The 144179-nt window shown below is 34.4% G+C and overlaps 1 long non-coding RNA gene and 1 pseudogene across 1 annotated transcript; one reads left to right on the top strand and one right to left on the bottom strand.

Moving 5' to 3' along the window:
* Positions 1–34648: 34648 nt before the first annotated feature.
* LOC145666988 (uncharacterized) lies at positions 34649–136174 on the top strand. The gene is made up of 3 exons (XR_014127847.1): positions 34649–34720; positions 70580–70641; positions 134960–136174. It is a non-coding gene; the product is annotated as an uncharacterized LOC145666988 (long non-coding RNA).
* LOC145665527 (NADH-ubiquinone oxidoreductase chain 5 pseudogene) lies at positions 123893–125642 on the bottom strand (annotated as a pseudogene).
* Positions 136175–144179: the final 8005 nt, after the last annotated feature.

Here is a 144179-nt window from a genome sequence, read left to right as displayed (position 1 = left end):
TCAAACAACTGGATTACATGATCAGAGCATTACAAGCTCAAAATAACACTTAAGCAACTTATGCGTGTGTTTTGCATCCATTGTAGAAATCTGTCGGTGACAATTAATTCAGTGTTACAGTATTAGATGTAATACTACTATACTGATATCTTTTTCTTTCCCTTAATCAAATAAATAAATGAGAAGTGTAATTATTATTGTTATTATTATTATTATTATTATTGTTATTATTATATAATAAGAGTTATATATATATATATATATATATATATATATATATATATATATATATATATATATATATATATATATATTATACTGTATGTATATATACCGCTATTTTTGGAAATTATTCCATGCGCAAACGGTCGTCCGTATAATCTTCTCTTTTTGATATCGTATGTAGTTTTGTTTAACTCTTTAGAGATGGGTATAACACATACAGCAAGTTTTCCGTTAAGGACAAGTGTGGTAAATAAACAAAAATCTGAACCAAGAGGGTAGTGTGGTTTATAAATCTCATTTGCGTTTAATTTATCAAATATATCCTTCAATACCCAAATACAGGCATTTAATCTTTTTTCGTCTCTGAAGCTGTCATAGTCTTTCCTAAAGGCTTAATGTGTTTGTAATCTTCTTCTTTCTTCCCCTCTTTTTCTTCCACCAGACTTCTATTACATTCTTAACATGATAATTTCTTTCAAATAATGGCCTAAACAGTTTTCTTTTATATTTTTTAAGCTTTCTGGATGATCATTATTGTTTTCCAACCGTTGTTAACACTTTTTCCAGGGGTGGCTTTAGGATTTTTATTTTGAGTAGGTGCTTATGAATACATATACACATTTGATTGATTAATGACAGTAGGAAATTACGTTTACAGTAGTGGTTGATGCTATTTGTTAAATAATTATTTTCCATTAATATAAATAGTGGAAAATACATTTACTCTTTATTGTATATATTTTAGCGTTTATATATTTTTCAAAATTTTGGGGTAGACTCGTGCCTACCCGGCCTAACCGCTAAATCCGCCACTGACTTTTTCATTGATTGAACTCCTTCGTGGCTTTATGGTTAGCGTATGCGCTTTCGGTGCAGGAATTTTAAATTCGATTCCCAGTGGAGCTCATGTTGTTCGAGTTCGGGTTCCGTGTTAAACTGTATGTCCATGTTCCATATAGCTTCTGTGCTGAAAGAGACCCTAAACTCTAATCCAACTTTCTCATTGGTTTTTGATTCACTCAACTGTTTCTCTCAATTCTTCCGACACTTAGATTTTGAACTTTTAAAATCGCATTCTTTACATTCATAGATTTCGTAAAACATCCGTCACTGTAATTAGACCTAATAGTTAAAAATAGTCGCTATATTAACTATAAATATTGCTACATTAACAATACTTTTATTATGTAATTAATACACAAAATTCAAATTAACTAGTCATTCCAAACTGTACAGAAACACGCACGAAACTGAAGTTATGTTGAAACGTTTCCGAACTGTTTGTATCTATCGTATTTTGCATTTTGTTAGAAATTATCAGAATTTTGATTTTACATACAAATTCAAAAATCTTGATGAACGCAACTAGCTTTACTTTCCATTTGCATATTATTCATATGTACTAGAAGGAACACGAAGAAATGTGAATTTTCTTCTTCGAAAATATGCCTGAAGGCCAACAAAAGATAAAAGACCTGTTTGTTGGCCAGTTGGTCCACTTCTATGTTTATTTTATACACATTTCAATGGCCTAGAAGTGTGTGTGTTTTTAACTTTATTCTCAACAATATGATGCAAAAGACAATCGCCGAGATATGAAAGAAGGTTATTAATTTGAAAATACTGATTGATACCTGCAAGACTAGTTTTTAAAAACCTATGCACAAGATTAGTAATACATATATTTATGCATTACAAAGATCTCAACAAGTTCCAAGTTCCAACTATTGAAATATTAAAATTTTATTCCGTAGTTTTCTAATGTTGATGCTATGTACAACAATGTCAGTAACGTACCTAGGAAGGGGCAAACGGGTCTAGTGCCCCGGCACCGGATTAGGAGGGCACAAATCTGAACAAATATTCATTTTCACTATAAGACAAGGAAAGGAGTTTTAGCAAACTAAATATCATTAAAAAAATTACTTCAGAAACTTAATAGAACAACAACGACTCACCAACTTTAGGACCATATCAATAGAGTATAAGTTAGCTTCAAAGCTATCTTTTGAGGATATTGCAAAAACCTTTGCAGCCAAAAGAGCCTGCAAAGTTAAGTTTTAATTCCAGCTTTTTGTGTTTTCATTTAACTTGCATTGATTTAAGAGATTTGTAAAATGTGCGAGTAAAATACTCGAGAAAACAGCTTGGCTGTTTGTCATAATTAAAATTCTATTCTAAAGCATGTTACTCTCAGATTATTTGCCAATCAAATACTAATTAATGTGGAGTTTTATCTTGTTCTAAGAATTAAATGATGTACTGCAATTTTGAAATCAAACTTTAGCACTTGAAGAAAAATGGAGTAGGAGAATTACAGTGTGATGTCAATAACAGGTGTAGTCGGGGTGCGTTTTGGTTTGTTTGGTAAGGGGGGTACGCTAAGGCGAGTTCTTTCTCCAGGTGACAACTACTCTACTTGCGTCGCTGAGCAATATTAGCAATTTTTAATGCGTGCCAGTTACCACGTATTAAGTGATGTAGCCAAAAATACGTTTTATATATGCCAAACATTGTGTAGCATTGTATGTATATTTTAAGGATCCCCACCTTCAGCGCAAGCACGTATCAACACAACACGTGCTATTATTTACAAACAAGCAGACGAGTAACTACAACAAGGAAGACACGAAACCAAGACGACGGACCGAGGAGGAACATGCCACCACGAGACAATCTATAAAAGCGCAGCCTGAGGAGGAACCAGCTATCAGTTTGACCGTTGATCAAATAACCAACACCTGCTCCGAGATCGCTTTGGACTAGGGGTTCATCTTTACCTAAACCCGAGGTTTCTTTGGACTAGGGGTTCACCTTTACCTAAACCCGATGTCGCTTTGGACTAGGGGTTCACCTTTATCTAAACCCAAGGTCGCTTTGGACTAAGGGATCCTAACTACAACCAAACCTCGCAAAGCTGCTTTGGGCTGAGGAAGTTTCCCGTAAGACTCACCTAAAACTCAGCAGGTGTTCTGGAGGCTGCTTTGAGTAAAAGGGGCACCGTGCAAAACGCCTATCTCCTTCACCTTGGTCGCTTAGAAGAACAGGCGTAATTAAATTGTTCTTTGTAAATTCAAAGGTCGTCGGTGAAAGGGCGAAGTGGCGTAACTTGAAAACGTGATTTTGAGTTATGACCACCATCTATTCTCATTTAACCTTCTCTATCAACTATAAATTTCATACCGGAATTCCTTATATTAACAGAGGTATGAACGTTCTAAAAATGGCGTGTTTTGAAATGTAAAGCAAGATATAACGTTGAACGAGACATTTTAAATCGCTCTCCTGTAAAATTATAAAAATCAAGATACGCCACTTCGCCCTTTCACCGACGAGTATTTTAACTATTCTATCAAGCCTTGTTTCCATTTTGTACTAAAACACAACACCTGAGCAAGACTGTGTGCTAATATGTAACAAAACACACTATCACGTAACAGTTTCGGCACAATAACGGTGTCTTCATCAAACTTCCATTCCTGCTCTGAGAAGGAGTGAAAGTCTGATGAAGACATAGTTATTGTGTCGAAACGTGATAGTGTGTTATGTTACATATTATCACATTGCCTTCTCAGTGTGTTGTTGTGATTTAATATTTGTATTTAAATTTTGTAATAAAATTGGTGAAGGGAAAACACCCGGACCGTTATAAACTCTACCTCAAAGGTATTACATGGTGATAGACGCGAAAAGTTTTGTACTGCACGCTCTTTTTATTAACGGAATTCTAACTTAAAATTTGGCACAGAACAAATAGGATGAATCAAACAAAAAAGCTCAGCGATTTACATCTTCATACTTCTGAGTTCACCAACCTTTGGCAATGAACTTGTGTTTTATCAGCTTGGATTGACAATAGCACGATTTAAACCTATTATTAATTACGACGACACTGAATTTATACCATATTGTCTTCATTTAGATTTCTCAGCTGTTCATCTTAAAAATGAATCATGTGCCGGATACGAACACTTAATTCAACTATTATATGAGAAGGAAGCGCAATTTTTAAAGAAGATCACCACCGTAATTCCTTGTGATTTTCGACAAAATTGTTCCCACCGACAGAAAATAATGATATTTAGTCTTCTGATGGGACTGACGAATTTTGCTTTTGTCGGATTTTCACTATACTAAGTTCATAAATTGAAAAATTCCATTAACCTTCTTAAAAATCAAACAGACTATCTTAACTTTCATATACAGGAAATCAAGGACGGAATCACGTTGTGGTCGCAGATGAAATGGAATACTCACTAACCTACTTCTTCCATACGAAGAATACGTATACATTAAGACCGAAACTCTTAATATACCTACCAGATACTCAGCTAATTTTACATTGGAATATCGCACTCTTCCTGCTAACTATAATTTCAGTTTTACTTTCAACCTCCAAACAAACCAATAAACTGTAACATCTCTCCACGCACTTCTCCAATAAGAACAAAATCACTTACCAAGTCATTTTTCTTAAATACATCTGCACCATTCCTTTCCATGGACGATTCTAATTATATCATGTATCATATTTTTGCTTTTATTCGCTGTAGGCATAGCCTTACATTTTCTAAATAAACGTCTACAATCACGAGAATAATGATTTATTTTCCTTTCCAGGAAGATGCTCCAGATCCTGATCCCAGCTATCCTTCATTTTCGTAATTATAATAACCTATTTGTATATACCTTATTATTATTAAGTCCCGTTATAAGACCCAACATCCACCAACACGTCCCACCTTTCACTACCGATGGAGAGGACTACATCGTTGGCGCCTATTATTGCAATGGATATACAACCATCACTAACAAACACCACCGGACTCGACACAACAATACCTACCAAATTTAGTGAACAACAAACTCGAACTGTTCCCACAATTAGTGACTTAGTATATGTTTATTAAATACAGTGCTGGCACTTTCTGACCACTTTGAGGAAAATGATAACAAAATGTTAATAATGCTTAGTCGGAAGAGATAATACAGTGTTATTAGCATTTTATAGTGTTTATCTTTCACTACAGCTATGTTTTAGTGTTTTATGGTGTTTTTACGTGTATAAAAACTATACTAATGTGCACCATTTGTGTGTATCAGTGTTTCTCCTGTTATTGCACCCTAGTCCGTCGATAGTGTTACTTTCAAAAATAATCTTGTAAGATTATTTTTTCCAGTGTGGGGGTTGTAAGGATCCCCACCTTCAGCGCAAACACATGTCAACACAACACGTGCTACTATTTACAAACAAGCAGACGAGTAACTACAAGGAAGACAAGAAAACAAGACGACGGAGCCCGAGGAGGAACATGCCATCAGGAGACAATCTATAAAATCGCAGCCTGAGGAGGAACCAGCTATCAGTTTGACCGTTGATCAAATAAAACAACACGTGCTCCGAGATCGCTTTGGACTAGGGGTTCATTTTTACCATTTTTTCGCTTTGGACTAAGGGATCCTAACTACAACCAAACCTCGCAAAGCTGCTTTGGGCTGAGGAGGTTTGCCGCAAGACTCACCAAAAACTCAGCAGGTGCTCTATAGGCTGCTTTGAGTAAAAGGAGTACCGTGCAAAATACCTTTCTCTTTCCTCTTGGTCGCTTAGAAGAACAGACATAATTAAATTGTTCTTTGTAAATTCAAAGATATTTGTATTTAAATTTGTAATAAAATTGGTGAAGGGGAAAACACCCGGACCGTTATTGACTTTACCTCAAAGGCATTACAATATACTAGTCTGAGGTCACAATTATTGCATTGAAAAATGATCACATGTCACCGGGGCCGAAATGTGCGCCATGTGGTAATTAGTCCAGACTACTTCATAGGTTTTTGTTACACGAAGGTTAATGTTTTACTTCAGTGTATAGAGATGAAGCAAATTGCAGGAGAAACATGTAAGAAATCCACATTCTTTTCAATTTTCTTAGCTACACGATTTAAACTGATGAAATTAGTTAACAGATGGAAATAAATGCTAAAGAAAACTCCATAGTGCTATAGGTCATGAAGGGGGCTATGGCGGATTAAATGGCACTTCAGGTACCATTATTTCTGGTTTCTGGGCCGGAGTTCAATACAGTGGTATATTTTATGGGCTACCGGGCCTTAGTGGAGGTATCGCTAGAATATTACAAAATAAAATTATTCTAATATAAACTAAATTATATTGATAATTTTACACTTTAGTATTTTTTTTTCAATGATACATATTTCTGAGAACTGTATGTGTTTAGAAAGAACCACTAACTTCTTCGCACGCAGCTGTCTCGCTATCTTAAGAGGTCTTCGATATGGCAACGCGGCATCTACTACAGCAAGAATAGTATCAGCGCATTCTCTTTCGCTCCACCTCTGCCCACAGCGTACGAACGGGCTGCCAGGTAACAACAATTGCCTCTAGAGAAATCGGTTTCTTGGATGTGAGCGAAGAGTAAAGGGAAATTATACGAGGAATGACGAGGCATTTTGAAGATCTCTGGGAATTGTCTCGTACATCTTGAGCCTCGTTCGGTAGTGATTTGCGTCAATGCAACAAAAATTTTGTGCTTTACAGTATTTTGCGATAATTGGCATAGCTGTTATAAATACTTGTTTCATTATTTGCGTTTCGTTGCCAAGGCTCTTACAGACTGAGGCTCCTTCGTTAGCTAATTGCCAATTTCAGCGCTCTTTATTACTCGAATAGCTTCCATTTTCTCTGGTATGTAGGGTTACCCCTATCCAAAGCAAAATGTAGGATTACTTCATGGAACAAAAAAGGTAGAAATGTACGATCGTTGTTCCGTAATACTGAAAAAATATAATACATATATGTCTTGCTACTGGAGAGAAAGTCATATTTATCTATTTGATAAAAGGAAAGTGTGTTGAAAGGGTTTATTCTTATTTTGAAGATTGTATAATAACGGAGAAACTAGACTCTAATAATAATAGCAATAATAATAATGATAATAATAATAATAATAATAATAATAATAATAATAATAATAATAATAATAATAATAATAATAATAATAATAATAATAATAATAATGTACAGATGTTATAAAGGTTAGTGCTTGCCCAAGCCATCAAATTAGTATACGCCACTGGTTTCATATTTCTTAGTTTAAGTACATTTCCACAATTATAATAATGGGTTAACACCGGAAAATTTTATTAGTGCCACCGGTGTAAAACCAGAGACTACGCATATCGAAGAAGCACGAGCAAATAATTTGGTTAAGGAGTAGCTCAGTAGTTAATCAATTATATTTTTAATACTCTCTATTCGTACCAAGGGGCCGCGGTGGCTCAGTGGTAGAGCGTTCACCTTAGGTGCTTGGGGTCTCGGGTTCAAACCCTGCTCCCGCCAAGTGAACTTTGTGGTGGACAAACACCGTATGCGTGGGTTTTCTCGGGGTTCTCCCGTTTCCTCCCACTTTCTTCATTCCACCATTTCAGTCATTTCTCATAATCACCGTCTCCTTTAGCCTAACCGGCATAACCATGGGACGTAAGACTCAGAGATTTCATTTCATTTCATTTTCATTTCTATTCGTACCAATAGATGGTAAAATATGCTAACGAGAAAGAACTCAAAAAGCTGAAAATATACTAAAATGTATTAATTCGGGGGGAAGTGACCATAGGAGTGAAGTGAATAAAGTTAAGGTTAATAAATTGTGACAACAAAGCATGATCGGCGCTGGTCTTGTAGAGCTCCTGTGCGTGCAATATTGAGTCTGGGGCTGACGAAGATGGTAGTGTACAGAGGAAAGACACGAATTATTGGATGCAGCGAGCACGGACAGCAGGGAAGGTGGGTAGATTTATAGTCTTTTTTGTTGCTATTGTAATATGGAACAGTAAGAAACTAGGGCAATTCTTTCCTGAAGTAATCGTGTTGTACCCAATACTTCCACAGCAGCATGAGGTGATTATTAAGTACGCAGGTATACTGTATAAATCTGTCCCAATATATTGCGAACATAAAGTTACAAATCATGTTTTGAAAGAAAGATGACGAGTTGGGGTGAAGTGACTAACATATTTTGGGGTGATGTGATAGTCCTGTTAATCATTCCATGCCATACACATCCTTTATTTTGTAGAAGTTTATGTTTACGTTGTACGAATAAAGAACATATCTACATCTAACTATTTCTTATCTGTCCTCCAAACCACAATCTGGTATAGAAGAAACCTGGGTTCAAGACCTACTCATCATCATCATCATCATAGGTATTCTGCCTTTATTGGCAGATCACTTGCCGCAGCTGAGAAGCTTCCATGCTCCACGGTCCTCCGCTAACATTTTCGTCTTCGCGTATGATCTTTCTGTTTTAATATCATCCCAAGACCTACTGGGGACTCAAAATATTGTGCTCTTTCTTGTAAGGCCAAACAACTCAATGCCCCCGAGACGCCACTTTGGACACGATCTCTGGTTGGTATGTCTATTTGCTTCTTAAGCATTTCTTCAACAATAGATTCTGTATCTTTACATCATGTAGGTATTCTTCGTTGTCTATATTTTTATTGCATACCAATCTATATCTTGTTATTTACATTATGTCGAAGGAACTTCTTCCCACCACTTCACCCCATATGCAGTGGCGGCCGGTGGATTGTGGTTTCGGGTGTTGCAGTACGAACGATATGAGACAGAAGATATAAAGTTGACTCATTGACTAATCAGCATAACTTTAGATGCAAATGCTATGTGACATGTTAAATTAAATAAAATTCTGTTTTTAAAAAATAAAAAATGCAGAATATTTTATCCGATTAATCACCTTAATTAACTAGTAAGTTCATTATCCTCTCTTTGATTGGAGCAAATCTGTCTAATACATACTGGTTGAACTCTGGTATTCTTATTGTCACGTCTTTATCGATGGAAAGCATAACCACGGGACATTCAATTCCATGAAAGTGTCAATTCTTTCTCGTCTGGAAAAAAAAAACTTTTCTTTTTTTACTGACGCCATAGATACAGTTAATATTAATTTCAGAAGCTTTGTAGATTCACTAAATATTTTTTCTAGATTATTGCGAACGATTCATTCTAGCAAACTCAGTCCCTGACAGTGATCCGAATTCCTCTTCAGCGTTGACTGAAGAGAGTTCGTAGCAGAGATTAGTGTTAAAAAAATGTACATTGAACACGCTTTATTCACAATTTATCCAAGAAAATTTAAAATAAATTGAGAAAATGTATCTGGTGCAAACAACACTGCTGCCATAAGATACCCTGTAAATTTAAACTGATTTTTTTTTTTCGAACACTCTTCTGAATTGCCCTTTGCTTGTTTTGTCTAAGCCTTAATTGCAAATTTTTCCTTAGCTGAAAGCTGGTCAATGTTTTTTGTAAGTTATTTACAGAAGTCATGGTATACAATTCATTCAGAATTTGTAGGTTATTTACAGAATTAAAGCACATACAGTAAAATTAAACCTAATAGTTAAAAACCAAAACAGCTGATACAAAAGAGGTACTGGTATATGAATTCCGAATGTCACATACTCATACATCAACACACACACATGTGCGTAAAAGAAAAAACTACATTCCAAATCATCCGTCTTGGTTGTTACACAATGCACGATGAACACAATATACTTCCACATGAGGCGAAACAAATCTTACTAATGTGGTATGTTCTGGAAAGGAAACCTCGAAACCCGCCAGATGAAGGATCCACATGTAACAGAAGCCAAAAATCAAAGAACATCAAAACAAATAGCACTGCCAGTTCTACACCCAGAAATGTTAACTGGGAGGGGTCCAAAGTATTTGAGGGAGGTCCAATACGTCTACATAATATGGAACCTGTCTTATACTGCACCCGAAAAGACGATAAGTAATTCTTGCTTACTGTCACCTATATTTTTAGAAAAATGATGGAACGATAATTTTTATAAGAAAAGAAGAGTACATGATGAGGCGTAAAATAAAATATTTAGCCTACATTAATCGTTTCTCTTTTAAACAAGTATAGTTCATTAAGAAAGTCTACAAATGTTAGTCAAGTTTCGAAATATTTGGGAGGTCCGGACCTGGTGGACCTCCCTCATGGCTACGCCCCTGAACATTGCTAAGTAGTCCCAAATTGAATGTGGCGTTCCCCATCATACAGTTTTATGTGGAAATTATCAAGAGTATAAAATATACTTATTTTATAAAAGAAGTATGTTTATACTAAAATACTATCATCAGAGGGGGTGGAGGGAGCGATTCTACATACTGACTTATTAATATTTGATTCACAAATTACTGTAGAAGAAGCCCTCATTATCAATATAAACTAAGAATTAAGTTGTAAATGCGGGTCTACTTTCATTTGTTTTCTCCTCTACTAGATATTTTCTTTTTTATTTTGTAATTCTGCAATCACTTTTTTAATTGTCATGATATTGATTTGCTTCAGTATGGTCCCGTAATGTAAAAATATGAATGCATAAAAACAAATTCTATTTGTAATTGCTAGTGAAAGAAAATTTAGAAATTTTATTTAGCGCGAAAATCCTTCTCGTTCACTGGAAACCGTGCTGTGTTGCAGAAGCACTGCAACGACCAGTCCCTTTAACTTCTGAGATAGGGGAAAGGAGACTTAACATTTGCTCCAATTGCCGCGCTGAAGGAATCTGGTCGTTGTATGCTCGCTGCAACACAATATAAATTAGAGACTCTATGACTGATTATTTTTCGCTTTTTAAAACGGATTAACGGAACGGACAGTTACAGAAGTAAAAAAATGTGTTATTTAAAGTGTATATATGCGAGTATTAAAAAGTATTTTTTTCTGTTCTTCACTACTATTGATAATATTTTTTTCTTGAAATACTTTGGTCGTTGCGCAACGTTGCAACACTAACATTAGCCGCCACTGCCCATATGTATATTCACTTCACCCCCACGCGTGGGATGATGTGAATAATTTACCTTGTGAGATTCATTTCTTTCTGTGCACGTTACTTCAGACACGATATGAACCATACCTATCTTTCCAGAATGCAGAAGGTCTGTCCTATTCATGTATGATTGTCAATCAGCCGTGCTACCATTTCTGTGAAAGATTTTTTCACTTTTATGCTTATTATGTTCACTTCCCTCATAATTACTCTATTATATAACTAATTTGTTGAAATCTTATGCATAGCTTCTGATAGATTATAGACAGCAAACAGAAAACCACCATAATATCGGGAATCACAAAGGAAGCATACTGTATGTAAGCAGAATCCATTTTCGATACCACTGTACTAAGAAAGGGTCAGCCTCCCTACCTACTCATCGAAAAGTAGACAGTCTGTTCAGAAACGATCTATCGTTCAAGCATTATACGGAAGAAGAAGTCAACATCAGTTCTTTAGATTCTGTTTCAACTACATCTTCCGGCAGTATTTCATCATTGCCATCATCGATGACCTAAAAGGATGGGTGCGATCTCCTTGAAAAAACGACAGTACGCAATTTCGAAGAATTAAGACTGGTTAATTAAACAACCTTATGGTGTTAAAATATCAATGCGATATTATCATTTTCTAATACTTTGGTTTGTTGGCGAAAGAAACACTACAAATTTATTCAGAATACAATAGTTTTATAATAAAAAGTTCTGCCATTAAAATTAGTTTTTTATTGTAATAATCTCCAAAATAAGCAAAATTGCTGAAAAAATCGAAAATCGATACGTGACAAAGAGAGGAAGGGGTTCGGCTTTGCATTACGAAGTGTGACAAGCGAGGGAGGGGTTGAAACTTAGCCAAAATTGCGTTACGTAATATGCAAAGGGCCCTTTAAGCTATATTTATGCCCGAAGTGACATAAAAGCATATTTTAGGCAAGTTTCACTTATTGCTCAGTTGACAGTATTGACAACAAGGCTACTTGAAAACAAGGGCGCCGATTTCTCTGTAAATTTGGAGAGGCATATTCAGATGCAGAAGATATATGTATGAAGATTTTAAGACAAATTGCACTCAAATTATGCCAAATATTGTATATTCAAATATAGAATAGAGGGTCCCACATGAGCTTTGGGGGAAGCTCGCCCTCCCCCCTTCAGGATCGGCGCTCTTGCTTGGAAAGTAATTTTTTTAGAAATATTTTACCCTGTGTTGCTGAGTAACTGGATTTGAAGGGATGCTGTAGTAAAGTTGTGTGTCGGGTAAGGGTTCTTGACCTCACGTAGCATCAACCACTTTGAATAAACAAATCACCACTTCAATCTCTCTCTCTTTCCCCTCACCCTACAGTGATACTTGGGGCCTATTTGTCACAGCTACTTGTCTTGTAATGTGTTTTTTACAAGTCGCAAAATATCGTGAAGTAGAAACACTAGAATAAGAGCAAAAGTCGTTTCTAAATACTAATCCTGCTATCTTTAATTTTTCATGATTGTATGGTTATAATCAATTGTAAAATGGCTGATTTTAAGACGTTTCACACAAATATTACTAGTAGTTCTGAAAAATAGGACCCTGAAGTCCAGTTTTTTCCCTCCTGCACATTACTGGAAAAAGTTTTCCATCAACATTCGAATGACACTTTCAACAGACGAGGAAAGAAAGGAGTACTGTGAATACATTGAGCACGAACGTAAATATGATCCCGGGAGAATTTCCCCCCTGGTTCTCCCCATGACATCATTACCTGGTACTAACGATAAGACCCGTCACTTTCTTACACTGAGCGTATGGATACTTTTCGAGTACAAGAGATATTTGGCATTCGCTATTTGTATGTGTCAGAAAACGTGGTATTATCGACTATAGCTTCAAGATGCCTAAAGTCAAGTGCTGTAGTAAAAATGAAATGAAATATTTTAGTTTAACGTCCCACGAATGTGCCCTTCAGGCTAAGGGAGACGATGATCAAGGCAAGTGAATGATTATGGAAGAATTGGTGGAATGAGAAAGTGGGAGCAAACGGGTGTACCCAGGGAAAACCCATGGACACAAAGTTGTGCACCATAAGCTTACTTGGCAAGGTGTCGAACCAGGGACTCCATGCACCAGAGGTTAGTGAAGTGCTCTAGTAATGTGAAATGTGTGGTTTGAGGTTATATTTTGCCATTTTTAGAGTGTAAATACATCAACACTTTCAATTTATTTTTTAGGTCGTAGAAATCCGAGCCCTAGTGAGAAATAGCCTAAAATTATGATTAACTTATAAACACTAGTTTCTATTTAACTAAAAGATTGTTCAAACGTTAAGACATTTATTAGTCGATGTATCATATGAGACTTAACAAAATGACATATTTAGGATAAATTGTGATGAGTAGTTTCCGAGAAAATCGCCAAAAACGAATTTTTAGGAGTATGACGCTAAAACAAAGTACATAAGTCGTTCGTTTCAAGTACTGTATATGTAAAAATACACTGTTAACTGTCAGATTGTATCTTCTCCTCTTCTAACGGTTACGAACATACTACTTGTAAAACAACAAAGAATAACGGTTAACAAACTTCAGATCTTTCACAAGGTATTTTCATAACTAGTACTGCAACTCTTAGTGCTTGTCAGTTGTAAATGGTGAAATATAAGGCAAAAAAACAAATTGTGTGGTAAGTGGTTGACAGGTACGACATTAATAATAACCGTCACAAGTATAAAGAAATGAACAAGTTAAGTGTTAAGTGCTACTGTTGTAACCACACACACCGTTTGAGTTATTACAATCCTTTCCAATATTTTTAACATTTTGTCTTATTTAAGGAAAATACTAAGTTTGCATGTGAATCGCGTACTCAATCACATACGTGTTACAGTTTACAATGGTAATAGATCATAGTAAACAAGCTTGCTCGTTTTATTTATCTATTTATTTTTAATTCATATGTGAATATTCTATTTATTTATAAATGAATACAAGAAATGAGATGAAATCTTGCACCGGTTATGCCGGATAGGCTAAAGGAGACGGTGATGATGAGAAATAAATGAAATAGTGGAATGAATGAAGTGGGAGGAAACAGGAGAATCCCGAAAAAGCCATGAACACGGTGTTTCTCAAGCACAAAGTTAATTTGCTGGCGAGCTATGATCGAACCAGGGACCCCATCCACTAGAGCGCTCTACTACTGAGCCATCGCGGCCTCATTAAAAAGATGTTTTGAGGAAGTTAAATGTCATGATTCTAATAATAACTTTATGCGTTGCATCATCTTTTCTTTAAGTCATATTTATCGAAATTCCAATACGCTCATGTGGCCAATAATAGCAGGCTCAACAATACGTCGGCTATTAAGGTGAAACGGATACTAAAAAATAACCAATTAAGCCTTTGACCTTGATATTAGGTAGTATACACTATATTGTAACCTAATATTTTATCATTAACTATTTAAAAAATGAAATGAAATTTTTGAGTTTTACTTCCCACGGTTATGCCGGTTAGGCTAAAGGAGACGGTGATGATGAGAGATGAGTGAAATGGTGGAATGAAGAAACTGGGAGGAAACGGGAGAACCCCGAGAAAACCCACGCACACGGTGTTTGTCCACCACAAAGTTCACTTGGCGGGAGCAGGGTTTGAACCCGAGACCCCTAGCACCAGAGGTGAAAGCTCTACCACTGAGCCACCGCGGCCCCTCATTAACTTTTTAATTTTAAATACCTTTTAATTAATGTTTCCATATGTACAATTATTCGTATTTCTTGTAAAGTGTACGCCGGAGCAGGCCGCGTGATCCTATAATCTCTCTCTCTCTCTTTGAGATGCGAAAGTGTTGTGGGGACCAGCAAGGGCGAATCCAGGATTTTCTGACGTAGGTGCACCAATAACTACCAGTACATTTGAATTAAAATTGATTTTTAAAAAAATGCCTTTAGGCATCTGTGATATGAATGAGGAATTGCCCTGGAAATGCTAAGTGTCTGCTCTCGGTAAATCCTCTTTCTTCAACCTTCTTCAGAAAATTGATTTAATAACTATTGCTTTTACAAAACGCTTTCTTTTAGGCTCCAAACGGAAACATATACTGTAGCTGAAATTTTCTCAAAGTTTTGCTATTTTCACTGTAAGCTTCTCACTTTAGATAGTATGTATTGTTACGTTCTCCATGTATAGGGGTAGATAGAGTTTTGGTAAGCAAATTATAGTCCGGAATCGTTTCCCCATACTAGTTTTATTATAAAATCCACTGTAAACAGTATTCTACAAGTATAGCACAATAATGCAAATTTCTCTAATATAAGGTAGCTATAGAGTCCCTTCGACCAGACGGTCTTGAGAAGAATCCCTCAGTAGCGAACTACGTAAGGAGGTGTAGGACACTCGCTGCTCCACTGCAAGCAGAAAGGGTTAGGCTCCCGACAAGGCTCCACTGTTAGCCAGGCCGGCTTGTGATTAGGATTCTCTCGCTGCTCGACTACAAGTAGAAAGAAGGATAAAGTCTCCCACAAGGCTCCACTGCAAGCCAGGAGGAGAAGGAATCGTTAACTCCACTGCAAGCTAAGTGTTTGGGTTAGGGTAGGTACTTCCTAGGCCCTACTGCAAGCCCAGAAAGGGGATTCGACCAGTCGAAACTAATGGCAGTCCATGGTATACTCTTGGTTATATAGCATTAAAGATGAGGCGGTGGTGCTGCTGTTCCTTCGTCGTCATGTGATCCGTGGTGTCGCTCTAGTCTTCGTCGTCTGCAACTTGTAATACTCCAACGTAAGGTGTAGTACTCCACCGTAAGGTGTATGTGGTTGTTGTTTATAAACAGAAGCACGTGTAGAATATCTGTAAACACAAGCACATGGTACATTTCAATATTTACAACGAAGAGGAGATGCACATGCACCAATAAATCCGCCCCTGGAAAATAACCTATACCGTAAAAGTTGATCTTACATAATGGTCTCTGCACCAGATTAAAGTCTTGGTATTGGATCACACCTTCATAATGTCGGTGTTACATAAACGACCCAAAACAAAAAAGAAAATTCAAATTTGTAAACTGTATGCATCCAATTTAAAGGTGAAAATTTATTAAAGGAGCAGTTCGAGTTAAAAACAAGTTTGGTGCAATAGAAAGAGAAACAAAAAATAAGAGACCCGTATTTTTTTATATCTTGATAGGCCGTCTCGTTCAGCTTCTACAGGCATTTGTTTTTGATGAATCGTAAATGGTGACGTCATGGGTGGGATACGCGAGAAACTCAGTGAGAGTCAGCAATCACTCCCTTGTACGCAGCTGATAAACCTTTAATAGTGCATTGGATTTAATAGATTGTGTTTTGGATTTGTTAGCAGTCTTGTTCTGTGTTGAGTTCATGAGGGAAGTTTTTGTTAGTTGTTTTTCCTATAGCATTAGTATAAAAAAGAGTAGAGAGAGAGCAATAATTACGTTTGTTGTGCGAAACAGTGTTTCTTCCAGACATGTTTTTAGGGTGGCACTGTCTCCCGGAGCTCTTAGAGATTATCCCGGAGAAGACCAAAATAATACGTCTATAATGTAGTAAATATAATAGTACTGTGTAAAAATAATGTGCCTCTCCGAATACTAAGTGTCCCTTCCCCCCCCCCCGGATTTTTTTCTGAAAGAAACTCTAGTGTGAAGTAGAAAACACGTGTTAGTACAGCGCGTGCTTTGTCTGTGAAGTGAAGTAGAAATGCCTAACACCTTCTGTGTTTTCGGTTGTAATTCTTGTGCAATTGAAGCTGAGGACGTAAAGTATCTTTTCTTACGTTTCTAAATCGTGAGAAATCACCAGATCGATATAAATTATGGCTCAAGAAAATCAATGGGAAAAAAATGTACTAAATAAAATCACTCGTGTTCCAAACATCTTGAAGAGCCTGCCTTCGAGAAGTCAAGTTTACTGAAAGAAAAATTAATGCCAGTGGCGGATCTAGGCTGGTACCGGGGGCTTAGCCCCCCAGTTTCTGAGTGACAAAATTGATTTAAGCTATTATTTAGATATTTTTGTAAGTTTATAGTAAACATGATATTCATATCATAGTCTGGGTTCTAACTCCCCCCCCCCTGAGTTTTTACCGTCTAGATCCACTTCTGGCTAATGCCAGGAGAATTATTTACACGCAAACTGAGAAAGAATGCTGTTCCAAGTATATTATTGAAAGGTTTAAAATCCGAGCCATTGAACAAGCACCGATCTATGACCAGTTACCAACGTGTAGTCAAGACCAGACATTAGAGGGTAATAGAGACGATGTCACTCATGATTCTGAAGATACTGCTTTAGAAATAAGCTATACAATGTAGGATAGGGAGTGAAATATACCGGCTTGTAAAAGGAATCAGTGACGATGACTGTTCCTCAAGACATTGATCCATCGTTTAATTTCACTGTATCATGTGACAATGATGATGAAGCGGGTGATGAGAGTTGTTCCGCGGACAACTATGAGAATAAAAGAAATTTAACCGGTGAAGTGTTTTTCGTATTCTGGCAAACTTTACAGATATTATTTCATTTTTGCCTCATATGTTACGCTCCTGTACATACCTTGGAGCACAAAATAATAGGGTCAGGTTAAAAATTGCAACAAAACGTGAAAATGAACATACTTATGTTTGGGAATCGGAAGAATGATTAAAGAAAAGGTACTTAGGTGTTGCAGCAATCTCGTCCGCCATCTATTTACATATTGGTTTCGATTTTTTTTTTTTAACGCTGAACTCATGCTTTATAAAAACGTTTGTACAGCCCACCATCAGATATTATTTTCTACATGCAGATGATATTTGTAAGTCTTTGCAATCAGTTCTGGAAAAGGAAACCGCACTTAGAACGTGCTACCGTACCTCTCACAAACGAAATGCTTGGCACTGTGTAGTATGTAAGCCTGCTCTCGGTCTTTGCCCACCTATGACGTCATCACAAAATCTTTCTTCCTCTGTTACTCGCTAACGACTGAACGTATCGCGATCAAACAATCACCATTCCTTTTAGAATTTTCAACTCTACAAATGGAAATTAATTATAAAAAATGCATTTCTAAGTCGAACTGCTCCTTTAAAGAAGTTTTGGAACCTTAGACTAGAACCAGCCTTCATTCATATTGCCAAATAAATAGCCACAATTCATGATTCTAATGTTACAAAATAATAATAATAATAATAATAATAATAATAATAATAATAATAATAATAATAATAATAATAATAATAATAATAATAATAATAATAATGATAATAAAACAATTAAGTTTGTGGTAAGAAGATTTTCTCTTTAAAATGTTTTATTTCAAAATGATCGCTATTATCTATAAACTCGTTCGTTAATAATTCTAAAAATAAAAGCTATTAAAATCAAATGGTTTCGTTTTACATTCCACCGAGTCCATTTATGCACTGAAGCCCAAACATTTCTCCAGGTTTATCTCTACTAAAACTGATTGAAATATTTTTTTTTCCTCCTGCTTCTTCTACCGACAGAGGATTTTAAGTAGAGGGAGATCGTAGAAGACTGTAAAGGGAAGAATTGATGAAACGCTGAGGTTTTAGTTGAATTGAGAAATGAGAGCTGCGTGAAAGAAAGAAAAAAAAGATGGTTAAGCGAAAGAAAAGGATTTCCCAAGAGGAGAAAATAGGTTCGCTGACTCTGCAAAAGTTATTGACCAGCACCCGGTCTCCATTAACAGGTTCCTCTCTCCAACAGAAATTTCGGATTTTAAGATAAACTTCACAGGATTGTTAGGATCACTAACTCTGCTACGATAGACTAATCTTTGTCAACTGAAGAGAAATCCGACTGAAGAGAGACTTCATGAGAAACGTATCTATATAAATTGTAGAATATCAGCTTACATATCTAACGAAACGTTTTATCTTTCATTTAAGGTAAATTGAAGCTTATAGATGTAATGTGCTACTTTATTCTCATCCAAATTAACATTCAATTAAAGTTTGCCAATATAATATTTCCAAGTTAATTAAAATCAAATATAAATCAAACTTTACTTCGAAATAGAATGAAGAGAAATCTTTAGCCTTATAGGCTAAAGGAGGCGGGTGCTTATGAAAGGAATAAGTATGAAAGAACTGGGGAGGAAACGGAAGAACCTCGAGAAGATCCACGTATACGATGTTGCTTACCACAAATTTACATGATTTTTGATCGAATCAAAGACGCCCTGTACGAGAGGTGAAAGGTTAATTTCTAATTTATATCAAATATAATTAAATTAACTTTTTTTAAAGAAAAAATATTGTGTCCCATTGTGGTTATATATTTAGAATAAGTGTTTTTGGTGTGAGAGGTCCGGATTCGATTCCAAATTGAAGCTTATGTGGTTTGGCTTCACATTAAACTGGAAGTCCACGTTTCATGTAGCTTCAGTGCTAAGAAAGAGTTGTTACTAACAATCAACTAACCAATCGAAAAGTATTCCGAAATTAGTTGAGGATTTCTTCTTGTTGTCTTATATATTATTTCCAAATTAGCTCTTAACTACTGGCTTGCACAGTACACGGAAGTTAAGATTTTTTTAAAAAAAATAACGGTATAAATACACAAATTTATCCGTAATCGATTTTCATCCCAACCATTAAACCTAATTCTTAAGATTATTTGACGATTTCTCCGGGAATGAATTTCAATATGCAGTTTGTCAAAGTAGTACTGCAGAAATGCTGATAACCTTTATTGAGCACAATCCAAGATTTGCCTAGGGGGAATTTCGTAAACCCGGGAGGATATTCCTCTCTGTGCCACCCCCACAATCATCATTGATACAGATGATTCGGGGCATCATCCCTTGAGAAGTTAATGTCTAGTCATTTACAGGTCTGAAGAAGCGATAATATTTTAAACTTGAAATCAGGAAATGTTCGTGTATTATACAATTGAGAACAAGGAAAAATTCCACTGAGGAAATTCATCGCCACAGAAATAATATTGGTTTGTCATCAGACCATGCATGCTTGCTACAAAACAGATTGAGAAAGCAAAAGAGGGAATTTACACATATGTTGTTGTCCTGAATATTATTATTTCCCTGTTGTAAGCAGAACTGAGGTGGGGACATGTTAATTGAAATCCTAAGGTAAAAAGAATGAATCTTTGATATGGATAGAGAGAGAGAAAGAGCGTTTGTGTTGTAATAAAAATATATTTGACACTTCTCTTTTTTAAGTGTGAATGGACCACTCGTAGAAGATTTAGGGCCCTTCTATCAGAAAGCGAGCTGAGACCTATTGGGAAATGATTTGTGAGCTTTTAGTTAAGATGTGTGTCGACATTGAATCTTTCGGTTAGGTAACAGCATGAACTAAACATGAGATTACAGTACTCGGCAAGAGGAAATTACATAACATATATGAAGTGGACCCCACCCGGAAACCAGAGACCTCCTCAATTACGGAATCGTTAATGATTGTTTATAGTTTAACATCTCGGTATGTAATAATCTGTATCTTACAATAAAACTTTTGCAGAAGTTTCGCTTCGTCTCCGGACAATGTCTGCCCGGTATCGCTACATCTATTGTGTGTGTAATACTATAAAGGTAACCAAGAAAGTTCTGTCGCTTTTTGTGGAGGTCTGTGTTCCATTAGCCCTCGACGTGAGTTGAATGCGAATAGAGATAAAGCGAAGGTCAGTTGTTGCTGTGGGTATATCCAACATACTACCTGGTTGTGGCAGTTCAGTTACAACGTGAACTTGCGTAAGGGCAGAGTGAACATGGGACCTCCACAGAGCGTCATAAGGGTGTGTATGCTATACGAATTCAAACTGGGATCAAACGTCGCTGCATCGGGGCAGAAGACATGCAAAGCTTTGCTGAGAGTGTCGTGACTACGCGGACAGTGGTTTAACAAGTTTAAGGACGGTGACGAAACACTCGAAGACGCCCATGTGCCGGAAAACCAACATATGTACAAAATGAAGATCTTCATCCCGCAATTGTGGTGAATAATGTCCAGACATGTGAGGTACTGGGGTTAAAATTCAGGGAAAGTGGAGAAACCATTCGGCAGCACCTCCATCAACTTGGGAAGAACTATAAGTTGAATTGATGGTTCCCACATGATTTGACTCCTCTCCAGAAGGCAACACGACCTGTGTTTTCTTGCTGTCTCGTCTGAGGAAGGAGTTATTTCTGGACAAGGTATTGACATGTGATGAGAAGTGGGTCCTGTACGAAGCTCCACGGCGCCGTCATGACTGGTTAGCATTCCCATGCACCGGTTCCAAATCAGCCGTAAGCAGCACTGCACCAGAAGAAGGTCCTCCTGTGTGTTTGGTGGTCTGCTCGCTGCATCGGCATCGGGAACTGTTACCAGCTGGTCAGAGCATAAATGCAACTGTGTACCAGCAGTTGGGCAATGTTCAATAAAAGCTGAAAACTCAGGAGCCAGCACTTCTGAATCGCAAACGGGTCCTCCTGTTACAGGACAACGCTAAGCCCCAAGCGGCTAGGATGACCCGGGACAGCATTCTATGAATGGGAAGCAATATTGCATCCACCATACTTCCCGGACATTGCACTGTCCGATTATCACCTGTCCCATCCCTTGGATAATTACCTTAGAGGACTCCAGTTCAAATCCCTAGTAGAGGTGCAAAATGCACTTGGTACCTTCATCGCTTCACGGCTCAGCAAATTCTACCGCGATGGAATCCATGGCCTTCCAGAACGTTGACAGAATGTCGTCGATGCTGATGGGGAGTATTTTTGGTCTCCCAGGTACGTCTTAGGTGGCATATCGATGTTGAAAGGTGGTGGGTGAAAAAGCGACAGAACTTTCTTGGTTACCTTTATAGTTTGGAAGAGTTTAATTCGCACCAGGATAGTGTAAAACATACTGTCACACAGATGACAAGAGCGATGTTGAAATTTTAACATTCTTTTTTTTCTCTTCTCGTATTAGGACAATATTTATATCGTTACATCTTGCGTGAAATACCCTTATTTTAATTCGCTCCATCAAAATGACGTCAAAATAAAAATGACATCTCGTTTCGCATTTTTTTATAGAAGACTCGACATACCGCCAAGACAACATTACTAATGCCTTAAAAATACCTCATCTCGTGGGCACCAAAACTACTGTATACAGTCTTTGACCATCACAAATTCAAATGACCAGAAACAGAACTCAGAATCTCGTCTTACTATTATTATAGTCGTTTGTTGTGTATAATGCCACTAATGGTAATATTTATAAATTGTGTGTAAACATTATCAGGTTTTTGCATACATTTTAACACCGGAGGTATATGAAATATTGTCTTACAATTTAACATAGAATCCAGACAACATCACCTTTTATTGGAATCTAAATTTACTTGTTCAACAGATTTTTTCTTAAAATGTATTAGAAAGAATTTAAGGTTGACGTCCCGTTGAACAGCTAGGTCGTATGAAACTGTTGTACGGTACATCTTAATACGGAATTTGGATCATGTTCAGAAGGGAACTTAGATGTTTTTTTTTTTTTTTTTCTACCAAGATGAACCTAAGTTTGATGTTCTTTTCAGCACTGAGGCTAAATGTGAATAGCAACTTACAAATCAGTATAGGAATCGAACTGCATTAGATTATACTGAAAAACGAATTTAATATTCTGCCATTTAAAAAAAATCTTAGCTAGATTTTAACGTCCATTGAACATCAGAAATGGGTTACACATGATCTGAACTTTAATTATATATCTTGGAAAACTTTCCTTTATGCAAGCAAAGTATAATACTTACATATGAAGGATATGAACTCGTATTGTAAAGGAATTTTTTTGAAAAAAAAAACGAAAGGGAATGGAGTTTTACTAAGAAGACTCGAGACTCAGAGTATTACTGGAAATTGAATTTAAACCTATTATATATGCAGACATTTTACTTACTTCAAATATTATAGTATGGAAAACTTACTTACCTCGTATACTTTATACCATTATGTATAGAAAGAAACATGTATCTCTATTAGAAGATGTGACAGAAAAGATAGTTAAAACAATGAACATGAAATAAGTGAGAGACCATACGTTTAGTACTTGTCGTAGATAATGTTCGCGAGATCTTGCTTTATTTTAAAATAAAGAAGAATAATCACACGTGCACTATAATAATATTAAAACAAACTGTGTAATAAACTGTGTTTGTAGCGGCAGCTATCTTAAGAAAACTTTTTTTGAGTTTTACGTCCCACGGTTATGCCGGCTAGGCTAAAGGAGACGGTGATGATGAGCGATGAATGAAATGGTGGAATGAAGAAAGTGAGAGGAAACGGGAGAACCTCGAGGAAACCCACGCACCTTTAGATTCTATAACAAAGTTATTAATTTAAATCTTTGTATTGCTCTTATCACCATACTTTTTGTATGTTGAGACTAAAATTTAACGTCCGTTTTACCGCCATGGTTATATTAGCCAAGAAACTACATAGAATCCGATCAACATTAGATCGCGTTGAGAATTTAAACTTAGAATAGTTATTTTGGTGACAGTTCTTTGATCTGAACTAGATTTTAGCAACCCTTTCAGCATTATGATTAGGCTCTATATGAGACATGAGCTCCTCCTTGGCTAAGCGGTTAGCGTACGCGCCTTTGGCGTGGGAGACCCGGGTTCGATTCCCGGCGGGAGCGCATGTGGTTCGGATTCCACGTTAATCAGTAGGTCCACGTCTCATATAGCCTCGCTGCTGAAAGGGACGTTAAACTTAAAATCAACTCAACTCTATATGAGACATGGAACTATAGCATTTCATTGGGATAGCAAACACATTGATGTCATTTCGGAGTTGGAAATGTGTTGAAAATCGTTGCCTTAAGGTACAAGACAATATTTAGAGTTTCTTTCGACACCGAGGCTAAATAAGAATTTGGACATACAATTTAATGTTTGATATTTAAGCACGCTGCATTGTTTGGAGACTTTAAAGTTAAATATTGTGAAACGGTTTCTTGATCTGTATTAAATTTTAGCAATCCTTTGAGCACCATGGACATATGAAACATAAAACTATGACTTAACACTGGATCTGATACAAATCAGCTTCATTGAATATTGAAAATCACTGCTTTAAGGTACAGGACTTTGGAGTTAGTTTGCTGTTTTCAGCACCAAGGCTAAGTAAGAACATGAACATACAACTCATTGTTTGCATGTTTATAATGTTGAATCTTATTTGATAGTAAATATTTGAAGCACATTAGATCGCATTTTGAGAGGAAATTATTTGTTAATTACTTTTTCTTTAATGTACGGCCTGAATTGGAGTTTTGTTAAGTGCCGTCTCGAGCAAAGATTATATGAATCAGCATCAGCAATGGATAATTAGCAAAGATGAATCATGTACCTATAACTTATTATTTGAATATTTGATTATTCAACATCGATGGTAAATTATGGACGCACAGCTTAATATGATCGAAATCACAATAGATTTTTAGAGATTAACACTCTATTTTTAGGATAGCAGATAAAATGAGAACACGGACATACATACATCAGCTTCATACATGTACAATACCTTCAATAACTTCATACTTAATAAGCCTCATACCTTGAGAATTCAATTTATTTGTTGAGCGTCATTTTTCTTTTCACCTAATAGAATGAATTGGATTTCAACGTCTCTTTTCAACATTCAGGCTGGATGAGAAATATACCTTTTTTTAACATTTAACCGCTACTATGGAATTCCATGGGAAAATTGGAATAAAATATTTCAGAACTTTTGAGACATAGGCAACGTGATAGTCCCTCATGACGAACTAATTCAAAATTCAATTAGAATTGTAACTTAAATGTATGATTTATGTAATAATCAGTTATTTCACCTAAGCTTTCGGCTCGCTACAGCTTAAAGTTGTAGAGAGCTAACTCGTCAGTTTGCATTCTTTAGACGTTTAGACTTAACGAGGTTTCTTATATACACCATAAAATAAGAACGAGTTCGAAGGAAAGGTTTTTTGGAAGTGGAGTGAGAAGCTGAAGCAGAGAAAACATAACCTACATTCCCATGCCGGGATATTATAATTCGACAAGCAACTGGAATGGGGTTGGGAGCTCTGAAAAACAATATTACCAGCATCCACTCATCTTCAATAATTGTATTTTAATCGTTGTAATATACAATTTTTGAGCCTGACAATAATATCAATCAGTTGGCGGACCCTAACCAGGAATAAGACTAAGAAAATCTGTAAGAGACCATTGCACTGGAAAAGGAAAAAAATATGCAAAAGAGGTACATGATAATGATACTTAAGAAAGCATTTCAATGTAAAAGAAGAAACCCAGATATTAACATAAAATTTTCAAAACTCTATGAGTTCGGACAGCTTTATTCGGTAATTCTTCATAATAAGTGTCTTTGCAAATAGCTACAGTCTCATGTTTCATTTTTAAGTTTTGAGTTAAGTCAGATCGTAAGAAATTTTAAAATTTCCTCTAAGCATGTGTATATTTAATGACAAAAACTTCAACGAACCAAGTTCAATATAAAATGACATGGTGGAAAGTATTTCGTAAACTTACGTAAATTTCCGTTCCTAGTTGAACTGTATTGAAGACTAGTGTAAGTGTATTAAGAGTAGAAACTGTCATTGAAGGTGTGAATAATTACTAATTACAATTAATAATAAAGGCCATCAGACGAGATTGTGACTGAGAGTGTGAATGATCAGATACCTTCCACCTCAAATTTAGCATGTCATGGAAGAAATAAAGAAAAATCATCATTGTCATCTCTTAGATATAATTTCTTTTCCTAAAATTAAGTAAAATTTAAGAATAGGAAACAAAGGCAAAAAGTGTGAAATTCTTACGTCCATAACTTACAACCAAAAGCTGGGTACTGCTTAAGAAAAAAGAGACCAAAGAAAACTACATTACAGAAGAAATTGTTTGCATCTGTAAAAGGTTCAACTCTAGTTGCAATGGAATATTTACGTCCAGGATGTAACAGCAAATATGTCGATTCACCAGAAAGGACAAGGATGCAATGTGATTCGAGCAAACAATGGTGACATCAAGATTGCACAGCGTATGAAGACAGTACTAATGTTAGTTCTGCATACAGTTTTGTAGTTTAGAAATTTTTTATTTGTCTTTAAATTAATGAAATACTTTGTTGTTTTACTTTAACTTCGTTCTAATAATAATAACTTCATCATTTGGTTTAGAATTCATTGAAAAATATTACTACAACATTCGCCCTGTCGAATAAAATTGTAACTTCTTTATACCCGATATTCACATGTTTCATAGTGAATTCTATACTTTTAAATACTTATTAGAAATGTTATTCTAATAATTATGATAGTGTTCAAATTTTGTGTACATTGTGGTATATCTTTTAAGTTATAAAAGACGTTTCAATTATGTTTTTAAAAAATTGTCAACAGTTGGTCTCACTGCAGCATTTGTTGCTAGACCTTCAATTATCGTTTTTCATAAGAAGTTGAACAGTTTCTCGTATAATATTTAATTTTCAAAGCATATCGCATTAGTGTAGACCTATTATGTCAATAAACAAAATTGTAGCTAATAGAAATAATTTAATAAAAACGGGGGGTGAGTCCTTTTTTGTGCATTTTAACGGAATTTGGATTTGGCCCCAATGCAATAGGGCTTTTGCTCCCTATACTGGAGTAAAAATCCGAATTTGGGCATTATGATTTGAAACTGTCACGTATCTCATTAAGTAACAAATTGGTAGACTTTGTAGCAGCTCCAAAATATCGAGCCAAGTTCACTTCTATGTCTGTGCCAAATTCAATATTTTACCGTTATTTAACTGCGATCTAGAGTAACTCAAACTCAAACTCGGACTTTATAACCGGTTACTCCAATTAGTTATGTTTTTGAAAAGAAAAAGACCACGAGAACAAACAGTATATAAAAAAGAACATGTTCATTAAAAGAGGGAAGGATGGTAACAGTATTGATCGCTCTATACAATCGCTTACTTTATTCTAATTCGGAAAGGATGCCCCTAAGGTTGTGTTGCAATTCAACCATTGAGTAAAGAGATACGAACCAAACTGATACACAAAGGAGGGAAGCTGGTTACTTTCGTCTTCAATTTTCCATCGGTTCCAATTTACTTAATCTGTCTGCATTTAAGGAAGTTACCCGCGCAGAAGACATTTCGTTTGCACAACTTCCACAAACTTTCACCATGATCTCTCTCTCTCTCTCACACACACACCTACAAGCGAGAGTCAAATTTAATGCAATGCAATGTCCTCGCAGGGAGACAAAGAGAAATTTGTGTGCTACTCTTCTTGTTTTGTAACTTTCTTCCTAGATGACGCTGAAGTCTGTGAAGAAAATATAAACGGCTCCAGGAGACTTTTGAAAATAACGAAATAACAAACGGTGGGTAACAAAGTTGGTCACTGAAACAATATAGGTATTGATTTATTAAAGATGAACAAAATTGTTGGAGCCTTTTAGAGAACATTGCAATTTTCAGCGTAATGTTCAAAGCAATAAATCCAGTTTTGCACACACTATCAGATACTACAACTTCAGTTATGAGACAGTGGCGGGTATTGCCAAAAGCAATAAGTGGGGCTCAATCTTTAATTTTACTTATTATTTTACTTAAATAAAAATAAATTATAATAACTACATATCAGAGCCGTTAGAAAATGTAGTCACAAAATCACATTCCTTCCCAATTAATACGAAGAAAACGATTAAGAAAAAAGCATTATGGACATTTATTTCTGTATACGAATGAGAAATGTCTGAAAAAAGTTATTTTAATATGGAGCCTGCAACCTAGGGGCGCATATGTCATCTCGTAGCAGGATTAGTGCAAAAATATTGGCGATAGTTTTATTTTGTCATAAACATTGTTTACATGAATAATTTCCATGGTGGCACTTCATATTCTGATGCAGGCAGCATTGGTGACGTCATCAAGATAGCCAGTGATGTAATGTTAATTTTTAGGTGGGTATACCCTCCATTCCTTGTTACATACATAACCATATATGTACCGTGTCCTGCGAAAACGAACTAAGCGCCACTTTCATACTTTTAAGAAAATTACGTATAAAGGTTGATGTCCAGCATTAATGTAGCCGTAATCAAAAGTAAAATTATGTTTTTTTTTTTTTTTTTTTTTTTTTTGAAAGATGTTAGTTTTCCTCTGTTTTCGATTGTGCAAAACGTTCTAATGCTTATCAGGAACCAATCGTCGCATTTACGTGGATTTTCAAAGTTTGGCGCTTAGTTCATTTTTGCATAACACGGTACATATATACTACTAATACTAGTACTAGTAGTTTCATAATTACTATTACAGCGCTGCTTGGGGTTGAAAGTAGACACGAAAACATGCAAAAAGTTTATTAGTATTGTTACGCCGAATTTGAGTTACGAGTTATGAGCGCGGGAAAGTGCTGGAAATTGAACTTTGAGATTTAATAGCGCTAAGGCTAATAATGTTAGAAGCAGTATGGTGAATTTCAGAGGAAACCGTACTTGTATTTTCAAAAAATGTTACATTCAAGATATTCGGGAAATTACGCAAGATTACATTAAACATTGCCCCATTCAATGGACAAGTATCTATGAGACCTTAACTTAATGTGTGAAATTCTGTATCTACTCGAGCCGTTCACACTGATGTAAATTCAAATCGGTCAAGAAAATATGAAAATGCCTTTGCAGATCAGCTATCCTAAGAGATGTTTTTCTTCATTCACACAGGCAAGTGTCGGAATGGTATCTAACTTTTAGGCCACAAGTAGTTTCCTTCGCAATACCTTTAACGAAGGGCCTTATTCCTCTGACATCTTTGTCATCAAGTCAGAGATGCCATAGCTATCTTTATAATTTTAGTAAATCTCGGGCTATCAGCCAGGAGACAGTATTGACATTCGACGTTTCGAATGCAATCATTGTATTCATCTTCGAAGATTGTGATGAAGAGACCGGAGATGTGGGCATGTATATATGGTGATTATTTAGAGGCGGAACTATGAATGGGGGCTTGTGATTGGCTAAGGGAAATGCTGGCTTTTGGCTGGCTGAGGGTTGCTGGCTCCTGATTGGCTATTGTTGTAGCTACGAGAAATGTCTTTCTTGAATGTCTGTTTTTTGTTCCTGAAAAGAGCCGGCCTGATAGAGCTGAGTTGAAACTCATTGTCTCTATTGAGAGACTGTTCTTTTCGGGTGAGATAACTATGGCTTTCTTCATTATTGTCCCAAAAATTGCTGCACTTGGCTACTATGGTGGTATTTGTAAAATCAACTTCGTGCCCAAGCTGACACAGTCCTTACTTTTCGGGTTGCTGAAGTCTTATGTAGCTGTTGTGTTTTTTTTGCATCGTTCTTCTATTTGTACGTCCAGTTTGATCTATGTATGATCTGCCACATTCACATGGTATACGATATACATCAGGAGTGCGCAGATGAGGGTCGCCTTTCACTGGTTTGAGTAATGATCTGATGTTGGTTGGAGGTTTATGAGTAAGCACTTATACAATATCTGGCAAGGCAAGTATTCTGCTGAATTTGCCAGAGGTGCGGGCGATGAAAGGCAATACGGTAGTAGAGAGATAATCTCACTCTTCTGTGATAATTTTGTGTTGGAAAGTAACAACTCTTTTTACGGCCATGTTGATATCTGTAAGGCAGTAACCATTCCCTTCTAGCGTCGAACGAAAATGATTGAATTGCCTTGTAAACGTTCCTGGCCACTTACGGAGACTACTCTGTACATCGAAGTGTTTAGTACTGTAAGACGTTGTGACTTGTGATGGAAGCTGCTTGCGTTGAGACGAAGATCCGTATGTGTTGGCTTCTTATATACGTTATATGAAATACATAAATAAATATACTTACATCTTTCTCTGAAGTAGTAGCTGGCAAATTACCATGTTGTTTGGATTTTTCTTCGCTACTTCTCGATGTCTTTGCTTTTATATTTTCGTCAACGAAATTTACAAAGATATTGTCTCTTTCTTTTCATGTTCGTATGATCTTGTCAGCGGCCAACATAACCAAAAAGATTATGACAATTTTGATTCCCAAAGTAACGTAAATTCAACCACCGAATGTGACCTAACATGGAACTCTTTTAATTGCTTGGCAGTCCTCGAGTGTGTGTTTTATCATTAATACCAGCATCTCCAACTGACCGTTCAATACAATTAACCTTCTTCCAGCAATTAGAAGATCTCATGAAAAATTTGAACGGAGATACAAAATGTAAATCAATCACAAAAAATACATTGAAGAAATTCTCCGTATTATTGAAGCGTGCAAGCTGAAAGTTAAAATAGAAGAATTTGATTTTGGTAAGAACGCAATCCCCACATTTCAAATGCTTCGTGAACATATGAGGATGGTGGAATGTTTGCTGAACTTTATACGATCCAATGCCTACTGGAAAACATTTATTAATGCTAAAATGAAATCCTCCAGACAATGACATCTCTAGGTTCAAGTGAGATAATCATTGATGAACATTTGATAAACTCGAGGCGTTCGTTTGCCAACTTTATAAACCTGGAACTACTATTTGTGACAGACTTACGGTGGTATTTTCGAAGAAGCAAGTTAGTTGAGAAATTTACCACCTACAAGAAGTGTTTTGGTTCCTGATATAAAAAGAGTCAACTACAACTACGGAGTAATGATTTGGAATAAAGACGATCAACCTCAACCCACAATCCCACCTTCCATTGGTCACGGATGGCATTTTGAAGATGGAATGTTATGTCCTGTTTGCTGGGAAATGTAATATGCTCTAGATTCATTTTTGCAACTGATTAGATGACTAGGTGTAGTCCTCACACAATGTAAATGTTCCTCACACAATCTACCATGTACTGAAATGTGGGAGTGCGAAGGAAGTGAAGAACTTTGTGATAATTACTCACATGTGATGCCTGAAAATATCGACCGACATGAAAGACAACTTCGCATAGGAATGATTTATTCCAAAGTTATGCAGAAATGACCTTAAGGAATGTTTTCAACAAAATATCATGATAACAGTAATTAAAATACTAATGTCCAGATATAGCTGTATATATAATTTTCATGACAAAACGTGTCATTCTTCAAGTTAATGGATAGAATTATAATTGTAATGCTTACAAATATATTGTTTAAAAATTTACCAAATCTCTTTATTTCTTTGCTCGAAAACTATTGATTTTACCACAAAATTTTAAACAACTTCTTTTTTCTTCTAAGTATAGCTTTTATACGAAGTCCAGTACATGAAAGTCAGATGAAAATGAACTTTTTAACAACGAAATACATATGAAACTAGGAAAATGGCGCCAAAAATACATTTCGTCACTTATCTCGGAAACTACTGGTTTTATGTCAAAAGTATACCTAACCATTTCTACTCGTCTCAGCAATATTTTTCAAACAAGCCACATTTCATCAAAATCGAACAAAAAATAACGGACCTACAGTTTTAATTGGCGGCCATCTTGATGACATTACTAATGCTACCTGCATCAGAATATGAGGTACACTCATAAAAATTATTATTCATGTAGACGATGTTTATGACCAAATAAAACTATCGCCAACATTTCTGCACTAAACCTTCTACGGAAGCCATTTTTCCTACATATGCTCTCCTGTTATGATTGATGTCTTTGAGAGATTAAGCAACTAAGTCCCGATGATTGATATTACTCTCTGTTCACGGGTTTTGGTTTGGCTCTTTTTAGCAATCGCCTGCCTCAGAGAACAGCCTTTGAGTTTATTTTTATACCCTAACGAGTCTTATTCATACGCACGAATTCGTGCAATATGTATGATCATAAAGACTAAATAAAATGAATATGAATATGAATATTCATTCCTCATTGTCTCCTTTAGTCTGTGTGAGGCATAAATTCAAAAATAAATAAATAAATAAATAAATAACCTTAAAAGTGCAAAGATAGTTAAACTGTTGCAAGGTTAAATTTCCACATCCAAATTTTTTTTAAAAAAATACTTAATTATTTTGAGATGGAATGCGTGCCTTATCAATATTAAAAGATTTGCCTGAAATTGGAGCTGAATTTCAAACAGTTGAACTACTATATCGCTAATTTCGAAAGGTGATCGATGTTTCCATTGATTGTTCAATCATTTTAAGTCGTCCTGTAGGTAATATTTTAACCAATCTATGCACAATAAGAAGCCAAAGTATGATTTACAAAATCGATCGTAGCCTTGAACCATATGGTCATCTACAGCCATATGTTGTTATTTACTTGGTATTAACATGTTCTTAATTGAATTGGAAGTTCTTCTGCCTCCCGTTTTACTCACAACATCATGTGCTACTGTTGACAAACGGACACTCCTGACGTAAAAAAAAAAAAAAAAAAAATTGCTCTGCAAGTTGTATTAGCTACACAAACTTGGTTTCAATAAACTTTCTCATCTTCATACTTACTAAATGCATTTTAATTAAACTTGACAAATGTATATATTGCACATGTCTCACAGCAATATTCCACGATTTTTCGGCCTGTTCTTGGATAGATACTGGCATACTGCTTGGATCACAGTATTTTGCACATTCTAGAATGAACTCTAAGTTCTAGAAAGAAATGTACTCCTCATTATGTTAACTTAAATAATGTGCCTTCATATATATATATATATATATATATATATATATATATATTTCTACGATCATGTAATCGTGACTCAAATATTATGTTAGTTAAAATGACTGGCTGAAGTGTATCACAATCCGTTTCTAAACAATCTCATAATGCATCAAACCCTCGTACAAAACTCTCACTGTAATCTTCTCGAGATCTCGCCACTAGGTTTCCTCCATACTCATCCATCGAAATCCAATATATTGAAGTCACTCTCGTCACTAAATAGGACTGATTTCGAAAAGATATTGGCTTCCCAAATTCCCTTCATTTCTTTATGTTGTGTTACCATGGATAGCTTTTCTCTTCGTATTATACTCAGCTTTTTTGATGACAACACGAACTATTTCACTTACAGTTGCGTACCGTAATCAACTTCAATAATGCTGGCTGCTTTAGGATCACTTCTGATAATTCTTAGAATTGCACCTTTATGATAAGTTTTCAGCTTTTAAGGCGACCATAACTTTTGTTTCATTATATTTGTTTGTAATGCACCAAATCGTAGAATGTAATCTCGTTATTATCTTACTATTTGTTGAAAGAACTGATCTTCTCAACATCTCTACTAATTCACGAATTCAAACCGGAATTTCCATTTTAAGACGCCGTGTCACTGCTTGCTAGTTCTATGTTTACTCACACAAAAGTTGATATCAATTTTCTACATACACCCTGTTTCAAAAAGAATATACGTATTTAGAATGCGTATATTTATTAAACATTAAGACATACGAATATGAAATTTTACACACATATTTACGAACCTCTCAAGTTCAAATTGCAGATGTTCAATATGTCCTCCATCAGCGACACGAAAAATAGCACATCGATACTCAAATTCCTCCAATACTCGGGCAAGCATGTCCTGCGTCACTGATGTTATGGCAGTACGGATCCGGTTCTTCAACTCTTCCAGGTTCTGTGGGAGTGGTGGTACATAAACATTGTTTTTAACGAAACCTCACAGGAAGAAGTCACAGGGTCACAAATCCGGTGACCGTGGAGGCCAACTGGGACATGCTAAGTCGCCAGCTCCTTGACGACCAATCCAACGGTTCAGTAGAGTTTCATTCAGATATTCACGCACTTGGCGACTCCAGTGAGGGGGTGCCCCGTCTTGTTGAAAAATGAAGTTGTCTTCGTGCATCCTCAGAAACAACCAGTTTTATAACATAGCGAGATACTGCTGACTGTTAACCGTATTTCCATTAAAGAAGAATGGCCGTAAACAGATGATCGGGATATCGAAAAAAAAATTACTTTGGGCGAATCTCGTACATGTTCAATGACTGCATGTGGGTTTTGTAGGCCCCAAATTCTAACATTTTGTTTGTTTACCTGATCACTAACACGGAAAGTCGCTTCATCACTGAACTCGAGAACACAAAATGATTTCTGCTGCGGAGTAGCCATTTTAAACATATGACGGTTACCAAATAAAACAGAAGACAACTGATATCTAGCGGCTATTAATATAAACTAGTCTATGTATTCGTTTCTCCAATAGCCGAGCCGAGGCACAGCGATCTATAGTTTGGACAAAATAATTCTTCGTAATACGTATATTCTTTTTGAAACAGGGTGTAAATTACAAGTTTCTTTTCTGCGACATTTTTGTGTATTATTTCCATTACGGATTATTATTTATTTATTTATTTAAGAAAAAGCAAAAAAGTATCTTTTTCTTATCTCAGACTAACAGTTGTTAGGCAACTCTGAACAAAATTGTGACTTTTTATGTATATATTTTACAAAGTGATGTGTGAACAACACAAACAATATAACTCAAAGATTAGATAACTATTTTTAAGAATTATAAAATATATATCTACAAAATTGTAGGTCACGAACTCTTACTGTGTCGAAACTTATTTAACTCACAGCATACGCATCGGATTGGATTAGCACTCCAATGTGACGCTCATCTGGACGCTTTACGGTAACTTCTATGTTTATTATTATTTCTTTTTTTTTTTTTTTTTTATTAGTTTTCCTCTTTTATTTAATAAAGTGTTTATCGAAAGCGCTTACAATGTATGTTTTCTAGCTTTTTATAATAATGTTTTTACAATATTTTGGTAAATTATTTGTTTTCCATGTCATCTCGCAGATTCCCTTGTTCACATTGAAACAACATAAATATAACAACAAATAAATCTCTCATCTAATTTTCAAATTAACACATATATTTTTTATCTCAATATTGCGAGCGGTGATTATATTCAATCGGAAAAAGCAGAAAGGCCATTCCTCATTACATATATTTTATTATTATTATTATTATTTAAAGATAAACAAACATGCAGGATGATGAAGTATAATACATATTTTTGAAAAAAGAAAAAATAAACTTACAGTTACTAGCTAAAATGGGTATTCATCTACTATCCATTTCATAAAGATAGGCCCCTGACTTCGCGGTGCTGCCGTGACGTCCAGTCAAAACTTATACTGCATTGTCGTACCTCGTTGGAATTGTTGGAATGTTGTCTTTTCAATACTTAAGATATACAAATTTTCTTTGTACTGTGTAGTGAGAAAAAAATAGAAATTAATGAAAAAGTGCGTATTTTTTCGTACTTTTTTGGTAAATCAATGTTTATAAGACTATATCTCGGAAATGAGATAACATGAAATAATTTCCTGTGCACGATATGTAGGTGCATCTATTACCTGTAAGTTCTGAAAATTTCATTACTCAACACGAAGTAATTTTCTTGTTATTCAGTAAAAAGTGAGACATCATTATCTCTGAATTGCTGCGGTGTATTAACAATCTGAAAAAACTTTTAGAAAGATCTTAAAATAGCTTTTTCAACCAAACTGTTTTGACTTGTTTTAAAAGATAAACAATCACAAATATGACATTATGATTATTTCTGCTTTGCGCCCTTCGCTATCGCAGTTTATACGGAGTGCTACGTTGCCACATTTTCCTGGCGCGTATAGACTCTCAGCCGGACGGGTATTTAAACTTGTCACGCACACTGTCCGGCACTTTTTAGAGATATTTTTAAAATGTAATGTCTCCACAGATTTTAAACCAATTTCTTAGAAATTAACAGGATATACAGTAAATGTACCAAGTGTTCAAAATTAGAAAAGCAAACTCTTACCTTGTTTGGATTTGCATGTGATGGTCGTCGAAAATTTGTTGCTTTTTGTCAGTTTTTCACTTATTGCACGCAGTACAAAATACACTTGCACAGAAACAAGAACATGCACAAAGTTTATTATATGATACAACCTTAGTTGATATGTAATATTGAGTTTACACTTCACAGAAAATCTGTTTTCAGATCTAAGAGCTCCAAGCTACATTAGAATCTGCCTTTGAATAGGAATGACGCGTTTTTTTTTTTTTTTTTTTTCGGCACAGCTTCAGGTTTACTTGAAACAGAGTTACTATCTTGTTCACTCCCGGATACGCCACTGAGCACAGAATAATCAATGTCCTTACTATTAATTACTAACTCATAACCGTCGGAGTCGGAGTCATTCATCAGTTCTGCAATTTCATTATCGCTAAACATTTTGCCTCTTCTTTTTGTAACATCGCCGCTCGTGAAGGAATATCCATTTTTTTTTTCAATCAAAAAGCACAAGATATGCTCACAAAAATATAAATGCCCATTCGTCCGTTTCATTGCAATGAACCCATATGATGTGAGTGTGTGTGGAAGTTTTTGACGCCTACGAACCGAAGGGAAGTGTTTAAGATTTAATCAGTGCGACGTGATTAGACGCAAATACAGCCCTCGTCTCCTACTCATTGCATTGTTTACTTTCGTTGAAAGAAAACAAAGGACTCATTCTATGTTACATTCGGCAGGGGAATTGATCGCAGAACTTGGGTGAACACATGATTGCCAACATTTCTTTTTAACCTTTAACATGTTCGTAAGCTGTAGAGTGTGTATGCTGATAAATCTTGAGGTAGAAATGGAGCCATTGTTTATAAATATTAGGGAAGATAGCAGGAGCAGCGATGAGTCAACAAAGCCATGACGAAAGTGAATGAAGTAAGTAGATTAAGAGATGAGTTTTTGGATGTGTTTCTTCAACGTTTTATTTCGATTACATTGAGATGTGTACACTCATGTCCAAAATTATTGTCGCATATCTATAACTGTCTTCTTGTAAGAATATAATTTGATAATGATTTTGCAGGGTACTTTTAATAATGATACTATATGTAGAGTCGGGAAATGTATATTTGCAATAAATTTCATAAGAAAAGAATACGAAAATTAGCATGAGTAAAACAAAATGTTCCTAAATGGATAAGAAAATTTTAGTTTCGTTTTATTGTTCTTATTTACTGCTCTTTTGACATGAAATTTGCCACATACATGTCTTTGCCGATTATACACATACTAACATTATAAGAAATACCAGGCGAATTCGTTATCAAATTATATTCCTACAATAACATATTTATAGACATGCGACAATAATTTTGGACATAAGTGTGCATGCATTAATATTTTTATGATGTTGTGAAAGGTTATAATAAATACTTTTCCTATTACATTCGTATGAAGTAGGCTTCACGCTACAAGCTTCCTGAACGCGACAACAGTGCACGACAGCGTTGCCACACTTCCATTTACTGTATGCTATTTCTTCATATAAGCACGGGGAATTTAAAGATTGGGTTGCAACATGGCTCACCGCTTAACGCAGAGAATATGTTGAAGTAAACATTTTTTTTAAAAAAATAAATACTCTACCAACTAAACCCTTTTTTGTTTATAGTTCCAAATATTTGGAACACTAGACTTCCAAATTTTCGAACAGTGTTTTGTACGTTTCTCTACCTACCATGGTAAAGGAGATCAGAGCGTCGTACATTTGTTTTAATTACACAAAAAATATCAAGTGATGAAAACTGAACTTTTCACATCTTACAGTTAATGGATGCATCTACATACTGTACACAGGAAATTATTTCACGTGATCTCTTTTCTGAGATATAGCTCTATAAACATTGATCTACCAAAAAAGTACGAAAAAATACGCACTTTTTCATTAATTTTTATTTTTTTCTCACTACATAGTACAAAGAAAATTTTTATATCTTAAGTACTGAAAAGACAACATTCCAACAATTCCAACGATGTATGACAATGAAATATAAGTTTTGACTGGACGTCACGGCAGCACCGCGAAGTCAGGGGCCTATCTTTATGAAATGGATAGTAGTACTTCGATTTCTCAAAAGCTGCATTGTTGGGATTGGTTTGAGTTCAGTTTGCTGTAACTTTCAGAAAATCATACTATCTTTAAATTACAGAAATGTGTGTTCCAAGTGTTTATTTTACTTACTTTAAATTTTGATTCTTAAAAACACCTTACACTTTTAAGCTTTCGGCTCTCCCCTGAAGATTTGCTCACAAAAGATTAGAATAAGAATATAAGAATTAAAACCACCTAGGAAATAAAGAATGGACTAACCAGAAAAGAGTGTTGAAGATATATCTTCTAAATTGGTGGTTATTATTTGTCAAATTGTAGTGCCCTCTCATGATAGCTGTGCACTACAGTTTATTTTGTTTAATTTATATTTTATTTGTTGCTTCGTTTCGTTATATTTCATTTAGTTCATGTTTTGTGCTGTAATTATTGGCTTAATTTCAATTTTCAGAACTTATGTGATCTCCCCCTTATTCTTAATCCGTAGCCAAATTCCCATATAAATATATTAGATTAAAATTTGGGGTTGGCGGAAAAGGGTTAAATTATGACACTGATGCTAAAGAAGAAAAAGAAAAAAGGGACATACCATGAGTGGTCGCTCAATGGAATGAAGGGAATGAGTCGGTTCTCAAGGAAGATGGCGGAAAGTATAGAGAAAACTGTAACTACGTCATGTTTCTGAATATATAATGCGAAGTTCAAAAGCTATTATTCAGTGTCCAACTTTCTTAAAAGCATCATACAACTATAGACAGACATTATCCTAAACAATTGTGGGTTAAAATAATACGATAACCCAAAAGAAAGATAAACTTTACAAATAGTCTGTGTGCTCATCCAGAATGCGCTGGAACTTTCTACTACACCGGCTGAGACCGTTTATATTATTTTTCATAGTTTTAATTAATATTATTTCTAATTTTGCAGTGTTTGTGTCAGTATTTTAATTTTGCAGTGTTTGTGTTAGTATTCAACTTAATTAATATTGCTGTGTATAGAATATGCATTTTAATCGTACATATAATCATTTTAAAAAATGGCTGAACAAATAATAAGCAACAAAGCTTTACAACAAGGTATAGAGATAATGGACACGGAAACGGATCAAAGTAGAGAATCATCGCCTAAACAAAAACAAATTAGCAACAAAGAAATTACACCTTCGTTAAATCTGAAAGAAGGTATCCATATTCAAGACAAAACTACTATAAAATTGAACAAAAACAACAATACCTATCAATTAGATAAAGTCAAATATCAAACACATCATCTAGCACCGTCCTATGTTTAATTTTATTTATTTATTTTTTTAATCTCAAAACTAGGAATTAAGTCGTAAACATATCATGAGCATCAGTCGAAAATTATTTTTAGCTAAAATCCCTGGAATAGAATCAGTAAATAGTATAGGCCCTAATTTAGTAAAAGTCCAATTTCGTTCGGGAGAAGAAGCCAGCAAATTTTTAGAACATTCCATTTTAACTCAAAACATTTGGGAAGCTTTCATTCCTCACCATGCAATCTATACGACAGGTATTGTAAAAGGTATCGATACTGAGGTGAAAATTAATGATCTTTTGAATGATATAAAATGCGATGTACCAGTAACCTCAGCAAGAAGAACATATAGGAAAAATGAGAAAAACGAATTACAACCTACTACCACAGTTATTTTAACATTCGATTTACAAGTCCTACCTTCAGATGTTAAGTTGTATTATTTAAAACGTACAGTACGTATATGTTTAAAACGTGACGGTGATCACACACCGGACTCATGTTCCAATCCTTTACATTGCATAAATTGCGGGAACGATCACGCTGTGAACTTCCCCCAATGTCCAGAGAGATTGCACCAGCAAAAGATTATGGAATTAATGGCGCGAGAAAAAATATGTTTTAATGAAGTGAACTCAATTTTAGGAGAAACATTGCGAACGGATACAATTAACTCCCAAGTTCAAGGCTTAAACTCATCTAAACCATCAATATTTCACTCACCTCTTAAATTCACTTCACTAGCAAAATCCTATTCATCAGCAGCATCCTACGAGGATATGCCTCCGCTAGTAACCCCTCAACTCGAATATTCTGACATTCCTCCAGAAAAATGGAGGAAAAACCAACTTGATAATAAAACTCCAAGGCTAAATGTTGCAACAAAGTCAAATTTCAATCTAACTCGTTCTCCATCACGTCAATCCTCGCAAAGATCAATTTTTTTCGCCTCAAACCGAACAAATAACTCTGCAACACAGAGTAGCTCAGAATTTTTACCCCATAATACTAATACTTCAAAGGAGGAATCTAACTACAAAAGAAAACTTTCAACAAATCAATATTCTCAAAAACTAATTTTATTGAAAAGGATTACACATCATTGGAAACAAAGGGAAATACTAATCAGTCTGCATTCAATCCCTTCTCATCGAGACTATATAATTATATAACAGTAATTCAAAATAATGATAATAAACAAAGAACACACGAAAGGTATGATAGAGCTGATATACAGAAAAGAATGGATGGGATCAAGAAATGCCTTACATCGTTTTTTACTTCCACTCTGGAGAGTAGATACTCCTCACAACTTTCAACAATTCACATGCATTCAATCTTAGATGTTAAAAAATCCCTCTTTATAGCTGGAGCTTATTATCAACGCTTTAGGATCTTAGAGTGGAATACACAGAGTGTTTATGGAAAAGGTCACTACCTACAGTTACTAATCAATATAGTTTCTACAGATCTTATTTTTCTTCAGGAAACATGGTGTAATTCCAGGATCCCTCTACAAATTAAAAATTATCAATGCATCAACCAATTACGACATGATTTTCACGTAGGTATATCTATATGTATCAAAAAATATACAATATCATACATTCACTCTGGACTTCAATGCCATCCATCCTCATATTCAATCATTAGGAATAATAATCGAAAACAAAAATGTTAAATCTATATACCTCCGAAAATACAGCCAGAATCCAACTTTTGAAATATGCTACTAGATAAAAGTCATAACATACGTGATGTGATTGGAAAGTTTTAAAACACTTGGCAACACTGCTCAGAAGGAGTAGATATAATCGCCCGTTAGCATGGAAACGGTGGCTTGGTGTGTCATTGAGACATGTTGAAACATGCACCGAGATATCTTTATTCAGTACGGCGTAGCAACCAGTTGAGTGCGGGCATGTGTGTGTGTCTTGGCTGTTTTGTAAGTGCGAAAAATGGATGAAAAATTGGAACAAGGTGTTTGTGTGAAATTTTGTTTTAAAACTGGGAAATCTGCTTCGGAGACTTACGAACTCTTAAAAACAGCTTTTGGAGACAAATGTCTGAGCCGCTCAAACGTGTTTATCTGGTCACAGATTCAAAGATGGTCGCGAGTCAGTAGAGGATGACCGCCGCTCTGCCGGCCTTCAACATCAGAAACTAACGAAAACATTGCGAAAGTTAGCGATTTAGTGCGCTCAAACTGTAGACTTACAATTAGAGAGATGGCTGAAGACCTGAATTTAAGTTTCTATGCGGTTCAGTCAATTTTAACTGGTGATTTGAACATGCGTCGAGTGCCCGCGAAATTCATTCCAAAAGTGTTGTCACACGAGCAGAAACAACACAGACTTGAAGTGTCCCAAGAACTGTTTAATCGAGCCGAAATGGACTCAGATTTCTTGAATAGGTAATAACAGGTGATGTATCATGGGTTTATGGGTATGACCCAGAAACAAAGGCCCAATCTTCTCAGTGGAAGATCTCAGATTCACCAAGACCAAAGAAAGCGCGACTATAAGGGCCTGGTTCGCACTTAAGTTAATCTTCTAAATAACTCTACGCGTTTTATCACTTTCTTAATTGACTTTTAAAATTTTACCATGATAAGTATATATAATTAACTTTTCTGCACATATAATAAAATATATATATAGACCTTCATACACACTTCTTTACTCGTTAAGATGACTACGTACATGTACATCTATTGATATCGTTGCTATAGTAACAACAACTCTTACTTTAGCTACCGATTACACAAATAATATCTCGAAATCTCTATATGTCTTTCGTTTTCTTTATACATTATATTGCTCACATAATTCGCCTCTGATCCCCTTTCTGTAAATAGGCACAGATTGCCAATGATACATACAACGTTATCGTTGTAGATGTCGCCTCGAACGGGACTTCCATAATAGTCCATATGAAGGAAAGAACCCTGGGTTAGATATCATGCAACATTTACCTTTTGAATAGCCCTCACATATATATAATATCATCTTTAATGCACATACATAATTAACTTTTCCATTTATATATAATATACTATAACATAACATAATTTTATATTTTTGTCAATATATCTCAGTATTAATAATGACGAATTACAATTATTATAAATAAGGCTATTCAAGAATTAAACCTAACTAATAGTTTCCTTCTAGGGTACAAATTCAACTATTCCTTCATATGCAAACAACACTCTTTACAAACAAAGATCTTCATAATATTAAATATTGATAGGATCAGTCAACAAAGTTTGGAACATATAAACGCATTGATGGTTATCACGTAACACATTAATAAGTTTTGAAAAATCAAGAGATTCGATATTCATTACTCTTATTCTTTCCATATAATAAATTGCATCTATTTCATATATCTGTCATTACTTTCATAAGTTTACATTAAAATTACGATTATTCATATGAAATCCGAATGAAATAAAAACACGAAAATAATAGTAGCTTTTTACAATAAAGCTCTTAGATAATTTCTTATCAAGAAACACAAATCAACATTTTCTCAGTTAATGCTCTGAAAGGAAATTGCAACACAACTATAAGGAATAAATTCAATAATATTTTCAGTTAACTGCCAATAATTAACTTGCTTTTCAACGTACATTTTAATAATAGATTGAATGAACACATTAACCATAGACGTAAGCAAAGGTTATTTTAATACAAATCCATCGGACGCCTTTGTGACAGTTCAAGTTACCTGATCAATGCATCTTTGCTTCTTATTTTGAGGATTTTCGTCATCTCCGGTATTTCTACGTAATCTTCGTTGAACGAGATTAGACCTTGCACTTACATGCTTCCTAGGCAAACGTAATCGTACTTCACTACTAATGTTAGTTTCGGTTATGTTCCTGGTATCACATTTTTCGTCATCGATAACACTAGGTTTAGTTCTCCTTCGTTTCACTGAGGGTGAAATATCATGTCTTCTAATAGATCGGTATTTGTCCTTTGCGTGACATCCACGGTGATCTGTCCTACCACGGTTTCCTTTTCTTCTGTAGGTAGCCTTGGTTACATTATCGGCATACATGGATCTAACATCACCTTTTACATTGGGGTCACACGTTGGTCTCCCACGGCCACTTCGAACTTGGTTATGAAGATTAGTTTGATGTAAACTATTACTGCATTGAAACATTGATGTATTTTCTAATCTTTGCAGCATCATATTTACATGATAGAAACCAACACACTGTATCACATGCTGTGAAAGCATCATCGGATTGTTCACTGACATCATACCGGTCTTTTCGTTGAATGCACAATTCAACGAATTTAATTCATTCGCCCACTCCATACAATCACTGCTGCAAACACACGTCTTCTTTCTACATCTTATGAATATGGGAATCAACTTGTTTCTTACTAACGGGAAACGCAAACAATTAATAGCGTTCCCAAGATAAGGATAATCATAACTCTTCACATACTGATACGTACCAGAGTCTCCGCTACAAACAATATCAGTAAAGCAGTCAAAAACATTCAAACTAAGAGAGAAGTCGGGATAATCCGATCTAACCAATACAACAGTATGCTTATGAATCTTCGGCTAATCTTATCTCAAGTTCCTGCATTTGATCCTGCTTACCATCATTGCACTGCTGAAATTGCTCTCGCTTCTTATCATCGCATTGCAGCGATTGATCTAGCTTTTGGTCCCAGTTTTCCAGTTTCTGGATCAGCTTCGCATGATGTTCATCGATACATTGGTTAACCTTTGTAAGATGTTCATCGATACGTTGGTTAATCTTTGCAAGATGTTCATCGATACGTTGGCTAAACTTTGCTCGGTCCTGAATCTGTTTCTTGACTTCTATCAATAAGTCCATTATGTTATCTGAAGAATTCATGTTGCTCGCTTCTACTTTTCTTCAAAACGAGACAACTAATCTCCCGGGTTTCGGCACCAATTTTTATAAGGGCCTGGTTCGCACTTAAGTTAATCTTCTAAATAACTCTACGCGTTTTATCACTTTCTTAATTGACTTTTAATATTTTGACCATGATAAGTACAGTCTGTTACAAAATAACTGCACCACCTAAGAAAAATCTATACATTTTGCGAATTTTTATAAGTATTATGAAAGATGTTAATAGCAATGGTATCAAATTATTTCTCATACATCGTTTGGTGTTTTACTACTGCATATATAGAGACAAAAGATTCAAATACAAGATATTACGTAATACTATGCTACAAATAGCCATTATTACAAAAAGTACGAATATATTTGTTTTCATGCACTTTGTATGAACGCATGTTAACATCTCATTAATGAACAAGAAATGAATGCGAGTTTTTTCGAACAGTACTGTTAAGTGTATGAAAGCAATAACGGTGTATATACCCCATTCAGTACTTTGTGTTTCCCATGTGCAGCTTTCAGTGGTGCCAACGTACTTGGCATGCTGTGTACGAGAGATTGGCACAAGGATTCGTCTAACTCATGGAACCAGACTTGCACCACAGCTTCAATAAGCTCCTTTCTTGTTTGAAAGAACTTCCCTGAAAGCTTGCGAGACTTGGTGTGCCATAAATTTTCAATAGGATTCATATCTGGAGAGTTAGGTGGCCACCACAACCTTTGGATATGCATGTCTGCAAACCACTTCTCAACCACAGCAGCTCTGTGACACGGCGCATTATCATCTTGAAATATGAAGTAATCTAAGTTTTTGCTTGAGAAATGATCCCTTGCTGTTGATAGAAGTTTACGGTTTAAAATGTCCATGTAATACTGCGCCTTAACTGACCTGTTGCAAATTTCTAATCTTCCGACACCTTTCGACGTGAAACAGCCCCACACCGTTACACTCTCATCAAACTTTTCTGTCGATGATATACAGTCGCTATTAAGTTCTTCTTTACTTCTCATCCATAGTCGGACGCCACTGTGATTCCCAAGCACCCTAAACTTTTTCTCATCGGAGAAAATCACATGTTCACATTCTTCCACACCCCACGCTTCGTACATGGTAAGAAAATGTTTCCTGGCTCTTACGTGATTTGTGTTAGGTACCGGCTTCTTTCTAGGTATTTTCTCCCGACTTCTTGTTCCTTTAGCCGTCTAACAACTGTCACGTAGCTTACACTAACATCAGTATCATCGGACACAGTTTGAGCAATTTGTCGTGAAGATGATGCTCTGTTTGTCGAAATAACGCAGTGAAATAACGCAGGTAAAAATGTACTTTGTCGCATGATACTACATACTGTACAATCAAAGAGGCTTCAAAAAAACTGAATGGTATCGAAATTGAAATTCAGGAATGCAATATTTTTACTCTAGCTGACGGCAAAAATAAAAGTCATTATTTCAATACGAAATTGGCCTCTACAAATGATACTATGATTGCGGACAAGGGTATTAATAACCTCACCGGCACTCAAGAAAGGTCAAAAAATCCAAAAACTATTATTCGCGTTGCTAATCCTGAATTCCAATTTCCTAAACAAAAGAATAATAATACTGTCACTCCTTCATATGAGACTCATGTTTCCTCTATAGCACATTATAATGATTCCGATCATTCTTTTATGGCGAAACAAAAGTCCAATAGTGTCTTAACCTCTACTCAACATAGTCAACTAGAGATTTTTCATCAAAATGTACAAGGGCTTAGCTCAACAAAGAAAATTATGCTGGAAATTTTATTTAAAAATATGCAGGAACCTAGTCAAATTTGCTTAACAGAACATTGGAGAAAACAAAATGAACTTGGTATTATTAATATTCCTAATTATAACCTATCTGCAAGTTACTGTAGAACAAATATGAAACAGGGAGGATCTTGTATATTTTCACGATCAGATGTATTAATTAAAAAGGTAACGAAATTTGAAAACCTAAACATAGATAAACATTTTGAGGCATCCATTGTTGAATTATTATCTTATAAGGTAGTAGTTATATGTATATATAGAACCCCAGAGAGTGATGTAAATATTTTTATCAGAAATTTAGAAAATATTCTTTCATATTATGAAACAAAGACGAAGGATGTAGTTGTAGTGGGTGATATAAATATTGATTTTTTAGACCAAAATTCTATTGATGGTCAATTGAAAATATTACTACTTAGCCATAATCTAGAAGCAATAGTTAATGAACCAACGCGAATAACGGAAAATTCACAAACTGCCATCGATCAGGTGATTATAAACAAAAGGAAATTCTATTGCTTCGTTAATGTTTTCAATAGCGGGTTTTCTGATCATCGGGCACAAATAGCCACTGTGAACTCTTACAATGCAAATGTGTTAGTTAATCCACAAAACAAAAAAACTGGCTGTTCAAAAATAATAAAAATGAGAAAAAGAAATTTCAGTGAAGACAATATTTTACAATTTAATAAGTATCTTGAATCCGAGGACTGGTCAAGTGTAATGTCAAAATCATCTTATTCGGTGAACGATAAGTTTAGTATTTTTTTCAGTAAATTTAAGCTGATATTTGATCAGTGTTTCCCATACGCAACGTTTACAATCAAGAACAATAAACAAAAGAAATGGGTGACGCAAGGTATAATAGTGAGTAGTAAAAAGATGAAGTCACTAAATCATCTTAGCAAAACTACTAAGGATAATAGTATTAAGATTTACTGTAAAAATTATAAAAACATATATAAAAAGGTAATAAAACAAGCCAAAAAGTCCTATTATAATAATATAATTTCTAATGCAGAAAACAAGACCAAAATGGCCTGGAAAATAATTAAAGAAGAAACAAATCATAAACCACAACATGTTCAAAATACTGAAATAAAACTCGCGAACGGCAAAAAGTGTAAAGACCCTCATGTTATTGTTGAGCTTTTCAACTCTTACTTCAGCAACATAGCTACTAACCTACTTAAATCGCAAACACCATCGAATGATATTAAGAATAACCCTAATCGAATTAATCAAATAAGTAGTTCTTTATTTATAATTCCAACAAATCCTTCGGAAATAATATCAGTAGTAAGGAATTTTAAATACGGATCATCAAGGGGTCCAGATGACATCCCGGAATTTATAATCAAAAGATGTATCCACGCAATTGCACAGCCTCTGTCTCACATAATTAATGACTCATTCTCACAAGGTATATTCCCAGACAGCCTGAAATGGGCCCTTATAAAACCATTACACAAAAAGGGTGACAAAAAGAAATGCGAAAATTACAGACCAATAGCTCTCTCCTCTAAATTTTCGAAAATTATAGAATCCATAATGAAAAATAGATTAATTACGCATTTGGAACGTAACAATGTTTTATCTGACTCGCAACATGGTTTTCTTAAAAATAGATCCACATCTACAGCTGCCCTTCATTTCTTGCAAGAAGTAGTAGACTCAATAGAAAGTAAATCATACCCACTATCTATATTTTGTGACTTAAGTAAAGCTTTCGACTGTGTCAACCATTCGTTACTCTTAAGTAAATTAAATGCATATGGAATAAGGGGTGTTGCTAACCAATGGTTTCAAACTTACCTTACAAATAGACAACAATTTGTAGAGATAAATTTCATTAATGAAGACAACTTGTATATCGAAACTCACAGATCAACACCTTCTATGGTTAACATAGGAGTTCCTCAAGGATCAGTCTTAGGACCAATATTATTTCTTTTATATGTTAATGATCTACCACTTTATATCACTCATGGTAAGTTATTTCTGTATGCAGATGACACAAATATACTTGTAAAAGGAAGTAATTTAACTGAGCTGCAAAATAATGTAAATATAACAGCAAGAGAGCTCGAAACTTGGTTACACCACAACAACTTAATTATTAACACCGAAAAAACCAAATGTTTATATTTTTTCCCAACTAATTCATCACCAATTAAACCTTCGTTTACAATTAATAATAATAATGTGGAATGTGCTTCAAATACTAAATTCTTAGGATTAAACCTAGACGACAAACTTAAATGGAAACATCATATAAACAATTTATGCCAAAATTTATCTTCTATTGTTTATATGGCTTATACACTTTCCTCTGTTCTTAACCTAGACACTTTAATTTCATTATATTATGCGTCATTTTATTCCCGAGTACAGTATGGTATTGCCTTCTGGGGTGTCACTAATGATTTGTTTACAATATTTAGATTACAAAAGAAAATAATCCGTATCATTACACATTCCCATTTTCGTAGTAGTTGTAGAAGTAAATTTCGTGAACTCAGATTGCTTACGATACCGAGTTTGTATATATATGAGGTATTAAAATTAGTGAGAAAAAACATAGATAACTACTTAACGCATGCCGACGTACATGAATATAAAACTAGAAACTGTGATAAATTTGTAATACCGTCACACAGAACAAGTATGTTTGAAAAAACTACATTTTATAAAGGTGCGGTGCTATATAATAAATTACCAAGAGAATTGAAATACATAAAAGATGATATAAAGTTTTTGAGAGAGGTTAAAAATATGCTAATTTGTAAATCTTATTATTCTGTAGATGAGTATATAGGTGAATAATTCTTTATTATTTCTGAAGGCAATAAAACTTAGTACGTAGATATATTTTAACCATTAGATTAAATAACAAATATTTATTTTTTCCTTCTTTTAGTGTAAAAAATTTAGTTTTATATCGTATGCTTATAGTTTATTTGTATGTGTTTATTAACTCTGTATTTAACCAATGTATTATTGTGAAATGACATGTTCTATACCATATGTACAAATTTGTGTACTCTGTATGGTCAAATGAACGCAAATAAATCAAATCAAATCAAATCAAGTCAGAGCTAAGGCCTTTATTTTTCTGTCTATACGAGGGCTTATTTTTCGCCTTCGGCCACATTTGTCTCTCAAAGAGGACTTATTATACATTGTTTGCTTTTGAATAATTCTACCAACCGTTGTATGATGCAGTTCAAGTTGTTTTGCAATTTGACGTTGCGAAATGCCACTATAGTTTAACGCCAGTATCTTCCCTTGTATACGAGGGAATGTGTCGTTCAGTAATTTACTCAGTTATAGTATGCAATCACACAAACTATTAAGGAACAATCACAAAGCACTAAATATCATATACAGATCATAAACTACAACCCAGAAGCACAAAAAGTCATGTATGGAACAAATTTTCATTAACAACGATCAGCGGATCACCATTCACTTTCGCATACATGAGGCAGCCATTCGCATATTGAATGCACTGCCACCTGTTGAGCAATGATCATACAAAATCCATGAGTAGTAATAAACAAAAATGCATCAAAATACAATGGCTAACAAGTGTATGATACGTTAAGTCCCGTTAGAGATAAAATTAATTAACAATTTTCTAAGGGAAATTAAAACCTTGAAATTTTAGCAGGTGGTGCAGTTATTTTGTAACAGACTGTATATATAATTAACTTTTCTGCACATATAATAAAATATATATAGACCTTCATACACACTTCTTTACTCGTTAAGATGACTACGTACATGTACATCTATTGATATCGTTGCTATAGTAACAACAACTCTTACTTTAGCTACCGATTACACAAATAATATCTCGAAATCTCTATATGTCTTTCTTTTTCTTTATACATTATATTGCTCACATAATTCGCCTCTGATCTCCTTTCAGTAAATAGGCACAAATTGCCAATGATACATACAACGTTATCGTTGTACGGCAAAGTCGGTCGAATGTGAAGACAATGTTGGTGGGTTTTTTTCGATTCTAAGGGTATCGTGCATCAGATATTTGCCCCTAGGGGGCAGAAAGTCAACCAGGAAAACTACAAAAGTGTCCTTCAGCGTCTGCGCGAAAATGTGCGGCGGAAAAGCCCTGCCGTATGGAAAGAAAAGAATTGGATTCTCCACCACGACAATGCACCAGCGCATTGTGCGTTCTCGATCCAGGAACTTTTGGCCAAATTCAACATTCCTGCGCTTCCACAACCCCTGTATTCTCCAGATTTGGCCCCGACCGACTTCTACCTCTTTCCTAAATTAAAATTGTCATTGAAAGGGAAGATATTTGACTCAATTGAGGACATTCAAGCAAATACGGAGAGAGTGCTTCACACTATCACGGAAAATAATGTTCAGGAATGCTTCCAGAAGTGGAAACATCGTTGGAATCGGTGTGTTCAAAAAGTTCATTCAGCAGGGGACTACTTTGAAGATCTATCACAATAGCGTGTAAGTACTGTCATTTTTAAATTACAAACCCAATCTTAAAACTTTCCAATTACACCTCGTAGATTACATAATAGGCGATCTTGATGCTAATTCGAAAATATGGGGGTCCAGTAGAAATGACAAGTCTGGAAAAGCACCAATCGCTTTCCAATTCCAATTACACCTTTCTCAATGATGGCTCTCCTACTGGCATATATGCAAATTCATTCAGTGCACCGGATCTAACTCTAACTAAATATGTACATTACATAGAAACAAAATGGTCTACATACTTTCATCCGTGCAATAGTGATCACCTACCGACTGTGTTACAAATTTCAAAGTTTTTTTGCTTCCTCGAATAAAAGAAGGTAACCTTTATAGATTTTGACCTCCTGATTCAGGATCTGTTTTTAGTTTTGCTCTATCACCCATAGTTTTCGAGAAATAGTAAAGGTTAGGGTATAAAATAATATCTCAATATACTTTTGTGCATGAATCAATAGAAAATTTTATGGGTAGCATGAAGTACAATACAATATTTCAATTTTTAAATTCAATTTATTTTTAAAATTACACTTAGAGCACAATTTTGCATTTTGTAAGAGAAACTAAGAAAAGTAGGTACCAGAGCATACATTACAAAGCAGTCACAAAACAGAAGAAATATTTAATTTTACATTTATTTCTACCATAGCATTGCCTATTCAAATCAGGTAGTTGGAAATATCTGAACGTTAATGTCATACATTCTAAAACTCTTGTTGCTTTAATGAAACTACTTTGAACAAGAACCGGACCTGTTGTGATCTTTTTAGTCTTCCTTTTTAAGAACCAACAAATATCTGCCAACATTGAAGGTGACCATTTACCCTTGTACCTCTTCTCAATGGTAGTTAAGTCTTTGTGGAACCTTTCACCATGCTCATCACCCAAATGTCCTGAGTTGAAATGGAAACAATCAATATGACTATTCACAAAATGAATCTTTAAAGACATATTACAACCCATCGTTCGGTAGGCATCGATTAGGTTCTGAGCCATTTCCTTATAGTTTGGATCCTTTTTTACCGAGGAAATTTTCAGCAACTACACAGAATGCTTCCCATGCATCTCGTGCATAAGTTCTCTGACTTGAGGACCAATGAAGATTCCTTCTTTGAGCTTCATGATACTAATACCAGGAAATTTCCGTCCAATGTATTCAAAGGCTTCACTGTTTTGATCCATTGCCTTCACAAAATTTTTCATTATCCCAAGTTTAATGTGTAAAAGAGGAAAAATAGTGTTTTGTGGCTCAACAAGAGGTTGATGTGCCACATTTTTTCTCCCACTCGATAGTGTTCTCTACGAGGCCAGTCTTTTACAACGTAATGATCGTATATTGCACGACTGTCCCATTCACAAGATAACAGCAAAATTTAGTATAGCCTGTTTGCATTCTTACTAACAAGGCAATAACTTTAAAATCTCCACATACTTTCCACGAGTATTTGCTGTACTGCATACAATCAAACAGAATCGTCAGGTTTTCGTAGGTTTCTTTCATGCATATGGAATATCCAATAGGGATGGAAGGTAAATTACAGAAAATATGAAGGACAACTTTTAAGCTTACCTTCGATGAATCAATGAAGAGACACCATTCCTCTGGCTTATGCTCATATCCTAACACACTGAATAGGCCATTAATGTTGTTACAATAAGAAACACTGTCACTTGTGGAAAAGAATTGTACCAATTCTTTTTCACGATAACGATATATCGAAATTTTCACATCTTTTTCCAAGTAATTATATTGTTGCATCCTGGAAGCAAGTAGTTCTGATTTCCTTTTCGGCAATTCTAAATCCCGTATAAGATCATTTAGTTCACACTGTGTCATTTTATAAATCGCATTTGAATTTGGTGGAATATACCCTGTATCTTGAGGTGCAACCTCAGAATTCATCACGGCATCTTCTGTGTCAGATTCGTCACTAATGTTCAATTCATAGTTATCTGGTTTCTCTGGTACAGGAAGGTCTACTGAATGTGGGACTGGTCTCAAGGCCGAGGGCAGATTTGGGTACACAATTTTCTTCTTAGTTTTAGATGCATGTCCTGAAATATTTGTTAAACAGAAATAGCAGTCTGTTACATGGTATCTTGGCTCTCTTCATATCATTGGGACAGTAAATGCCATTGAATATTTTTCCCTTTAAGCCATGATCTAAGGTCAACAGCACAAGTTGAACAGCAAATATGGGGAGCCCAACTTTTGTCTTGATCCCCGATTACACATGTGCGGAGAGTTTATAGCACATCTTGATGGTAGGAGTAATGGTTCTCCTTTGCGATTTCAAGGTGAACTTTCCGCACACGTAACAAAATACATATTATTGTCATTAATACACCGGCGTGACATGATGAAATCAACGGCGTTATGTGAGAAACACACAATATCTTTGTTTTATTCCTTGTTCGTTTAATCTCTGTAATGTATATGATTTGACGTTTCGTATTATTTCAGGAAAACACAGCACTCACTAATATAAGGAACAATCAGCACAACACTCATTCATTATTTTAAATCTCTTCTCACCGCTTTCTTATCTTTAAAGTTAAACATAGAATAGCTTTGTAACAAGCAACAACGAAACGAGTTATGCCTTATCAACACATGACACTGTTGCCAAACAAAAAATATAAAGCAATTCGCAGTGTTGCCAAACTAAGGACAATAAATTTCCCTTTTCGGGGAAATTTTCATCATACACAGAAAAAGAAACAATAATTTCCCACAATCTGTGGGTGATGAGCAAATATTAAGGTCATTTCCAGAGTTTGGGAGTGGATGCCTCCTGGTACACTACATAACTTTCAGGAAGCAAAATCACTGTAACACAGGGAGCAAAATTAACACATAAAGAAGTACATAGTCTTCGATCCAAACTCCAACATATTTGCTCCAATCTTAAGTGGTCTGATTACCAAAGAATAATTCAAAACAAAATTACAATTGCAACACAACCGACTGATTTATTTAAAATAATCAAATCTACCTCATCATCGCTAAATAATCAAAGAAAAACTGCGAATAAGAGTACAGTTATGCAAAAATCATATAATAATAGAAAACCCATATGGTGGAACAATATACATATGTCAACAGAGTGTTAACACTTGTCAAATAGCATTCAAGAATTTCCTCAAGCAGCGCACTTTCAGCCTCTTTTTAGAATACCAAAGGGAAAAACAGAATCATAAAAGCTAATTAATCAAATTAAACGCCAAAGTTGCAAAGAATTTTGTAATACTTTATCTGATCTACATCAACATATAAAACCTGGTCTTATTGGAAGAAATTTAAAAACTGTCATTCAAATTCGGATATGCAATTATATTTTCATGATTTATCTTGGATCGATCAATTTCATCAAAAACTAACCCCCTGTACAACAAATAATAATCGACTATCAATGAAAGAATATCTGTTTAGCAACTCTAATTCAGAATTAGATATTGATTTCAGTATGACTGAATTACAAACAGTCATCAACAGTATTCATCGCAATACTTCACCAGGATTTGACGGAATTAGTTATAGGCATTACAAAAACTTACCAGTATCAGGAATGCAACTATTACTCAGATATTATAATCATATATGGAACACTAGCAATATACCACCAGAATGAAAAAAGTACTCGTAACTCCAATCCCAAAGTCAAAAACATCCACTAGTTCAATAGATAATTACAGACTAATAGCGTTGTTATCATGTGGTTACAAAATATTTGAAAATCTAATAATAAATAGACAAAACTGGTTTTTAGAACATCACCAAAAATTTGGCTCTAATATCACGACATTCAAGAAAAAAAATTCAACTTATGATGCACTGGCTTATCTAATTTTAGACATCTATAAAGCGTTCATTACTAGAAACTCAATGTTAATAACCTCTTTTGACGTTAAGGGAGCATATGATAATGTTATTTTGGATATACTCATAAAAAATTAAACACCTTCAAGTTCCAGGAAAAATAACACGAATAATCCATAACACTTATTAATCGAAAAGTTTTCATAAAAATCAAAAACTCTTATTCACAACCACGAGAAACGTCTCTAGGACTTTTACAGGGCAGTAAGCTGAGTCCTATTCTATTCAACATATACATATCAGACTTAATCAATCAAAATTGGAATGGTAGTACTATAGTATCCTTCGCAGGGGATGTAATTTTAAGTAACTCAGCTCGTTCCATAGATCAGGGCATCACAAAAATGGAAAATAATGTAAAACAAATTGTCTCTTGGATGAATAATAATGGATTTGATCTTAATTGAAAAGAAAATTATAATTTTCTCCCGGAAAAGAAATTTACCTCAGCACTCACTGACATATAATAACATCAAACTTCAATCAGAATCTTTTATTAAGTATTTGGAATTATGTCTAAATAATAAACTCAATTGGAATCATCACATTCATCATTTAGTAACGAATTCTGAACAGTACTTACAGTTACTTAAAAGTCTATCAGCGAAAAAAATGGGGAATTAATACGTTTATGATAATAACAATAAAAAAAATGATGTCAAGTAAAATTTCTCTATGGAAGCATTTTTTTTAATACCTTCAAAAAAAATTATAGCAAGATGGAACAAATACTTTATAATATAGCAAAAGTAATTTTTCTCACAGCCAGCATTTTGTCTGAAAATGGTACTATTAAATGAATCTAAATGCATGCCGATACAGCTGGAGATCCTCAAGCTGGCCTATTAGTTATTCATCAACAGTTTCACCAAAGCCTCATCACCAATTAACTCAAAACTTCAAAAAATAATTACCGGAAAATAGGAAGACTCCATACGTTAAAAACAAACCTTGGATTGTTAAAGCATACATCAAGATACAATGTCACTACTAATACATACATAAATTACCGTCTCTTCCTTGTTTTGCATGGAAATATTCTGTAAACTTGGCCAACATTAAAGCAACAATACTTTCTTATATTAATATCAAAAACGTCTAACTTCAAAACCAACTCTATCAAAATATATGGCAAGACCAAATACAACAATATGTTCAAGATTACTCATTTATATACACGGACGCATCCAAATATCCTAATTCGAATGTTGGAGTAGCAATATATATATACACAGCAGATCAAGATATCACTCACAAATTCCAATTACCTCAGCATATGAACATTTATGACGGTGAAGTCTTTGCCATAAGACAAGCCCTGCTATATATTAAGAAACCCAAAATCAACAAATCTTTCACATGCACAAATTCACTAAGTGTACTAACCGCCCTTTCCACAACGCATTGAAATAACAAAGCCACTTGGCTCATACTTAATATCTATATTCGTGCATGATCAAACAAAAATATTCAATAATCTTCGGATTTATGAGGGCACAGGTAAACATAGAAAATAGCAACACAATTGACCTGGCTGCCAAAAGCGCATGTACGGAAGGAAACAAGTTTTCATTCAAGCTTACTCCTCAAAATTTTTATCCAGATATAATAAAAATGATCAATAATGAACTAACTTTATGGCGAAATCAATACCAACATCTTCCAGGAGAGTTTTATTGGAATATTAATACAATAAGGAAAAATAAACATGATCAACTTGTACAATCATGGTCCAGGAGAGAGAGATCATCATCTGCTATAGATTACTTTTTGACACTGCATTAACTTCCTACAAATTGCATCAAATTAAAAAAAAAAAAAAAAAAAAAAAAGGAAACTTATCACTGCTGGTGTGACAAAGGAATTGGTACCATCTACCATTTATTGTTGGAATGCGATTTATTTCGCACTTAAGAGTCAACCTTATTGAAAAAATTGTATAACATTCATGGATATGCACCGTTATCATACAAATACATATTAGCTACTAGGAATTGGACATCTATATAACTTATTATTCAATTCTTGATATCTACTGGAATAAATTTATTTAAAAAAATAAAAATAAACAAATATAAAAACAAGAAGAAAAGAATTTCAAGTACATACAAAAAAAATCCAAGACACCTTAACGATCATAGGAAACAAAATTAAAGAAATATTTATTTAGTATACAAGAGAACTATTTTTAAACATTACGAACAAGTCTACAATCATGTACTAAGTCTGACTATTATACAATTATAACTAAAGGGCAATATTATGTAACAGTCTTACACAAGCAGTATATGAATAAAGAAACAATACATAAATATCGACAATTTATCAGGAGACCCATCCTTAATAATGATAAAGGCACAATTGACAAACATAGGACAAATTCAGACGTAATAGAATTAATCATCATCACCCATTCAATATATACTGCTTCCAGCGTTCATAATCAGTAAACTAATATAACTCTATTCAAACTTTTAATTATATCAATTTTCAGGACTTATTGCACACTGGGGTGAAAAATCTGGTGCGAAAGTTGGACACTGTTCATAGTGTAGAAGACAAGATAAGAATGAGTCATTCCCCTGTGATATAGGAAGAAAATAATATTATGAAGTACTGAAATGGTTTATTCAAACTGCAAATTATTTATGTTAAAACCTTTTTATTTTACTTACTTCTAAGTTTAAATAGTCAGAAGCTAACATAAATGCCGTCATTCCACCGCACAGCTTCTTGATGCATTTTGCGCAGGGCGACCTAGTCGGAACGAGCAATTGCCTTGCCGTCCCGTGGTGTTGCGAGTAGGAATGCATATTTGTAAACATTTCCTTGAAAAAAGTGTGTTCGAGAGTGTAGTGTGATATTTTTTTCATTTCGAACTGCAGATTGAAATAGTGGTTTGCGGAATAAATATTTATTTTAATGAGTTAAAATTCTGGCGTTTACGATCGTAGTTGTTTTTTTCAAGAGTCAGATTGTTTCGCAGTGTACAGTACATCTCTTTCCTAATAATTGTGGCGGCTATGTTAGGAAGGGAATGACTGTCCAGTTTCCATTCCATCAGCTTTATTCTATGGCAGCGTCGACGCAAATCAGTGAGGAGAGCGGGTGGGGAAAATACAAGAAGATTGTGCATGCGTGTTAGAAACTTTAAGGGGGCGGTCATTTAATTTCTGTAGTTTTCAAGATAAGAAAGAAATAATTTGACAAGGGCGATATACACCCGATATGCCACATAGACAAACAAAAACAAAACACTATATTCGTTATTTTAAAAATTAACAATATGAAAAGACAGACTGGTTATTTGGTTATAGGAAAACTTCGAAATTGTATTGCTGGCCTTGCATGTTATTTTCAAATGAAAAAGGCACTTGGAATCAGTCAGGCTTTGATGACATGAACAATTTCTTGAAAGCCACGTAACGTTATCAGCAATCACGAAATCATATTCGATCTCAAATCTGTCTCACAACTTTTGGCTCAGTACGAATAGACTTTCAGCTAGACCAGCAACTTAAGCCAGAGACTATTAGGTATAACGAGCAGGTAAAAATAACAGGAAACTTGTACGACGTTGGTGTTATATTCTTGGCTTGTCAAGAACTTATAGTTTCAGAGATCACTTGAAAGATAAAGACTTGGTTAACAGGGGGACCATATTAGATTACTTCAGTTATTAAGAAAATATGATTAAGTTTTAGACAATCATTTTCAAACAGCTACAGTATTTTCGGTATTTTCAAAACATACAAAATGACCTGATTCAAAACGTTGCCACTGTCATAACAAATGGAATTAAAAAGGAAATAGCTGATTCATCTTTCATTTTTGTGATATTAGATGAAATGAGTGATATATTATCACATTCTCAACTATCAACAGTTGTTAGATACCTTCTTCCAGATGGAGAAGTTATTGAACGATTTCTGGGTTTTATAATGTTAGCTCAAATCGTACTGCAAGCGCTTTAGCATAGCACATTTTCCAAACCCTCGGGAAGTATGATAGTAGTTCCTAACTAGTCGCTCAATGTTATGACTGTGCTGCAATCACAGGCGAAATTAATGGCCTTCAAAAGAAAGTTTGGGATAAATATCCTGATGCATTGTTTATTTATTGTTTAGCACACCGGTTTAATTTAGTACTCTCCCAGTCAGTGTCGGCTATCAAAGAATGTAAAAATTTTTTCATGACACTTAGTAGTTTTGCCTATTTCTTTTGGAATTCCACAGAATGGATGGCAGCTTTAGATTCAGAAGTTAAGAAGAGATTTCCTAAAGTGTGTCCCACTATATAGAATTACAATTCAAGGCTTATTGAAACAATAGTAGAGCACAGAAATGAATTGACAAATCCGTTTTATAATCCCGGGTTCAAACCCTGCTCTTGCCAAGTGAACTTTGTGGTGGACAAACACCGTGTGCGTGGGTTTCTTCGGGGTTCTCCCGTTTCCTCCCACTTTCTTTATTCCACCATTTCATTCATTTCTTATCATCACCGTCTCTTTTAGCATAGCCGGCATAACCGTGGGACGTAAAAACTCGAAAATTTCATTTCATTTCAATCCACAAGAATGGGTTAAGATATATATCATGAAGCCCGGGGATTTGATTCTGTGCTTTCTGACTTTGAGTTTAATTTATTGCTACTAACATTCAGCGAAATATTTTGTTTAATGGGCTCCCTCTACGATGTACTCCAGACCAAGTCACTCCAGTAAATTACTGCATTAAAAAAGTAAAAGAAACAGGAAATTCTGAAAAACAAAAGAAATAACTTTCTTTCAGTATGGAACAATTCTGACGCAAAGGTAAACCCTCCCAGAAAAGGCGTTATGGAAATGAGGACAGTGATATGAAAACACATTATCCTTGTTTATATTGTGAAATATATGATGACATATGCGGCTAGATTGAGGTTAGATTCAATAATTTGGGAAAGTTGATATTTCTTCAGCTATTTGATGAAAAGAACATACAGAAAACATTCACAGATACAGAATTTTCTTGATTAAAAGGAATTTATGGTCAATACTTCGATTTCGCCCTTCTCAGGAGCGAATTCTGTGTTGCATATTCTAAAAATGAATATTTATCAATGAGTGTTCCAAAACTTCTTATCCATTTGAAAAGAACTGGATTGTCATCGTCTGCTTTCAAGGAACTCTACAAACTCTGTAGTATGACTGCCACAATTCCAGATACAAGTTCTACTTTTGAACGCTCTTTTTATGAACTTAGACGAATTAATACATTCTGCAAAATACTCAAGATCAAGAGAGACTGTCTGACCTATCCTTGATATCCATTGAAAAAAAAAGCTGGTGAAATTGCAACAAGGTGAAAGTGATTATGAGTTTTATAATCGAGTGATTGAAGAGTTTAACAAGAAAGGGGGGAGAACAGATTTAAAATTTAAGTGACGTAGTGAATTTTATAATAGATTGATTCAAGGGTTTCTCAAGAAAGAAAGAATAAACCTAAAATTTAAGTGACATAGTGAATTTTATGATCGGTAATTGAAGAATTTGACAAGAAAGGGAGAAAAATAAACTTAACATTTAAGTGAAGTGGTGACTTTTTTAACGGATGATTGAAAAATTTGACAGGAAAGGAAGACGGATAGACTTAAAATTTAGGTGACATGGTGAATTTTATAATCGAGTAATTATTGACGAATTTGACAGGAAAGATGGACATAGACTTAAAATTTAAGTGACAGGTGAGTAACATTATAAAACATTTCAGCTGTTTGTAGTATCTGGTATCTTAACCATTGCTTCCCTCATCCCATAAGTCACCGACTGCCATTGGGATATACAACAAAGTTTCTGGTGTTGAAAAGGATTATCATAAGATATTAAGGAATATAATAATTTAATAAGGAATAAGGAATAAAGAAATTAATAATTAATATATTTTGTGTAAAACTGTTACATACAGGCAATATTTGTCTTCAGCAGACTTATGTATTAAATATCTCTGTTTTGTTTAAGTGCCAAAATAATTAAAAATGTATTGTCATTAAGAAAGTTATGGGTTTCCTAACCTTAAAACTTCACACAGCCACTACTAATAACAATGAATACTAATTTGGCCACGTATTCTTTTCTAAATTTTCACTTCTTTGAAATTTGTATTATTTGTACAGGATAACAAAATGGGAATAGTTATTTACAATACCATTATTTCATTCGCTTACTATATGTCAAGTTAAAAATTTGATATGAATAACGTAAAACATAATGTCTGCAAGCAATCGTCATTACCGTTTTTGATTATGAGAAACACTAAGAAGTAAAAATGTCAACTATTGAATCTAATGATTTCAATTTGGAAAATAAAAGGCACGTATAACTATATGTCAGTTAGCGATATGTTCAGATCAATGCAGTGGTATTTCTTACAAATGCATAGGTAAAGTTGGCACATGCTTAACTGTTTTGCCGTGTATAAATACTAAAGTCAGCATTGACCTAGGTTAACCTGAAAGAAAAATATCATGTTAGAAGTCAAATAAATAATGTTCTGACGAATATGTAATATATATTTACATAGCACGCATATTATAATGAAAGTTAATAAAATATAACTTAATTTATTACAAAAGAAATAAGAATTAGACCTATAATGAGTTATAAAGGTATATTATAAAATAAACGCTACGGTAATAAAGGGGAATTAAAATAAAAGATACTTACCTGTGGTGAAGAGAAATAACTGGTGATACTTGGAATCTGAAATCTCAACGAAACACCTGAAAGAAATAGAAAATATCAGTTAGCAAAAAAATAAAGACAAAAATGAAATAAAATAATAATAATAATAATAATAATAATAATAATAATAATAATAATAATAATAATAATAATAATAATAATAATAATAATAATAATAATAATAATAATGACTAACCTAAACCTAGAATACTTATAAAACTCATTATACTAAAGCTAACTATTGCTAAATATGTACTACGCCTACGACACTATAGAAATGGTTACTTAACAGATAATAATTGAACAACGGATACTTCCCTTAGTTACCAAACATTGTAATGTATGGTAGAATTGTCTGTAAGAAAGCAATACCATGCAGAACTTACGCCATGTTCGACGTTATTAATTCGAATGTGCTGTATTTAATGTGATTCGAAGTTATTTTTGTTTCTAAATTCTTCATGTACAATTTAGTGTCATAATATAAAATTTTCAAAATTGTATATGACTGTTTACAATGATATTTCAACAACTGATATAATAATATCATGTTCCTTAGCTGCTGCTAAGTTGTTACGGAATTCTACTAATCCGTATGATGTGATCTTTGATTGTCTTTATATACTCCCAGTGGCGGCGATTGGACGTTAAAAGTGGGGACCAAGACATGATCTGAAAATTTGTGAATCAATATTAGTATTCCTGGTTGTTTCTAACACTTTGTTTGACGAAAGGTTGTATAACTAATAGGATACTTTCTTTTTAGTTAAAATACTGTATATTGTATTTCATACTTTATTAAGTAAATTAACAAGAACAATGCAAGTACGTGCTAGCCCTTTGTACTCTTAAACAACGAAGGTGTAAGAAGAGATTTGATTTCTTGTTCAAGAACATCTTAAAATTCTGTCTGGAAAATTGTGTGATCTGATTATTTAATAACAAATTTACAAATGAAATAAATAGAAAGGATAATATTAATCATAGTAATGAATAATGAGGCTTGTTTTGTAGAAGTTATATTCAAATGAAGAACTTTATTTTCAATTCCACACATGCCATTAAATGTATGTTATTACTCTTAGAAAATGAAAGACAGTAAATACTACAAGTATATGTTACGACATTTAAAGAAATACGCAACTGCAATGTTAAATGCTTTGAATAGCAATTAAAACTCAATTCCTGTAGCTTTCTTAACTCCACGAGAAGACAAATAACCAATACGTATTCACGCAACGATAAATATTTATGTCACCGTTTTTTTCTATGAATCAGTAATATATACAAAAACTTTATATTTCCAAATGAAACTATATACATTACGGGTTAACTCAAGTGGCCTCTCTTGCCCCCATAATCGCTGGCGCGCCTGTGTACTCCTATACCCACAACGAATTTGGAAATTGCGTTTTTCTTCTCTTCCGCGGCGAGTCGCTGCGGTGGTGACTACAGTAAATATTGGGCCAAAGTTATTAAGTTCCCACGTGTTTCCAGGAATGTGTTGGAGAGCTTTCAATTATTATTATTATTAAATTTTTGCACAAAATTAACTAAGAACTGAATTGCCTCGCTGTTACCTGTAATGAGCTGTGGCCGAAACGTGAATTGGAGGCTACATGCAAGTCGTCACGAGCGTCGCGTCGGCTGCCGATACAGATATAAGGTGAATACGGAGAGGGGCAATGCAAATTGTAACGAAAGCTCCACGATTTCTTATCGTGTCAGCATATTGTCTAACGATTACGGGTTAAATACAATAGTGCATACCTAGCATACCTAACTAACATGCAAAAGTGACTTAAAAATTAGTTGTTGTCAAGTTTAGTTCTAATTTTGAAATGTTTGTCATTCGACTGATGTTTCGAAGAAAGGAAATAGATACCTATAAAAGCCATTTGCGATAATAATTTAGTTATTGAACTAATAGTATGCTTATTTCTGCTTTACTTTGCTTCTCTAAATGTTGGAAAATATATAAAAAGTCCTAATTATGCAAGGAAAGTCCTAATTTACAAACTCAGTGGATTAAGAATGATTATGACCTTGAGAAAATTAATAAAATGTTTTATATTTTTAACCTGCGCAAAATATTGGTTCCTGGTGAGAACTTAAATTCTATTAGACTCCTGGTTACCATTGGACACAACTGAAAAAAAAAGAAAGAAAATAAAAATAACCATGTCAACATGCAAAAATCGTGTCCAGAACCAGGGGCGGAGATTAGGAGAGGCAAGAGGGGGCAGTTGCCCCCACTTTTTTCAAGTGACCCCTTAATATATATAGTTTCATTTGGAAATGTAAAGTTTCTGTATGTATTACTGGTTCATAGAAAAAGTGGTGCCATATAATATTTGCCATTGCGTGAGTACGTATTGGTTATGTGTCTTCCCTGGAGTTAAAATGGCTACAGGAATTGCGTTTTAAATGCAATTCAAAACAATTAATATTGCAATTGCGTATTTCTTTAAATGTCGTAGCATATGCTTATAGTATTTACTGTCTTTCATTTTCTAAGAGTAATAACATACATTTAGTGGCATGTGTGAAATTAAAAATATAAGTTGTTCATTAATCCCCAGTTTAAATATAACTTTTATAAAACAAGCCTCATTATTCATCACTATGATTAATATTATCCTTTCTATTTATTTCTTTTGCAAATTTGTTATTAGATAATCTGATCATACAGTTTTACAGACAGAATTTTAAGATGTTCATGAGCAAGGAATCAAATCCCTTCTTACACCTTCGTTGTTTAACAGGTTGACTGCCAAGGTGATTTGACGGTACTGGTCCCACGAGGCCAATACAATTTCTTCTTACCTTTGGCTCGATTATGGATAGTTATATTATACTTTTGTCGCGATATTTTGTTCCTTCCGAAAATGCACCAATGGGAACCGAGCACCAAATGTGATACTCATGGTCTTTCACAGTAATCGGTGACAATGAGCATCATATATGATGCTCAAGAATCTGGATAGATGAGTAATTTGTGATATCAAACATAAGCATCATCTATGGTGCTCATGGCCCCACAGAGAAATAAGGTAAGCACCATATATGATGTTCATGCCAGTTAACCTGTTAAAAGTACAAGGGGCTAGTGTCTACTTCCATTGCTCTTGTCATTTACTTAATAAAATATGAAATACGATATACGGTATTTTAACTGAAAAGGTAGTATCCTATTAGTTATACAACCTTTCGTCAAACAAAATGTTAGAAATAACATGTTAGGAAAACTAATGTTAGGAAAATGTTAGGAAAACTAACATTGATATACAAATACTCAGATCATGTTTCCCCCCCACACACACACACCCACACACTCACACTTTTAACATCCAATCGCCGCCACTGTCCAGAACTCTAGTTCTTACAAGTTAAATTTATTTTTACTCCTAAAATTATTTGAAGACTTTAAGTTCAAAACCAATCCTTAGAAATATTTTCAGGGATTGAGAAGCTCTTTACTCACAAGCTTTACAAATTTGTTATAATAAAGTTCTAATAAAGTTCTTGAATTATAACAACAAGTGATAAAGTTTCTGATTGATCCGAAACTTTCTCAAAGTTAGACTGATTCGAAATATCGATATAACTTAATAAACCAATAATTTCAACTTACACTGAGTTTTTTTCTTTTTAAATAGTATTAATGATGAATACTAAATTGTATTGTTTGACGTTCATTTTGGCACACTAACTTCTTTAATGAAGATATTATAATCTATATATATAAAAGAGAACGCACAAAATCCTTTGTCCGCTCATCACGCTAATACGGCTGAACCGATTTCTTTCATTTTTGGGGGGTTGTTAGGATTTGGACCCTAGATGGTTTTTATCATATCACTTTAATTTTCAATTACCAGTGTCTTGAGATAATTGACCAATCAGGTGTCAATACGTACAAAAAATCCTTTGTCCGCTCATCACGCTAATACGGCTGAACCGATTTCTTTCATTTTTGGGGGGTTGTTAGGATGTGGACCCTAGATGTTTTTTATCATATCACTTTAATTTTCAATTACCAGTGTCTTGAGATAATTGACCATTCAGGTGTCCATACGTACAAATCCTTTGTTATTAGTTCATCATAGGTATAAAAATAAACGTATTTATATGCAACCCGCATGACCCTGTGACTCGGCGGGTTAACATAACTGACAGGCGCTATAAATCACTTGAAAGCGAAAAAGTAAAAATTATCTAAGTAACAAAGTTTATTGCGTTCCGGGATGACCGCAGCGAAGCGGGGCGGGTTGGGGTGACCGCAGCGAAGCGGGGCGGGTTAACATAAATGACAGGCGATATAATGTTAACATTAGTGCAATCTTCTATGGTTTTTATCATATCACTTGAAAGCGAAAAAGTAAAAATTATCTAAGTAACAAAGTTTATTGCGTTCCGGGGTGACCGCAGCGAAGCGGGGTGAACGCTGCTAGTTATGATATATAATGATAGTGCTGCATTTATGAAAATTATACTTTTTTTAAATTCTCTTAAACAGTATTTCTTCCAGACATGTTTTTAGGGGGGTACTGGCCCTCCGAAGCTCTGAAAGTGCCTTTCCCCCGGAGGAGACCAAAATAATACGTCTATGCATAATGTAGAGGTCAATGCATTTTTGAAAAAGTTGGAAAGATAACGATCTACCAACTGTAGAATTTTGTAATGACTCTGACTGTTGATGTTTTCAATACAACTAACAATGAAATTTTTGTTTATAAGTTTGTGATTTGAAATATTCTGATTTCTCTTTATTTAAATTAATGTCCTCTTACAAGTGAATAACCTCCAAACGTAAGTAGTTTAATGTTTTTAAAATCCATATTAATATTTTATTAAATAACAATCCATTATAGAACCATACGTAAGAAACAATTGGCAAATGAATGCTATTAATATCTCTGTTTTTAATAATGTATGTAACTTCTTTTACACTTATATTTTCCATTTCTTAATTCTGTTACTATTAATACATTATTGCAAATTAACAATAATTTCGTTTTTATCAGTTATATGTTGCTATGATGTTTATATCAGAAATAATTCAACAAGTATGTAACTGTCTGAAGTATATACTTTTATTTTATGTATTGTACATACTTCAGACACTTATATCACAGAGATTTATATATATGCTAGAATGAAATGCTAAAATAAAGTTCGTTTTGTTTCAATTACTTTATTTTATTTTCATCAATACTCTAATATCCGTTTCCATTTTCTAGTCCTTCTAATAACTTCTTGTCAGTGATATATATAAACGTACACCAATGTACTTATTAGGGACAGCATGAATATTCTGGTCGGTCAAACAAAGCGTGGAAGAGATCATTTAAATGTATTCTTTGTTACATTGGAAATGAATGTAGTATGCCACATTGTTTCAGTATAATATGTAGATCGTAATGGGAGACTGAATAAAATGAAACAAAATCATATCTGGGAAATAAACTGAAAATACACCGAAGTATCACCGATTCTCATCTTTTGAATCTACTGTGCAATATAATTCAATATAATTCAAATTAATATATATATATATATATATATATATATATATATATATAGGTAGTGTATTTACATTTTATATTCTACACACATGCATGTTTCTAGTCGTTTGCATTTTTATTCTTGTGCTTGATTTCATGTTTATATTTCTAATTTCTTTCGTCTTTCATATATATTGCTTCCTAATTCAAATAAGACTTTAATCAGTGGTTAAATGTTAAATATGAATATCATTCACTAGTTAACTTTTAAATATTCCTACAGCCATTCAATTTCAGATTTTGACGAACTTGTTTGGCCGTTATACCTTTATTTTCATTGCGTTATTTTCTAGTCTTGGTTTCGGGTAATTGGATTATACAAGTGCCTTAACTCCTTATTTTCGGACCAGCATCAGGTGTTCTAATTGTGAGGTACAGATATGCATCAATTCATTGATTGTTTCTGAATACATTACTTTTGCAAATCAATAACAAATCAAACATATTCAGCTGCCGAGTTGTAGATATGGGAAATGATATCAAAATTCAGGATGCAGTAATTAAGGTTCGATCTCCTCCTCGAAGAACTCAGCATTCGAGGCCCAGTCTATATCGTCATCCCATTTCCAAATAAGGAAATAGAATGACGATGTTAGTAAGAGTCATCATAAAAGAAATATAATCACAATGTCAGGAAGATAATTGATTGGTCCATAACGTAACAGTAAGGTCATACACGTATCCAAATAGAAAAAAAAAAAAAAAAAAAAAAAAAACTTGAATCTCAAGATTCCTATCAAATTGTATATTGCAAAAAAAAAATTGTCACACGTGCTTAAGAATCTACAATATACTGAAAAGATTCGCGTAAGATCGACATTTCAACATTTCGGCGAGTGTGTATTTATTGATGAATTCTCGTATATATGACTTCATACAAATAAATAGCTTTAGAATATTTCATGAAATCCTTTGACGTTGCTGTTGATATAAGGTTTTATAATTGCCATTCCTTATATGTGTGTATATATAGACATAGATATAGATATAGACATAGATATAAATATAGATATAGATATAGATATAGATATAGATATAGATATAGATATAAATATAGATATAGATATAGACATAGATATAGATATAGATATAGATATAGATATAGATATAGATATAGATATAGATATAGATATAGATATAGATATAGACATAGATAGATAGATAGTTTCAGTTTCGTTATTAGCAGCACGAGTTTAAACGTAGTTGTAAATTAAAGTTTAGAAATAGAACGTAGAATTACATATATGGTTTTATATATTTTACATTTAAGGTTACACTGTTCAACAAAGAAAATGTAAATTGAACAAAATCAGCTAATTCTTATTGATTTTGTGGTGCTGATCACGAATTTGAAAGTTATTTTCGAATATTAGCTCTACTTTTCGTTTTACAGGCATGTCTAATAATAACGCTTTAGAAATAAACATATTCGCTTCGTTTGGGGTAATATGTTACACTGATCCGGCAACACTGGAGAAACTATATGAACGCTTGGCTTCATTGTGTTCCTTATCTCAGTAGTGTTCTGCTATTGTTAGAAAAGACAGGTTTAGTGCAGTTATCAGCGTTTTGGGGGCCCCGTTTGTGTAGTGCAGGACATAAAAATACAACTACAAGTACGCAAAAATACTGGTATTTCGAATGTATATTTTTAAATAGTTGTCGGAACTATTTCAAGTGACATTTTGAGGATTTCAATAAACAAAAATGCCGCGAAATTGTGTAAACAGTGCGGATAGCTTCTGCTACGTGTGTGGGGAAGTGACATTTTCCTCACAAAAGCAGACTATAACACCACTAATAAGAAAAGCCTATCAATATTACTTTGGTTGTAAAATTGGAGACCAAGATAAATCTTGGGCACCCCACATTGTGTGTAACACTTGTGCCAGCAATCTAAGAAATTGGATTAATGGGAAGGGGCGCTCAATGCCTTTTGCAGTGCCCATGATTTGGAGGGAGCCAAGCGACCACATCAGAGACTGTTATTTTTGTATGGTTTCTTCCGTCAAGAAGGAAATTTCCACGAAGAAGAAGCGGGCCTTGATCTATCCTAACATTCCTTCTGCTATGCGCCCTGTTCCACATGGAGAAGGACTACCTGTTCCTGACCCACCTAAAGAATACGATCTTTTTTCTGATGATGATCAAGAAGTTGAAGCTCCTGAATCAAGTACTTCGAAGGACCCTACGTTTGTTGTAGAAGAACCTCCATGTGAACCGCATAGACTTACTCAAGAGGAACTAAGTGATCTAATCAGAGACTTAGACCTCTCGAAAAGCAAAGCCGAAATTTTAGCGTCACGCTTAAAGCAATGGAATTTATTGCAGGAAAAAGTAAATATTTCAGTGTATCGGAATAGGGAGATGATGTTCACTTCATTTTTTACTATGGAAGACACACTTGTGGCATGTACAGATGTAAATGGTCTCATGAGGGCACTTAAAATTAATTACGAACCTACGCAGTGAAGGCTCTTTATAGATTCGTCCAAGGTGAGTTTAAAGGTAGTGCTTTTACATATTGGAAATGAACTTCCTTCAATTCCTGTAGGTTACGCAGTTCATATGAAGGAATCTTATGAAAACTTGAAACTTTTACTTCAAGTCATTAAATATTACGATTTTCAGTGGCTCATTTGTGGTGACCTTAAAGTAATAGCACTGTTGCTAGGTATGCAGTTAGGGTATACAAAGTATTGTTGCTTTATATGTGAATGGGACAGTAGAGATCGTGGATCTCATTACCGCAAAAGTGATTGGAGTACCAGAGAAACTCTTCAGCCGGGAGTGAAAAATGTGCAGCATGAACCACTGGCAGATCGTAACCGAATTTTGCTTCCCCCTCTACATATTAAATTAGGTCTTATGAAAAGTTTTGTTAAGAGCATGAACCAAGAGGATGAGGCCTATAAGTACCTAAGAGGACAATTTCCTCGATTAAGTGATGCCAAAGTTAAAGGGGGTGTTTTCATAGGGCCACAGATTAGGGAACTATTCAAAGATCACAAGTTCGACAAAATTCTCCAAGGTGAGGAGAAAGCTGCGTGGGAAAGCTTGAAGAGTGTTTGTTCACAGTTCTTGGGAAGACACCGAGCAACAAATTACAAACAACTGGTAGCAAAGTTGTTATTGTGCTACGAAAATCTTGGTTGCAATATGTCTCTGAAACTCCACTTTCTTCATTCACATCTAGACTTCTTTCCCGAAGATTGTGGAGCAGTAAGTGACGAACATTGTGAGCGTTTCCATCAAGATATTGCAGCCATGGAGAAGAGATATGAGGGAAAGTGGAGTTCTAACATATTGGCCGACTAGTGTTGGACTATTACAAGGGATGCTCCAGATGTAACCTACAAAAGGCAAGCCAAGCGAAGACGCTCAAAATAAAATAAACATAATCCTGTACAAGGGATCACTTGAAACTTTTGTCTACATTGCAGTGTAGTTCTTGCACAAAAAGGTATTTGTACATATTTTTCATGTTTTGATGTTAATACTGATTTTTATTACGGACTTGTTAATGTTTAACTTGACCACGGTTACTTTATTTTCTGTATCGCTGTGAAACTGGTATTTGCGCAATTTTGTAAAAGGAAGTACAAGGGTATAGAAAGCTATAGGTTAGGGTACTTCTTAACTCCCCAGCTTATCAAATCACAGTGAAATAGATAAAAAAAAAGTGAAATGTAGGTTTTTACAAGGATTTTGCTTAAATGTTCTATAAATATTAATACATTTGTATATATACAACTACTGCTGTACAAGGGCGTTCTTTTTTCACAACCTGAGCTAAGAAAATTCTTCTATTATCATTTCCTTTCATATTATGCTTAAATGAATGTAAAAATCGCAATTTCAAAGAATTTACATACTTTCGATCAAAATTTGTTGAACAGTGATTGGCCCATTTTCTTTCTTTTACAGGTTTTCTCGTAGGTGATAACTACTCCGCAGTTGACGAAGAAGACGATATATTCAGGCATTAGGTAAATATCGTCTCCTTAATTCTATTTATTTTAGTATCTTCACCATTTCCTGTTTTCCTTTTCTTTTCTTTTATTAGAACAATGTTATCTTTTCACATTATTTTACTTTATAATAACAATACTATCATTTCTCATTATTTCTACTTCATTCCCTTTTGATATTAATTTCTTTACTTTTCCGTTATCTTTATTTTAATTTAACTATTTTAATAATATTTTCTTTCTTTCCATGATCGTGATATCACCATGGACAATTATCCGCTTCAAGAAGTATCACTTGCTTCAATATAAAAATTCAAGATAATGAGTTATCCGATTAGTATTCCTACAAACATGCATCTAATTCCTACATTAATGCCAACAACACCTAATGAATATAATCTTGACAATCAGATGTTGTATGACTATAAAATCTTGATGATGATATGACAATAACTCCAATTTATGATGTGCTCATGCTAAATAACTAAGCAACATTTTTAGAATGGGCATAGAATTATCCACCAAAGTATACAAGAAATCCTATGCAACGTCATTATTTGTTTATTGTGTACAAGAGATATTGATATAATGATGAGATTCCGGAAGCTTTTAAATTTCAATTATGTTTAGAATTTGCAGGTAAAGAGGAATTGGAGAGAAAAGTCTCTCCCTCCCAATCTATTTGGTTTTATTCACGAGCCATTTTAGTATTATATATTTATGTATATATAATGTGATCTTTTAAAATTCTTTCTTTTTTTAATATTCCAATATCACATTTTATTGATTATCAATGTGTTCTTACTAGTGCTCTTAAAGAAGTGTTGAAATTACGTTTGGCGTTGATAGACGTCAAATGTTTCCGATAAATATTCTTTTTAATCATTAATGTCAATGAAATAATCATTACTGTTTCTTTCGCATGTTAGTGCATTCTTGTTTCAGGTTAGAAATGTAGTGTAGTTTCCTTCATCTTGCACCCCGAGGTTATTCAGAGACGTAAAATAGAATCGAACCCGGTACTTACCGGTGTCGTGTTCTGTTCTTCCCTTTTGTTATTCATTCTCTTCTCCCATTTCTTGGCCTTCGATCCATACACATTTTCCTAATATAGTTCAACGGTCCAAACTTATTTCTTTTATTAATTTCTTTATTTTTATTTACTCTTGTTTCGCTCTTTTTGCATTCTTACCGATTCATCCGTCTCACTAGTTTCTATCTACTATCTGATAGTACTAGCTCGTAGCACTTTCAACTGAGGATTCTATCGTGGTGGTTTCACATTATTTTACTGTTCTTTAATTTCTCTTCTCTTTTCTTCCTACTTCTCCCTTCTGGTGAACGACTTAGCGAAAGAGCCTATTGTGTACCTTTTTTTTTTTTTTTTTTCAATAATGTGTAATTAGGTTTTCATTATTTTTTGTTAATAAATAAGTCATTCTATAGATTCATTTAGATACCTTTTGAAAGTTTTAGATGTGCCCTATATATATATTTTTGGAACAAAATGTAATCTTGTCTTTCCGTCATAGAATGGTTTTCTTTCAATCTCAAATACAGTTGAAATTCAGTGACGAATGTTCCTTTCAAAACGGGGGTGCGGTGGCTCAGTGGTAGAGCGTTCACCTCCGGTGCTTGGGATCCCGGGTTCGATCCCAGCTCGCACCGTGTGGACTTTGTAGTGGACAAACACCGTTCTCGTGGTTTTTCTCGGGGTTCTCCCGTTTCCTCCCACTTTCTTCATTCCACCATTTCACTCATCTCTCATCATCACCGTCTTCTTTAGCCTAACCGGCATAATCGTGGGACGTAAAACTTAAAAGATTTTTTCCTTTCAAAACCTGACGTTTCCCTTCAGGTGTTTTTCAGGTTCAAATGTTTGTCATTTTGTAATTTTAATTTATCTGTACTGGTTGATTTACCATTTCCTAGACTTGAATGGTGTACCGAACTCTGGGTCAAGGAATGTTTTACCTTGTGGTAATTGGATTCCGATTCTGGAACGTACCATTACTATATAAATTCCCTCGCAGCTTTTGAGTTGTAGACATTATATACTGTTAGTGGTTTAAAGTGTACATAAGTTTCGAGGTGTTCACATTTGAATCTGACGGTCATATCTAGTAACATTGTGGTGTGTCTAGAAAAGGTTCAGGATAGTTTAACAGATTTTACTGTTTAGATATCGTAGGAACTGTTTAGATAACTGTTCAGATATATTATAAAACTACCATTAAGGAATCTTAGCCATAGATAGGTTCAGTAGTGCAGAGTTTAGAAATTGTTGTTCAGGCGTCTCATGAAAAGACATATAGAAAGAAATCATGCATATTACCATGGCTGTGAGTTTAATATGGATGCGCTGTTCCCTCCCGAAAACAAAATAATTCATATTGAAAACGAACAGAGATAGTTGAATAACAAGTAGTATAATTTACAGATGAAAATAAAATTATGGTTGAACAAAGGAATCCTGAAGAGAGAATTGAAACAAACTTATTTTGCACAAATAATTAAAGCAATCGACAATTAGTCAAAACACTCATAAATACAGATAAAGAAGAACTAAAAAAAAAAAAAAAAAACCTATGTTGTAAGTACTTCCAGTACTTCCACTGTTGCTTCATTAAACAAGGAGGAAAAATGTATACTAGGCTAGTTGAAATTCAATGTTCGTTTTCAGTACAGAAGCAACATAAAACATGAATCTACAGCTTAAGATCAAATTCGAACCACCGTAATGAGTTCAAATTTCAAGACTTTCTCACCGAGACCCGGCTTCGATTCCCGGCGGAAGCTCATATGGTTCGGATTTTACATTAATCAGTTGGTTCCATCTCATATAGCCTCGCTGCTGAAAGGGACGTTAAACTCAAAATCAACTCAACTCAACTTTCCCACCGGGAATCGCATCCAGAATTTTGACCCCCAAAGGCTAGCGCACTAACTACTAGATCAATAGGTAAGGTAAAAGAAATATAAAGGAAGCTCCAGAGATATAAGAAGTAATTCTTCAGAGATATAATTGATGGATGCAATTGGAAGATTGTTGCAGGGTTTTGAATCAGTAGTCTAATTCATGACCACTGTGATGGAGCCCCTACTTCCTGAGCGGATGATTATGGTAGTCTGACCGCAGCACTAACATTTCCCTGTAATAGTATGGTATGCTTGGAGGGTATTTGAGAAAAAAAATGAAAGTGAGCATTTGTTTAGAAATAAAACAAATATAAAGGAAAATGAAATTTTTGAGTTTTACGTCCCAAGGTTATACCGGCTAGGCTAAAGGAGACGGTGATGAGAAATGAATGAAATGGTGGGAGGAAACGGGAACCCCGAGGAAACCCCCACACACGGTGTTTGTCCACCACAAAGTTCACTTGACGCGAGCAGGGTTTGAACCCGGGACCCCAAGCACCAGAGGTGAGCGCTCTACCACTGAGCCACCGCGGCTCCAGGGTTTATAAAGGGTAAAATCCAAATTTGCATAACAGACCATGATCCACTAAAGGATCTATTTCAAGCCACCATCTTACACCAACCCCCAAATTCTGCCTAAACTCCATCAACTCAAGAAAATCCATTATTTCTCGTATTGGTATCCTCACTGAATGCATCATGCTCTCCTCGCATACCACCTCCAATCCACACATAAGCTCTCCAATCATACTTCAAGATCATAGTTCACTTTCTATTCACTATTTATTCGACCACCGAACCTCTGCCTCCCGAAGCCATCCTAACCTTCATTATGTGCCAACATCACACTTATTCCCAGTGTAAGTTCCTAATTCAACTTGCCCAGTTTGTCTTAATCATGAACAATTTCATATTTTAAAATGCTATTTTAAAACAAGGACACTACTATGATCAATCCCACAGCACCCTTATACCCTACCAATATGGGCACTCGCATAGCATTCTCATACACCTACTATTATGGACACTCTATGGGCACTAGGTATATGACTTTTTTCAAATTGAAAAGCCTGGGGTGGCAAACAATGAACATTTGGCTGCAAACCTCAAAAATGTCTTTGATTTTGTTTAATTGTGGAAAAAACTTCCCGCACCTACATTGATGTTGTTTTAGCATTAAAAGAAAATTCGTCTACTTACACAATCTGCATTTGGCACTGAATATTCTATACAGTATATTAGCAAAAGGGTTTTAAATTTGAGAATTACTGTTAATGAACTTGATGTTGAGATTTTTGTCACTTTTACAAGTGTTGTGAAGATCTTTCATCACTCTCACAGCTCGCTTGTCCATCATATTTGAGCGAGGCACATCCATCACAGAACGTTCTTTTACCCAGTTAGCGGAAAAGCACTTTAAAGGTTTAGAACACTTTAGGTCGGAGATAGCAGCATGCACTTCATTGTATGTATCCTCTGTATAGTATTAATTTAAAAACCATACCTTTGCCCATATAGTTGCGATGAAGTCGCAAGTACATTGTAGCTGATCTCTCCATTTTAGAAGGGGAGAAAAAAGGCAACCAGTGCATAGATTGCACGTGAATTCCACCTAGCATTGTTGAAGGAAGGTAACTTCTGCCAGTTCAAATAAGGCCACTTGTTCTCCTTCCGGTAGAAATTATATCCTTCACAAAGTTCAAATAGAAACCGGAAATAATTTCTCCACCTGGGTTTTCACGTAGCGGTACCTTTCCTGTGCCAGAATAGTCTTCTTGTAAGTCCTCATACCCAGCCAAAACATCTTCAATGAATTGATAGTTGAAGCTGGGTGACTGTGATTTTGTTGGGAACACTGAATCCATCCAGTGTCGCAGAACCAGGTCAAGAATATAGTGTTGATATCCTATAAGCTGAGGCTCATCGAGACCCATTTGTTTAAAATGGCTCTGAAGTCTAACAACAACAACACTTTTGTGCAATATATTCACTGCTGTGGTGTCAGAAATGATCATTTTAATACTACTCCATGCATTATATTTATCCAACAAGGCTTGCAGTAAGATATAGATGTCCTCGACGGATCCGCTTTCACAAACCAAAACTCCAAGGCGAAGACTTCTTACACAATTCTGCAGACTACTTGATAATCTTTATTTCCAATTCTCTTCCCATCAAAATGCAAGCAGAATTCCTCTTCACCGATAATTTCTTTCAGCCGGTTCTTCATTTCTTCAGCTTCCTTGATCACTCGACGCCAAATCCCCGATTGTGAAGGTGTGGGTACATTTATTTCTTCCTCCGCCAAGTTCTGAAGAACTTTCGCTGCATTTCTTGTAGACAGAGCCAGTTTTGACACGAGCTTGGCTGCAGATTTTGCTACTTGATACTTCCGTTTCATAGGGGGAAGCTCTTCTGAATATTCAGAGTCACTGCTGACCTTATCTTCTTCAGTATCACTGGCACTCACATGTTGTACTTGGCTTGTACACTGTCGCATACATGAGGAATTCACCGGTTCTGTTAAATGTAATGCGCAAACGCGTTTTGTAAAATAACTGAACTTATTTTTCCTCGCAACTAAAGAGCATAAAGGTTTTATTGCCAACCGTCTTATATGCAAGGCATATTTCAAGACCTAAACGCAAAAAGTGCAATTCATCCTGGAAAAGAAAAACACAAGAAAATATCCAATAGCTCCCACACATCACATTCACTTATGTGCACTGCACAATTTAACCTTATCTAATAAAAAGAGTAATTTCTTGAAATAATCAAAAGAGCCTTTAAATTTCAAACAATTTATTATAATTTATCAAAGTTATTTTGAAGGAGGAGAGAAGACTTCTAGTAAGGTTAATTATCTTTCAAAAACAAATTTTTAATGCAGTAATATATCAAATTGCAAATGGTAAAGTTCCACTATTACCGTTGCTTCAAATTCCAAAAATATTAACTATAACAATCTTTAGTTCGGAACTCATTCACTCAGTTTTTAATTTTTAAAGTACTTTTATCGCTTAAGTTATAATCACTTTCATTCAACATTCAGTGCAGTGTACATCCAACTAATATCTACAAAAATATTATAAAAATCAATACTTACCAAAACTCAGCAGTTACGTACTTACTTCCGTGTAATAGAAGAAATGGATTGCCTATTTTGACCCAACAAACATTCAACTCTTTCACACAATTATTTAAGTATATCTTTTAATTCAGAAGTTTCAACGCAATTAATAATTTTTAAGGATCAATTGTACACGACTCATTTTAATTAAGTCAAGTGAACCGGGTTTTAATAACTGTATTTCAAGTAATTTTATGTTTCTCAACAAGTTTAATTTCTTACCCAAACAACAAAACCTAAGTTTAATTTCCCCTTTATCTGAAGAAAGAATTTCTTGTATTTTCTAACCGTTTTTAACTACAGTCAATTACTCCCTTCTTTACCATTTTTACCGTTTTTTGAAGTTTTTAGTTCTATATTTAATCTGGTTTTAATGAAAAGACGTATTAGTTTTAAGGAATAATAATTCACTTTTTAAAAATCTTAAACAGCTTTGAAAAATTTTTACGCACAAAATTGCAAAAAGGGAATGAAAACAACTAAGTTTAACAAGAAAATACTCGTTCTTCAACGTGAGTCGAACAACATTACCTATGTCTTTATCTTTCTATTATCCTTATCAATTTTACCTAATAGTTTATAACGGCAAAATTAAGCACCTGATTTTTTACTCTCGAATATTTAAATTGCATTAATTTCACTAAGCAAGTTTCATTCTAGTACAAAAATCATCCTTTTAAATCGGTCTTGTCAAATTAATCCTTTTGTTTAACCTAATTGCAGAAAGCCATTTAAAGAATTTTTGTTAAAAAGAAGTAATTTCAACGTATTTAGTTTCAAACTAATTTAGATTTTTAGTTACGTGTTACAATTTTATGCACTCCATTTTTCTTCTTTCCGTTTTAACTTAGCACTCACACACACAGCATGACGGAAGCCAAAATCACACTTCGTGTAACGAAAAACACGTAACAGAAGACCCATCTGCTTCTATCAGATGTTACTTTCCCTTATGAACAAACAACAGGTACGGCACTCGAAAGCCGCGGGGAAGAGAAGGCGTGGTCAAGAACACCAAGCAGTGAGACTACTACTGCTGCCATCTCTTATTGAATAAGCAAAACATTACCACTTGCAATAAGATTCACAAACTTTTTTTTTTTTTTTTTAAACTTCCACTTTTTAATGTGACTACACGTCACAACACGGACCAATTGAGCTACTTCGCCTTTTTGAAGGATGTATCGTTGATATAGAGGCAACTTTTTCTGTAGTGTATCCGACTCGGCCTCCAGATTCAAGTTGTTTTCTATAGTTCTTTGTCTTTACTACAAAACAAGTTTCCTTTTACTTTTGTAATATCGAAGACAGTAGTGAGAGATTTTTCAAATACCTCATTCCTCCTTTTTCTATATTTTACAAACAGCTTGTCAACTTTTGCTGAAATTTGCTGCATAGAAAGCAAAGGAAAGTTCAGTTTCTCCCGAAGTCTACACAGTTCTTGAGAGATCTTCTTTATTCTGTCCAACTACCCTTTCAGTTCATCGTACAACTCCAAATATCTACCAACTATGTCTCTGTTTGTAGGCATTTTACATATTTCACTCATGACCGTTTTCATTTCTGGTATGCTGGGACGGCGTTTTCAAAATGTTGTTAAATTCTGTGTCCACTTTTTTCCAGTTGATTCAACTGCTGATTTTGATCTTTTGGTTTTGAATGACAGTTTTCAATCTCAAAATCGAACAGATCGCAATTAGAAAGACGATTGAGGGAAGCACTGTTGCAAATACATATAAAAGCAAACAATACTAGTTATATCATAGGCAAATCAACTTACTAGGCTCGCAACACAATAAAAGTGATTTGCAAAAGTGTTTAATGTGCATAGTGTAAATTAAAAATTGGAAAATAACTTGTATCTATGTTACTTATTTATGACTTACAACAAAACACAATGTGCTAATTACATAGGAATCTTTGAGTTTCTGCGTGTCTAATAGGTCCATGTGGAGACAAAGATTTGTACATTTTGATTCTAAATATACGATAAATAGATTACACTACCACAACTTGTATTATACAAATGTCTATTAAACCTTTCCTAGATGCCAGACTTCTTTTCATTATCATGTTTTGCGAATCAAAAATTCTTATCATATATTGTTTTCTCATTTACCTCGCATATGACAATAGATTAGGTGCAGGACGTTTTTCCAATCCCGAACAAAAATAACACCAGAGAACTAATATAGAGGCAAAAGTTCCTTAAGTACAACATCAGGAAAATTAAAATTTTGTAAAAAGTTAAAAAGTCATATCCTTAATGGGCACTCACATAGCACCTTCATAGGCTTACTATTATGGGGCAACTGGAACAACAAATGCTCCTCTCATTACATTAACCATTTCTTGGAGTTCGACTAACACATATTTCCCTAATATAGTCCAACGGCCCAAACTTATTTTTTTATTCTTTTCTCCTTTTTTATTGTACCTTCACTTTTTTGCGTTCTTACCGACTCATCCCACTAGTTTTTATCTACTTTCAACCTCGTATCACTATCAACTCAGAATTATATCATGGCATCCCCCTAGATGATTCACATTATTTTACTGTTCTTTAATTTTTATTTTGTTTTCTTCTTACTTCTACTACCTGATGAACAGTTTAGCGAAAGAGCCTATTGAGTACCTTTTATTCATTAGTGTGTAATCAGGTTGTCACTATTTTCTGTTGATAAATAATTCATTGTATAGACCCATTTAGATATTTTTAGTGTTTTAGACGTATGCATATTTTTGGAATAAAGTGTATTATTGTCTTTCCTTCATGATAGAATGGTTTTCTTTCGACCTCACACATAGTTGACATTCAGTGATAAATGTCTCTTTCAAAATCTGACGTTTCTTTCCAAATGTTTTTCAGGTTCTCAATAGCACAAATCAATAACAAAAACTAGCCGTAGGATTGAGGACAAAGAGACAATACGCACTTACACCTTATTCCTCCTGGAAATAAAACACCTCAATGAGCTCTTGAGATGCAACACCTCCGTTTGTTTTTCAGAAAAAAAAAAAATGAAATGAAATATTTCAGTTTAACGTCCCACCATTATGCCCTTTAGGCTAAAGGAAACGATGATCAAGGCAAGTGAGTGATGATGGAAAAATTGGTGGAATGGAATTGTGGGAAGAAGTGGGAGTACCCCGAGAAGACCTCGGACATGACGTTGTCCACCACAAACTTACTTGGTCGGTGGTCGGGGACCCCACGCACCAGAGATAAGGGCCTCTATCACTGAGCTTGTGTTCCCCCCCCCCCTTCTTCCTTGTTTATCGGAAACTAGACCACTACCATAATTACGAAACCTTATAGTATGCTCTCTTCTTTCCTTCTTTCTTTCAGTAGTTGTTTAATAGTTGTCTGTTAACGGTTATCTAGTTCGTCCATAGCATTAACCCAGAAAAATTAATTTTGTTACGTTTTCTTGTTCTTCATTGAAATGGTGGAAGAAAAGTGGTATTCAGTTTAGAACGTTTAGAAAATGAAAATAAAATTGGATCTCCGTAGCATTTGGGTACAATATGAGTTGGGAGGATGAATATTTGTGTGAAATTAAGTTATTGCATTTTTGTCATAAAAAATTAAGGTTCATATTGAGGACTACTTGTAAACAGTTTGTAGAATAACAAAGTTAGATTTTTTAAGAAAAAGAAAAAATATGTCATTACTTTTCCTCTACTTTACCTTTTTTCACCACACTTATTTAAGATACACAAAAATTGTTTATTTTTATGTCCATGCAAAACAGTGAATATGCGATAATACAGTATTAACCACAATAATAATAATTATTATTATACCATGCAAATCTGAATCCAGGCCGAAGTTTCTGCCGTAATTTCCTGCCCAAAAATATGAGACCGTTTTGCTTTCGCGACATATGAAGTGAACTTTTTCTTTACTGAACAGAATCATGAGCTTGCATTAAGGTCTAACTTCACCCTTTTCGGGTCTCTCGTTTCAGCCTTGTATGTTCGCGAATTCAGTGGACCTTTCCAGTGAGGAACACTAAAGGAGGCCTGTATCTAATTTGATTATTAGTTTAGCTTTATGATACCCAGCAGTAGATTTATATATATATAAGTACAGTAACACGTCGCTTTTGAGCTACAGAGCATTGGTATCATCGAAAAATATACTTTGAAACTAACTTCTTTCAAATATATTAGCTGTTGTGTTGAAATAGGATGTCACCATCGTAGACTAATAATTTCCTACATAATTTTTAGAATCGTGGAATTTCCTTAAAGAGGAAAGCACTTGTTTGAACTATATATAGCAGAAGTATGTCTAAATAAGTGTGAATGAATCAACTGGCTACTAAGAAGCGATATAAGCTCTATGTAGTAAATGAATACTGCTGTCAACAGTGCAACTCTGACTTTTCCGTTACTATTCAAATGCAGCGGTATTCTTGCTCATATTAACTATTTTTAATGCTACTTATCTCTATAATAGACTCTCAAAGGTTACGACAATGTTACTTTTTGGTTTCTCTTTCACTATCCATTCTGTCATCTTCTTGCCAATCTACTGTTGTTCACTTTACCACATTAACTTCACAAATCCACACATCTCAAGCCAAAACCATTTTCAGCGAAATTCAATATCCATCTTAAAAATACCCTTCACTTTCCAGTATCGCTAATTTCATAATATTCAAGTTTAGAAACTTCTCATCTCGTAATAGAAGACTGAAATAAACACCCACCTGAATTTATCTTACTATTCTTACCTTTGGCCATGATCTTCCATTATTTTCATTTTACATTCCAAATAGCAACTACTTCCTTTTGCCTAGTTTCCTCCCCTTACAACTGACCGAAATTCAATCCCTCAAGTCTAGCCTTAATATCACCTGGTTATTCTGCAATCATGTAATCACTCTCCTTGATTACATGAGGGAGGGGGGGGGATCAAATTTGGAAATGGGTGTCTCAAATTGACATATTGGCTGTGGTAACTTACTTTACCACATAATTCCTCAGCAACTTTCCTAAAGCTCTCTTGTTATCACTCTCCAAACAGTGATATCTCCATATTAACCTCGTCATGTCGTCTTTCTAATAATTCGGTTATGTTAAATTTCCCGCCAAGAACAAAAACGTCTGCCACTGTAAAATTCTTTATTTTGAACTTCCTTATAGAGTACCATCCCACACTCCATTCTCTTCAGAAACTAATGGATCTTGCTTATCCCATATTTACTACTTCTCCAGAAGCGGAAGAAGTTTTTCTCATCCTTGTCTCAATTCCCTACAGAAATTAATGGACTTTGTTTGTTCTACATTCACCACTTCACCTGAACCGGTGGACAGTTTCGTGCTCGTGAGTTTTCTCAGAATACTCTCTTTCCTACCACTTCTCATTCCACCAATTCTTCCATCATCATTCACTTGCTTTAATCATCGTCTCCCTTAGCCTAACGGGCATAATCATGGTATATTAAACAAGATTTTCTCAAACTTATTTTGCTGGGATCAAACCAAGGAAGCACCAGAGGAAAGCGCTCTACCAATGTGCCATCGCGCCCTCTTTTCTCCTCTGCTATACCTATGAATTCTCATTAACTTTAATTTCGATCCACTTAATTTTCTTCCTTTTTTCCTGCATCTATATTTTTTGAAATACAATATTGATCTGCACACGTAAGTGCTCCCTTACTTTTGTGTAGTGTCCATGTTTCTGCTGTTTAGAACACAATACGCCACGCAACATTTGATCATTCTTTTTTCTTAACATTTCATTCAAAGATTCACAAAATACGAATTCCTTATTAAAAGTTTCATTCGCATTCCTAACTTTGCTTTTATTTTACATTCGCATGTCATGTATTTACTAGTAATACAGTGAAACCTCCCTTAACGGACACCTCTCAATAACGGACACCTCTATAATACGGACAGATTTTTTTGTCCCGGCAAAAATATATGTTATCTTACGGAACAAAACCCTCCCTTTTACGGACACTCTCAGATACGGACGCGGACAGTTCTTTTCCCCCCAAATGTTTGAATAACCTCTTTATAACGGACAGGAATTGTTTTCGGTTCTGCGATAGTCTTCTCCCCATAAGTGTATCTCTCATGAGTTCAGACCTGGTGAACCATCAAACAGAACAGCTGAACTTGAATTTTTTTCCGCAATAAACTGCTTTCTGGCGGAAATCCTAGAAAATTTTCAATAAGCAATAACACTCATGCAGGGTTAGTCGTAAGGCCAGGAATTCTATGCGAAAGATCTTCCCTTCCCTAACAAATGTAATCCTTTTCGTCTGGACCTTGCATCTTTACCGACAATTTCATAGATAACAAAACAAACATTGTTTGTTTTACAATAACATTTTCAATGAGCAATGCTACCTCTCTTACTTTTTTGGAAAAGAATTTATTATTATTATTATTATTATTATTATTATTACTCATGATACTGGAAAAGTCTGGGTTGGAGTTTTCCCGGCTTCCTTTTTCATTTTCTCTAAAAGAATATTCTTTGTGATTGGGCCTGGGTCAATAAATATGCACCCCCAATAGCTTCCCTTTTCATCCATTCTGCAAAGAAGATGCCGCGCCAGTACACAAACACACACACACACATGTTTCTTCTGCAATCGCACTGAGGATTTTTAGAGGAACACTTGCTAATGAGTTTTATTACCGTTGTAGAGGAAAAGCATGCCTTTTTCGTTAAACATTGCCCAGCAATAATAGGCTATGACTTAATAGAAATGGATTTCTTCTTCATCCCTCTCAGTAATTCAAATTGTACTAAATAAGACTATTTTCATATTGAATTTTACGTATTTACGCCCATACATAATGTATTTACTGTATATTCCTGCATACAAGTGCCCTTATGAGAACTTAAATTTCTGTAACCTCTCTATAACGGACACCTCTCAGTAACAGACAAAACTTCATGTCCCATTGGTGTCCGCTATTGAGAGGTTTCACTGTACTAGTTTTATACCGAAAACTAGTCACAGTTAAACTTGCCTCTCTTCTATATCTATAATTGATACAGAACCTTTCGTTCTAATCACTGTCGATTTGGTCTATTCAACACTTATTTTCATCCCATATTCATCGCAGCTTCTTTTTAAGTTTTCGAATATCATATTAACAATTTCACTCCTGGGCTTACATAGCTATACGAATTCCAGCTTCCTGTCAGCTTATTGGATTTTTAAAATATCTATAAAGTTATTAAAAAAAGAAGAAAAAGAAGTAGGTATGCGAAACAGATATCAAATATATTTTATGGTGAACACATCATTTATTGGTATTATTGGGTGGAATTGCTACAATATTACTTGAATCAAATAAATTTACACTTACATAAAAAAAATACATCAGGAAAATAATGGGAAAAAGCTGAAAAACTTGTTTATTACCGTATTCATTAGGTGAAATCAGGGTTGAAAAATAGTTTTTATTTTTTAAAAAAAAGAACAAAACGTGTGTTTAAAACATGAGAAAGATGTTCAAAATGTTTTAAACATGTTTTAAAACACATACGAAAAAAACATGTTTTAAACATTTTGAACAGTTTAAAACATTATTTTAAACATATATTTCAAAATCGTGTAATAACTTATTTGTTAAAACTTTTTACTCCTTACTTGCAACCGATCTTTTTATTTACTTTATTCTGGTTAAGACTGCACTGTGTTGGGTACAGAATATTTCAATATAGATCATAAATTCTCAACTTATTTCATATCACGACCCTTTTATTGAATTCTCTCGCCATTGACTCTCATAAGTACTTTCTTGGTTGTAATAAGCATTTTAGGTAGATTTTAAAATCTGCCTACTATGGAAATTTCACACTCTCCATCTATTTAACGTAATTATGCATCACTGACTACGGCATTCGGAGCTTGACTTGTTAATCTTTCCCGCGCCGCACGTACACAATAAAATGTTAATATCTTAAATTTATAAGCAGGGAGGGGGAAATTAGCCCTCGTATTCCCCCGTTCCATCAACGCCCTTGTCTAGCGGTTATCCTATGAAACTCTAGCCTACTTTTTCACGTGTTTTTTGTTTCATTTATTTCGTACTCTTGGCTACGAAGATACTACATTTGCTGAGCAAATGTGAATCTTTCTGAAAATGAACTTGGATCCCTTGTGCTCTGAACGCCCCATATCTAAGAATATTAAAAAGAAAAACTCAGTGGGAGCCAAATTTATCCTGTAACTCAAGTTTGTTCGAAATACATAAAATTAGTTTGTTTGGTTTGATTGATTACAGTTTTGCGTCAGTAGCAAGGCTATATGAAACAAAGCTTATTGTTTAATGTGATCCGAACCACTAATTTTGAAATTTTACGTCGGGTCATAGTCAAAATCTATACAGCAAATTCCGAACGTCTCGTGCCTCTCCCTCAAACTTTAATGTTAAAAGACCAAAAATTGAGCCCTGTGGCATGGTACATAGGTACATAAATATAAATAGACGAACAAATGTAGATCAAGTCGTCCCAGGAGCCTCACTGACGTTTGGTAATGATGTAACAATAAGTGTCACGCTTTAAGGAATAGTTACGCGGGTGACTGTCAGACCTTGTGCTTTTTCGCCTAGTCCCTCCGATACAAGCTTTGCCAGGGTGTAAAGTTTCTAAGAAAATTTAAAACGGAGATGGGGGGAGTGAGACAAAATAAAATTTTCATAAATGAAATAAAATTTTAATGAAAAAGGAATTGGTGATACAAAATTAATTCTTACCTGAAGTTGCCGGTTGCATTTCAACCACATCATTGACGTTAGAATCATCAGAAGACATTTTTGGATCAACACTCCTACCATCCATTTGGGTTTCCAGTTTTTTCACATCATTGGATTTTTCATAATGATTCTTCATTCTTTGAACTGAATCAAACATTTCTTTCTAACACGTTTTGCAACAAGCTCGTATGATCGTTTTCTTCTCTGATGGAGTTTGAGTTACTTTAAGAAATTTGCTCCAAATGATGTCTGTTTTTGATTCCCGTTAAACTCATGTTAAAGGATTTCAGTTGTACGAAGACTGAGAACCAACATGTACTGTATCAACGAATGCTGCGATATTTTAATTTCAGAACCGCAGTTTAGCTAAGAACCCTTTGTTTGTTTTCTGAATACAACACAAAAACTTGTTTCCATGATAATTTTTTTATTTATTGTTTAATATCAGTTCTACAAGTAGTTCAACCTTCGACTACGACACTTTCTAACAAGTTAACTGATAAGCATTTAAATAAGACAGTAAACTCTAAAAAGAAAGGAAAAAAGAGACAAAATAAATTGCAGATCATTACATTGACCTGCTGTAGCGACGAGAAATCAAAATATTCACACGGGAAGAAAATAGTCTTCGAAATGGGGAGCACTTTCTGACAATTTTCTTTCTCTGGCAGAATTTTTTACAAAAATAAATAAAATAAAAATAAAAATACGCTTAAAACAAGCCTTAAAAATATACGTGTTTAAAGCAAAATGTTTAAAACGCATATAAAATGTGTTTTAAACAAAATCAATTGTTTAAAACAAGTTTTAATCATTTTTTTCAAACATTCTGTTTTAAACAAAACAACCCTGGGTGAAACGGCAACAAAAAAAATGTTTGCTATTTTCTGTTCACCCATTTATATTCCTTCACGTATCACTACTAAAATAAATAAGACAACCTTAGCACTCAACATTCATCTATATTTGTCAGCAAAATACCGTAAACCAACATAACTGACAATAGATTTTACCCTACAAGATCTTCATAACTTTATCGCTAGATATCAAGCAAGTAATGTTTTGTTTTAGGTGCGTTCCCCATATAAGTCTTCTGCAAACAGAGAAGCGACAATCACCTGCGGAAGATAACTGAGGGATTCACACATAAAGCCCGATCTAGAGCCAGGCTTAGTCCGTTTGAATTAAAAACGTACCTCGAGTTCTACTTGAGCTTATGATTGAAAGTGTTAACTTTCTGTTTAACCGCCATATCATCTACAAACCGTATACATCTATGTTTTCTATCTCTTACTGAAATACGTCTTTCCTATGTACTCCCTTCTTCATTATCTCTTTAGGTAGATATTAAATGACATTGATGAGAGACAGCATCCCCATCGAATTCTCCTTACAATTACATTTATACTTTTATTCTCCTATTTTTAATACATTTGTATGTTATTTGCATCACATACAAGGTTTACATGAGTCTTTAGTCATTGCACATTCCAACTCAACCTTTTTTAAAACTCCTATCAACACTTTTAGTCAATCAGTCGAAAGTCTCTTCTAGAACAAATGTATTATATACATCTCTGTTTTGCTACATGTCATATAAGACTGATGGTTCTGTAGTTCTCACATTCTTCTGAATTCGATATCTTACCCAATGGTATCAATATCATCTTCAAGAAATGTATTTGTCTCGCTTATTGCCTAGAATTGCATCCTATAAGGAAGTTTTTAATGAAATACAAATTATGACAGTGTCGTCTTTGTATATTTTTAGGTGTCTTATGTATACGTAAGAAAATTTAGATAATTTTAACTTCTAAAGTGATGTCCATTCTACAATACTAGGCCTAAAGACGATTTAAATACATTACAAGTCAGATTACTACCACACAGAAAAGTTATAAGTATAGGGGTATGAAATTATTTAATTTACTACCACAAAATACACGCACAATGTCTCATTATAATTTCAAAAACTTAGTATATAGTATTTCAGAATTTGAATAAGTTTGTTATCAAGAATTAAATGCAGAATATTAATATATAAGTAAAACTTATATTTATAATCAGATAAAATTGTAAATATATATATATAATCTTCGACAATGTCTGTTGCAACAGATGTTGATAAATGAATATAAAGTATATCTTATCTTACATAATGTATTTGATTGCAAAGTCGGGACAATTCTTTCTTTTCCTTTTCCTTTCATACCCTTAATGAACCTAATTGGTATATTATTTATCTCTGATGCTTTTTCACTTCCCATTTCATATGCTGCTTCCCGAAACTCGTCTTGCAGTATCGTAAATTCTTTATCATACTCGCTTATCTTGTTCTCTTTTCCAACATCTAGACTACCTTGTCTATCTATACTGTAATTTTATACTATTAAATAGTTCTTACCAGATTGTTATACTCCTGGCAGAGCAAGATACGAATTTCAATACCATGAAATTTTATATACAAAGAATTGAATGATAAAAATGTTGCATTCAAATTTGTTTTTTAAACATATGATTGTAACTTCACGAAAATTGAATAGAACGACGGAAGATAGTTCTAAAAGCTAATCAGTAAGTAAATGAACTATTAACTAAATATTGCTACGTTAAAGCAATACTTTCGTTCATATTCGTGCTATCTATTTCCTAAGATAATTGATTAATGAAAGCAACTGTAATAACATGTATCAGTAATTCATTAAATTACCTTAAAGGACTGACATATATAACCGAGTCTCTAATTAATCAAAATTTAATAAAATTGGTCTAAATATTCAAAGTTTTAGTTAGATAATCTTATACAGTCTGATGTTTCAAGAGTTACTTAAGCTTAATTAATATGTTTATGTATAACATCCTATATTCAATCAATGCAATTGTTTTTGCTATCATACAACTGCAGTTAATATTGGTTTGGATTATCATATTTTGGAATCAACGCTTATATATTTAGAATAAAAGCAATGCTCATATCAGAGGTTAATGTATTGGTTAAAGTTATGCTAATCAGTAGATAGTATACTAATAAGAATTGGGATGCTCGTTAGCAACGTAGTTGTATTAAGATTTAATAATCAATTAAAAAGTTAAATGAATGATGCTCAATTAATACAATGGTCTTACTGAAGTATAGAATTTTATGGGATTACGTGAATAGAGGAATAGTGTCTTATTATTAATAATATTATTGTGTGTGAAGCATGTGAATTACATAAATAAATGTATTTCATTAATTTTAATTTGCGTCAAAATTTGTTCACTGCGAGATAGCATTTGTTGATTCTGCTGATAAATTTAAAGGGGATATTATGGCTTGGCATACTCTGTTTACAAGGAACGATAGACTAGGTTTCAATGAAATTCATAGACTTAATCAAGCTAAATTTCGGACAACATATTGTAATGTACATACTAATTTTATATAACATAACTCGTCATTTGATATCTTTCGTTGTGTTAATGTATCTAACAGTACTATTCTTTTTCAGCTACTGATTAATATGTTGCAATATATTTTTTGGTCTAGGAATTAATTCGTGCGGTTGGTACGCACACATTGAAGCTGTAGTACAAACACAAAATACATAAATACCTTAAGAAAAATATTGTCCATCGATAGCCACCACTTTCGCCCATCTGTCAGGCAATGTACGGATTCCGTGGCGAAAGAAGTCCTCATCCTTGGAAGCGATCCAGTCAGAGACCCATGTTTCGATATCTTCTGAAGAAGTAAACCGCTGTCCAATCAAATCGTTGTTCATGCAATCGAACAAGTAGTAGTCCGAAGGAGCAACGTCTGGTGAATACGGCGGGTGGGGTAAAACTTCCCATCCGACATTTTCTAAATAGGTTTTGACCGGTTTTGCGACATGTGGGCGAGCGTTATCATGTTGAACAATAAGTTTATCATGTCTGTTCTCCCATTCTGGTCGTGTTCTGGCCAGAGCTTGCTTCAAACGCATTAATTGTCGTCGATAACGTTCTCCATTCATAGTTTCACCCGGTTGCAGCAGCTCATAGTACACCACACCTTTCATATCCCACCATATGCACAGCATAACCTTTGCACAGTGAATATCTCGTTTTGGTTGTGATGGACCTGGTTCACCTGGTTTCACCCAGGCCTTTTTTCGTTTAGGGTTCTCGTAATGGATCCACTTCTCATCACCCGTAATAATTCGATGCAGAAACCCCTTTCTGCTCTGTCGTTGAAGCAGCAATTCGCAAATGGTTTTTCGTCTTTCAACGTCTCTGTCTTTCAATTTATGTGGAACCCAATGTGACATCTTTTGAATCATTCCCATGGCTTTCAAGCGTTTGGAGACTGTTGTTTGATCAACGCCTAATGCTGCTGCAAGTTGTTCCTGCGTTTGACACGAATCCTGCTCGAGCAATGCTGTCAATTCTTCGTCATGAAATTTTTTTGGCTGTCCAGCTCGCTCTTGGTCTGCCAAGCCGAAATCACCACTTCTAAACCGTGCAAACCACTTCTGACACGTTCGCTCAGCTAGAGCATGGTCACCATACACTTCCACCAAAATACGATGACTTTCAGTCGCACTTTTCTGCATGTTAAAGTAATGCAGCAGGACACCCCGCAAAAACACTTTATCAGGCACAAATTGCGCCATGTTCACTTAACTACAAACTGGTGTTGTTGACGCTTTAATCCACTGCCCTATACTACAAACGATACGCGATGACAGGGGTTTGCAACACATGTGTGGATACACGGAACTGTGGGACGCTCCGTTCGTTGCGCCATCTCTTGTCCACCCGCACGAATTAATTCCTAGACCAAATATTAATCAGTGATGTTTAGAATAAGTTAAATTCATTTGTGTCTATGTAATTTAGAGCTGTTAGCGAACACATATTACGCTGCTGTTTAGCATATGTTACATAAGATGTTTATTGGAAAGTTTTCGGCGTGTCAGTTGTATTTTCGTGCATAATTCGTTACATTTTCGTTTCCGCGTTTTTCATGGTGAAACAATCATTGCAATCCACGAACCTTGGAAAATACATGGAATACAGGGAATCCTTTGAACAACTTTTCGAAGAATACAAAGGTTCAGTGGTGACGTCAGATTGTTGGGCCAACTTTTCAAGAAGCCGATACAGCTCCCTGATGAATATGTGTCGACAGTTGGTGAAAAGCACAAAGCTGACGCGTTGTACATCGTGAACGTACAGAAGCTGGTCATCCTTTCCTTGTTTGAATATTTTTCTTCTTTGTTTTTTCGAATTTTCGGATGAATTGGTTTCTTACTTCTTCATTTTTATACTTTTCAGCATCCAATTTCTTTTTCTTCTTCATTTTTCTACTTTTCAGTATTCAAATTCTTCTTCCCTACTGTTCTTTGGCCCACAACTTTCATTTGGATATTCACTTCGGCCAGCAAAAGATTATAATTATAATCATAAAATTTCGGGTCCAGGAGAGTCGATGCGCTCGTTAAGGTATTCCGGTATATCCCATAATCATATTAACCTATTTGATATTTCTGCCTATTTATTCAAGATTTACATTATTTCTCCTTTTGTGTTGGTTGAGCTAAATTTTTCCAGTTACAAGTGAGTTTTGTCTGCCAAAACTGATTAGTCCCTCTTCTTTCTTATTTCTTTCTCCCAAACTATATTTACTTGTTCATTCCCTCACATCATTACAGTAAAATCGGTTACAATTGTACATGCACCTTTTTTATCCTTCTATCTGTGAGTTTCTTCTGCTACTTCAGTGTTTGCACAGTGATTGATAGGTATGTCTGTATCAGTACTAGATTCTGATCTTTTCCATTAAGTTTTAGTATCATAAGACTGTCATTAAAAAAAAAAAAAAAAATCTACTTTTACTACAGAGAAACCTACATACAGATTCTTAGCTTTCAAGCTTCGAGCGGCTCGTTGATGAAACGTTGTAAAGAATAAAAGATAAAGGGCAGTAGAGAATGAAATAAGCATACGATCGTGTGTATTTGATAATTTATCTTAACTGGATTCTGTATTTGATAATTTATAATACTGATGCAGAAGCTATTCGACCTACGCTTCCAGGAAGCCACAGCTGAGCAAATCACAATTGAAGAAATAAGTTGCAGACGAACTTGTTAGACATGATGCTGAGATTGTCAACATAATGAGACATTTTCAATGTTATCAGTCTAAACGTGTAACCACGTCATTGTCAGAGCAGAGTTTCAAGATAGAAGAGAAAACTTTAGAAAGATGGGAACACTGTTTGCAAAAAAATTCAGTGTATAAAATTCTACAGATGGAAGGATTGTAAAAGTAAAATAGAGTATGAGAACATGCTGGCCCTAATTGATATATCACATTCCTACCTTTCCATTTCAAAAAATATCATATGTTTCAAACTGGTGGATTTCAAGATGGTGACGGAGGTTCGTGATTTACTTTGCTCATTTTTCTTTGGCCGATATGTGAAACTACCCTGTTTGCATTGTCTATCTTTTACTATTTTTACGACTCAACAGTTTATTTGATGTATTTCTATAACAAAGCATAGCCCTTCTCCCACCAACTTTGACCCCTCCCCCTCCGTTTCTTACCGCGCTCAGCCGCTACAACTTTGCACATACACATATTTTCACATCCTCTATTGAGCACACTATGTCTCATCTCACAACTCGGTTCATCCATTTGGACCCTTTACTTGGTGTACGACCCATATGAAAGTAGCGTTTCAAACTGACAATAATAAATTATCTTAATGAAATTTTCACGCTTTTTAATATATAATGTACTTTACATTGATTTGATATTTCATTATTCCTTGTCTTGAATTGTTAATATTGTTGGATAGTGAATTATAGTAGGTGGGCTAAGATTGACTAAAAAATAAGAACATGTTTTGGAGTTAGAAATTGGCAGGGATTATCCTGTCTAAACAGGTTTTTTGATGGAAGATAAAAAGTATGTGAAGAGTTTGAAGAGATCGATAGATGGATTGTAAACAATTGATGATGATGTAAGTAGTATTCATCAGAAACTTTTTTCCCTCATTGTAATGATGTTTGACCTCCCACAGAATATAGATCCTTTTATGGAATAAAGAAATACGAAATTAAGAAAACAATAGTGTTTGATTTATTTGATCTTGCTTCTTTAACAGCGGTTGTGCTACAGGTATTGGAATTCATTGCCTTCCACACCACACTTAACTGGATTCTGTAATTGATAATTTATAATACTGATGCAGAAGCTGTTCGACCTACGCTTCCAGGAAGCCACAGCTGAGCAAATCACAATTGAAGAAATAAGTTGCAGACGAACTTGTTAGACATGATGCTGAGATTGTCAAGCTTGAACACTACCTCAAGTTGATGAAGGAACAGTACAGACAGAAATTCAGTAGTCAATAAATTTGCATTTCAGCTTCTGCAAATGCAAATCATGCTTCATGAAACATGCTGTACTGCCAAATTCATCCCTATGTTAGGAAAACAATGTTACAGCTGCTGGGATTTTAACCATTTAGCACATAGTTGCACTTAATGGTTATCCATGTTTCAATTCAGGTCACAGCAAAATGGTGGAAAGAAACAAAAAACAGAAAAAATTATGCAATTAAGTTGAGTGCAGGAGAAATGCAACTACTATCCTCTTGACAAACCCCAAGAGAAAAGGTGGCAATAAGATAAGTATGTTATTTAAAAAAAAAAAAAATGGGGAAACCAAAACCAGGAAGCAGATGGAGAAATTCAGAATGAAATTATGTTCTATGGATAAAGCAGGTACTACGAAGGGCGAAAGAACTGAGAACAAAGACATGGAGCAGCTGAATAGCACGGAAGTCAGAAAAGGTACAGCAGCTATAATGTTTTATGGCAGGGCATCAATTCCAGCAAAAATGAAAGTAATAAACTGCATTTATCGTTTTGCTGGACGAAAGGAAGGAAAAAAGAAATCTTCTCGGATTTCAGAAAAGGTAGTTATTGAAGAAGCAATTTCGAAGAGTGACCAACAACCGAGGACAGACATTTCTTCGTTGAAGATTGTAAGTCATAGAGAGTTAGTCACGTTGATCAAGATGAGAGATGATCTACGACGTAGACTAAAGTGGTATGAATTACCCTCAAAAGTCAAACTGCTGTTTTACATCTTTAATTTTGTAATTTGTCAGGATTCATGTAAAGGGGAAGGATGTTGGTTAGTGAAATATATACAGGTGCAGTGGCGTAGACAGGAGGGCGGACACGGCTAAAATCCCCTCTCCCTCCTTAGCGTGGTAATATTGAAAGTGGATCCTCCTTACATATAGTATGTTCCATTTGTGATCCCAGTGTTATAACGTTTTATACCTGTATGTACACGTACACGTATGTGTGTATGTGAGAAACTTTGTTTATCGGCAACTACTCATTCAGTGATAAGCTGCGCAACTTCAAATTGTAGATTTCAATTAATTTTCTCTGAAAGAAAACGTTAAAAAAAAAAAACGAAGATAAAAGAGCTAATGTAGAGCAGTCGCTAAAATTAATTCTCTTTAACGAGGACGATTTACGAAACATCATCTACTAATTGAAGTCATGATTATTTTCCAATACAGTAAATTTCAATAAACTTTCTTGTTATCGTTAATTACTCCATATCGGACTCCCGAAGAAAACTCATCGAAACAACTTATTGACCGTGCAAATAGCGACTACTCTGTCATGACTCCGTTTTCTTTCATTCAGAAATAGGAAAGAAAGAGAAGAAAGTAGAAGGGTAAAAGAAGGAGGTAGGTAAAGAAGAAAGAAAAGAAATAGGGTATTTTAATGAGAAACAGATTACTGGATAATTCCGGAAATATAGTAAAAGGTCGGGAAAGTCGTTGAAAGATGAATCATTCTAAATGTTATTAACGACTAATCAATTTTGGAATGCTTCGGAATAGACACATGTTCCCTCATACCACCCAGACCTAGCTCCAGGCACCACGATCGTGGGGTTGCCCAAACCTAGACCTGGAAATGAGAAAAGTGAAATTTAATTCTTTGTACTGTTATTCTAACCGGTGATTGATAACCATCCAGCATCTGAACTCTGTTCTCTAGGATCGACCACACATATGAATTAGCCAAGAGGAAAAAAAAAATCAAACTTATCAACTCAATATAAATTTATGTATCGTATCAATAAAAGTCTCGACTTCCTGGAAGAAAGATGTCGTATTTAGGCTTATCCTGCTATTTTTGCTTCACTCCTCGAGCCGATTTAAACCGTTAGTGACGGTCCTTCATGACCTAGGTTATTTACCTTAACACATATATTAAAACATGACTCACATATTATAGATGTTAATACAACAAATGATATCACACAAATTACTTAAATTAAATCTATCATGCATTCACACGCTCACTCACTCAGGACAGTGTATATATGTTCAAAGGAAACCAACTAACTACAAAGATACAAATAATTTATTACATCCATAGTGAAAAGAAAAGACAAAACAAATAATTATAAAGAAAATCTTAAAAGCACAAGTTCTTGGTTATATATTAATAGAGTACATAGTATTATATTTTAGTAAATTTTTATATATTCAATCATATTGACAAATGGGAAAAAAAAATAATTACATGTATCATATCTTAGGCATGCTAAAACAAAATTATGATTTGCGACATACGCAAAGAAGACACTTATTTCACTTAAAAAAAAAAAAAAAATTGGACAAAGAGGAAAGAAAAAAAAAACTTTTTGGTGTATTAGAGCTTATATGAGTCTCTACCTCACATTGGATAATAAGATATTAATGATTTTGAGCGTTCAAATCACAAATCACGCACTACTCATAGTGTCCAAAACATTTCGCTCCATTTAACTTCGTTCGTGTTTATATATATCTCTATATGTATATATATATCTATTGGTTTACAAAACCATTCGTCGTCTATACTTGGTTTATAACTTTTAACAGTTTATATCTGCAATCGCACACTGCGACGCTTTATACCCATCCAGGGATTTCGACAAATCACTATCGCTAGAGGATGTTTCTCCTCTTAGACGGTCCATTTCCAAACTTATTAATTGAATAGTTTTAAGTTATTTATGCAACACTGGGACATGTCATGAGGCCTTTCCTTAGGATCACTTTCGTATATATTTGTATATAATTCGGATTTTTAAAACGATCTCCCGCAGATGTACGGAGTATGAAGGTTTAAATTGAGGATAAAAAAAAAAAAAACTGGTCAAGTCACAGGATACATATGCAGGTGAGAAGGATTCAAGGTACACTTTCCACAATGGTTTTTGGTTGGTAGTTCAGGGATAATATTCGTTATGATGTGGGTTACATTTAGACCTGCCGTTACTTTCCAATACATGCCATTACAGAATTACATGAGGTATCATTTACATTTATTCAAAAGAAAAGGAAAATTACTTAAGTGCACGGCGGTATTCATGACAAAATCTACATTCTCAAATTCGTCGGAAAACTCACTGGCAAACTATAGCAACCAATACACGTTTAGGGGGGACAGACACGAGCGCTCTTACATATATTCATAATACATTTAATATCATACTTTTACTTTAAAATCATATTCACATATTAAGTACATATACATTTCGACGTATTCATTTCTCTCTCTATATATATATATATATTTATATTCAATAAATGCGCACACATTTAAATTAATCACTCCAATAATAAAATTTTTTACAAGGTTGCAAACATTGTCCCAAAACAAATGACTTCCGACATTACATATGAAAAAGAAAATCGCTTTTCTACCTGATCCCGCGCATCTATAAATTTTTTCACTTTTATATATTCAATTCGTGCTTAAATAATGAAAAAAAAACTTTGTGAGGCAGGCACGTAACACAGAGCATTTCTAAAGATATAACTAGATAAACCAAAGTACAATTTCTGGGCCCAGGTTAACTACAAGGTAATTGAAAACCAAAACAGAAAGGAAAGTGACCAACGGATTAAAAAAAAACTTAAGAGGGACGACGGTGAGAGAACGTAATCGAAGTGTCGTCAACTACGAAGTCTTTGTTCATTTCGGCGATAGGTCAAAATGTGATGGAGGACCCAATCATATCTACTTTATCCATGAATCGTGTCTTGCAACGTCTCAGCTGGTAATTTCAGATCAGAGTTGTACGTTAAATAAATCGTAAGTGACAAGTTCAAAATCGGGGGGGGGGAGGTTGAAAATTTAAAAAAAAATCTCGAAGTAAGAAGACAGAGAGAGAGATAGAGAAGAAGGAAGACGAAGAATAGGGGCGCCAAAGACTTAAGTGAGAAATAACTAACGCTACAAAGATAGAAGTCGAATTTCGCTCTCAACAAAATCCATAGCCAAAATATTCTTAACATGCCAAAAAGGGTGGTCTACTCAAATACGTAGACTCAAGGGGCGCCCTGCTGCCAAGGATGCAAGTTCTGTGTCCATCAGATCCCAATCCCACAAGAGTTTGGTTGTAAGATTGAAGTCCGAGCCCCGTATCCGGCCCAAACCAGCAGGATAAAAGGAGAGGGGGAAAGGGACCAGGTAACTGCGTCCCCAATTTTGAAATCTCTAAAAAAAAAAATATTCGACCCCTTAGAAAAACTAAGAAGGTTCGAGGACAGTAATGAAACTAGAATAGAAGTATTATCTAAGATATCCCTAACTAATGATTTGCCGAAATAAAAAAAAGATTAAATAAACTGAATTTTGGATCGGTGATTTCTATTGCCAAACCTTACCGATAGCTACCCTGCGCAGACACGCCACAGTCTGGGATGTCGTTAATTTCCCTCGTCTAATTAAACTAAGAAAAGAAATGAAAATACTTAAAGGGACTAGGGGTCGACATCCGGGTACGCGAATAAATTTCAATAATTAATTGTTTTGATTCTGTAACCCTGTCAGAGCTGTCGCCTCCATGAACATTGTAAGCTAGCCTGAGTAGGTAACGTGAAGGAAAAAAAAATCTCACGGAGCAGGATATTCTATTTTAAAAACCGACCAGAAAATATAATTCACTACAGCCCTGTTGTATAACTGCTACTGTCTTTTCATAATTTATTATTCAATATGTCTAGTCAGCGATTATATGATGCTACCTATTCTATCAGATGGTATTACTATGGTTGATTATTACTATAACACATTAAACTACAAAGTATTACCATAGTCCGACTATATATTGCCCTCCGGTCCGCGTGATATCATGGTGCAGGGGTCAGAACTTGAGATGTTTGTAGCTACACGTATCTATTCAATATCTATATATCAACACACGGCGAAGTATTCACTGGGCTACTATATATATATCTATATGGGCGTTCTATCTTCTATATTCATTTACTACAATATTCATACACTTTATATTCATATTCACATTAATATTCATTTGCCACGACGCTATATTCTACAAACACCCTGTTTCCTCTATCTACGCCCAGCCTATTTACACATTTCATCATAATACTTTAAAATCTATAGTCACTACAAACATTTCCCATTCCGATCACCGCACGACAACCTCACTCGAACTCAAGACTCTGTCACACACACAATACTATGTAATACCTGGTAGCTTTATTAAGAACGAAAAAAAAAATCCTACGTATGTTCACTGAAAATAGAATTATCCGCGATAATATTTAATGTTTATAAAATTCTGCAGCAACAATGAGCTTCTGCAGCCACGAAGAAAAAATGGACATTTATTATAATTTCAAAGCGAAGAACTAGCATCATATCGCCCGACTTCTGTTAAAAATTTACGTATTGTTTATTTATTTAAGTATTTCGATTTCTAGACTAGGCAGAGTGTTGAAATTTTCAGAATATATTAATTTTGGGTCACTTGACCTAACTGTACATTCATATGGGCTGTGAATTATACCTTCTAGGTTTTATTTCGGAAAGAAAGGTCAATTTCATTAAATCTAAATCACTAAGCACCTCGACAGAAGAATGGCGGTTAGTACTGACTTTTGACACTAGGGCTAGCGACGATATAATCAACCCTTGAACAACTGAATGTGACCTTGTACACGGAATTATTATACTATATTAAGTTCACTATTAAATATTGTGTATGAGTTCACTTAATGACGGAATAATAAAGAATTTATCGCATAGTAAATACTACACTGTCCATATTTAATTATCTCACACACTCTTTCATCACTTAACTACCACAATTACTCCTACTAGAACATGTTTCTACATTACGAACACATACATGCCACATTCATACTACACACTACATTAATACATGTTATACTAATAAATATACACAGAAAACATTCATATTTTACCATTTTAAATCGGCTCTATGAAAGGAAAGGGGAAGAAAGGAAACAGGGCCAACTGGCCCTGTATTCACTAAATCACATTCTTGAGTGTTTAATTAATGCCCTGAGGGGACATATCGGAGTATTAGCTAACAATAGGACCCCTGCCCTGAAGGGGCAGGAACCCGGAAACAAACTAAATGTTCAACTCATCCCGCTGGAAGCCGTACTCCCAATTTGGGAGTCAGATAGGAGCCCTTATTGTAAATTTACACGTACATTATGGTTACTATCCTAACTACAACAAAATTGAATACCGCCATGTATGTTAAAAAAAAAATCACTCGCTACCTACATAAACAAATCTCTATATGGACAGGTCTTGTAACCCTCAATTATCAGGAAAATTGGAAGGTGGAAATATGATGGGAACCACTGATCTTCAGAACCGGTTTTAGAAAAGAAAACAGAAATCACACCACTTCTGAATCCTGTCCATATCGATCGGCAGATGAAATCATGGCGTCAGTATATTGCCCTTACTATTTCAGCCTTTTTTAGTCCAGTTTTGACTATGAAATTTAACAGTTCATGGCTCCTCAAGACTTCCAGTGATTTTTACATGTTAATAAACTCCCAAATATTACCTTGTTTGCAGCTGTTCTACTCCTTTTTCAACTTTTTGAGCTAGACGATCCAAATCTAGTGTCTTCAGCGAGACGTTCCGGCATGGAATGGAATAATTGCGCCCTAATATCATAGCGTGGGTTTATCATCCAATCAGAACAAAGCATTTTTGGCGGTGGGGCTTTAAAACGAATAAAATTTGGTAAAATCTGGATTAAACTAGATTTTAGAAGGACCTAGGTATCTAAAAGAGAGGTGAAGGGTGGTCCTGAAAATTCTGTCGAATTTTAGATTGGTTATTTGATCTGGAAAGTTCCGTCCAATAGTGGATCTATATTTTCGGATAGCACTGACACCGTAAGAATTGTAATAATCCATCTACACATCCACATACAAGACTTATAACTAATTTAAAATATAAATAAAGATATTGATTCCCAAAACTATAATTCCCAATGAAATTTTTTACAGTTTTTCCATGTTAATTTGAAATAGAATAATGAACAATATTACGAATTATATGAACAGCCAGAAATTTTTTGTTAAACGTCAGGTACAGTCGGTGCAAAAAATTTCGGGCACCCTCCTATTAAAAACATAATCTCATTAGACTGTAATGGCATATTACAGTTCCCCGGCGTCGTTAAAAAAAATTTTGTTTGAATAACAAAATTTTGTTGAATGGAATTAACATGCATTAATACCAATAAACTAACTACTCACTCATACTCTCATGCACTCAAATGAGACAGTGTAACATTCACTTTGGGTATTGAGATAGAAGTTCCCGTTTTTTGTCCTCAGTACAGTTGAAAAGCTTAAGATTCTGGAAATTGTGAGTTCACCTTTTAGGTAGCAGGAAAACACGAGGTAACCAGTTCGCAATGTTCCCATCAAACGTGGGAAAACGTTCAATATCCCGGAGGGACACTTTAGAGCTCATACTAACATAAGCAGGGGAATAGTTACTGGGAATTAACATATTATCCTGCACAATCGGAGTCTTCACAGGATTTACCACCGACGACGTCGTAGCGGTGTTATAATTACCCATGTAAGTGAAAGGGATTTTGTTGGTTGTATTGAACATGTTGGGCTCCATCCCCGGACCAATCGCACCCATGAACAACGACTCAGAATGGCAACCATCTCCTCTTCCCGGCAACACGCTATGTGATTGTATACCTCCATGTAAGGAGGGAGCACTCACGCTAGTGACCGTAGTCGTCACAACACTCGACTGATTCGGCACACTATTGGAATTGAACCACGACTTTGGTTCTGACCGATGCATGGGGTAGTGCGTCGCAATATCCCGTGCATCAACTGACACTAAATTATCTTTTCCTGTGCCACGGGTAGTTGTTATAGCGGGTAATATTTCTGAGGAATCGCTACCGGGGAAAGGATAGGTTACCTCTGATTTTTCGCGACTAGATTTTGTCATTTCTTTTTGAATATTTGCTATCTCGTTTTGAATTTTCGAAATTTTCTGGTCAGTTACTTCCAGTTTGGTTTTCAATGATAAGTCTGACAAGGTTGACTTTAAACTATCAATTTCGGCCTGCTGTGTTTCTAATTTATTGTTGATTTTATGCAATTTGGTATCCATTTGTTCAATTTCAGAATTTACATGCTCTAATTTACCCTCAGTCTCCTGCTGAAATTGCTTTAGGGACTGTTGAGCCTCGCATCTGACCAAATCAATTTCAGTAGACGTTTGCTGCCTCAATGTGGTTATTGAGGAAGCAAAGTCCAAACATATGTTGTCGATTTTCTGGGTTAATACCTCGAATCGAGATTCAGTTTCTCGTTTCGAGGTGTCAAATTTTTCATTTATTTCGCGTCTTATCTCCAGGCTATTATTATCTATTTTCTCATTTATTTCGCGTCTCATTTCCCGGTTATTTTCATTCATTTCTTGTAGCATTTGTTGCAATGAAAGGAGGAGAGCGTCATTATTAGATGACACAGTCTTCCTTTGCTTTTCTTTGGGTTTATCACCAATTGGATCCCCATCTTTTTCATCATCATCGAGGTCAGATATCTCCACTGGAGATATTTGGCCTCGGTTCTTCGGGGTACTATACCCTCGCTCACCGTCCGAATCGGGATGTTCATTTTCTTTTTCAGAGGATAAACTCATGGGTTCACGCGACTGGTGGAGCTTCCCCTCACATTCTTTGCAGTATTTAACTATTTCACCAGCCCGGACCTTTTCTGCATTTTCAGCAGTATCCTCTAAATTAATACAACTGAAATGGATCCATTTCAGCCCACATTCGTGACACCTCACTAGCCTACGAGAGACGCGAGCTCTTTTCTCACTACTTTCTAAAGTACATTGTGTACATGAGACTTCCGCGTTCTCGTGTGATACTACTTCCCTATTAGTTGCCATAGTTTCCATACAAAAAGACACAATATAAACACATGCAATTATATCCTTATAAACTAACAATACTTATTAATCAGGTACTATTCATAAATTAAGGGACTCCTATCTAATTCCCTCCTTGGGTCAACGTCCAGCATTTTCAAATTTTAGAAGTCACTTTAGCAAATTCCTTCATTTCCCCCTTTCTACAGAGAGAGACAAAGATAGCAGAACAGCCAATGACTATAATTATTTAATCTCACTGTAACTTTTTAATTATGCACCTTTTGTGGCCAAGTCAATATGTGCTCGATCCTAAACAGTGTTTAATAAATAATTTCAGATTCGTTACCAGGGAAAACAATTGTTTCCATGGTAACTGTCCGATGTCAACGGTCGCCAATATTGAAAGAATACGTTGTCCGTTGCCATAGAAACCGCCGTTTCCAAAGCAACAGATCCTGTCACGGTTAGCCAATATTGATAGAAAACAAAGTAAACGAAGAAAATTATGCAAAGTACTGGAGAGGAGTCGCTAAAAATTAACTTTCTTTAACGAGGACGATTTACGAAACATCATCTACTAATTGAAGTCATGATTATTTTCCAATACAGTAAATTTCAATAAACTTTCTTGTTATCGTTAATTACTCCATATCGGACTCCCGAAGAAAACTCATCGAAACAACTTATTGACCGTGCAAATAGCGACTACTCTGTCATGACTCCGTTTTCTTTCATTCAGAAATAGGAAAGAAAGAGAAGAAAGTAGAAGGGTAAAAGAAGGAGGTAGGTAAAGAAGAAAGAAAAGAAATAGGGTATTTTAATGAGAAACAGATTACTGGATAATTCCGGAAATATAGTAAAAGGTCGGGAAAGTCGTTGAAAGATGAATCATTCTAAATGTTATTAACGACTAATCAATTTTGGAATGCTTCGGAATAGACACATGTTCCCTCATACCACCCAGACCTAGCTCCAGGCACCACGATCGTGGGGTTGCCCAAACCTAGACCTGGAAATGAGAAAAGTGAAATTTAATTCTTTGTACTGTTATTCTAACCGGTGATTGATAACCATCCAGCATCTGAACTCTGTTCTCTAGGATCGACCACACATATGAATTAGCCAAGAGGAAAAAAAAAAATCAAACTTATCAACTCAATATAAATTTATGTATCGTATCAATAAAAGTCTCGACTTCCTGGAAGAAAGATGTCGTATTTAGGCTTATCCTGCTATTTTTGCTTCACTCCTCGAGCCGATTTAAACCGTTAGTGACGGTCCTTCATGACCTAGGTTATTTACCTTAACACATATATTAAAACATGACTCACATATTATAGATGTTAATACAACAAATGATATCACACAAATTACTTAAATTAAATATATCATGCATTCACACGCTCACTCACTCAGGACAGTGTATATATGTTCAAAGGAAACCAACTAACTACAAAGATACAAATAATTTATTACATCCATAGTGAAAAGAAAAGACAAAACAAATAATTATAAAGAAAATCTTAAAAGCACAAGTTCTTGGTTATATATTAATAGAGTACATAGTATTATATTTTAGTAAATTTTTATATATTCAATCATATTGACAAATGGGAAAAAAAAATAATTACATGTATCATATCTTAGGCATGCTAAAACAAAATTATGATTTGCGACATACGCAAAGAAGACACTTATTTCACTTAAAAAAAAATTGGACAAGGAGGAAAGAAAAAAAAAAAACTTTTTGGTGTATTAGAGCTTATATGAGTCTCTACCTCACATTGGATAATAAGATATTAATGATTTTGAGCGTTCAAATCACAAATCACGCACTACTCATAGTGTCCAAAACATTTCGCTCCATTTAACTTCGTTCGTGTTTATATATATCTCTATATGTATATATATATCTATTGGTTTACAAAACCATTCGTCGTCTATACTTGGTTTATAACTTTTAACAGTTTATATCTGCAATCGCACACTGCGACGCTTTATACCCATCCAGGGATTTCGACAAATCACTATCGCTAGAGGATGTTTCTCCTCTTAGACGGTCCATTTCCAAACTTATTAATTGAATAGTTTTAAGTTATTTATGCAACACTGGGACATGTCATGAGGCCTTTCCTTAGGATCACTTTCGTATATATTTGTATATAATTCGGATTTTTAAAACGATCTCCCGCAGATGTACGGAGTATGAAGGTTTAAATTGAGGATAAAAAAAAAAAAAAAACTGGTCAAGTCACAGGATACATATGCAGGTGAGAAGGATTCAAGGTACACTTTCCACAATGGTTTTTGGTTGGTAGTTCAGGGATAATATTCGTTATGATGTGGGTTACGTTTAGACCTGCCGTTACTTTCCAATACATGCCATTACAGAATTACATGAGGTATCATTTACATTTATTCAAAAGAAAAGGAAAATTACTTAAGTGCACGGCGGTATTCATGACAAAATCTACATTCTCAAATTCGTCGGAAAACTCACTGGCAAACTATAGCAACCAATACACGTTTAGGGGGGACAGACACGAGCGCTCTTACATATATTCATAATACATTTAATATCATACTTTTACTTTAAAATCATATTCACATATTAAGTACATATACATTTCGACGTATTCATTTCTCTCTCTATATATATATATATTTATATTCAATAAATGCGCACACATTTAAATTAATCACCCCAATAATAAAATTTTTTACAAGGTTGCAAACATTGTCCCAAAACAAATGACTTCCGACATTACATATGAAAAAGAAAATCGCTTTTCTACCTGATCCCGCGCATCTATAAATTTTTTCACTTTTATATATTCAATTCGTGCTTAAATAATGAAAAAAAAACTTTGTGAGGCAGGCACGTAACACAGAGCATTTCTAAAGATATAACTAGATAAACCAAAGTACAATTTCTGGGCCCAGGTTAACTACAAGGTAATTGAAAACCAAAACAGAAAGGAAAGTGACCAACGGATTAAAAAAAAACTTAAGAGGGACGACGGTGAGAGAACGTAATCGAAGTGTCGTCAACTACGAAGTCTTTGTTCATTTCGGCGATAGGACAAAATGTGATGGAGGACCCAATCACTATCTACTTTATCCATGAATCGTGTCTTGCAACGTCTCAGCTGGTAATTTCAGATCAGAGTTGTACGTTAAATAAATCGTAAGTGACAAGTTCAAAATCGGGGGGGGGGGAGGTTGAAAATTTAAAAAAAAAATCTCGAAGTAAGAAGACAGAGAGAGAGATAGAGAAGAAGGAAGACGAAGAATAGGGGCGCCAAAGACTTAAGTGAGAAATAACTAACGCTACAAAGATAGAAGTCGAATTTCGCTCTCAACAAAATCCATAGCCAAAATATTCTTAACATGCCAAAAAGGGTGGTCTACTCAAATACGTAGACTCAAGGGGCGCCCTGCTGCCAAGGATGCAAGTTCTGTGTCCATCAGATCCCAATCCCACAAGAGTTTGGTTGTAAGATTGAAGTCCGAGCCCCGTATCCGGCCCAAACCAGCAGGATAAAAGGAGAGGGGGAAAGGGACCAGTTAACTGCGTCCCCAATTTTGAAATCTCTAAAAAAAATATTCGACCCCTTAGAAAAACTAAGAAGGTTCGAGGACAGGAATGAAACTAGAATAGAAGTATTATCTAAGATATCCCTAACTAATGATTTGCCGAAATAAAAAAAAAGATTAAATAAACTGAATTTTGGATCGGTGATTTCTATTGCCAAACCTCACCGATAGCTACCCTGCGCAGACACGCCACAGTCTGGGATGTCGTTAATTTCCCTCGTCTAATTAAACTAAGAAAAGAAATGAAAATACTTAAAGGGACTAGGGGTCGACATCCGGGTACGCGAATAAATTTCAATAATTAATTGTTTTGATTCTGTAACCCTGTCAGAGCTGTCGCCTCCATGAACATTGTAAGCTAGCCTGAGTAGGTAACGTGAAGGAAAAAAAAAATCTCACGGAGCAGGATATTCTATTTTAAAAACCGACCAGAAAATATAATTCACTACAGCCCTGTTGTATAACTGCTACTGTCTTTTCATAATTTATTATTCAATATGTCTAGTCAGCGATTATATGATGCTACCTATTCTATCAGATGGTATTACTATGGTTGATTATTACTATAACACATTAAACTACAAAGTATTACCATAGTCCGACTATATATTGCCCTCCGGTCCGCGTGATATCATGGTGCAGGGGTCAGAACTTGAGATGTTTGTAGCTACACGTATCTATTCAATATCTATATATCAACACACGGCGAAGTATTCACTGGGCTACTATATATATATCTATATGGGCGTTCTATCTTCTATATTCATTTACTACAATATTCATACACTTTATATTCATATTCACATTAATATTCATTTGCCACGACGCTATATTCTACAAACACCCTGTTTCCTCTATCTACGCCCAGCCTATTTACACATTTCATCATAATACTTTAAAATCTATAGTCACTACAAACATTTCCCATTCCGATCACCGCACGACAACCTCACTCGAACTCAAGACTCTTTCACACACACACAATACTATGTAATACCTGGTAGCTTTATTAAGAACGAAAAAAAAAATCCTACGTATGTTCACTGAAAATAGAATTATCCGCGATAATATTTAATGTTTATAAAATTCTGCAGCAACAATGAGCTTCTGCAGCCACGAAGAAAAAATGGACATTTATTATAATTTCAAAGCGAAGAACTAGCATCATATCGCCCGACTTCTGTTAAAAATTTACGTATTGTTTATTTATTTAAGTATTTCGATTTCTAGACTAGGCAGAGTGTTGAAATTTTCAGAATATATTAATTTTGGGTCACTTGACCTAACTGTACATTCATATGGGCTGTGAATTATACCTTCTAGGTTTTATTTCGGAAAGAAAGGTCAATTTCATTAAATCTAAATCACTAAGCACCTCGACAGAAGAATGGCGGTTAGTACTGACTTTTGACACTAGGGCGAGCGACGATATAACCAACCCTTGAACAACTGAATGTGACCTTGTACACGGAATTATTATACTATATTAAGTTCACTATTAAATATTGTGTATGAGTTCACTTAATGACGGAATAATAAAGAATTTATCGCATAGTAAATACTACACTGTCCATATTTAATTATCTCACACACTCTTTCATCACTTAACTACCACAATTACTCCTACTAGAACATGTTTCTACATTACGAACACATACATGCCACATTCATACTACACACTACATTAATACATGTTATACTAATAAATATACACAGAAAACATTCATATTTTACCATTTTAAATCGGCTCTATGAAAGGAAAGGGGAAGAAAGGAAACAGGGCCAACTGGCCCTGTATTCACTAAATCACATTCTTGAGTGTTTAATTAATGCCCTGAGGGGACATATCGGAGTATTAGCTAACAATAGGACCCCTGCCCTGAAGGGGCAGGAACCCGGAAACAAACTAAATGTTCAACTCATCCCGCTGGAAGCCGTACTCCCAATTTGGGAGTCAGATAGGAGCCCTTATTGTAAATTTACACGTACATTATGGTTACTATCCTAACTACAACAAAATTGAATACCGCCATGTATGTTAAAAAAAAAAATCACTCGCTACCTACATAAACAAATCTCTATATGGGCAGGTCTTGTAACCCTCAATTATCAGGAAAATTGGAAGGTGGAAATATGATGGGAACCACTGATCTTCAGAACCGGTTTTAGAAAAGAAAACAGAAATCACACCACTTCTGAATCCTGTCCATATCGATCGGCAGATGAAATCATGGCGTCAGTATATTGCCCTTACTATTTCAGCCTTTTTTAGTCCAGTTTTGACTATGAAATTTAACAGTTCATGGCTCCTCAAGACTTCCAGTGATTTTTACATGTTAATAAACTCCCAAATATTACCTTGTTTGCAGCTGTTCTACTCCTTTTTCAACTTTTTGAGCTAGACGATCCAAATCTAGTGTCTTCAGCGAGACGTTCCGGCATGGAATGGAATAATTGCGCCCTAATATCATAGCGTGGGTTTATCATCCAATCAGAACAAAGCATTTTTGGCGGTGGGGCTTTAAAACGAATAAAATTTGGTAAAATCTGGATTAAACTAGATTTTAGAAGGACCTAGGTATCTAAAAGAGAGGTGAAGGGTGGTCCTGAAAATTCTGTCGAATTTTAGATTGGTTATTTGATCTGGAAAGTTCCGTCCAATAGTGGATCTATATTTTCGGATAGCACTGACACCGTAAGAATTGTAATAATCCATCTACACATCCACATACAAGACTTATAACTAATTTAAAATATAAATAAAGATATTGATTCCCAAAACTATAATTCCCAATGAAATTTTTTACAGTTTTTCCATGTTAATTTGAAATAGAATAATGAACAATATTACGAATTATATGAACAGCCAGAAATTTTTTGTTAAACGTCAGGTACAGTCGGTGCAAAAAATTTCGGGCACCCTCCTATTAAAAACATAATCTCATTAGACTGTAGTGGCATATTACATCTCTAATAATAAAGTTTTAATTCCAATGCTTACTAAAGATTCATTTGTCTATATTAAGATCTGGATTTTTAATGCAAATGATGAATAATTCAAAAGTGTTTCTTTTTATTTGCGAAGCTGATTTATGTAGAGTGTGTATGTAATTTATGTTATGTTTTTGAGTAAATAAATCTTGCGATTAACCTTAAATAACTTACTTTTATTCTTTGTTTTTTTTTTTTCTTTCTTTCAATTCTAGTTTTTTTTATGTTGTGTTTAGTCATGCCTATGTAGGTACTATTCCATTTATACTTAACTTCATAAACCCAGAATGAATTTTTGATCCACAATAAGGACGTTATTATTTCATCCATAAAAGAAGTCAAAGAGGCAGGAAAATGCAAGCTAATTAGTGCAGTGGTTCGCTACGAGAAACTAGGATTCAATTTCCAGTCTAAGTATAAATAGTACTAAATCCTCGTTAATCTGCAGATCCACATTTTTGCAGCCTTGGAGGCGAAAAGGGTCAATGAGCACCAAACCATTAAACAATTCGTTTTCTCTCTTTTTATTTAATCTGAAAGTAAAATAAACATAAGATAGTTCAGGCTAGCTTTGTATACAAAGAAATTTAATTTCAATTTTAATATCTGTTGATTTAATTGCATCTCACATTATTCTAGTAGTATAACTAGTAGGTTAATAGCCTAGAAATAATATGAGATAATATTTACTTAAAGAAAGTAAGGCAACATTTAATTAAATTAATTTCAAACCAGCATGATGGTTTAGCTGGTCTCTGAAGGTTTACAGTGTGGTGCTTAATTTTAGAGTTACATTTAATTATTTTAGAAACTGAAAACGCCTTGAGGACCTATAACAAATATTTAGTTAGTTAGTGCATGAGCATTTGTAAAGAAATATTTTTAAAAGATAAACGTTTGACTGGGAAAAATTTTATTCTGCTATAATGCTTTATTTAAACATAATCACAAACAACAATAAACCAAATTTAGTCGCCTCTTAGACGTTTAACAACAACATTATTGGATTCTTTCGCTCACCTTTTGAAGTCGGTGTGGCAGTACTTCTTCAGCTTTTTGATCTATGTACATTTTTATACGTAATATCACAACAATCACAAACAATACGTAGATCAGAACAATCATTTAACAATGTTATAACACAACACAGGGGTGTCATTTGAGGATTTGCTGGAGGTGAGGAAGCACATTTTTCATTAGTATATAAAAATGTAACAGTACTTTACAACATTAAAAAATCAAATTGAGGTCCTGAATTGAAAAACATTCCAAGTCCATAGATACCGGTATACCGGTATATATAGGATGTTAATGAACTATACCGACAAACTGTAAGAGGTGATTCCTTACATCAAAATAAAAGAAAAAGTTCATATCGACCTGTAAGGAAAAGTGCATAGTTTCGGAGCTAGGGCTGTCCAAAATCTCGAAAAAGCCAAATTTCAAGAGGCTCTAGTTCGAATTCGAGAAACTGTGGATGGTGGTTTTTATCATCGTAAAGGAAGTCACGCATACGCAATCCAAAAATGCATATTTCATTAATGTTCAATGAGTGTACAAAATATTTCCTGCAGGGCGAAATCCCAGACATGCCATCAACCGAATTTTGAGATATGCTCCGAATTTATGATTGGTCCAAAGTATGCAAACAATAAGTCTTGACAACAATAAACACGGAATCCTTTGGCGGGATGTCGGAAGTATTAAGGATCGTCAGCAGCACGGTCTTTCGTACTCGGAAAAAACGCATGCTGCGAGTTTTCTTTCACTCTTATTAGTGAAGAAAACGTGGAATATGCCGTGACGAAATACATCGAGCACACGTTATTCCGAAACAAAAATACATGGAGCTGCCGGTTCCTAACACTTCCGACTTCCCTCCGAAGCATTAGGTGTCCATTGTTGTTAAGGCTTACCCCCTGCCTACTTTGGACCCTTTTGAAAACAAGTTATATCTGAAAACTCTATTGAGAGCATATCTGAGAATTACACCCTGTGGGAATACCCTGTACACCTGTTGAAAATGGATGAAATATACACTCTTGGATTGTGTGTGCATGACTTTTTATACGCTGATAAGGACTACCATCCACAGCTTCTGGACTTTGAACTAGGGACTCTGGAAATTTGGCTTTTTCGCGATTTTGGACAGCCCTAGCTCTGAAACTATGCACTTTTCGCCATAGCTCCATATGAACTTTTTCTCTTATTTTGATATGAGGAATCACCTCGTACAGTTTGTCGGTATAGTTCATTAACACTATGTATACATATTTTTCAAGTTAATATATATGTTTCACGCAGTTGGAACTTTAAGCAGGTGCAACAAGGAACATAATGCAACAAGGTACTGTTGCTTTATCAGATAGTCAAACAAAGAGAACCAAGTGAAGCTTACATGGAAAAGTTTCGTTATTGCATTGTACGCTCCTTAAGTTGACAGTTTCTAAGGAGACAAGTATGACATAAATTTAGAATTTCTAATCATTTATTTGAACACTTGGAAAAAAAAAACTGCTGAGTAATTCGTTGGTTAGCAAGTTTATTTTTTTGTTCAGTAGATACAAGTTAAATAACTGGCAAGAGTACTTACAAAGAAGAGATTAGAAACAAATTTCAAGCTACAAATCTCACCTCAAAGCATAGCTGCTTAACATTCTTCATGAATAATACATGCAGTAAACAGGGGCGGTTTGGCCAGGTCGGCAGGTCGGCAATCGCCGAGGGTCCCGGAGCTGTGGGGCCCTCAAGAACAAAACGATAAATTTTTGATTGGTATTAAAAACGTTTACATACATTTAGATGCTACTCTATCGCATTCAAGCATAGGATGTGTGAAAATTACTTCAAAGCTGTAGGCCTCGTTCGCACTAACTCATGTTTGCAATAATCATTAATATAAACCTACCTTGCAGTACACAAATTTGGTTGAAATTCTGAAAGAAAGCAAACCTGGTGGGCTGCCGAATTTTAGACCTAAAATATGAAACTTGTATAACTTAGTGGTACTCAGTAAAGAATAGTGACAGTGCAAACATTGGAACGCACCGGGGCCCCCTCTCAACCCGTTTATTATTCCGGACTTAACATTTATATAGTTATTCGTTTCTTATATGTGAGAAAGAATTATTGTATAATTTTAGATTACTAGCAATTTTAGCATCATTTTTTTCTGTTTTGGGGCCCCCCTTTGAATTGTCAAAATACAAGTAACGTTGGAAATTAAAAATATTTTCGCTGATTAGTATTGTGTTTAGCTAAATGGTTAGCGCACGTGCCTACGATGCCCATAGTCTCGAGTTCGATTCCCAATAGGGACACTCAAAAATTTCAGTGTTGACCAGCATCGTAAGGACAATTGGAGAGCTACCTGAATTAAGAGATAACGGACTCCGGTCTAGAAAGCCGACATTAAGGACTTCGGGTGTCGTTGCACTGATTTCGCATCCTCGTGGCGATGGCAGCTTTCGAAAGCCAAAGCGGACATGATATTTCAACATTATTAGCTTCCAATCAGATAGAAAAGCGAGAGAAGCAGAAATTCAGATCAGAAGATTGGTTATACAGCGTTTAAACGACATAGTGTTATTTATAAGAAGATAAGGAATTGTTTACAGACGGAGGGGGAGGGTCAGAAGGGGAGCATTCATTAGATTCTGTCAAAAACCATGGGAATTTCCTTGAATTGGTCATGTTAGTTGCAAATTATGATGTGATTTTGCAAAATTATGTTACAAAGTGTATTGAAGACACTAAAGCGTATAAACTGAAAATAAAGAAAAAAAGGGAAGTAGAAGGAAAATCGACAAAAAGGACAAACTGGGCGAGGCTCTCTCTTGACTTTTTTTGACAAAAAGATTCATCAAAAAGTTAATCAATATAATAAATTTGGACGAAATATTATTTTGAAAGACCTTCAAGACAGTGTTGTTGATAACTTGATAGTGGATAGTACATAAGGTATAGCTTTTATGGACCAGTTGGCAATCTTTGTCCGCTAAGTAGTCCAAGGAAAGGTATATAAAACACTTAAATTTAACAGTTGATGATTCAAGTGGACTTGCTTTGTACGAATGTATAAAGTCAGAGCTAGTTGAATGTGGCATTAAAATTTCGAATATTATTGCGTGTTCTTTTGATGGCGAGTAACATGAGCGGCTGTTACAACGGTCTTCAAGCGCATTTCAAAAGGGAAAATCCGTATTTACACTGCATGGGCACGTACTAAATTTGGCTGTAGCTGATTCTACAGTAAACTTGCTCCAAGCAGAAAATTTATTTGGTTTAGTAGAGGAATCGGCTGTTTTCTTAACTTCTTGTTACAGGAGAATGACTATCTGGGGGAAAGAGACTAAAATGAAACAGTGCCAGCACCAAACTATGCAGACTCCAAAAAATTGATGCCACAAGCTGGTGGAGCAAGCTATACGGCACCTTCATCAATTATTGATGAACCGTTTTTGATAAGTAATACCAACTCAGGAAAGTTGACCCATTTGTTGAAAGTTTTAAATAAAATATTGAATGGAAGCTTGGATTGCAAATCAAAGTTCGCGGCCATAAATATGATAAAGCAATAGTCCAAATTCGAATATGTTCTCATGCCTTTTGTCATGCTCGATATTTTTCTGATCACAACTCCCGTTTCAAAATACTTAAAGAAATGGATTACTGTACAGCTTGGAAATTAGTGTAAACTTAGTTACAACAAATCACAGCTAAAATTAGTTCAGAGCACTTTGAATTTCTGCTTGACAAAACAAAATAGTGTGCAATTGCCATGAATAGTATTTTAGAGGATGTGAATGATGTAGAAGTTTCACTGGACTTCGATGAGAAGAGAATTTTGAAGAAAAATGCCTAGTGAAAAAGCTAAAGATGAAGTTTTCGAAATTACTCCAGTTCAGAAATTTAAACAAATCTATTTCCGTATTATCGATTGTGCTACTTCAAGTATTGAAAAAAAAATTAATCCAAACAGATATTTTAAAAGATTGTTCATGGCTCCATCAAAAAAAAAAAAAAAAAAAAAAACACTGAAACAGCAGACATTGACGGATTTCCAACAGAAATCTTACGCACCATTTGTCACCTAACCAAAGTTGATCTTAGACTCAGTGGGATCAAAGTGATGAAATTCATATGAATAACTTAAATGAAGACGAATGACGGTTCAGAGTCAGAAGAAGACGACGAGAACTATGTCAACTGCTCAGTGAAGAAGATACGTTCTAGATGCGTAGCATGTACTTTTAACATTGTTTTTGTCCTGTCACAATCTGGAATTTTTTACCAATCTATATACAGCTTACAAGTTTATATTAACTCTGCTTTGTACACAGCTAACCTGCGGAAGGACATTTTCAAAACTTAAAATTTTAAGAATAGATTAGATCAGAATTTCTGTGCTAAACCAAGATTTAATGTCTAAGCTACTTTTTATAAATATAGAACGAAACTTGTTTTATATATAGATAAAAATTTGATTATAGATGAAGCAGCAATAACGAGTGAGAAACTTAGACGTTAGGACTATAGACCTGATCTAGGTAGAAGGAGACCTCTTTTCTCTGTTAGTAAATGATGTATTCATAATATGTCAATATTCTTCTTCATCAACAGAATACAGTTTTAGATATTCAAACATAATTTTACAGGTTGATGGTTTGAAATTTTCTTTTTATGAGTGAATCTAAGTACAATACGTACACAATTTGTATACTTTTCTTTGATTCTATAGGATTTTTTATATGTAGATTTTTATACGCCTATGCAAAATCACTATTTTGAAGTTACAACAGTATGTTGTGTATTTTACTTGTAACAATTATAATTTACTTGTAATTTTGGGCCATAATGTATTTTAAATATATACTAGGCAGATTCTGCTAATAGAAGAAAAGAAAGACAAAGGAATAATATATTTATAATGTTAATATATAAAAAATATTCAAATGTTTTTTATGTAATCTAATCTTGATGTCGTTGTCATGACAACAGAAATTAAATAGAATTATTCAGTTAGTTAAGTAGACATCTTAGAAATTTGTGTAGAAGTAAACTGTACGCTTCTCCTTTACATTCATTAAACAAAGTGTGCAAAATAGTAATTTTGTGTGTTTAATGGCTCAATATTAATGTTTAAGAACCAGACTATCGTTATAAATTGGTGCTGAAACGCCGAGAGAGAGAAAAAAAGTTGTGTCGTTTAGAAGGTTAGTAAAGCGACCAACATTGAGCCTAACATTAACTGTACTATTTTGAGAAGTGACAAAGTAAGAAATAGGAATGTTATGAGTGCTACGAATAGAGAAGTGATCGATAATCAAACTATTCATACTGAAATGAATTCTTCTGAAAATATGATAGACGTCTTAAGGGAAATATCTCAACAAATTAGGGATCAAGTTCAACTAAGTGATGAAATATCCCAACAAATTAAGGACCAAGCTCGACGAAGTGATGAACAGTTTGGAAAGTTAGACCAAAAGATGAATCAACAAATTAGGAAGCAAGCCCAACATATTGACGAAAAGCTAGAGCAATTGCAGCAATGTAATGATGGCAAATGGGAACAAGTACAACAACAATTAAATCAGATGAATCAGCAAATTGCAGCCAAATTTGAACGTTATGATGAAGAAATGGAAAAGATAGTACAGAGATACACCGAGGTTCAAGACTCTGTAGATATTATAAAGACAGCGGTAAATGAACAAAACCAAATTAAGCAGCTGCATGATGAAAAAATGAAATGAAATCTTTAAGTTTAACGTCCCACGGTTATGCCGGTTAGGCTAAAGGAGACGGTGATAATGAGAAATGAGTAAAATGGTGGAATGAAGAAAGTGGGAGGAAACGGGAGAACCCCGATAAAACCCACGAGCACGGTGTTTATCCACCACAAAGTCCACACGGCGCGAGCTGGGATCGAACCAGGGACCCCAAGCACCGGAGGTGAACGCTCTACCACTGAGCCACCGCGCCCCCCGCTGCATGATGAAGTGAACTCTATTAAAGAAAAGTGTATTCTCGAAAGTACAGTGCGAAATGGTGGGCACTCGAATGCTGTACATCCTACATCTATCGGTTGGGAATCTAAGCGTCATCTCAGAGCCACTTTTGAAGGTAATGAATCTTCGAGTTGTAATGAAGATAGTACCGAAGGAGAAAGGAGAATGAGGCAATCATCCCGTCAGAAACGTAACCACTACAGGTGTTTGAAGGCTAATACAGGTAAACCATTACGGTTCAGTGAAGTAAAATCACTTACTAAATTTAGTGGTGTACCAGAAGACATACCTGCGAGGGGGTTCCTTGAAAAATTTGAGGATGAGTGCGAATTAATGGGCGTAGACGAGTCTCAATTTTTAAAATTATTACCACACATATTATTGCCACCTTGTTTAACCTGGTTTAAGGCCATTAGGAGTAGTCTTCGTACCTATTCTGACTTTAAGAACGCCTTACTATCTAACTATGAAAATGATTTTATGCTAGCGAATAGGGATGCTTTATTGATAACGAAACCATTCAATCCCAAGATCCATAAAAGCGTTACCGAATTTGGGGTTTCTACATATAATGAGTTAAAATCATTAAATCCGAATCATCCTGAATCCCTAATCATTGCTTCCATTCGAATCATATTACCTTTCAGGTTACAACAATTATTAATGTCTTCGCAGTGTATCAATTTTAACCGTTTGATTATGCTTGTTCAAAATTATGAGAGTCAATCTGCAGTGCAAAATTATAATAGAGGGCAGGATAGAGGTCAGGGTAATTCTGGCCGTAACCATATGCAATAAGCTCCTGTTCTCAACTTAAATGTACAACCTGAAAATACTTCTAACTCGTATTGTTTTAATAGTAGAATAAATGGTCACAATGTTACCGGTAATCAGACGCAACCTAATCGCAGAAATGGAAACAGGAATTTTAGAAATAGTAACCGGAATTTCAATAGGAATAATAATCATCACATGTTTATACAAAATCGATTTACAGATGGCAGTAATTACACTAATAGAAATCCGAATGCTGTAACAGTGCATAATCGCCGAGAAAGTACTCAAGATTGTGGAATACAATGTAATTTAACTGGGGATGCGGCACAGGATCGACACGGCACAGGATCGACACGGCATACGACCGACAATTCAGCTCAGATACCTGTTTCGGTCCTGTGCCGTGTCGATCCTGTGCCGTTTCGGTCCTATGCCGTGTCGATCCTATGCCGTGTCGATCCTGTGCCGTTTTGCTCTGGCTTGGTTGGATGAACCATCTGCTCGGTTCGGCTCATCTGGGCCGAAGGCTCTTGCTGACACGGTTCGGTGAGCTGTTGGCTCGGCTCACTTCTCGGTTCGGGTCCATAGTGAGTGAGCTGTGAGCCCAGCTGCTCAAGTTGTTTACAATTGTAAACCCGGGCCGAACAGTTTTGAAGATATTTGGCCAGTGCCCTATAACTTTTAACAATGTTTGGCTCGAGCCCGAATACTCAACCTAAACCCTCAACCCAAATTCACAAGCTCGTGAACAATATCCTTGACTCCTAGAATTCACGACTACCGAGGTTAGCAATCAACTAGTTTTTTAGTATTCAAACACAGACCGCGTTTCTTTCATGTTTAAACACAGTGTTGTTATAATTATAATTATAATTATAATTATAATTATTATTTATTATTATTAATAATAATAATAAAAGTTGTACTAGTAGTAGTACTAGTATCATTGATAACCTATATTGTCTATGCAAGATACTTGAAGAGAATACTCGAAACTACAAACCAGATTTGGTTCGACTCGACCCGAATTCGAGTCGAGTTGGAGGAAATTTTTCGAATCGCGTTCAAAGATGTCTGTTTTTAGTCGAATCGAGTTTCAAAGAATACTCGCTCGTACTCACTCGTGCCCATCGTAGGATGACCACATTCTAACAATCGAAAAGTAGGACACAAGTATAATAGTACTGTATATGATATCTTACTGCGTCGGCAATACGCATATCATAATTTCAATTAATGTTAACCTTAAGTTAATGAACATTTTTGTTAAGAAGAAGCACTGAACAAAATTATTAAAGGAATTAAACACAACTCCAAATGCTTTGATGAATAACAAATTGGTTTATTTTATGAACGTACAGTCAAAGTTCGTGTTGGGCTAAATAATAATAATAATAATAATAATAATAATAATAATAATAATAATAATAATAAATTTCGAAGCGTGGTATTATTTTAAGAAATGAAAGAAAATTTAGACCGGCACAAAGGAACTTCTATTTAACTTGGTTAGCATCACTGTCATAAGTTCAATAAGAAACCTTTCCTACTTTACCGATATCTCAACAAGGCCTTCTCAGTAAAAGCGATGTATTGTAAAAAATGGTTTGTTGATTGTTCTCCATCCCTAGTCTTCTGAGGAGTGTTAAAAAACACAGCGGTTCATCATTCAGGAAAAGAGTGTGTTTGATTCAAAATATTGTGAATAAAGAATGAAACATTAAGATATTGCAAATAAATTAACTCTGGACATTTCGCAGGACATTTTAAAGAAGAAGGATATTTCTCGATTTCCTAGACATCTTCGCAACACGCAGGACAGCTCTTTGAAAAACAGTACTGTACTGCGAAAATCAGTACGTCTGGTTACCCTAGCCCATCCGTACGAGTAACGAAGTATGGCATTTTAGCCAATGTTACCTTATATGAAAATATTCAAAACTTATAGCTGTCAAGTAAAAATGTGTCTTTGCATTTACATAAAGCTATTCAGAAAGGGCAATAATAATAATAATAATAATAATAATAATAATAATAATAATAATAATAATAATAATAATAATAATAATAATAAAAGCGATAGTAATAGTAGTACGGAAAATTGAAGTGATAACATTTGTTCACATATTCTAAGTTTCAGACCTAAAAGTAACGCGTTACTTTCGAAGTAAAGTAACAGTTACTTTTTTTTGGGCAAGTAACGCGTTACATTTTAGGAAAAAGTAAAGTAACTTGTAACGCGTTACATTTTTACATGTAACTTACCCAAAACTGTCCATGGGAAAATTGTTCACTGCTCGGGCCAAGATTGTTTCTGACTGTCGACAGATGGATGCCGTTTATGGCAGACCTTTGCCTGAAGTACTGCCCAAAGTTTGTAGTCCAACGGGTTAAGATCCGGGCTGCTAGAAGGCCAATCAATGGTAGAAATGAAGTGAGGGACGTTCCGCGCCAGCCAGTCCTAAGTTGGTTTCGCTGTGTGGCCTGGAGCGGAATCCTGTTGGAAGGTCCACCTTTCTCCAGGGAACATGGTAGCAGATAGTGGTTACACTATAGGTGTTAGCACTGTGTTCTGGTATACCTTGGCAGATGTTTTAACACCTTGTTCGCAAAAATACAGCTGGGTTGTGCTTGAGTAGCTCACTCCCCACCAAACCATCACTGAGGCAGCATGATGTGTTGGGTGTCATCCAGAAGTCCTAAACGGCAGAACTCCTAAAAATATAGGCACTAGACCTGAATTTTAGTACTTCTGCAGTTTAGGACTTGTGGCACGGTATGATTTTTAGGATTTCTGCCGTTTAGGACTTGTGCCGCGATATGATTTTTAGGACTTCTGGCGTTTAGGACTTCTGCCTTTTAGGACTTGTGCCGTTTAGGTCTTGTGCCTTTTTCATTCACTTGCTTTAGTTCTGAAATTCGCCACCACCCCACGAAATTGCGACGATGCAGCAACTAGTTGGCAATAATGTCACGAACGTAGCTAATTCCAACAATAACAACTATATTTGTACTACTAAGATTATTATTATCACTATCTGTTCTGCACTTATACGTGAATTACATAATACAACTTATTTCATTCTAAGAATTAATTACATAATTAGTTAAGAAATTCGTTTCTTTCGAACGGAGATACGAGAATCCCAAGACAAATTCCTAAAACAAAAATAAATAAATAAAAAATTGAAAAAATGTTTAAAAAGCATATTTTACCAGACTTCTGAAAGCAAGAAAACATTCAGAATTTCAATATATACTGTGTGGAGCGAATTTTATTAAGAGTAAGACAAAAATCCACCAAAGTTTACTTAATTAAGACAAAAGCTCACTAGACATTTCACAAGTGAACATTAAATACCAACGGTATACATAAAGAACGCAGTAGATTTAAAATTGAACAAAGAACATTTACTATGCAATACATTGGGTGACATTCATAAGTTCTAAACGGCACAAGTCCTAAAAATATAGGCACTAGACCTAAATTTTAGGTCCTGTGCCATTTTTGCAGAAATTACTACATAGTCATTTAGGGGTGTAGCCTGCAATTTTTTCTAGGGGAGCTTGATTTTTATATATTAAAAGCAAATCAAAAGTTTATTTTCAGATTACAAAAGGTTCAATAAGACAATAAATTTATACATATTACACATGTACATAAATACATAATATTATTGTATTTCCAGTTACTTCCTTTTTGAAACCTGGACCTGGACAGAGCGTAAATTTAAAACCACAGCTTGTGGGAAATGTACGAATAAGTTAGTTATAAGAAATCGGAAACTGTTCATGGAAGTCCATTTGTTTGACTGTATTTATCTTCTGTACTCTTATATAAAAGAGTAAAGATGAGTGATTTTTGGGCATACTACTACAAGTAGAGTCGATAAATTTTAGTTATAAAATATAATTTTCTTATGAAAGCAGTACATAAGAAAAAATTTTTGGAAATAAGTATCGTAAAAAGGGTGGGGTAAGATTTTTTTAAAGGGTAGTGTATCTCGCAAGTTTCTAAAGCTAGTAAAATAAAACTTGGCATATAAGCTTTCCTATTAAAAAAAAAACTGAAAATTGAAAATTGAAAATTCAACACATAAAAGGGAAAGAGCAAAGGGAGCACATTTTTTTGTGTTCGATTTCCCCATTACTTACTCAGAAAATATGTAAATAAATTAAGGAAGGATTTGTTTAAGCTAGATGCGTGAAACTCGGCATTTGAACTTTTAACTAAAAGTAATAAAATACTATATGTTTCAGCGTCTTGAAAATTACACTTCTAAGCGAAAGGAGGGTCAGTTTCTATAATATTAAAATATCCCACTGCTTATGAGATTTGGGCAGAAAACTCTTTTTCCTTTAGGCCTCGGTTCATCCAGTTAAGCAAACGAGAGTACAAAGTGGCTGATTAATTAGGTTCTTTTAATTATTTTAACATGTTGACGTAGTTTAATTCTTTTAAAACTGTATTCTTTCACATTCTATTATAAACATATTTCATTTGCTGTAATTATTAAACACGTTTAATAAACATAAAACAGACTAACCTCCGGTCCCGGCCAGAATATGTTTTTGGTGTTAAGCCATTATTTGCCGTCCGTAACATAACCTTTGATTTAAACTTCACGTACTATCAAGACTCAAGTCTCAGAAATGTAGCATATATGAAATATACTACTTCTACTACTACTACTACTAAATATTAATAACAATAACAATAATAATAATAATAATAATAATAATAATATAATAATAATAATAATAATAATAATAATAATAATAATAATAATAATAATAATAATAATAATAATAATAATAATAATAATATGTACTTCTGAAATACATATGTGTCTATGTGTTATTAATTCTTTCATAATCTTGAAAGAAACTTTTGATTTGTTTTTAGTTTGTAAAAATGAAGGCCCTCTAGAAAAACTTGCTGGCTATACCCTGAATGACTATGTATTGGTTTCTGTACACGTATTGTGTTATCACTTACTAGTCTAGTGTTATTTTTAGAACAAGACAATGGTTCTTGTCTTGGAATATTACAAGTTTGGTTTGGTAGTACAGTGATAGAGTGTGACCTATGATTTTATTTCCCTGTAGGGTATGCTATCTGCAATGCAATAAACTGTATATGCTTCTTCTTCCTAACAAGGCTGGGCGATAAGCCCCTGCAATTCCATTACAAATAAGGACGATATTATTTTATAAACTACTTGGTGAACCTTTGTTAATATAACGCTATTAGTTCTTACAACCTTTTGTTAATCTTATTTAACAATTGCAAAATGGAATAAGAGAGAAAATATATAATGATGATGATAGTTTATTTACATAAGGTATACATACAACAAAAGGGAATCTGTTGGTCACTACTGTGTATCTGCTAAACCAGGGTCAAACTCTGTGTGTCACAAAGGTTAGTTTAACAGAGTTTAAAATAATAATAGATATTTTGTTTGACTTACAAAGATTAGCAAAATGATTTGAAATAACACGCCAGACATAGGATAAGCCTTGGACTATATCGCTTAGAATTGTTTTAAGAGTAAATATATCATTTATGCATTAAATTTCATTACTGGCTACTTACACGTTTCGGCCTCGTATTGGAAGTCAGCTTCTCGTGTTCTTTTCATATTCCACGATAACTGTTTTAATTGCACACTCCGCCAAATTACCTTTCCGACCTTACAATACTTTCTTGGAAAACTTCGGCTAACATATATCACCAGACGTTTGGAAAACCGACATCCTTTACTTCAGGATACAATGCGTTATTTAGCATTTCACCCAACACCTCACCGTTACTATCATTCTCCACTTTCGCTCCTATAATCTACCACCGTTAGATCCCTCTTTACTTATCATCGCCGATTACGTCATTCATGAACATCTTCCTCTCATTCACCCATCATTTCCTTCTTTATAATCAAGTGTGCAGGCGGGACATAGAGCAAAGGAAAAGAACGCTGGGTGTAAATGGAGGAACCGGGCTCTATGTCCCGCCTGCACACTTGATTATAAGGATAAAAGGGAATATAAGGGATTATAAGGATTAATAGCAAACATAATCGCAGGACATCTTCTCTTAACCTTACTAGGTAATACAGGCCCTTCTTTATCTCTCTCCATACTCTCCCTACTAATAATTGGACAAATTGCCCTCCTAATATTAGAATCTGCCGTCGCAGTAATTCAATCATATGTATTTGCAGTTCTAGTTACACTATACTCAAGAGAAGTTACTTATGTCAGCACCACAAAATCATCCTTACCACCTTGTTGATCAAAGCCCTTGGCCGCTTACTGGGGCCTTATGCGCCTTAATTACAACTACAGGACTTACTAAATGATTCCACCAATATGACCCCTCTCTATTTTTCCTAGGCATACTAATTACACTATTAACTATAATTCAATGATGACGAGATGTAACTCGAGAAGGAACATATCAAGGATTACACACTATGCAAGTTACATTAGGTCTTCGGTGAGGCATAATCTTATTTATTATTTCTGAGGTATTCTTTTTCATCTCATTCTTCTGAGCCTTCTTCCATAGTAGATTGGCACCAACAGTAGAAATTGGATCTTTCTGGCCTCCAGCAGGCATTGTGCCATTTAACCCAATACACATTCCCCTTCTTAATACTGCAATTCTACTGGCCTCAGGAGTTACTGTAACATGAGCTCATCACAGTCTAATAGAGGGCAACCACACCCAAGCCACACAAGGGCTACTACTTACAATCCTCCTAGGCCTATATTTTACTGCTCTACAAGCATACGAATATTACGAAGCACCATTCACCATCGCAGATGCTGTTTACGGCTCAACATTTTTCATAGCAACAGGCTTCCATGGTCTCCACGTTATTATTGGTTCCACATTCCTAGCCACTTGCTTATTACGCCACCTTTTATCACATTTCTCTCCTACTCACCACTTTGGATTTGAAGCCGCTGCTTGATACTGACATTTTGTGGATGTAGTATGATTATTCCTTTACATCTCTATTTATTGATGAGGAGGTTAAGCCTATTTAATATATATAGTATATTTGACTTCCAATCAAAAAGATCATTAAATGAAATAGGCAATTAATACAGTCTTAACAACCGGCTTACTAACTATTACTATTTGCTTAATCGTTATAGCCATTTCAACTCTTCTTTCTAAGAAAGTTATTAATGATCGGGAAAAAAACTCCCCCTTTGAGTGCGGATTTGACCCCAAATCTTCAGCCCGAATTCCCTTCTCCCTACGATTCTTCCTCATTGCCGTAATTTTTCTTATCTTCGACGTAGAAATCGCCCTTCTATTACCAATAACAATTACTATTAACAACACCAATACGCTATCCTGATCTCTAGTTAGACTAGTATTCCTAGTAATCCTCCTAATAGGCCTTTACCACGAATGAAATCAAGGATCCTTAACATGAGCTGACTAATGAACGGGATAATAGTTAACTATAATATTTGGTTTGCATCCAAAAGGTGTTGCTATCAACTTATCTCATAAGTAGGAAGCAAACGATTGCACTCAGTTTCGACCTGAGCCTTTTGGCCCCTTGGCCCTTACTTGTTAGTTGAAGCCAAAAAGAGGCATTTCACTGTTAATGATATCATTGGGTTTACACTCTGCCCCAACTAAGGAGATGTGAAATTAATCAAGAAGAAGCTGCTAACTTTTATCTTTAGCGGGTTAGACCGTTAACATCTCTTAATATAAATGACATAACCCCCTTAGTATAAATATTACATTACCTTTTCGAGGTAAAAAAGAGAGTACTCTCAGGGAGTATTATTTAGAGAATATAATTCTTCTTAGTATCTTCAATACTATGCTTTCGATATAAGCTACCTAAATATACAAATATAAAGAAACAAAGGAAAATTGTAAAAAATAAAAAAATTAATAAATACATTTTAAATAAATTGTCTTGTGATTGTTGAATCAATATTGAACCACCCTTAAAACTACTATATATGCCTTGGGCACCTAGACACTCTCTCCATCCTTGATCAATATTATTATAGTACACTCCCCCTATATACAAAGGGAATTTAATAATATAATTTGTTGATAGGTAAGGTAAAAATCATATGCTTCCTATTATTGTAGAGTTAAAATAAAACTTCATACACATTAAAGGCTGTCCAATAGAATAACTTGATAGTAAGATACCAACTCACAAACCTACAACACTTACAAGTAATGCACCTATTTTTAGATATAAAGGTAAAACAACACAGTTAACAGTAGGAAAAATTAATCAACTCAATGTTGCACCCCCTAAAATTGCTATCACTACTAATCCTAATATTCCCTTACACATAATCCAACCTTCATTATCACTAATAGAATGAATATTAGTGCCCCCAAAGCCCTTGCCTGTCAAATAAAATCTTAAACGTACTGAATAACATACAGTTAGGCCAGTAGAAAAAAATAATAAGAAAAAGCTGACTACATTAATTAAAGACAAAGAAGAAATTTCCAAAATTAAATCCTTAGAATAAAAGCCAGCTAAAAATGGCATTCCACATAAAGCCAAGTTAGCTACATTTAAACAAGATAAAGTAAGGGGCATCTGACTTACAAGTGCTCCTATTCTACGCATATCTTGTGTGTCCCCTACACCATGAATAATCGCTCCTGCACATAAAAAAAAGTAATGCCTTAAATAAAGCATGTGTCAATAGATGAAAAAAAGCTAATACAGGAAATCCCATGGATAAAATTATTATTATAAGACCAAGCTGACTTTGAGTAGATAAAGCAATAACCTTCTTCAAATCATATTCATAATTAGCACCAATACCAGCTATAAATATTGTCAGTCCTGATAGTAAAAGTAATACATCGCCGGCATAAACACTTAATAAAACGTCTCTAAACCGAATCAACAAATAAACCCCAGCAGTCACAAGCGTAGAAGAATGTACTAATGCTGATACTGGTGTAGGAGCGGCTATCGCCGCTGGTAACCACGCAGAAAAAGGAATTTGTGCACTCTTTGTTATTGCAGCCAAAATAATTAAACTAGAGATAATTACTATTTCATTATTATTTAAAACTCTATGCAAATAAAAAACATAATTTCAACTTCCATAATTTAGTATTCAAGCAATAGCTAATAAAATTGCTACATCCCCAATACGATTAGAAAGCGCGGTTAACATGCCAGCATTATAAGATCGTACATTTTCATAATAAATAACTAAACAATATGAAACTAAGCCCAATCCATCCCACCCAAGGAGAATTCTAATTAAATTAGGGGAAATAATTAATAAAACTATTGAAAGAACAAATATTAATACAAGTATAATAAATCGATTAAGATATCGTTCAGATCCTATATACTGCCCACTGTAATAAATTACCATTCTAGAAATATAAAGTACAAATCTTATAAATATAAATGACATTCAGTCAAATAGAAGAGTTATAACGATTTTATTTCTATTAAAAGAAATAACTTCTCACTCAATAAATACACTATATCTATTAATTAAAAAATTTAAACCTATAAGAAGTAAAAAAACACTCATTCTACTTAAGAGAGTAAAACTAGTCACACAAATTGAGAAAGGTCAAACCATGACCAAAGGGTAATAAACCTTCTTTAGTTCCACAAACTAAAATTTTATTCTAAACTACTCAGGCATCTATAGTCATAGAAATCTCGGGATTAGATTGTGCAAAATAGTAATTTTGTGTGTTTAATGGCTCAATATTAATGTTTAAGAACCAGACATTATCGTTATAAAGTTTGAAGTAACCTACGTATTGTAAGTTTCATGTAATAAAGTATGAAAAGTATAAAGTATTCCTGGTAGTATTTATTGGTTACTTACCTTATATCATTGATCAAGGTATTGAAAATTTGTTTTTAAAGAATATTATGATAGAATTTATGTAATTAGAACATGTAAGCATACTATAGAGGTTTGCTATTAAAATAAATCCCTTATAAAACAATGCGGTATGTAACTTTACTTAAATGGGCCAATAATAATAGAATTTAGTAACATACGCAAGTGGACATTTTTTTAAAGGGGCACCTCTATGTTCCTGCTGCTGAGGGCCCCCAGAGATGCCAGACCGCTCCTGGCAGTAAAGAATATTGGAAATCTAGAAAGTAAACAACGTAGTACTTCCAAAATGTTTTTCCAAGAAGAAACTGGTAAGCTCACATTTAGATAAATTTCTAATCGCTCTTTTTACACTAATTTGAGGAGCCTGAATTCAATGGAACTATTTCTGAACGTATATGTACATGGAGTCCTAACAGAAACGACCTTAAAGTTGGGATCTTTGAAGTGCCGCTTATGCCACTGGTGAAAATGCCCACGCCTGGATATATTTCTTATTGCGCTTTTTATAGCAATTTGAGGTCGCTGAATTTAAAGGAGCTATTTTTAGACAAATTTGTACATTACATCACGAGAAAAATAACCTTAAATTTGAGCTCTTTAAAATATTTTTCGTGATAACATTCACCAAACGGAATCCATTTTGATGCAATGGATTTAAAATCAGTCAAAAATTTAGGGATAAAGTTCAGCTTCCTCCAATGTGTTTGATTTTTTTTAAAGTTCAGTAATAAGTTTGGGAGCAATTGTTGAATTTTATACAGTGGTGTGTATGTTCTTTGAGCCCGTATTATCATAGATTTTATCACCAGTTTTTGTATTTTCCTTAAAGGCTATATATAAAACCATTGATCCAGTTATAAATACTCACATCATCTGTTGCTAAGACATAAGACTACAATCAATCATATTATCTCTTTACCTATTTCTAGAATGTGTTGAATTATTCTCAAACAACCGCATTTTAAAACTTTACCACAGTCCTGGTACCTGAGCTACAACTTTATATCAAATACTAACATCAATTACGGAGATTTTCTAGGTTTGAATCTTTCTTCTTCTTTTCTATTAATGTCATGTTTATTACTAAAAGTAGTTCACAAGTGTTTCAATTGTGTGGAGTGAAACATCAGTATAAAAACGATTTTTCGGAAACTTCTAAATCGAAAACATTGCGATAATTTTTAGATAGGTGCCAATTTTAAATTCTTTTCTCTCTTCGACCATATGGTTAATTACAAGGTACCAATTCAATGGATTCTTTGACATGAGTAATGTATTTAGTGTAAAAAATTCTATAGAGAATTTGCCTTTTTGAAAATGTTAGTTCAGAAAAATCACATTTTTACTTTTTTTCTGAAAAATGGCTATGCTTGCCAAGTAAAAATTTAATACCCCATTTTACATATTGATTTATATAGTACTGTTTCCTGTCTCAAAAGATTTGACACAGCATTTCCCAATTTTTGCTATAAAAATACTAAAGAAAAGACCATTTTTGTTTGTGAAGATATTTTCGGCAAAGAAATTCAATAAACGAAATTAATTATTTTTCGCTGCAATTTAAACGTGTACATAAGTACGTACACTATATACAATTGTAATTAAATATTAAATTAAATTTGCTCTTTAGAGTTGAATGAATTAAATAGAATAAGAATTTAACCTACACAGACCTTTAAAAATATTAATTCTTATTCAAGCATTTTCCTTTAAGAACGAAATTTTTCTGGAAGAAATATAGTGAGATACGTTACTTTCTGTTTACATGATTTACAAAAAAATATGTTATTTTCTGTTATAAAGAATTTATATAGGTAAAAAAAAAAAAAACAGATTATGCTTGCTTGCATATATTGAGTTGCCTTCAAATACGCATTTTTTAAAACATAAAAAGAATTCGTTTTAGAAGAAATTCATATTCAATGGAAGTTGAGAAACCACAATTAAATGAAACGTACATTAATTTAATAGTTTTATTCCTGTTTGTTTATTTTTTATTGATATTAATTATGTATATCAAGTGTGATTACATTGGACTAGGTCGTCACGAGACCTTCTCTCACAAACTTTATAACATAGAAATCACCATTATTGCAAGTTATAAGTACCTCTTTTATATCAAACTGGCATTATATACACATATCATTATCTTTTGATACATTATATCATCTTTTATTGTTGCTAAAGTTAAACATCGATGCTTCTCAACACCGAAACTGGGCCTACAGTTAAAAATGAAATTGGAACCAATGTAATACATTCAAATTTCAATTCTCTCCCATAGGAAATCTAAGCAATTCGTGCTAGCCACTACAGTAGCAGAGAAAGCTATTTCTATTTATAATATTAATAAAATTAATATTGATAAATGACATTTTATTTTTATTAATTATTGATTTTGTCTAAAAATCCTAACTATTCATAACATGCTTATAATTTTATCCATTAAGTTTTACAATAATTTTCTCCCCATTTAAAAACAATTTTTATTATATAGTATTAAAAATTGGAATTTCTAATTTTAATTTTAACCAATTAATTTTAACTGTTACTTTTTCATACATTGATTTTTAATTTATCAATTATTTTTTCAGAGCTTTAATTTTTAATTTTAATCCATTAACTTTTTCATTAATTTTTCAGAGCTTTAATTTTTAATTTTAATCCATTAACTTTTTCATTAATTTTTCAGAGCTTTAATTTTTAATTTTAATCCGTTAAACTTTTCATTAATTTTTCAGAGCTTTAATTTTTAATTTTAATCCATTAACTTTTTCATTAATTTTTCAGAGCTTTAATTTTTAATTTTAATCCGTTAAACTTTTCAGTAATTTTTCAGAGATTTAACTTTTAATTTTAATCCGTTAAACTTTTCATTAATTTTTTCAACTATGGATACTTCCATGCAGATTTCTTCAATTTTTGTGGGATGTAGGAGCTAAAACCATTTTTCTTTCGTATACAAATGTAAGCACATTGTTATTTAAGCGACAAAAAGTTAGATGCTAATAAGTTTAAAAGGATGATTTTAATTGCTCAATGGATGATACCTTTTGATTTAGAGAAGGGACCCGGAGAAAGTACCCACAAAGACAGAAAGATGTTGCATTGAAAAATTGTATGAGAGTAAGAATACACCATCTACTGTATGAACTAAAATGAAAATGGAAGCATACAATGACAAGGACTTTTGACACTGAAGGATAAGTTCGAGAAAGCTTTTAGCAAAACCAAGAAGGAAAAGACAACTGGGATAGATAATACAAATATTGGACCTTATGCAGAGCCGTTTTTAGCGTTCTATTAAGAGCATCACTAACGCGTGATACTAACTTCCTTATTTAGAAAGGGGTTAGTCAATTTAACAACGAATTATATCGAAAAAGACCAGCCACGATGATTTTGCAGGGTTGTACAAACAGTTCAGAAGAAACCAAGTTAAGAGAGACCTGTTCTCTCTCATATTGATTTCTCCTATTGTGTTTGGAGAACTCCGCGAAAAAGTCGTGGCTGTCCTTTTTCGATATAACTAGTTGTTAACTTCACTGAGGTCTTTCTAAATGCACAAGTTAACACCAGGTGTTAGTCATGCTCTTAATCTATATGTTTATACATGAAAGTCACTATGTTTGTGACAACTCTTGAACCACCCCACCGATCTAAATCAAATTTTCAATATAGATTAGGTTCACGCCTAGGATGTCTTTTATCATTTCACTTTGACGGTAGAACTTAGAGGAAGAGGAATAGGGATATAAATTATCGAAATGATCGATATTAGTGTTAAATCCACAGTTTTCGCGGTTGCTAAGACGAACAATGACATTTCCGATACTGTTTAAACCCAAATTCAGCCCCATTAGTACTCGTAAGGAGGGATGGTGAGATGTAAAAATAATTGAAAATGACTGGTATTAGTGTCATAGTTTTTTGGAGTCCCTAAGTTGATTTGTGACAGTTTTGGTGCCCTTTATGTCCAAATGAAACGTATTCTCCCTGTGCGAAGAACGAGTAATCTGCTAGTAGAATGATAAAAATTACTCTGCACAGGGCCCATTGAGTTTACTAAGAATTTAGGAAAAGATAAAAAAAAGATGTGTTCCGAACTTTTTTGCTATCTCAACTCTCCTGGTGTCCTACCACTAAATTATCCTCCTTTTCAGCATCGAAATCAATTCATTAACTATCTATCTAGTTCATTTATCTTTACTTTAGTAATTCAAAACAGAAATAAACAAAGCCTCTGAGTAAACTACTATATTGTTTATTAAAATATCTATGGGTAACAGTTTCGCCAACTAACTACGCCCTTGGCTTCATCAGACACATTATATCAATAATGTGCCTAATGAAGCTAAAGGTTTAATTAGTTGGCAAAACTCTTACAAATCGATATTTTAATAAAAACATTGTACTTTGCTCAGAGGCTTTTTGTTATTTCTATTTTGTTCCGAATTCGTAATCAAATATGTAAAACGAGAGAACGGCCTCAATATTTCTTAGATACAATTAAATATTACAATATATTCACTAAGAAAATGGATGCAAAAGGATGAGAACTATTAATTTCACTTCCTATATAGCAAAACTTCTGTTTTGAACATTAAATAAAAAAGGAGATTATATGGATGAACAAATGACTGGAAGAAGAATTTTGGTTTGGGGTAGGGAAGAACACAAGAGATGCAATTAGCTGACATTGAGTAATAGATGAAAAAGATTTGTAGACAGAAACAAGGAAATGTATGTAGTATCTGATGATTTTAGACATGACAGGATAAAAACCGTAGAAAAAGCAGTAAAAAATACCAGGAAAATATAAAGGGACGGACTCAACAGGATACAGCATTACGAAAAACATCTTATCGATTACTGACGTTCATACAAATGGTAGTGTAGCACCTGTGTGAAGTAGTTGGCTTAAGCTGTATGTTCTTTTGTTCAAGCAGGTAAGTTGTTAGCTCATGTTAATGCTTTTGTTGTTGTGTCTATACTGTATATACTTTTTAATTACTGTCTCTCATTCCTTTCTTAACCATCCCAGATTTACGTCAAGTTTTGTATAGTTTAGAAACATACGCAAATCTTTATAAACGACTCTTTCTATTTCATTCGTTGCTCCAAATGAAGTTTTTGAGTCTACAATATTATGAAGTTTTTGAGCCGTTTCTTGCCCCGTACAACTTAGACCTAAATATTTAAATATCTAAAGACATAATAATAAGTGTGTTATCAGCATTTACCATAAACCCACTACAAGTAAACTAAACTCTCTCTCTCTTTACATATATATATATATATATATATATATATATATATATATATATATATATATATATATATATATATATATATATATATATATTATAGATTCGCACATTCATTAGTAACAAATGTCAACGTATGAAAAAACTTCTTCCTTCGACTTTCTCCATTGGTGTCTGATTTAGAGAAAGATATCGGTTGCTTATTGAAACTAGGTAGCCTGAATAAATAACCTGTTTTTACTTCATTGGGTTGATACAATCAGGTTAAAGGAAATCTTCGTTTCGACAGATCTGAAACCGAGACCCAGCTAGAAAAGTGTCCTATACTCTCCAGATTAACAACTGCATTGAATAAGATTTTTTTAGTATGGTTTTCGCACACCATTAAAATCCTCCAAAACTTTGGAAAAGAATATTACCTAACCTAAGAGCTATTACACCGATTCCAATGAAAAATTTGAATCTACGAGACCAAGTGCAGCTGCCTTGAAGGTTAAGTAGGCATGATGAAAATAAATTTAAAAGATCAAGGAACATTTCAGAGACGCTAAATGAGAACACCCAGTTTCAGGTCCTTCGAAACACTTAAAATAAATGCAACACAATGCAGTAAACTCAAAAATAGGAACCTAGAATGAAATAAGGAGGTTTTTCATTTATTCATTTATTGTTATTTTTTATTTATTTATTTATTTAATTTCATTATTTGAAAAATATGTAAAATTTCACGTAGGTGTGGGTTGGTTGAGAAGAATAGGACATAGTACTTAAAAAATGCATACGGTATTGATACAACAAAACGTTGAAATGAGCTATCAACCTTCTCTGCCTGATAAAAAGAACATACAACTTGAGCCAGCCATTTCACAACGTAGTGCATTACCATTTGATACTGGTCTAGCCCGTTTAGTATGTGAACAAGGCTGCAAAGGAGAGCTGAAAATTAGGAGGTGTAAGATATCTTCAGAAAATAAAATCCTAAATATGTAAAATGGTTGTTAACATTTCTGAGCGTGTTAGCATATTACCAAATACTAGTTAAAAATATTATAACATAAACTTTATTAATTATAACCTCTTTCGCTGATGCTTCATCAAACTGAAAAGTGGAAGTAAAAGGCAAATTACGAAAACAGGAGCATATAAATCTACAATTTAAGAAGCTTTATTTACTGGAACAAAACTTTGTCGTTAGAATCCAATGAAGAATTCAGAATTTTAACCTAAGGGGTAATATGAACTCTTCGACAGGGACTGAAATTTCTAGATTATCTAATTGAGATTTTTTTCCCCCGGAGAGATTTAATTTTTCAAGAGATTCTCCGTTTCCTTCTGTTTTCTCGTTTCAATAATTCTGTAATCATTCACTTTCATTTATCATTCGTGGTCATGAAATTACAGATCTCACTCATCATAGGAGGAAAAGAGGAAAAACCTGGAGGAAACGAAAGCAGTTGAGAAGCGTCCATAAGTTAACCATATTGGATAACAATTACCAAGCCTGCAAATTAAAACTTTTGTTTTGCAGCGTAAGGTGAAACAGGTGTTTTTACTTAATTTAGATGTGCTGGTTTAAAATCTACCTATCGTTTTTCCGTAAAGATTTTCTGCGATGTGCAGATGCTATAGTTAATGATCTAGCGATTTGTAATAAATATTTAGTATCAGTGACAATATTAAATGTATATAATCCTAACAACCAACACGAAAAAATAATGAAAACAAGTATAAAACATTCAAAGAAGCTTAAAGTTATGTGAAATTTACCAAATACAAATTGTTTGCTCCGTTGTTTAGTTATAAACGTGTGCTGGGGCGACTTGTGTTCGTGGTTGCACGGGTCGACTTGCGTTCGTGGTCTTCACATGATCTCTCGCACTAGCTTATCTCGCACTACGAATAAATTTATAATCTTGGTGGTATCGACCCCTGTTCTTCACTCAGTACACCTAAGTTTTACTGAAAGTAGTCAAGGTGACAGTGGAAGAAATGGAACTTAAAGATTTATGTGATATGCCAGTGTATGCATTTTTAGATCATAGTTTTCACAGCTTGGTTTTGAAGCTTCTGAATCTGCGAATCCTCAAAAGTCCCTTCCTCAATCGTTGCATTGGACAACAGGGAAGCGTTTGAACTAGATATTGGAAGCAAGGACCATCTTTGTTCACTCTTTGATAAGTTTGCTTCATCAAATCGTAGAGAATGCACTATATTTTGTTCCCGGCACTAAAGCCTTTCTTTTAGGTCAACATGTCTTCCATATGCTCTACTATGTCATTTGCATAAAAACATAAGAATTTAATGTTCAGATCATAGCAAACACACCATTTATGTTCACTATAATTGATTTTGCTCTAACACAATAGATAAAGTGGTAAGTTTCTTTATGGTTTGTCAAGCAAGCTATTGGTATAGAGGCTATTTGATTGCCCTTGTACAAGAGAACTCCCATTGAACTTTTCTTATTTGAGTCAAAAATGAGACACTAGTCTTTCAGTCCGTACATTGTTCCTAAGTGGTCAACCAAACCATGAATATCAAAACAGTACCAAATATCTTCTTTCACAGCAACAAAACAAAATATTCGATTGTAGCATTCATGAAACGAACTTACATTTCTAAAGTAATACATTACACGAAAACACATTTTAAAATGTTTAAACGTTTAAAATTTTATTCTGCAGATGCTGTACTTTATAAAAGTGCATCAATTGTATAAAATTGAGATTGAATACAAGTAGAGCGAAACAACTAATGGTTTTATAATCAGAGCATTAGATTGTCAGGTCCTTCTACATTAAATTAAAAGTAACATTAGTAAAAATGTAATTGTAAGGATAGAAAAAGTAACCGTTAATAAGTTGATAATAAGATAAAATAGGCTTTATCTTTGTCACTTGCCATTACTGATATAAATTTATTGCCACTAATCAACCTTGAAACTTGGTTGTACAGAAAATTAAACTACAAAACTATGAAATTAAAGCAATAAAACTTAGCCTGTTAGCAGGGATCAATCCATGATCCGATAAAACTATAAAGCAGAGATACATTAGATTATAAGGTATACTTTAATAAATTACATTATAAGGAATAATTTAACTTAAAAAAGTTAGATTATAAGGAATAGTTTGTCTTACATCATTCTAAACCTGTGGGATCAAATCGAACAATTTACTTGCTCTTCTTTGTGCATCGCTGTTGATTTATTCAGTCTCGTGTATCAATGACAAGCGTCAAAGTACTCCAAGCCGAATGTTGATTTTTTAAGAAGAGACTGGTTTACTTTTTCACGTTTCTTTTGTGTCCAAAATAATATCTGGTTAACTAGAGTTTTATTTGTTATTTGATCATAGCAACCGTTCTAGGAAGTCCATTTCCAGTGTCAGTTTTTAATTTTTATTTTTGAAAGTCGTTAATAACCTGTTTATTGGATATCTATTCCGTGGGGAGTGTTACTTCAATATCACCTTCTTTAGATATCACTGATGCAGAGTTAACTCCTGTAATCATCAAAAAATCTTCAGTCAATTTGCATTTACAAAATAACTTATTAAAAAAAAATCTAATTCGTAGTTCCAACAAAGATTTGCCTTATCTGTCATAATACGTTTCATGCCACAAAATCTTCGCAGGCTTGTGTTATTTATTGAAAATAATAATTTCCATATCTATAATACTCGACACGTTAATTATATGTTTTTTTTTTTTTTTTACTTACAGGTAACTGCAATTCCTGAAAACATCATTCACTCCCTTGTAGCGTTGAAAATTGGTTGAAAACAGAGAAAAGACAATGAAAACATTATGCAAATAGAAGAAACGGACTTACCGGAGTCGAGCAGTGCGAAAAAACTCTTTGCGCAAACTTGTAGTCGCTCATCTAATGGCATAACATCACGCTGCAACATGCGAGTTCAATTTGTGTATTCTTTTCTTTTGTAGCACGAGGTTGTCACTTTTTTTTTTTTTTTTTTTTTAATGCCAATGTTGTTTGTATTTCTCAATTACCTCCTCCTATTTATTTTTCTCAACTAACCCTTATCTAAATTCAACTTTGAATTTCTTAAACAAAGATATAAGTTTTCGGAAACGGGTTTCTCAATTTCATTTTTAGCCCCGAATACACTTCTTGAATCATCAATATTGTATTGTATTTCATTCAAATGTTTCGACAATCCGAAAACTGAGTCTTACGCTTTGGTGTCTCTGAGATGTTCTTTAACCCGTATTTTGAGATTTCTTTTTGTCATACCTATATATTCTTCCTGACAACTGCATTTTATTTCATAAACATCTGATTTTTCACTGGAATCAGTATAATAGCTCTGCGTAACTGAGTGTAATATTAAATTGAGTGGTTTTTTTATCCAAAGTTTTGGGCATCTTAATGCAGTACGTAATCCATATTGTGTGAAGATCTTATTTAATACATTTGACAATGTGAGGAATATAGGTAGACCAACCCACTTAACGTCAATGGTTTCGGTTTCAGGGATGTCGGAATGTAAATCTTTTATAACCTGATTATACCAACTTAATAGAATAAAGTTTGGATACATATTATATTATCTAGTATCAACAAGCAATCAATCTCCTTTTGTAATTCGGACTCCAAAGAATTAAGTTATATAGCAAGGAGAAAAAAAAAAAATGTTATCAGTGTTCACCATAAGTCAGGCACGCAGACAATATATACATTACAGATCAGCATATTCTCAGTTACCAAAGTGAACACTTGAAAATTCATTAGCAATTTATCGTCGTCTCCTTTAGTCTGAATGTCATATTCGGCAAATGTTACACTAGAAATAACATTTCTTTACAACCTCAGATGATTTTTCTAAATAGAATATAAACTATACGGTTATATATACACTGTCTTTCCATTTTCCAATAAAGTTATAAGCTTTATTAATCATATTTTGATTGAATATTAGGCATAGTTTCTTTCTATAGTATACTGAAAGATGTAATAATAGCATCACAGGGATGTTATATAACTTTTTAAGGGGACATTTATTTCTCTTCTCTTCTCTGTGTGTGTGCCCATAGACCAGTATTTCATTGTCTAATATATGATAAAATTCCATTAAAAATATCTTCTCTTCACAGTATAAACAGAGATAAGATACTGTCGAAGAATACCTGAGGTAGTATCACTTCCATCTTTCGCCCTGCAGCGTTCAGTGGCAATTTGCAGAACAAGTAGTTGTTTGCTAATAGAAGATTATTAGTCTTTTCCCTGAGACACCTTGCAGTCTAAAATAAATCTACTTACCATACTTCTTCTTAAAAAGAAAAAAAAAAAAAACAATTATAATTGTATTTGTGTACAATGTGAGTACTATTTTCTACCTTTACAAAAATAAAATTAATAGCATCCATGTTTATAAACCCTGACATAATAATTAAGTCAATCCCAAATCTTATTCTGATACTTTACACAAGGCTCCACATTTAGTCAGGGAAACATGAAATTTGTAATTTACGTCCCATGATCATGCCAAAATAGGGAGATGATTAGTGAAAATTAATGATTTGAAATAATTGTGAAAATGATAATAGGGAGGAAACGCAAGAACCCCGAAAAAAATCCATGGACAGGGTATTCTCTTCCACAAACTTACATCTCCTGCGGTTGAAGTATGGATCCTTTGCACAGAAGTGAGCATTTTTAGCACTCTGTTTTTATTTATTTATTTTTTTTAATTTTCTTTCGTGACAGATAATGTACCAGAAGAACTATTTCAGTACCAGTACATATTTTTTCTTACGATAAAATTTTGTGACAAGTAATTGTCATAACAGTAGTTGTTAACTGTAAAAAACTACGAGTGAAATTCCTTTTGCTTTTCCAATAAAATGAGGATTTGAAATTTAGCCCTCTTTTCCCTGTGTCCCAGCATTTTCGGATTACATTTGTTCATTGGTTATTTGGAGTTAAACGTTCCTTTTTAATACCGATGTCCTATTAGACGTGAATCTACAATTTCATGTTAGATCCGAATCACATGTACTGTCGCCAGGAATTGAATCCGGGCCTCCCGCACCAAAGGTTACGTGCTTATCATTTAGCCACGAAGGAGCTGTTACATGAACTAAAATATATTAGTCTTTACGTGACAATTTTGGATTTCGAAAATGAAATTTATTCTTTACACTTATACTCCAACTACAGGAAATTGCTTTAAGAAGTTCTTTTCTACTCTCAATAAATGTATAAAATTCCTTACAAGTAAATGTCAAATTTTCTCTGATACAGTCCCTGTCATCTCTTTAAAACGATCTAAACAGATGAACCAAATATATTAATTGTTGATAGATAGTGAAAGGTGATAGTTTTGGATTTACAGAATGAAAGTTGCTTTTTAAATCTATACTTAGAAATAGATGAAACTGTTTCGAACTAGATATAAATTTTAAAAAAAACGGTCATAAAGGGGCTGGTAAGAAGTTTGTGCCGGTCACCGGCTTTAATAAAAACAACAGCAATATTTCCGGCCAGGCCAGTGAAAAACCGGCCAGTTGGCAACCCTAAGAACAGTACAATTGATTTCCTATATAAATAAAATGGACCATTTGTTATGAATGGATACTTTTTATTATTGTATATTATACATATGATTAACGACTGTGAACTACCAAAATATCATGTCACGAGACACCACTGTCGGTGGCATTATTAATACTCATAATTTATGAAAGACGTAAATAATTGCCACAATACCATGCATGATCTTATGTATATAAGCCCCATGTATTTTATGTTGTATGCTTCTAATTATAAGTAAACATTTGTAATTTAATTGTCGTTAACATTGCTAACTACCTCTGTACAAGGGGAAGGGGAAGCAAACTGAATATATGAAGCAAAGCGAATAACGTAATTTACAGTCAATTGAATATAGATAGCAGGAAATGATTGACCAAGTTTATGACGTCACTAATGGAAGAAGAGAAGGACGTTAATGGCTAATGTCTGCATGTTGTTTCCACGGGAGAGAAGGAGAAAAGAAATTACACATTTTGCTTTAAAAAAAAAAAAAGTAAGGTTTTCAGAATCTTTTCCTACTATTCTGTGGAATGTTTGCGAACATAGCATGCATGAACAATGTGGGGTCTTACCTTTATTATCACATTTGGAAATAATCGTAACTACGCACTCCATATGCTGCAGATATTCTTTTGTTTCGTATGGCAGTGTGGGGCAAAGAAAATAATTTTAGAAGGGGCAAAACGAATAAGGATTCACTGTCAAGAAATCTCTACAAAAAAAAAAAAAAAAAAAAAAAAGAGTGCGAAGAAGTATAGCAAGTCCAATAAGTCTGCCGAAGCAGATATTAGTGCACTTTCCTTAAAGGAACTACTAGTAAAAAAGAAGGAAATATCCCGATCAAGATATTTCTGCAAGAAGTAAAAATATTTCTGCTGCTACAAATACATCTGGAATTACAAAGAAAGAATCACTTCCAAAATCTTCAGAAGAAGACGGTAGTTACCAGTGCAAGTTTTGTCATGAATATTATTCACATACACCTACCTAAAACTGGATTCTATGTTCTATTTGTCAATCATGGTTTCATGAAAATTGCACTGATTATGGGGGTCAAGACATTTACGTTTATGATCTATGCTAACCAAGCATGTGATCTGATATTCTAAGCTCTAATTTGTTTTCTTCAGTTTGTTTGCTGTTACGCAGATTGTTGTCATTAAGGTTACTTTAGATTAAAAGAGACTAGACACATAGAACACTGCCTATTTGATAAGCAATTGAACCTATATGGATTTGAGCTCTTTAAATTTGTTTAGGTCTAGTGTGCCGAGTGTAGATCCAATTCCGCATTTAATTGTATTATACTAACATTCACATAATGTTAAACACTTCAGTATTCTTGTATATCAAGCAGTTGTTTAGGTGGTAATTGTTTTGCTATTATATATATTCTTTTGTTATTATTAATACGTAATATCAGTTATGTATATGAGACTGTCATTATTTGGAAGTTTAATAATCATAAAATATTTCCTCAAAGTTTTAGTTTCGTCGTTCTAATTTTAGTTGTCACTTGAGGCTGTTGAAGTTAACTGGTTCGCTTTACCCTCCTTTCCCCTACTATTACTGAACAGATATCAAACTTAAAGGTGTGGGGCCCGTACCCTATCTGAAAAATAAAAAGGAATTGGGAACCACTACTCTATGTTACCAGGAATGAACGTAGTCCAGATATTGAGACATCTCAATTTTATAATGAGGATACATTAAGCAGCGTGAATTTCATTCGAATCGGACTATGGATTCATTATATATAGGGACAGAAAAGACATTGAATTCATTCAGTTTCTCGTCGTTTTTGCTCTGATACTTGTCGACAAACAGACGGATCATATAACCATTCTATAACAGTTCTCATACTTATGCATAGCGCAGTTTATAGTAGACTTTCGAGGTTTCACAAAGGGAGAGGAGAACTTTAAATGAATATCAAATCACAACAGTTCCATCAAAATTTTCGCAGCATACAAAATTTTGATTGTGCTGCCATCTGTGCAGAAATTGCCGAACGATTAAATCGCACGTAGTTCCTTGAGAGTCGTCTAGATGGCATCAGAGTGTTTATAATGAAGTTAACATAGTGTGTTTGCGCTTTTCAGAAGTGGCAAAATCTTTTGGCTGTAACTACGAAGATCTCAAATTAAAGGTGAAGATGGTGGACTGACATAATTAGAATAGTTGTAGTTTTTATAAAGTTTTTCCCCTGAAAACTTCTCCCCTAATACTTTTATGGTAAGATTTTATCCTCCCTCCTAATGTTGCTTACGAGACGAGACGAGAAGAGGCAGGGCTCTTCCAATGGAAACAGATATACTTTTCGAGAAAAGAAAACACTTTCAGTATACTTTTTGGATCTCATGGCCAATACTACTTCTGCCTGTTCTTCACTATACATGGGACCGTGGTGGCTCAGTGCGTGGGTTTTCTCGGGGTTCTCCCGTTTCCTCTCACTTTCTTCATTCCGCCATTTCATTTATTTCTCATAATCACCGTCTCCTTTAGCCTAACTGGCATAAACGTGGGACGTAAAACTCAAAGATTTCATTTCATTTTCAGTTTGGATCAGACTTAAATGAAGTGCATCTATTGGATCTACTATCCATATCCCATAGTGTCCTATCAAATTTTGTCAGGGAGCAGTAAAATTGCCTACCGACATGAGAGTTTAACGTTTTTTTTTTTTAATTAGTAAATTAGTATTTAATTTATTAAAAACCACGTGTTTCTCAAATTCATGTGGAGCAATTGTCTCCTTGTCCTCCACACATTTGGGAATATAATTTTGTTGAGAATATGGTACGTTTGGGGCTCAGCGAAGTGTCTCGGATTAGAACCCACTTAAATTGTATGTCCCCTCCTTTACAACTTAGACGCTGCGTAAGATCTATTATTATTATTATTATTATTATTATTATTATTATTATTATTATTATTATTATTATTATTATTATTATTATTATTATTATTATTTGACAACAAAGATATATTATTTTAGCTTGGTAAGCATTAAATTTTAAGAAGTTTGACTGCCTTTTAAATGGTACTTCAATTATGTTGTTTTGAAAATTGTATTTTTAGGAAATTGTCTATTTAAATTTGAACTTTGGTTTGAAAGACAATTTTGAACTTGACAAATGTGTATATTTTAACATTTTGACAAGGGTATTGGGCTGCCTAGTTGACAATTATACTGTAATTCATTACTATTATTATTTTACTTTTTTTGTCTACAATACCGTGTTGATTTTTAAAATGTGCTGTATTTTTGTTCAAGGGCTGTTCGCAGAACTCAAAATAAACTATTACAACAACAACAACAACAACAACAACTACTACTACTACTACTACTACTACTACTACTACTACTACTACTACTACTACTACTACTACTACTACTACTAATAATAATAATAATAATAATAATAATAATAATAATAATAATAATAATAATAATAATAATAATAATAATAATAATAATAATAATAATAATAATGGATCACTTGAATACCTTAATAAAGCGAATTGTTAGTAAGCTATATGAAGAGTTGTCTTCTATTCACAGATAATCTCAGAGCCTATCAGAAATAGTCAATATGCTCTGTTAATTCGTAGGTGTTATTACTAATAATCGATAAATATATGTGAATATTATCATTATGAGATCATAAATATGGAAGTTAATATATTCTGCATGACCAAAAGTTAACTGTGAATTTCGAGAAATAAAATATAATTTTATTCAAAAAAAAAAAAAATTCAGCATGTCTTTGGCTTAGTTCACCATATTATTAGCTACTCAAGTTTTCCTGTCAACGATAATTTGTAGTTAACTACACTCTGAACATGCGGACTTTGTCTTAGCATAGTGCTATCTATCCGTTATGGCTTCAACCAGTACGCATTCTCGTAACAGTTCGAAGAATAAAATCAAATTTGTTATCGTAAGAGGCAGTGGCTTCCAACCTGGAAACTTCATTGAGTAGAATAAAATGGAAAAAAAAGTAATGGAATCTCCAAGTTTTACGTCTCACGAATATGCCGGTTAGGCTAAAAGGAGACGGTGATGAGAGATGAGTGAAATGGTGGAATGAAAAAGTGGGAACAAACGGGAGAACCTCGAGAAAACCCACGCACACGGTGTTTGTCAACACGGCGCGAGCTGGGATCGAACCAGGGACCGCAAGCACCGGATATGAGCGCTCTACCAATGAGCTACCGCACCTCCCAGGATAAAATGATATGCATGAGTGTAAAACCTCGTCCGTTTTTGAGAAAATTGAGAAAATTCAATTGACCCTGGAAGATAGTCATGCCATTTATTGAGATCAAGCTGATACTGAAGACGATAATATAAATGGGATATAGCCTAAAATTGCTATTAAGTCTAACATTTTAATTTCTGTTTAACTAAAATATTGTCCAAATATAAGATAGAAATATCAGTCGATAGATCATACATCGAGTTGAGCAAGATAACAAGCTTGAGGGTAAATTATTATACAGGGTGGCCCAAAAGTAGGTATACACCCCTGCATTGATCAAGCATAACATTCTAGTTTATGGATTTATTTGCTTCGACTGTTCTGGGTTTAAGTTATAAGTAAAAAGACGTTAAGAACAAATAATAAAGCAACTAGGTCTACCTGTTTGATAGCAATAAGAAATTATATAAAATACAGTGAGTTAATCAGTACGGGACTGTATACCTACTTTTGGACCATCCTGTATAATTTTCGAGGAAATAAAATAAAATGTAATTAGGAAAGTCGGGTATTGTGGAATACGTCGGGTAATGTAGAATACCAGTGTTGCAGCGGTGGTAGTGGGTGACGTCTAGCGAAAATGTCCTGTACTAGCCTGCCAAGGGCAATGTAGGCTGCCAAGAAAATATGAGCTTGCTGTTGTTGCAAGCGTCATAGTACGAGAAGAAAATCTAATTTGTCAGAAATACTAAACTTTTGAAGGTATGTATATTTTACTTATGTAATGTAATTTCTTGTGCATGAGTGGACGTCATAATTATGGTGCTTAGGAAGGGAAGTGTAACGTAAGAAACGAATAATGTTTGATGTGGATTCTGCCAATCAGTTGAAAGTGAGGGTTTAAAATACCAAAATGGCGACGGGTGGGTATAGTGAAATACCTGTACGGAGAATAATGTGGAATACTATTCCACATTACCCGTTAATTATTCCTTTCAGCACCGGGAGCGAATGTTTTGGCATTTTCAATATGTACATGATTTATTTTATTGTTCTTTAAGTAAATAAAGTAAAATCCATGAATTTTTGATTTGTCTGGTAATAGTTTATTAATGGCGGCACCCTCACAAATAACTCAGATGACCTTTGAAAGTGGCAAAACAGCCGTCAAAGATTCACGCCAGTTTCCGACAATAGTTTCTGGGGCCATTTCATCTACCGCAGGAACAGCTTCTTCTGCCATTCCATCTACATCACGAACAAATTCTCCTCCCATTTCATAAGTTCTTCTGCGTACACACACATGGAGATACATTCAAGCGAGTTCTCTCAGTTTCGCCAGAAGTTGTTTCACCGTACCCTCATTATGGAGACGTAGAGGGAGACCCAAGTCAGCAGCAGCAGTGATAACATAATCACCTTTCAGGAAGAAACTACAGACGAGTCTTAAACCCACAAACGCCCGTTGAGGGGCAAACGTCTGTTATCAACATCCGAACAGCAAGAAGTCTCATTTGCAACTCAGAATGAACAACCCGATGACTGTCATGACAGTGATGTTACCTAAAGGGCAAATGCTCAGTGCGCCTACTGCAATGGGAAAATTTCCAAAGACAATTCAGGTGAACAATGGATTTGGTGTCTCTCGTGTTATCAATGGAGTCATACTGAGTGCACTGAAGGATACAGAGTGGACTTCATTTGTGATGACTGCTCGTAAATTTCACACACCATGCAGTATTGTACGTGTTCTTCTTCACAACGTGTTTATTGTTTTGGATATTGTTTGCTTCTTTTTTTAAGCTCGGTTTTTACATGGTATATTCATATGTAATCCTTAAGTTGAACAAACGTACCAGTTGACGTCCCATACTTTCTTTGTCGATTTTCTATTCCAGTAGTCATGAAAATATAAATTGTAATATCAATATGTTATTTGGAACAGATAGAGGATAATGTGGAATACTATTCCACATTACACTTCACTTTTGCATGATCTCAAATTCTGTCATTTTTTGAAAATGTCAAACTCAGAGAATGTAACGTGTATAGCTTCTTCAGTATTGTTTTCTTAAAGAGCATACATCACAGCATATTTTAGCATAAAACTCATTATTGTGAGTTCATTCACGTCTCTTATATCGTTGAAAATAAAAACAGTATTCCACAATACCCGACTTTC

This window comes from Thermobia domestica, chromosome 1, assembly GCF_964235325.1.
Source record: "Thermobia domestica chromosome 1, izTheDome1.hap1.1, whole genome shotgun sequence".
In the NCBI taxonomy this organism is placed as follows: domain Eukaryota; kingdom Metazoa; phylum Arthropoda; class Insecta; order Zygentoma; family Lepismatidae; genus Thermobia; species Thermobia domestica.
Note: the sequence above shows the minus strand (reverse complement) of the source record. Positions and strands in the feature narration are given on the sequence as shown.